General features: G+C 41.4%; 2 protein-coding genes across 5 annotated transcripts; one reads left to right on the top strand and one right to left on the bottom strand.

Annotated features, from left to right (window-relative positions):
* Positions 1–407: 407 nt before the first annotated feature.
* On the top strand, positions 408–69,611 carry REC114 (REC114 meiotic recombination protein). Of its 4 annotated transcripts, none has more exons than XM_032469177.1 (6): positions 408–585; positions 11,074–11,163; positions 42,118–42,201; positions 49,010–49,222; positions 54,372–54,458; positions 69,486–69,611. In XM_032469177.1, exons 1-6 carry the CDS (start codon positions 427–429, stop codon positions 69,501–69,503), a joined length of 651 nt encoding a protein of 216 aa, XP_032325068.1. In that variant the 5' UTR covers positions 408–426; the 3' UTR covers positions 69,504–69,611. The 4 variants fall into 4 exon arrangements, with proteins under 4 accessions (XP_032325068.1, XP_032325064.1, XP_032325066.1 ...); XM_032469173.1 differs by lacking the exon at positions 69,486–69,611 and adding an exon at positions 56,991–57,423; XM_032469175.1 differs by lacking the exon at positions 69,486–69,611 and adding an exon at positions 54,570–55,021.
* NPTN (neuroplastin) lies at positions 57,257–91,093 on the bottom strand. Its single transcript, XM_014557033.2, is given in 10 exon segments — positions 57,257–58,275; positions 58,816–58,890; positions 59,650–59,671; positions 66,607–66,880; positions 70,578–70,711; positions 81,145–81,239; positions 84,505–84,533; positions 84,535–84,677; positions 89,563–89,910; positions 91,054–91,093. Coding segments are annotated over 9 exon segments (1,131 nt in total). The 5' UTR covers positions 91,079–91,093; the 3' UTR covers positions 57,257–58,275; positions 58,816–58,829.
* Positions 91,094–144,179: the final 53,086 nt, after the last annotated feature.

A 144,179-nucleotide genomic window follows, 5' to 3' on the forward strand; every position in this document is an offset into this window, starting at 1 on the left:
CCAGGCTGTAGAAGTCACAGGGAGTCGGTCAGTTTTCGGAAATGTCTCAGTGAGGGTGGCTGTACGATGACCTGGGCTGCCTGAGGGAACGTGAGGGCCTCAACGTGGCAGAAGCAAGGCCAACTACCACTTAGAAGCCTCAGAGCCGCAGTGCAGGTGGGAGTCACCACTTCGTCTACCAAGATGAGGGCGAGCTCGACGTCCAGAGCGACGCCCATCACCCGAGGCCCCGCTTCGCCCCGCTTCGCCCCGCTTCGCCCCGCTTCGCCCCGCTTCGCCCCGCTTCGCCCCGCTTCGCCCCGTGCTTCGGGACCTGTCCATTGGCTCCCACTCTGGGGGAGGGTGGGCCTTGCGTCATCTCGCTTCCTGATTGGTTAGCTGCCCTGATTGGCGGGTGCCGCGGCTGCGCGAGCCTGGACGCCCAACATGGCAGAGGCGGGAAGAGAGCATGCGGGCCTCGGGCTCTTCGGAAGAGACGCGACTCAGTGGCCTCTCCAGCGGTATGGCCGCTTCATGCCCTCGGGCACCGGAGAACCGCCTGGGCCTGGCCTGGAAGCTGGGACAGCCTCTTCCCCGACATGGAAGGTGAGGCCCGAAGGTGGGAAGGGCCACAGGGCGCTCACCCCTCAGGGAGGATGGGAAGACTGCAGCCGGTCTCTAGCGAAGAGCAGGCACGAATGAGGGGTGTCAGTTGGATTGAGCAACGTGAAGGTCGTTACAGTCTTTGCCAAGAGAAGTTTCAGTGAGTGAAGCGGGTGGAAGCCGGGTGGGGTGGGCCGAAGAGTGACTGGGCGGTGAGGAAGTGGAACCGGTGTGCGCGGTCAGTTCTTCCGGGAGACTTGGCTGTGGGTAGAGTTGGGGCATAATGAGTTGTTCACCAAATTCTAGAATATTAGAGCTAAGACCATAACAAATGCGTTAAATACTTCGTTGTACTCTTGTGGAACACCGTATCTTGAGAAATTATATAGGCTGCAAATGCAAAATGGGATGTATAATAGAATCTTGTAAAAAAAAATAATTGGAGATTCTTGACATAGTTTTTGAAACCACCCAACAGGTTCCTTGATACCTTCTCTTAACACCCTTTAAACCCTTTCTCCTAAGGCATCTTCGTTGGGTGCATTGCCTCAGGTGCAGCTGAGTAACTATTAGACTCCTGTCTTGTAACCCAGAGGCCAGGGACGTTGACCATGCTAAGGAGTTGTTATTACACTTTTCCCCCTTCTCTTTGCAAAGCTCTTCATAATTGCTTATAAGGAAGGGTACTTTTCAACAATTCTCAAATGTTTGGCATACAGCCATTGCTACAGCGACAAGAGATGAGGTTGGCTTTTGCAGTGCTTTTGAAAACTGAACATTTGTACCTTCCTTTGAATCCGTGCCGAACCACCCTACCTGCTGTGATCAGTTTCAGCCTAGGTCTGTCATTTTGGGGGGGGGGGGGATAAACGAAAGAGAAAACAAGATTTGTTCTATTTTATGTGCACTGTGACTACTGTGCAATAGTAATAAAAGATGAGCCATCTAAAGAACTGCCCTAAGTCCCTTGTGAATTTCTTATTTTAAAAATATGTGGTACCTGCAGTAGAAATATGTTGGGTAAAGCATAAAAATATATTATTGTGGCGAATAGAGTCACTCTGGTCTTTTTTTCTCTAGGGCACTTTCAAGTTCAACCTTGGTTGAATCTATATTGAGTTTTTTCACTTTTTCCTGAAATTATGGGGGAGAATCTGATTTCCTGGTACAGTTCTATATGGTAGTTTAATTACAGAGAAGACGTTCCTCTCAATGGCTACATGCTAAGGCAAAAATGTTGAGAAAAAAATGAATAGTACAATGAGACTTCTAAGACTTGAGGTCTTAGTTGAGAGGTATGGTCAAGTCTGAGACATCTTATATATAGAATACAGAATGTGTATGTATATTGATTTATTTGAACTGAATTATTGTTATGAAAAGTTAAGATCTGGAGATAAATTAACAACAATTTGGAAGCAAATAAACTTTGTAACACTGTTTTTAAAAAGTGTGGAAAAAATCAACAGTTGAGAGCTATGCTCCTCAGACTTCAGTGTGCACAGAAATCACTTGGGGATTTTTTTTTTTTTAAATGCAAATTCTGACTTAGTAGATTGGGTGTGGGCAGTGGAGTTCTGTGATTCTGACAGGCGTCCAGGCAATGCTGGAGCTGTTTGTGCAAGGCCCACCCTTTGCGAGACAAGAGTTTAGAAGACCTTGAATGAAATGGGAAGCCTTATAGTAAAATTAATAAAATGAATTTGTGGAGTTATGAGGTAAGGCAATCAGATTCACAATGAATATGCAAACGTTTTATTAATAGGGTTAATATTTAAGCCATCTGTCACATAAGTAGAATTAGCAAATGAAATACATCTTGAATTTGATTTTAATTCCTTACATCTGTTAGCCCAGCCTTTCTGAAAGGATTATCATAATAACAGATTGGTCTGTTTTATGTATTTTATGTCTGAATGCAATTTAGTCTGCTAATTTGAGAATAATTTTGAAAGGTGATGTTAATTGCAGGTTGCTTTTAAATTAAAGTTTTACCACACTTTGCAGATTCCAAGGATTTCTCAGACATGCCCTAATTGGTTGAACCTGACAACTTCTTATTTTTTTCCTTTCAAAGGGGAAAAAAATCCTTTAATTTTTATGGAAGGAACTTAAAATAATTGCCCTACTTAGAAATTAAGAAATAGAATATGAAGTTTGTACTTGAAATGAACTTTTAAATGCATGTTCAGCATAAGATATACTTTGAGTCCTCTTAACAGTGTCCTTTTTTCGGTCTTTCCCTTGTGCCTACATACTTATTAGCATATGATAGGTGCTCAGTAAATGTTTGAGTGTGTGGTAACTTTTCTAAACTTTTCTTATGATAATGTGATAATTATGACATGATAGCTACTATTTATTATTTACTTTGGTATATTTGTTACAGCAGCCCTGTGAAGCAACCATTTTGTAGATAAGAGAACTAAAAGAGAGGTTCAGTGGCTTGCTCAGGAACACAGAGATGAGAGAGAATTCAGACCCTGTTTTTCATGTCTCTAAAGCTTTAACCACTTAATCACCAAGGTTAAAGCTTTTAACCACTATGTTGTTTGTCTTAGAAGTGTTAATATTTCATATGGGGAATAGCAATTCAGTTATATAGATGAGGAATTTTGAGATTAACACACAGGGTCAAAATGATAAAAATTACAGTAGGTGGGTTTTTGTTTTTGTTTTTGTTTTTGTTTTTGAGGAAAATTTAAGATACCCAGTAAAACCCCAGGAAAATTGTTTTTGAAAATAGTAAAGTAGTAGTTCATCTTTGCATGCCTGGTAATTTTTGATTGGATGCCTGATGTTGTGAATTTTAGCCAGTGGGGTGCTGGATATTTTTGGGTTCCTATAAATATTCTTGAGCTTTTTGCTGGGATAAGTCACTTGGAAACAGTTTGATCCTTTCAAGTCTTGCTCTTGAGTTTTGTTAGATTGGACCAGAGCAGCATTTAATCTAGGGATCAGTTTTCCTACTCCTGAGGCCAGACTCTTCAGCATACGTACTCTACCCAGTGCCCTGTAAATTAGGAGGTTTCTTACAGTGGCTGATGAGAGCAGGTGCTATTCGCTGCCCTGTGTGAGCTCTCTGGATTGTTCCCTTTTAAGCCCTTTCAGGTGGTTCTTTGCCCAGCCTCTAGTTGTTTGCTCGCACACAGGAACTTGGGGATTTGAGAAGGGGTCTCTGCAGGTGTCAGGGGTCCTCTCTTCAAGCAACACTCTCCTCTGTGGTATTCTGGCCCCCAAACTCTAGCCACACTGACCTTCCTGGGCTTGCAGTTCTCTCCCCTCCACTCAAGGACACCTCATCAGATTCTGCCTGGGCTCCTTCTCCTTGTACTTTGGCCTGGAAACTTTCTCCAAGAAGTAATCTAGGGCAAAGGTAAGGCTCACCTCCTTTGTTTCCATTATTTCTCGGGAATCATGTCCTTTATTACTTGATATCCATTGTCTTGAAAACTGTTGTTTCCTCTGATTGTCCAATTTTTTAGTTGTTTCAGGCACCAGGGCGAATTTAGTCCCTGGTACATTGTGTTGGCCAGAAGTGGAAGTCCACAGTGGGTCATTTGATTCAATTCCATTCTGCTGTATTCGGCTGCTTCCTACAGTGGTGTCTTCTATTAGGAAGATGTAGGGTATCATCAAGAGAGATTATTCTTTCATGCAGCTTGCTTTTTAAAGAGTTAACAGGCTATGTTTTTTATTAATTAGGATTAAGATTGGCTCTGAATAACAGAAAATGCAAAATAACAGTGGATTAAATAAGATGAACGTTTATTATTATTCACATAATGAATTGTACAGGGCTGGTATGACACTCCACAGCGTCAGGAAATGAGGATCCTAGTTTGTGCCTCTGCCATGCATGGCCATGGTCTCAGAGTCCAAGGTAGAACTGATATTCCAGACAGCCTGATAGAGGAAGGAATGAAGAAGTAGACAAAGGATGCACACTTAAGAAAGTTTCCAGTAAGTTGCACATGCTACTTCCTCTTGTAGCACAGTGGCCAGAACTAGGACCTGTGGTCATCTTAACTGCATGGATAGCTGACATATGTAGCCTGAATTCCATGAGACATGTGTCCAGATGAAAATCAGGGCTTCTATTACCATATAAGAAGGAAAGTGGTGATTTGAGAACAAGGAGAAGTCTCTTCTGAATCTGGAGACTGCTAAGTGAAATTCCTGGGGTCCCTGGTTGGAACTCAAAAGGCATTTCTAATAACAATAGCAACAAATTAAAAAAGTTATTTAGTGCATAGTTACTATCTGTCGGTACCTGGAATAGTGCTTGAGAAATGCCGCCCCAAGCTTTTTAAAGAGTCAAGGTCAGGCATTCTTCTAAGTATCTGATCTTGCATTATCCCATTTAATCTTTTGGATGATCTTATAAGGTAATCATTACTATTTTTATTTTATAGATGAAGAAATTATACTTCTAAGTGGCAAAACTAGGATTTGACCCTAGATCTATCTGACTCCAGATAATGTCTTGTATAAAGTAGTAGTCATTAGCATTGTTCACCAAAAGTACTAAGGTTGCATATCCTTGCTGTGAAGTTAGTTGTGTGTCATGTGACTGGTTTTAGCCAAAGAAATGTGAGCAGAAATGACCTATGTCATGGGCAGGAGTTTTAAAGGCCAGTGTATGGGCGGAGGTGGTGGTGGTATGACTCGGTGGTAGAGTGTGTGCTTAACATTCACAAGGTCCTGAGTTCAGTCTCCAGAACCTCCATTAAAAATAAATAAACCTAATTACCTCCCCCCAAAAAAAATTTAAAAGAAAAGAGCCAGTGTATGATTAATCATTTTCTTTCCCTTTGCTACAGTGTGGGCTACCCTGTCAGCACAGGTCTTACAGTGAGAATGACAGGCAGTGTGAGGTAGAACATGAAAACAGGTAGAAAGAGGATGAATAGATCGTGTGAGCGAGAAATAAAACCATTGCTCTTGGGGGTTGTTAATTTCTACAGCAGACTCTAGCTTATATCTGATTGATACAGAGATGATTTTTACAGTTAGGGTTATGTTTAATTGAATTATATGTCACATACATTGTACTTTGTAGATTGCTTGGCTTTTGAGAAGACCTTTCTGATAGTCTAACATGTTTTTCTGGGACAAAATCATTACTTGTTTCATAGCCCCAGATTATAAATACATATTTCCAACTCTGTTTTCCTTCAGTAAACAAAAGCTTAATTTTACTGTGTAACATAGTTTTCATAGAGGCTATGGCTTGACTTAAGGTAGAATTTATCTAAATAAATACAGCAAACATTTTTTTTTCAGTTTAATGGTTGAAGGAGTCTAAGAAATTATAGTCTAAAATGAGGCCCAAGAAAATTAAAAATCATTCACGTTTAGGATTTGTTCCCTGTCTACTATGTGCCAGACACTATTCAGGGCTCTGTTTAGAGATGATTAAGTCGTCACCACTGGAAGATTTAGCCAAGTAAGCTCAAATACCTGCTTATTTGGAATTTAGGGTGCTTTTCACCTAAAAAAATGACAACATGGCATCTGAGAAGTAAGTTAAGGTGTTTCTTGAACTCAGATTTAGAAATACAGTTTGGATATTGGAACTGTCACGGGCTTAAACAAGCCTTGGTTTTGAGTAAATAGATAGCACCTGTGAAGATAGCAAAGGCAAGGGCTTGAGTTGCAGAGTCCTCAGAGGGGTGTACCAATGGGAGGCACCACTTTCTGGTATGTTCAGTGGTTTTTATAAGAGTTATTAGTTTGGGAAATATTCAAGGGTTTTTTAGTTAGGATTGTGTTTTATAGAAAAAATAATAACCAGAGGGGCCTGGTTGATTGGTAATCAGGACATAAAGAACTTATTCCTCTGTAGCATGGGAGGTATTTTGAGTAAATATATTCTGCTTATGACTACGAATCAAGGTGATCAAGTTAGCTCCAATAGCTAGGTTTAGAAGAACTAGATAATTTCATGATCATTAATCTTATTTGGGATATATGTGGTAAAAGAAGGGAATCACATCTCATGCTTTGATGCATGAGATGATTTTTTTTTCCCCTTTGGTTCTAAAGAAAAAACAAATTCCCCCAGGTATATATCATTACATTTTTATTTTTTGATCTGGGTGCTATGCTCTTGGAATTGTGTTTATTATTATGGTTACTGTTAGCACTTTGCATTTCTGTGAAACATGAAAAGCAAAATACTGAATTTTAGAGTGTGGTAATGGGTATGTAGCGGGACCATTTTCATTAGCATAATACACCCTACAAGTTTGTTGAAATAATTTATGAGGCTCTTTAACTACCAAGAGTAAGTGAGGAGGCACCTAATAGCCTACTTAGCAATTTTGCACATTTTTCACGTTTTATAATGCATAAATCAGCAGTTTGGGCCAATATGTAGAGCTATGACACTTCCTGAGCAGTCTTAAAAGCAGAGAAAAACTCTTTAAGTACATAATTTAATTTGTCACATCTGAAGAATAATGCTATTTTATTTTAGCCTTTCATATAGATGTAATTTATAAGTTCATTTGAAATACTTTACTATAGTTCTTTTAACCTTTTTTTCTAATTAATTTAATATTAGTCTTACAGTAAAGTCTTGCACAAATACATGAATATAAAACAGGAGGAGGCTCTCTGATCACTTAACCAGCGTATAACCTATGCTTGAAGCCAGTTGTGATAGGCAGGCTCTGTATCTCAATGTGTGCTGCTTTGTTGATGACAAGATACTACAATAGCCAGAGGTCAGGTTGATGTAAATCTTTCTTTCCCCAGTTTATTGAGATATAATTGACATGTAACTTTGTATGAGTTTAAGGTGTACAACATGATTTGGTATATGTATATATTTTAAAATGATTGCCACAGTAAGTTTAGTTAACGTCCACCACCTCACATAGTTACAATATTTTCCCTTGTGATGAGAACTTTTGAAATCTGTCAGCAACTTTCAAATATACAATACAGTATTGTTAGCTATAGTCTCATGTTGTACATTACATCCCCAGAACTTATTTATCATTTGTCTGGAAGTTTGTACCTTTTGACCACCTCCACCCATTTTACCCACCCCTACCTGTGTTCTTCACCAATCTGTTCTGTTTCTGTGAATTCATTTTTCAAAATTGCACATATGATCCAGTACTTGCCTTTCTCTGACTTGTTTTACTTAGCGTAATGCCCTCAATGTTCATCTGCATTACCCCAATTGGCAGGATTTTCTCGCTTTTTTATGACTCAGTAATATTCTATCACGTATGTGTATACATCATGTTTTCTTTATCATTCTTCTGTTGATGGACACCTAGATTGTTTCCATGTCTTGGCTTTTGTAAATAATGTTGCAGTGTACCTGTTGGCCATTTGAACATCTTCTTTAGAAAAATGTCTTTTCAGGTCCTTTGCCCATTTTAAAATTGGGTTATTTGCTTTTTTGCTATTGATTTGTAAGAATTCCTTATATTTTTTGGATATTAACCCCACGTAAGATATGTAGTTTACAAATATTTTCTCTCCTTCTGTAGGTTGTCTTTTCATTTTGTTGATCATTTCTTTTGATATGCAGAAATTTGTTAGTTTGATGTAGTCCCAAAGAGGCGACGAGAGCAGAGAGGTAATGGAGGGCTAACATCTTGCATGAATTCTCTAGATGAGATGGAAAGCTGTTGTAGGACTTTGAGCTAGAAATTACATGACCTGATTTAGGTTTTAAAAGGATCACTCTGGCTACTGTATTGAGAATAAACTGTGTAGAAAAGGGGGAACAAGAACAGAAACTGGAAAGCCAGATAGGAGGTTATTAAAATAAACCAACTAGAGATTATGATGACATGACTCAGACCAGACCTGTGAGAAGCAGTTAGGTTCTGAATACTTTGAAGGCAGTTATGAAGGATTTGCTGATGATTGTGGGCATGCAGAAGGGAGAGGACTCAAGAACGATTCCACAGTTTGGGCCTAACAAAATGGAATGATAGAATTATATTCTGAGATGGGAAAACTGTGGGAGTCAAAACCTGCAGCAGCCTGGTACACGGCAGGTGCTTTGCGTTGGGAAAGGTAGTCTGGTGCATGTAGTCTTGCAGCCCCGTCTTGGCCTCGGCTACGTAAGAATGGGCCTTGGGCCTGGAACGCTTATTTAGCAAGAGAGAGTTCTCACAGCCTGTGCTCCCTTGTTCTGCTCAAGCATCATATGACTTCTGGCCAGCCCCATTGCTGTATCTGTCTCCTGGGGAGAAGAAAAGGGGTCCTTGTGCTGCAGCCATGAGGGATAAATGCAGGCCAGCTGCCCTTCATGGCTGCCAAGAGGGGCCTGCTGGCTGTGGGGGAGCCGGCCGCCACTACTGATGCTGATCTTGCCTTGTTTCTTCTCCGTGTGAGTCAAGAGCTGTTCCCTCTAGTGCTTCACAGCGTTGTTTTCTATAGTAACTCCGGTACTGAGATGCAGTGGGCCGATGTGTTTGGACTTCTACTCCTGGTGACAGGCAACAGATGCCACTTGCCTGACACTTTGTAAATACTGAATGAATGAATGGGAAAGTTCAGATTTCAAGTTGGGGCTGTTAATTTTGAGATGACTGTTAAGTGGAGATGTTGAGTGAGCAATTAGATGTAAAGTGTGGAGGTCAGGGGAGAAAAATTACAAAGTAATTTGGAAAGAATTGGCATCTCCATAATGAGTGTTTCTACCCAACAAGGGACATATGTAAGAATGTTCATAACAACATTATTTGTAGTAGACTCACACTGGAAAACAGTATTCTTGAACAGAAGAATGAAAAAATAAATGGTAGTATTATCATAGAATGTTATTTTTCAGTAATGAAAACAAACAGAAGAATGAAAAAATAGTGGTATAGTCATAGGATGGTATTCTACAGTAATGAAAATGAATGAACTCAGGTACATGCAACACCATTGATGAAGTCAGACATGAATTCTTTTCTGTATGAGTCTATTCATATAGCTAAAACTATAGTGTTTGAAGTCAGGATGGAGGTTATCTTACAGGGAGGAGAGAGCAGGTAGTAATTGGGAGATAGCACTGGGGTGCCTTCTAGAAGGCTTCTGTTTCTTCAGCTGAGTGGTGATTATATGTTTGCTTTATCATCAGTCATTGAATTGTACATTTAAGTGTTGTGTATTATTTGGAATATATGTTATATTTCTAAAAAAAAAAATTGACCATTACGTTGCCTCCCAAAGAATTCAACAGACTCTAGATTTGATAGGTGTGCTTGACTCCTAGATATCCTTGTGGTTTTAAGTGGTTATGAAACATAGAAGACAATTTATTCAAACTATGATGGGAAGAGTGGCATACAAATAACTGAAATCCTACTATTGGGAAAGAGGCTGGATAACAACCACTGAAGGAAACAGTGCAGGGCTTAGTATGCCCTCCTTGACATCCAAAATGTTATTTGATTTTTAAGTTTGAAATTTAACGTGAATTAGGGAAGACTCATTAGGAAATCTGGAGTTTAAATATAGCATTAAAACTCCAAACCTCACATATGAAATTGTAAGATAGAACATTATTTCTCAATAGACTGCAGTAACCTTATAAAAATATACTTGAGTTAGGTATGTGTTAATTATTTTGAGCTTGAGCATTAAGATGAGTCTGTAATTTCATCTTATTATTTATACATGGATGTTTACCTTTACAATGTTTATTAATGATATTAAAGACACATCTACAGTGTTGTCACTTATTAAGACCCAAATCCCACTCTTAAGAGTCATGTCTTCCTTGACACTTTGATTTAATTGCCTCAACTCCCCACCACAACTATAGACCAAATCTAACAAGGTAAAATATAATGGGGATAAATGCAAGGTTTTACATTTAGGTTCAGATGAGGAAAGTAAAAGTATGATTTATCAACATAGGTGATGAAGGTTCAGGAGGTTTTATTGATACAAGATCACTCTTCAATGGGACTGCTCCCTCTAAAGGTTAACGTGATTGTAGGCTTCATTACTGCAAATAAAAGGAGGTTCTGGAGCATACCAAGAGTATTATGGTCAGTTTTGGGCACCCTATTTTTAAGAGTGACGTTACAAATTAAAGCTCATCCAAAGGAGAGCACCAGATTTTGAGGCTTTATGAATGGAGTAAATGGCTAAGTAACTGTGAGTCTGAAGTCTGACAGAAGTCCTGTAAGGCATCATCCCCATTGTGCAGAAAGGAAATTGAGGCTCAAAGATAATGATTTATTAAAATATAAGTGAAAAGTGGTTGGCTCAGGCCCCAAATCTTTGATTTTCATCTAGTATTCTTGTTTCAAAATACTGGTTTTAGTTACATATTTTAAAAGCTTGGCTGTTAACCCCTATTTGAGGAGAAACTTGAAAGTATAAGGGAATGACTATAGGTTAAATGGAGAGAAAGGGAACATTCAGAGTGTGAAGATCTGTATGAGAGAAAGTTTAGTCATAAGTTTGTTAGTATTACAGAAATGAATTGTCTTATACACATTTCTCTCGCTCTTTTTCAAGGTTTTTGACTCCAATGAAGAATCTGGGCACCTTGTTCTCACCATAGTTATATCAGGTCATTTCTTCATTTCCCAAGGACAGACGCTACTGGTAGGTTTTATGCGTATAGTTTAGTATGTAGCTATATTTCCTCATCTTTGTAGTCTTACATTAATTTTTTATGTTGAAGGTTCTCACTAAAATTCATCAGATTCTACAAATAAAGAATTTTTCGAAAGTTCTGTTAACAGTGGGAAATAAAAAACATACTGAATATTTCCTGCCCTAAAGGGGTTTAGGGTTTTGTTGGGAGTCGGATTGGATCAAAGGATAGAGATTAACAAGTATTATAAAGGATTTCTCATTGGGGAGATTGGGTTGAAGATAGGCTAGATTTGTAGAGAAATGGGTGGAGGGTTTTCCAGATAAAGAGCATATGCAGAGAGGAATAGATTTGAGGAATAGCTAAAATAAAACTTGAAGCATGCTATTATCAATCGATACGGCCCTCTATAAAACTCTAATTTTATAAAAATGCATGTTTTTTATTCTGAATACACACAAATTGTAGGAAACTTTGAAATGAAGAAATATATAAAGAATCAATTGCTTGAAAGTTAATTTTTTTAATTGAAGTGTAGTTGATTTACAATATTATATTAATTTCAGGTATACAGCAAGATGATTCAGTTATATATTTTTTCAGATTATTTTCCCTTACAGGTTATTATAAGATATTGAATATAGTGCTATACAGTAAATCCTTATTACGTATCTATTTTATATATAGTGGTGTGTATCTGTTAATCCCATTCTCCTAATTTATCCTTCCCCTGCCTTTTCTCCTTTAGTAACCGGTTGTAAGTTTTTTTCTATGTGAGTCTGTTTCTGTTTTGTAAATAAATTTATGTGTTATTTTTAGATTCCACATATAAGTTATAAATTCTAGTGTTTATCTTTCTCTGTCAGACTTCACTTAATATGATAATCTCTGTGTCCATCCATGTTGCTGCGAATGGCAATAATTCACTCTTTTTTCTGGCTGAGCAATATTCCATTGTATGTATATATGTGTATGTATATATGTTTGTGTATATCTATATATCTGTATCTATATATCTCACAACTTCTTTTTCCATTTCTCTGTTGACGGACACTTAGGTAGCTTCCATGTCTTGGCAATTATAAATAGTGCTGCTATGAGTGTTGGAGTGCATGTGTCTTTTCGAATTAGAATTTCTGTCTTTTCCAGGTATATGCCCAGAAGTGAAATTGCTGGATCATATGGTAGCTCTCTTTGTAGCTTTTTAAGGAACCTGCATACTGTTTTCTATAGTGGCTGCACCAATTTACACTCCTACCAACAGAGCAGGAGGTTCCCTTTTCTCCACACCCTCTCCAGCATTTATTATTTGTATATTGAAACCTTATGTTTGAATTGGTACTTAGAAGCAAATGAATGAAGAAACAATATAATCATCTTCTGATCAAAGAAACCGTACAAGAAAGGAAATGTAAGGGAAGGCTATTATGTCATTTAGCTGTGACTGATATCTACTAGACATAATAAATTTGTGCAAGTATTTACTGAATATGTAGGCATAATTTATTCATTTAACAATTGTTTATTGAGCAATTACTGTATGCTAGGCATTATTCTAGGTACTAGGGGTATAGCAGTGAACAGGAAAGACAGAAATCGCTGTCATTGTGGAGTGTCATCATTCCAGTGGAGAGAAACAGCAATAAACAAATAATATACATGAAATATATTTAAAAGACATGAATTTTCGGTGAACCCTTACACATTCTATTACAATATGATGGCAGCACCCCACAGCTGTGTATTGTGATGATTCATCTTTCCACATAAGTGGAATGTAAACTTATCTTGGAAGATGAGGTGACCTGCGAAGTTATTTTTGTGTTCCTTGTGACTTTTAAAACGGTCAGTTGTGCTTAATCTGCCACTGTTAGGGCTTGTATCAGTTGCCAGGAGATAAGATTTCTTCTTCAGCTTCAAATGTGGAGTATTCCAGATGGTAGACTGAGGGATGCCTAATGCACAGCTAATTCTCCCTGTCAGTGTTATGGGTCTTTGCTGAATGGTGGCATTAATGCAGTTCAGCTTCCTTAAACATAGGGGCTGACCCTGTACCTTGTCTCTGCTTCATTCTTTTGCATCAGTGGTAGATGTTGTTACAAACTTGGTATCATATGTGAAAAGATTTTTGCACTGCAGTTACAAAACCAAGTTTACCAAATTCCAAGACACCACTATTGAAAAATATTGTAGCTTCACAATTTGGTGCATGTTGTGTATACATATATAACTTGAGTAATATTTTTTAAATCTTTAAACTCTTGAAAAATCACCTTGTTGAGGTATAATTTACATAAAATAAAATTCACTAATTTTAAGTTTTCAGTTTGATGTGTTTTGATAAATGTGTGCAGTCATAAAACTACCACACATTCATGATATAGAACATTTCAATTAACCCAAAAACTTCCCTTGTGCTCCTTTGTCGTCAGTCCCATCTGTCCACCCTAGGCACCTAGCAAAACCACTGATCTGCTTTCTGTCATCATAATTTTGCCTTTTCTAGAATTTCATATAAATGAAATTATATAATAGTCCTTTTGTGTCTAGCTTCTTCCACTTAGCATAATTCAAATGTTGAGATTCAAATGTTGAGGAACTGTTGCTGGGTTATATGGTACATCTGTGTTTAACCTTATAAGAAACTGCAGAGCTGTTTCCCAAAGTTACAGTCCCACAAGCAATGTGTGAGGATTCCAATTATTCTGCGTCCTCACCAGCACTTAGTATTGTCAGTCTTTTTAAGTTTAATTGTTCTTGTGGATATGTAGTGGTATCTCATGGTGGTTTTAATTTGCATTCCCTTAATGACTAATGATATTGAACATCATTTCGTGTGATTTTTTTTTTGCCATTTGTGTATCTTGTTGGTGAAGTGTCTGTTTATATTTTTTAACCATGTTTGAGTTGTCTTTTTATATTTGAATTGTAGGAGTTCTTATTCTGCTTACAGCTCTTCTATCAGACATGCGTTCTGCGAATATTTCACCCAGTCTGTGGCTTGCCTTTTTGTTTCTTAGCAGTGTCTTTTGATGAGCAGAAGCCTAAAATTTTGATGAAGTCCAATTTTTTTCTCTTTATATGCTATTTAAGAAATTTTTGTCTACTCTTAAGATGGCAGTGATTATTTTTCTGCATTTTCTTCGAGAAGTTTTATAGTTTTAGCTCTTAACATTTAGGCCTATGGTTCATTATGAATTTATAGTGGTATTGAATAACATTAATATTATTTTGTATATAGTCCCTTCTCCGCTTCAATTAAAGTGATGCATTATTGAAAAATCACTGTATTATAGAATATAATCATGGATCTTCGGGATTCTACTTCTGGAACCATTTAATTGATTTTTAATGTATAGTGAGGGTTAAGGGTCTGGGTTAATTTTTTGGCATGTACTTAACAATTGTTCCAGCACTGTTTAGTGAAAAGACTAGCTTTTCATTGATGAATTACCTTCGCTCCTTTGTTAAAAATCAATTTGCTATGTATGTGTGGGTCTATTTCTAAACTCTTTTCTGTTCTGTTGACCTAAATGTCTATCCTTACTCCAATAACACACTGTCTTGCTTACTTTAGTTTTTTAATATATTTTTTTATTGAAGTATTGTCAGTTTACAATGTTGTCTCAATTTCTGGTATATAGCACAATACTTCAGTCACATAGGAACATACATAAATTCATTTTCATATTCTTTCACCATAAGTTACTACAAGATATTGAATATAGTTCACTGTGCCATACAGTATAAACTTGTTGTTTATCTATATTTTATATATTAGTTAATATCTGAAAATCTCAAACTCCCGAATTATTCCTTCCCACCCTCTTCTCCCCCTGGTAACCATAGATTTGTTTTCTATGTCTGTGAGTCTGTTTCTGTTTTGTAAATAAGTTCGTTTGTCTTTTTTTTTTTTTTTTTTGATTCCACATGTAAGTGATTTCATATGGTATTTTTCTTTCTCTTTCTGGCTTATTTCACTTAGAATAACATTCTCCAGGTCCATCCATGTTGCTGCAAATGGCATTATTTTATTTTTTATGGCTGAGTAGTATTCCATTGTGTAAATATGCCACAACTTCTTCATCTAGTCATCTGTCAGTGGACATTTAGGTTGTTTCCATGGCTTGGCTATTGTAAATAGTGCTGCTATGAACATTGGGGTGCATGTGTCTTTTTGAATTAAGGTTCCCTCTGGATATATCCCTAGGAGTTTGCTGTAGTTTTTGAAATCGTAAGTTAATTCCTGCATGGTCTTTTTCAAAGTTGTTCTGGCTGTTCTAGGTCATTTGCATTTCCACATAAATTTTAGTGTCAGCTTTCCTACAAAAAAAATCTGCTGAGATTTCTGGGATTTTGATTGGGATTCTTTTGAATTTGTTAATCATTTTAGGAGAATTGACATCTTAATATTGTCTTGTGATCCATGAACGTGTTATGACTCCAGTTATTTATATCTTTTATCTATTATATTTATTTAAATACTTTCAGCAGTGTTTTGTAGTTTTCACAATAGGTCTTGTACATATTTAGCTAACTTTATTCACAAATACTTCATAGTTAAGTGATTGTAAATAGAATTTTATAAATCTCAATGTCTAATAGTTAGTTACTAGTATGTAGAAATACAATTGATTTTTTTTTTCATGTTGACCTTGTATCCTGGGATCATCTTGCTAAACTCATGTATTAGTTCTACAGCTTTTTTGTAGGTGTTTTGTAGGATTTTCTACATAGGCGATCTGCTGTCTGAATAGACAGTTTTATATTCCTCCTTTCCAAGCTGTATACTCTGCCCACCTCTCTGCTTCTTTTTCCCCAGGATTGCCCTGGCTCAGGACATCCTTTACAACGTTGAGTAAAAATAGTGGGAATTGACATCCTTGCTTGGGTTCCTGATCTTAGGGGGAAAGCATTTGGTCCTTCTGCCAATAACTATAATATTAGCTGTAGGGTTTTTGTAGGTACCCTTTATGAGATTGAGGAAGTTACCTTCTATTCTAGTTACCTGAGAGTTTTTAATCATGAATACGAGTTGAATTTTATTGAATGCTGTTTCTGCATCTATTGAGATGATTTTTCCTTTTTTTTTAGTTTTGATGATGTAATAAACCTTAAAAATATTCAGTTCTTACTGAGTCAGTGTTTATTATAGGAATATTTTATTTTTAAAATTACATATATGTGTGTGATAAAAATAAGAATACATATTTAAAAAAAATTTTCCCCCCTAAATCAAAGAACAATTTTGTTAGTTTATGCAGTATATTCACAATATTTTCTGGGTTTCACAAGAACCAACATGTAGAAGAGGAAACATATTTGGATTATAGCACATTGCGGTTGTAATTTTATGTTGGTATTATATTTACACACCCTCTCCCTCCATACTAATCTGGCTTGTGATATATTTTTAGAATTTTTCCCATAAAAGGTAGTGACAGGACAGCCATGGAAAATTTTACCCACTTTGTTTTAGTATGAGAACCTTATTGTTGGCGTGGATTAAAATGTGCTATATTTGTACTATCAAATTTTGTGGAAGCTGCACAACCAAAAAAAAAAAAAAGTGCGGTTCTTTCTTTCAGAGAAACTGATTACTAGGCCCCCAAAACAGCTCCCTCTGTGATATTTTTGTAGAAACCCAAACAGGGTTTGGGCCCTCTGCTTGAATCTGGGCAGCTATTTAAACTTGATTTCCCTTAAACTTCTTAGTTCTCTGACTGCCACCTCCTATGAGGTCCACGGGATATTTTTAAACTGTAGAGTTCATAACTCCTTTGGGGATATTTCTCTGAATTTAAAAGCATTCCATTTATAATTGTAAATCTACAAAGATCTACCTTTTATCAGCATCTCCCTTCTCAACTCAGAAGTTACAGAATCCAGTCTTAAGCCAAGATTCTTAAAGATACCCAAATGGGGGAAATTACTTTCTCAGACTTTGGCCTCTATTTCCAGGCACTCCTTTTTGTCTCAGTTGGCTCTGATCCAGTACAAGCGTCTTCACCTAAATAAAATTATGTCTGAAACACAGAAGTTAAATGGCCTTGAGAAAATTTTAATTCTATTTTCTTGGGAAACAAGGGTCATCCTGGAAATGGAATTCATAGTTTCTGATTTGTCTTTCTTTTCACTTTTCACACCCAGCCCAAATATTTTTCCAAAATGATTAGTCTATTTACCAGTGAAAATGTTATATTCCTATTTAAGTGAACTCTAGAACACTAATTTTAAACACTGATTTTAATTCAGATTAAAAAATTTTGTCCCAATCATCATCTCAGTTTCAGAATTTAGCACAAACTTTATAAATTAAACTCTTCAGACTAGAACCAGTGTTTTCTTTGGCCACTTATTCAAGAAGCATCAAGGAAGACAAAGCTCTTCGTAACTTTATTATCACCACCTTCCCACATTTAAAACCCCAGGTATCAATTAATACCACTTTTCTGTGTTTTGTTGTCTCTTCTACAGAGCGTTGGGTTAGTGATATATAAGCATTTTGCTGCTCTATTTTTATACTTTCCCACATCTAGATAAACCTCAGCTTTTATGCATTCCTGGCATGAGAGGTTGCTGACTGCCCATCTGAGAAGCGTATGAGGGGGTCTTCTACCATTTCTCCTCTGTCTCCCCTGGCCTTTCAGCTCCCTTTGAGAACCTGTGATCATCATCCTCACCTTAGTGAGGTACAGTGAACTGTGTCTTAGACTGTCTTGTCTCTCCGCTTTTAAATCATCCGTTGGGCTCAACTTTTCAGAAATAAGAGAATAGTCTGTGAACTCCACTCTTAAGACTACTCCAGGAAAGAAGCTCACAGAACTGCTCTAAGCTCTCTCACCTCCACCCACGCTTCGTCAGGCAGCAGTCCTCTCACTTGCCTTCCCAGCACTCCTTCCAAACCTGTTTAACAAGCGTGGTGGGATGTCTGTGCCAGTCTCACTTTTGATGCAAGCTGATGCATTTCGGGTGGGTGGCAGGAGAAAGCGCATTCACACACAGTGGGGTTGGATTAACTTCCTTGCTTAATTGGCAAAGGCAACAGAATCTTATGAGAAGTGAGGTGATCACACATGGACGCAGTAGATACAGTGAATCTCAGCAGGGCTTTCCCTAACCCTGTTGTCTGATGACACTATTTTTGCCTGGCTCTGGAAAGGACCCCTTTTTCCTGAGCCATAAACTTTTATACCTAGGACTTATGTTATCATCCCAGAAGACTTTTCTCAGTTATCTTCTGACTAAGGAAATGTTTACAGGCATTGGATTCATATCTGCATCTTTTTCTGAAATCAAAAGTTGTCAGTCCTCAGGTGTTTCTGCAAGTTTCTCAGCATTCTGGAAATCCAGTGTGCTTCACGGTTTTTAATGGAATAGTGGGGTTTTGCTGTTGGTATTATCGGCATTCTCTCTCTGGAGGAAGACTATTAAACCTTTGAATGCATGTTGAATTGTATTTTTTCTCGATTTGTCATTGGCTTATTTGAAAATGAGTTATATTGGAGTATAACTTACACACAGTAAAATGTGCTTATTGAGTTCACTACATTTTGATAAATGTATACAATTGTGTAAGCCACCATCGCAATTATGGTAGGAAGCATTTCCCTTATCCCCAAAAGCTCCTTCGTGCCCACCCACTGCCATTCCCAGGCAACCACTTTTTCTTTCTGCTCTGCTTTCTGTCACCACAGATTAGTTTTGCCTTTGCTAGCAATTGCTATAAATGGAATTATATAGTACATACTCTTTTGTGTCTGGCTGCTTCTACACAGCATAGTGTTTCTGAGACTTGTCCACATTGCTGTGTGTATCATGTTCTCTTTTATTTCTGAGTAGAATGTCATTTTGTGGATGGTACCATATTTGTCTTATTTCCTCATGTATTGATAGATATTTGGGTTATTTCTGGTTTGGGACAACTTGAATAAAGCTGCTATGAACATTTGTATACAAGTCTTTGTGTGGACATATGTATTAATTTCTCTTGGGTAATACCCACAAGGGGAATTTCTGGGTTGCATAGTAAGTGGAGATTTAACTTTATAATAAACTGTTGTTCTCTTTTTCAAAGTGATTGTACTATTCTGCTTTCCTACCAGCTCTGTTTGATAGTCCATGTTGTTCTGTATTCTCGCTAACACTTGGTATTGTCAGTTTTTGTAACTTTAGGTATTCTAGTGTCTGGGTAATGGTTTGTCATTGTGGTTTAATTTTCATTTCCTGGATGACTAATGAAACACATCTTTCATATGTTTACTGGTCAGGTTAAGAAATAGAACATTTTATTGAGGTATAGTTGACCTATAACGTTGTATTAGTTTCAGCCATACAACATAATGATTCGATATATGTATATATTGTGAAATAATCACAGTAAGTGTAGTTAACATCCATCACCATAAATAGTTATCAATTTTTTCTTGCAGTGAAAACTTTCAAGATCTACTCTCTTAGCAACTTTCAAATATGCAGTGTGCTGTTATTAACTATAGTCATCATGCTGTACGTGACATCTCTATGACTTATTTTATAACTGGAAATTTTACCTGAGAAACAGAGCATTTGAGTACCCCTAAAACCTCTCTCATGTTCCTATCCAGTCACTGCTGTAGGACCACTGCTCTCCCGAAGGCCAACCACCATCCTGACTTCCAGCACTACAAGTTAGCTTTGCTTGTTTTTGGACTTTATGTAAAATGAGTAATACAGGCCTGTCCTCTGTATGACTTCTTTCACTCATTGTTCTATGTATAAGACTTGTATGTATTATTGTGTGCAGTTACATATTGTTCATTCTCATTTTGGAATATATCACAATTGCTTGTCCATTGTCCTGTTGTTGGGTGTTTGGATAATTTCTAATTTTTAGCTATTAGGAATGGTGCTGCTGTAAACATTCTAGTAGATACCTTCTGGTGAACACTTGTATCTATCTTTGTTGAGCATATAACCAGGAGTGGAATGGATGAGTTTGAAGCAAAATGGATGAGTTGTAGGGCAGCACTTCTCAAACTTCAATGTGCATATGAATTATTTAGGCTGTTAGTGAAATACTGATTGTGAATTACAGCTGTTGAGTGTGTTCTGAGATTTTGCATTTCTGATGGATTCCTAGGGATGTGTTGCTACTAATCCATGGACACTCTGAAAGGCAGGTCAGAGGGTACGCCCATGTTCAGCTTTGGTAGATACTGCGAAAGAGTTTTCCAAAGTGATTATACGCAGTTTACACTCCCGCTAGTAATGTATGAGAGCACTCCACGTTCTTGACAAAACTTGGTATTTTCTTTTTATTTTTGCATTTTGAATAGGTGTGTGGTGATATCTCATTTTGGTTTTAATTTATATTTTTCTAATTACTAATGAAATTGTTTACTTTTTCTTATATTTATTGGCCATCTGGATATCCTCTTTTGAGAAGTGTCTGTTGAAATCTGCTCATTTTTTTGTTAGGTAATCACTAATGTAATTTTTACTTCCGTTACTACGTTTTTTATTCTCCTGTAATGTTGTTCATTCTATTACATCCTTTCTTATTTCTTAGCTAAACCTCAGTCTGTTACCCAATATCTGATCTTTTATCTCTTGTTTCAAAATCCTGTTTTTTTAAAAAAAATTATTAAATTTCATACAGGCAGTTTTAATTAAAATTTGCTTCTGTTTCTAGGGTTGTTGTTGGTTTGTTTTTTTTTTTCAAAACTGTATCTTGAGTGTTGTATTTTCCTCTTTCATTTTTGTTGCAGAATGATTTCATAAGTGCAGTATGGTGACTTCTTTTTTTCTCCTCCTCCTCTTGTTCCCCACTTCCCATCCTTTCTCCTTTTAACCCTTCCTCCTCCGATTCCCCACCCCCACTTTCTTCTCCTCCTCTTTCATCTCCCTTTTTCTATGCTTATGCTTAGAGAAGCCTCATCTAGAGACCTGTGGGTGGATTCATCTGCAATAACCTCAGTGTCTTTGGATACTCATAGATTTTCCTTTGAAATATTTCATAACAGACCTGGTTAATAGAAACCTACATTTCTGTTCATCTACCCAAAAGCCTAAGAGGAATAGGTTAGGAGCCTGTCCTAGCAGGGGAATGATGTCTCTAATTTTTTCTATGAGGAATGGGTATTTTGCTAGCCACAGACCAGTTGAATGCTGTTATTCATCCACCTTCCTGTGACTTCTGCCCACTGTTTCTGGGAGAAATTCTTAAATCTCCTAGATTATCGTTTGGTGTACTGCAGCGCATGTCCTGGGGCACAGTTGGTTCCAGTGCTCTTAATTTAGTGGTAAAACGGATTCCAGATGGAGGGTTTCTTTTTTTTTCCCCCTGTGGCCCACCCATTCCCTAGCTCTTGCCCTTCCTATTAATGATTATTTTTGTCACTATCTCCTCTGCTTTCTGTCTGAGTCACAGCGAGGAAGATAAAGTCACTAGTTGGCTCTTGACATCTTTCTTCCATCCAGATCTACCTTACATGTCTTGCAGAAATTCTCCAACCGTTTTGTCATATGAATGGCATTCATTCCCAGTCTCTAGGATCACTATAGCACTCTCCTATTTTAGACTTGTTTTGGCATTGTAATTGTAATGGGATGAAGGTGTAAGTTAAATGCCTGCATTCAAGATACTCTCATTCCTGGAAGTATAAAACCTATTAGATTATTTTTCTGATTTTCCCCCCACTAAAAACACTTCCAGTATTCTACCAAAATGTACCTTTTCTCTCCATAGGGTAACAAACAGTTAAAGTTCTGCAGTGTTCTGTGAGGTTTGGTTGTTCATGGTATCTCAGATGAGATTATGTTTTAGCAGTTGGGTGATCTGCTGGCAGTGAGCTAGAATATCCAAATACAAATCAAGAGCATTTATGAAGATGAAAGTAATTCCCTTATTATAGTGGATCAAACAAATGAGGCCCTCTATTTGGGTGATCTTTGACCTAAGCCTGAGCTACTTTGTTATGCTAAGTGTTCTGTGGAAAGTGAGTGTATGTATCCAGCTTCACTGATATGGTAATGGCTCTGATAGGGAATTTAAGGGCTTATCTAGCCTGCTTTGCTTTTAAAACTATAATTATACTTTTGTTCTGTTGCATATCATTGTGGCCTTTCAGTATATTTCTTATCCTTTCTTCAGGGACTAATTACTGACAATAATTTTTCTATTTTGCATTTAGTATGAAAATCCTAAGCTATGAGGCTAGTATTATTGACCATTTAATTTCTTCTTTTTCTCATCTTTTCTCTGAAGTGAGTCATAACTTGGGAATAATGCTTTTGAAAGGGTATTAGCTACTCACAAAGAGAGTAGTTTTGACACTTAAAACCCAAGTGCCTCCCCCCACTCCTTTTTTCATTTCCTAACATCTTAGAGTCAAATGTATTTGCCAGATTCTTTAGATTGTGTCTTTATTTTTAGAGCTCCTATTTAGTTTACTGGACTTGTAGTTTGGAAGAAAAAGTGCCTTTTTGGGGCTAAACTTTGGTTGATTCTTATTGCCTGTGTGGAAAGTTTGCATCCCTATGTAGCTCACCAGTTATCTGTGCTGTTTTGCCATCAATGTTATAACTAAAACATTGTAAATACCATGGTTTTAAAATTTTTTACAGTACAAATATTTTAAAAAAAGTTTTCTTCTCTTACTCTATTTTGAATGCCACAAACTAATTCTTGGTTTAATTTACGTCCCAATTTACCCTCTTAATCAAACTGACATGGCACAAGTTTAGTCATAGTTCTCAGCCAGGCTTCTAGATCCCTTCTCTTGTTCAGATGTTCTGAAATTTAAAGTCTTTCTGAAAACACACCTTTGGTATAAGATTTTTCCCACAGTCTTCAAGTCTATACTAGTTTCAATTGAATCAACTTTACTTGGATTCTTTTAAAATAGGAGATCTTTTACTATTATTGGAGAAAAGTCATTTTTTTAGATCATTAATACTAACGAAGGGGAAATGAGCAGATTTTACTTTGACTATAACTACTTGAACTCTTCTTTTTAAACTGATTTAACCCTTATGAACGTTTAATACTTCAGTGAGCTTATTGAGGATACAAAATTTATATACTTGAAGCCAAGAAAATGCAGTTCCAAATAATGAGGTTTAGATTATAAGCAAAGATCTTTTTATTTGGAAATAATTTCAGACTTACAGAAAAGTTGCAAAAATAGTACAAGGAATTCCCATATACCCTTCACCCAACTTCCCCAAACGTTAACACTGAGTGTAGAACAGTGATCAAAGCTGGAAGTTGACCTTGACACAATACCGTTGATGGACAGACCTTATTCTTACGTCATCAGGTATCCACTGTTCTTTTGTTTGTCCAGGATCTAACCCACGGCCCCACATGGCATTTAGTTGTCGTATCTCCTTGAGCTCCTCCGGTCCAGACAGTTCCTTAGTCTGTCATGTGTGACTTTGACACTTGTGCTGGCCAGTTACTCTGTAGAAGGTCTCTGAGAGAGATGTTCTCCATTTCTCAGTTCAGCCTCAGGAAGCACATGGTGTTGATATGTCTCATTACTGGTGATGATAGCCTTGAGCACTTGGTTAAGGTGGTACCTACCAGCTTACTCCATTGTAACGTAGTTGTAACATCACTGTTTTTCCTTTCGTAGTCGGTATCTTGTGGGGAGATATTCGGAGGTATGCCAGTTTCCTGTTTCTCATCTTGTTTTTGCCTACTCACGTTAGCATTCACTGGTGATTCTTGCCTACAACAATTTATTGCTCTGGTGTTTGACAAATGGTAATTTTCTATTTCTATGATTCTTTCTACATTTATTAATTGGAATTCTGTTTAAAAAAGGGTTTCTCTTATTTCTGTATTCATTTATTTGATTATATCCATGTGAACTCATGGATATTTACTTTATTCTGTAGATTGTCATCCATTACTATTATTATTTATTTTGCCACTAGCACCATTTTATGAGTTAGAATCTCAGGGTTTTTTGTTTTTTAACTTCTTGAGTACCGTGAAATTTGACTTTAGACAAAATATCCAGCTATTCTTACCCTCAGTGCCCTTAGTTGTAAAATGTAAATAATATCTGCTCTGTTGTATATAAGGTAGATTTGCAAACTATAAAATGTGATACAAATAGTAACATTGCCACTATTTTGTTGTTAAATACTCATGGGTTTTTAGAGAACAGAGGCTGTTTTCAGGGGCAGGCCTGAGAATTAATTTTTTTAGACTGTTGAGGTATTTCTATGGAGAGAACCAAGAATGGAGGTGACCAGAAGAAAGCCAATAATAAATCATAGAAATACAGATCAGCATTCTCACATTCTGCTGTGTACAATGAATACTTTCTGAATTCCCTAGAATATTATGCAATATAAATGTATTTCTTTGACAATTAGTTTTGAAAACTCCCTTGTTTCAGGTAACAAAATATGTTACCAAATTAAGTGTGGCTTATAAAAACAACATTAACTTAATTTTTTCCTGCACCTCAAACTGTTGTTTGGTTTGGAAACCTTACCTCTGGCGTCCTTTATTAATGGATGGGTGACGCAGAGAGAACCAGAAGGGGCCGTGAATGTTACTGCTCTTGCCTTTTTTTCCATTTTGGTTTTGAGTCTTTTTAGGTACAGGTGACAACCCTGTGTGCGGTAGTCCTTGCTGTGACTTTCTCTTACTAAGTTTCTGAATCAAGACATACGTCCAGTGACCAGGATCATTTGTTCCTCCATCCTGTTTGCTCTAGGCATTTGGAGAGTCTATTGAACGCTAAATTTGTGATTTAAGATTTTATTTTTCTTTTGTCTTTGGGGATGGAGGTATTATTTCTTCCTGTCACAACGATCAGGCAAAAAATAGTAGACTAAGCTGCTAAGTAGGTTGACCTGCCTGAGCACGGTGAGGTGGCAAATTCTAATGAGATTCCCTGACTTCAGCAGTTACTAGTGATGGGAACAGGGAGTAGAAATAGCAGTGTCTGAACTGCAAATAGTCAAGGAAGAATAAATGAGTTTCCACTTTGTTCAGCGTTTGTAACTGAGGAAGATTTCACACCATAGAGTATTTTTTTCTATTTCATGTTAACAAATACGGCCAAAGAAAGGTGTGGAACCAGAATGGACTAAAGAACAGGTCACAGTAAATGATTATATTAATGGACGTAGGCTATTTTGGTTGGCATCTTCTGTGTTCTCATACAGTAAAAGATTAGACTTGCCTCATTGTTGTATATATATGTTTATAAAAGCTAAAGTGAGGTATTGAAGCTATCACAGGTTGCTGTTTTATGCCAGTTATTTGGGGATTTTGTAAAATCCAGAGACCTCAAAATGAACAAATTCTGTGAACTTCAAACTTTGGGGTTTAGCTTTAGCTTTTGGGTTTAGCTTGAAATTTCATCATTTTTGTTGGTCTTTGTTGACTTCTTTGCACGGTGACACTCAGCTGAACTTTCCCGTTGTCACTGCTGTTCTAATCTAATTTACCAAGTACCTAAAACTCTGCCCTTGACAGTGAGGACGTCGGCACTTGAGGAACACCTGCCCTGGCGTTAGCGCTTCAGAGTCAATTACTCTGATTCCTTCTGTTTAGTCCAACTGAAACCCATTATGAGGGGAAGAACTATGGAAAAATGTTTTTAATTGCTGCAAGGCCATGTGGAGAATTTTTAAATAGACAAATCAAATATTCACCAGAATTCAGTTTGACCGTTGCTGTATCGAATGCAGCCCCTTTTGCTAAATTACTCAGCTTGCTTGACAGAGAACCACAAGCTAATTTTTAGTAAATTATATTTAACAAAATACCTTTAACACTCGTGTTCCCTTCACCTTAATTACCATTACCTCAGGTTAGGCCCTCTTTATTGCACTTCCTTTTTTTTTTTTAAATAAAAATTTATTTTGAAGGAATTAATAGATTTTAGGCCTCCCTTATCTCCTGCCAGGGTTACTTCAGTAACTTCCCACTGGTCACTTTTCTTCTCTTAATTGTGTCTGTTCTGGTATCTGAGTGATCATTCTAAAGCTCAAGTCTAATCAGATCATCCTCTTTCAGGGGTTGCTTCAGTGGCTACCTTAGGACAAAGCTAAACTCTCTTAGTGGAGTGCAGGGGCATCGATAGTCTAGCCCCGTGGCCGGGCTTTTCTGTCTTTAATTCCTACACTTTCCCAGGTGACTTGTGGTTTCCTGAAGACTCTGTAGTTTTTCCTTCTCATTACTTTTAAAATTTCTCTTGTCTCATTGTCATATTGATTAGCTCCTATGCATGTTTCAAGACACAATGTAAACTTTTAATTATATTGTCAAACATACACAGAAGTGGAGAGAATAATGTAATGAACTCCCATGCACCTGTCATCCAACTGTAGATTATAAAGTTAGCAAATCTTTTTTTTTCCTACTCAGTCTTGAGTTTTCAATTTTTAACCAAGTCTTTATTGAGTCTTCCATGACCTCCCTAGGCAAAGTAAGCCACTCCTGTGCTATGTTTTCCTTGGCGCCATGGCCATCCTGCTCGTAGCATGCTTGTCACTGATGTAATGACTCGTTTATGTGTCTCCCCTCTAGATTATCAGTCTCTTAAGGTAGATACCAAGCTCTCTTTACCTGGTGTTCTCTGTTCCTGATGTAGATACTGACACATAATAGGTGTTTAATAAATGTGACAAATAATAAACCAACCTCATAGCTTCCTCATCCCCTGTGCCATTATCCCATCCTCCCCTGCTTCTCAGAAATACATACGTAAAAATAAACTTTCCCACCAAAGGAGCCAAATACAAAAGAGTACTTAAATTCAAGAAGAGGCAAAACTGATCTATGGTGACAGAAGTCAGAATAGTGGTTGCCTTTGGCAGCAGGTGCGGTGGGGACATTTTTGACTGAGAGAGGTCATATGTGAGCGAGATCTCTAGATATATTCTGTCTTGAATGGATGATGGTTAAATATGTATGTGTATAAAATGTATCAAACGGTAAACTTGTGTGCTTTGCTCTATGTAAGTTTCACCTCAATTTAAGAATTTAAAAAACCCTGCTCTCTTCAATTATTTCTTTTCTTTCCTGGTACCACCATTTTTTTGATTATTCAAATTGGAAAACTGGGAGTTTCTCCAGATTCCTCCTACTCCCTCCTCTGAATGAATAGCGTTTGAATCCTTCCCTTCCTGTTCATCCCCACCACCTCCATCCCCTAGCATGCAGGACGGCCTGTGATGGGCCCACTTTGTGTTGGGTGTCTTGAGGGAGGGAGTCATGGACTCACTGCCCATTAACAGGAGTTGTAGTTGGGGAGGAAATGATTCACTAGCCAGTACAGATCATGTGGGAATTTAAGGCATGTCCTTGAAGCCATTTTCAGTACTTAGATAAGAGTATCCATGAAAATGAGGTATGATGTTTGAAGTGAAAAAAAAAAAATCCCAACCACTCCTTTTACTAAGAGTGTATCTTATTGCAACACAACTACAAGGGTGTATAATATTCAGTCTAGTTGAGTAAATGTTAATTGAAGTTTTAAAAAAGTTTTTATTATATATAGTGTGAAGTATATAGTAGAATTTGAGGCAAGGTACATTTTACAGAAGTATTCCTTGTCCTTTTTCTTCTTTTGGACGAAGGATGGTGAAAATGAAAATCCATAGGAAGGTGCAAAAGAAATGGTGAGAGCTTATCCTGTGGGTCTTTGGCAGGTTTATTATTGAGAAAGGACAAAATTGATTCACTCTTAAGCAAGCTGATTTCATGTTTTATTTTTCATAATAGATGTTTCATCAGATAATCAGGTGCAAAGATGCAGAGCAACCATCGGAGCAGTAAATACTTAAATATGTACAGTTCAGGAATAGAATTTATTTTCTTGTGAAATGAGTTTTATTAAGATTATGTTTTGTAAATATACTCAGGATTTAAGAGAGTTCTGTTGTGAAAAGTACAACTCTCAAGAGTGATCTTAGTAAGGAGAGGAAGTAATCTTGGTCTGTACAGAATGCAACGCTTATATACGATGTGGTCTCCATGTCATTATTAAGTAAGAAATATGGAAAAAATGAAAATAAAATCAAGCTGAAGACTAAATCATCTTTAGTATTGAAAATTTGTAAGGGCATAAAAAGTTGAAAATTTCGTGTTGATTTGTGAAATTCTGGCCTGTTTTTAGATTACCATTACCTTCCCCTAAAATCTGTTTGCAGACTGTTATTTGCAAAAAGGATGATCTGTCTCTTTAAGGCATATATTGATACTAAAGTTAAATAAGTTTGTTTTTGCCATTTATAAGGAATTATAAATGAAGATTTAAAGGCTATTTAAAGGTACTTTATTGTGAAAATATTTCAAATAGAAACAAGTAGGGAATAAACAAACACCCTAACATCTACCACCTAACTTAAACCAATCATTAATATTTTTCTACATTTGCATCAGTTCTTACTGAAATCTGTTGCATTGATTAGAGAAAATGCAAATTAAAACTCCAATGAGGTGTCATTAATGTCTATTAGAATGGCCAAGATTAAACAAACAAAAACTACAATACTGTTTGCAAGGATGCAGAGTGGACGGAGTTCTCACACTTCGCTGTTGGGAATGCAAAATGATGCAGACACGTAGGCAGAGGGTTTGGCGATTTCTTGTAAAGTTAAATATATGCTTACCAGCAATATGTATGACCCAGCAATAAAGGCCCTAAATATTTACTCAAGTGAAATGAAAACCTATTTTCACATGAATAAATGCTTACAGCAAATGCTTTTACAGTACATTTTACAAATGCTTACAGCAGCTTTATTCAACACTGCAAACTGGAAATAACCCGGAGTCTTTAGATCAGTGAATATATAAATGAACTGTAGTACATTCATGCAGTACTCTTAGCAATACAAACATATGACTGCTGATGCACACAGCAGATTGGATGGATCTTAAATGCATTTTGCAAGTAAAAGAAGCCAACGCAGGACAGTGCCTACTGTGTCATTCCCTCTCCCTGGCATTCTGGAAAAGGGAAAACTATAGAGGCGGAAAAAAGACTCACGATTGCCAAGGGCTAAGGGTGTGCGTCAGGGTTTACTGTAGGCAGGCAGGAGATCATTTGAGTGGGGGAATGATGAAAGTATTATTTATCTTGATTATGGTGAGTACACGACTGTGGTGGTTTGTCAGATTCATAGAACTGTGCATTAAAAAGGTAGATTTTCCTGTATGTAAATTATACATCAATAAATCTGACTTAAAAATTTCCCCCATCTTTTAAGGATGTAACAAAAATGTCTGCAGAAAAAAAGTATTGTGATGCCTGGGATTCACTTCAGAATTATTTGGCGGTTGAACTGGAGATGAAATAAGATTGGCTATGAATGGATGGTGGTTGGATTGCGGGACGGGTTGCATGGGTGTCCATTTTGCTGCTCTACTTTCATATATGCTTGAAATGCCCGGTAATAAAAATTTTTAATGTTGATAATCTGTGGATGTGGAATGAGATCTCATGTTTTAAAATTTTATTTTCCTGATTATAATGAACTTTAGCCTTTTTTCATATTGGCGACTCTGAGTTGCTTTTTTGTTCCATGCCCGTTCTCCCATTAGTTACTTGTCTTACGCTTGTCAGTTCTAGACCTTTGTGTATTCTTGAACCTAGTCCTTTGCCGTTGACTAGTAGGTGGGTTGCAAATCTCTTTTCCCAGTGTGTGATTGGATTTTTCTAATTAGTTTATAATAGCTTTAGCTGTCCTTAAGTTTCTAATTTTTATGTATATGAATTTATCAGTGTATTTATTTGTGTTTTGTGCTTTTTATATCTTGTTTCAGAAATTCTTCCATAGAAATGTTTTCATATTCCTTTTTTTTTTTTACATTCATGTCTCTAATCTTCCTGGAATGTATCTTTGTGTACAGTGTGATGTAGGAACCCAGTATTACTTTTTTCCGTATGGGTGACCAGTTGTCCTAACACTATCCTTTTCTCACCGATTTGGAAAGCAACCTGCACTTCCTCCCTGGGCTGCCGGCTGACATAGGTTCCCTTCCTGAGCTGTGGTCCTGTTGGCAAGAAGAATCCGAGCCTTACTTCCTGCCCACCACTAGCAGTTGTTTCCCCTTCCCTTGAGTTCTTCAGGTAATGCAAGAGTCATACTCTTTAATTTTGCTTCCCTCCACTTTGGAAATGGGTCACTTAAAATTATTCCTCAGTAATATGCTTGGGGAGGTGGGCAGGGAGGAGCAGACTACTGCTGACTTCACATGTTGGGCTGGCCTGAAATGAGCTGTTTACGTTTTTGTTGTTATTTATTAAAGTGTAACATATGCTGTGTTTTGTTTTGATGGATTTTGTTAGAGAATATGAGCTTTGTATTGGATTCCGTTTTCATTTGGATTGAGAAACCCTGGACCTTGTGTTGTCTAAGTTTCTGCGACAACCAAATTGCATCTTTTTTTCTAGCCAGACTAAATGACATTCTATTCCTTGTTCGTGTCATGTTCCGCTACTCCTCTGTACATTTGTGTTTGCTCTCCTCTCTCCTAGAATGACTCCCCCTCTTCTCTGGGGGTGGGGAAGCTCCTTCATGTTTATCTTCCTCGCTAGTCTGTGAGTTCCCACTGTGTCATCTTTATCTTTTAATCCTGTTTGCCTTGCACAGCTCCTGCAATGTAGAGGGAGCCCTGTAAATGTTCATGAGTGGTCCTGCATTCACTGTGTTTGTGGTATTCTTCCCGTATCAAAGTTTTAAAATGTCTCTGTAATTTGATTTGACATTGGTTGATCTGAGTAAGTTAAATATGTGTGTCATATTGGTCAGGTCCTGCCTTGTGTACTCAGCCTGTTTGTCTCAAATTTTCTAAATCCACCAAGCTTCTTATGAAAATAGTTTTTTGTCCTATTGTTGTATATGTAAATTTTCTAACCATCTCTTTGGTACAGGCTAGTTGGGACCCTTTTATTATTATTATTTTTAACCAATGCCCTTTGCCCTAAATAGAGCATTTTCTTTTCTTATCCGGTGTTCAGCTCTGGTTCTTCTTAACCTGGTTATGGTTCATTGAAAATTCCAATTATACTTTGCTCTTTGTAGCTCTTTAAAATTGTACTCTTAATTTGAAAAGGCTTTCTTTTTATTTTTATCCTTACTGATGGAGCATTAGAGGAGGGCATGCCTGGGAAATGTGGTTTGTGCAGAGAACATCCTTTCCAAACTGACAAAGAATTAGCATCCACTGCTTTTTTCTTTTTTAAAATTAATGTTTTCATACTGATCTAGTCATTGTACACAGAAAACTTATAGTAGACCCTATAAATTAAAGGTAAAAAAAATTTTGTTATTTCTTAGAAGCTAAAAGCTTTCCTTTTTGCATTTGGTCTTTTGTCACATATATTTTCTAATAATGGAAGATAGAGAACTGAGAATTGGGACTCTGAATTATGACGCTTCTCTTTTTAAAAAGCTTTACCACGTTTTCTTGTTTGTACTTTTAATGTCACTTATTGTTGTCTAGGCTGTACTGAAATAGCAAGAGGTGGCATTATACCCAGCTCAGCTGGTTCACTGCACTGTTACAATCACTGCTACACATGAAACTAAAACTTAAAAGCTTGAAAAGATGCCTGTGGTGCTGATACAACATGGCTGAAGTGCCACTAGAAATGAATGCAGGTGGAAGTGCTGTATTTAAAATTCAGGAGTTAGATCAGAAATTGATATTAACTGTGAACAGTGTGAACGTACATGGTTTGATAAGGATTATAGTTCAATTCAGCCATACGTATTTCTTTATCAAAACTAAATTCAGTCATTTTTAGAAACGTTGTTATAAGTGTAAATCTTTGGGGTAGTAAATGTAAATGAATGAATGGGTTTTATAAATCCTGTCTTACAGAAGCCAGTGACCACATCACACTTAGATGCCCCTTGGAAGACCAAAGCAATACAGGTCTGAGAGAAGGTACTTATATAAAGTTATGTACTAACTTCATGAAAACCTAGAAAGGATTTTCTAAATTACCAAGGAGAAGATCAAGAGTTACTGACTTAATAAAAGCAGAAAACTTTGGTGTGTCCAATAAAATCCATAACCAAGCTAGAAAAATTTAAAGTGGAGTGAAGAAGGCCTTTCTAAATCAAATATAAAAACTGAGAAACCCAGAATCTATAAAAGAAAAGATTGATAAGTTTTGCTGCATAAAAAAATCAGTATTTTCTGCATGGAGAAAATACCATAAACAAAGTTTAAGAAAAAGAAGAAGGAAAAAAAAGATGACAAGTCAAAAAAAAAATTTCAAGTCAAGACGAAGTGTTCATTTCTTGAATATATAAAGAATGTCTACAATGCAATTAATAAAAATAAATTATAACTGAATTAAAAATGGGCAAGGGTTATAAAAAGATTATCCACAGAAATGGAGACTATGTGTGTAATTTAGATAAAAATACATCACGTGTGCATATCTGCTTGTTTGTGCACAGCGTGTGAGTAGAGGCTTCTCAGGAACATGGTGACAGTGATTGCCCCGGGAGGGGGCTGGGCGGCTGAGGGCAGAGAGGACTTAGTCTTTACTTTGAAATATTTTTATCTTTTGATTTTTCCATACATATTAAATAGATACTCTATCTATATGTATATGTACACATTTGTATATTTTTTATAAAAGTAGAGATATGGAAAAGTTTCCCGGGGAGGTAAGCTTGCCCCCAGGCTGAATCCTGAGGAAACATAAATTAAGGTAGATGAGCAAAACTTTGGAGATGATATTGATGCAGTACCCCATGCCATGAAAATGAGACCAAATTCTGGGCTAAGGCTTTCTCAAAGAGATGTTATGAAAGATGTTGATAGGCTCCAAAATTGCAGTCTTTTTCTGAGAATGCACCTGTGGATTCCACTGCTCCCAGCACCCATATTGGGGGAGAAGGTTGAGAGAACGTCACCAGAACAAAGGCTTCTTCTGTGTCTTTAGACTTTTGTCTTAAGAGATTTCAGGTCCTTAATTGTCCTTATGATTTCTTGGCAGCTTGTGATCTTCAGAAGTCTTCTATTTATAAACTAGAATACAGAGGTTCATAAACTTCACCCTTCCCGCTTACTCCTCTGCAGACTGTATGAAAAATTTGGTTTTTATCCTGAGAGAAATAGGACACTATTGAAGGATTCTAAGCAGGAGGGTGACAGGGTCAGCTGTGTTTTTTAGATAAAAAACATCTTCTCACAGTAGTGTAGAGATGAGGTGGGGCGGGCAAGAGGATACTTTAGGGATACAAGAAAGATGGTGGCTTTTACCAGGATGGAGAGAAACGGATTGATTGGAGAGATTTTAAAGCTAAATCAGTCACGAGTGGTAGTGTGCAGATTGGAGGAGGGGAGTGTGAAGGGAGACTTCTAGGTTTCCGGCTTACACAGCTCAGTTGAAGGTGGCGTCATTGACTGAGGTTGGGAACTCTAGAGAAGAGCCAGCCTGGCAGCAGGTGTGTGTGATGCCCACGGCTCTGTTTCTGGACAGTTGGAATCTGAGATGTCTTTGAGACACTCGAGCTGAGATGTCAGTTCCACAAGTTTTCGTTTACTGTTTAATAGTTACCCTCCCGGTTCTTTGAAGGTCAGAGAGAGGTCTGCACTAGAGATATGATTTGGGAATCGTAGGTATTTAAATAGTAATTGAGACTGGATGTGGTGAGGACAGCCTGGGGAGGGGATCAAAAAATGAGCAAGGGAAAGAGGAGGTTGAGCAGAATAAGATAGCAAAGGAGGTGGCAGAAAAGGAGCTGTCAGAGGAGGAAGAAAGCTAGGAGAGTGTGGGGCCATAGAAGCCAAAGTGAATGCATTTCAAAAAGGAAAAAGTGGTCATCTCTCGTTAACCTTCTTCAGCCTCAGAGGGCTCTTCAGTCCTCCTTTGACCTTCTTTACCTTGATACTTTTGAAGACTACAGGCCAGGTACTTTGTAGAATTCCCTCAGTTTGGATTTGTTTGATGCCACCTCCTCCTGATTAGGCTCACGTTGTGCATTTGGCAGGAATGCCACACAAGTGAGGGTGTCGTCTTCTCGTTGGATCTACCAGGTGGCGCATGACTTCCACGTGTCCCATTTCTGCCAGTGGTCACTTGATCACTTGATTAAGGAGGTGTCTGCCAGGTTTCTCCCTTGTAAAGTTACTCTTTTTCTATTAATAAGTGTTCATGAGAAAGATACTTTGAGACTATCTAAATTTCCTGTTTTTTCATTGAACTTTTGATTTATTCCATTGTTTACTTGTATCTATACAACTCATGATTTTCAGTTTTATTCAGTAGGTTTTTTAGAATTTATTTTTATTGAGGTATAAGAAGCATTAACATTATATTAGTTTCAGGTGTACAACAAAGTGATTCAATATTTGTATACATTGAGACATGATCACAATAATCTAGTTAATATCTGTCGTCTTACATAGTTACAATTTTTTTCCTGTGATGAGAACTTTCAAAATCTATTGCATTAGCAGCTTTAAAATGTATCATTAATTATACAGTATCATTAATTATAGTCACCATGGTGTACATTACATCTCCATGACTTGTTTGTTTTAAACTGGAAATTTGTACCTTTTGACCCCCTTCACCTGTTTGAATGTCATCCTTGAGCTAAGAGACAGAGGTATACAGTATGGCCTTTGCTCTCAGGGGCTTCATAAATGAGGCAACCGCACAGTACAGAGTGGAATGCGCTATAGCAATGGTGTACACAAGATACGGGGAACACAGAGCATCAGTATCTCTTTCGGGATGGGCCAAGGTATAAAGAAAGTCTCCTTAGCAGAGGTACGACTGGAGTAAACTTTTTTTTTAAAACATATTAAAAAGTGCTCAAGAAGATCTAGACAAATCCACAGTCATAGCGGGAGACTTTAACATACCCCTCTTAATAGCCAGTAGTAGAGCAGACAAAATCAGCAAGCACATAGAAGCTGAAACAAAACAATGAACAGTGTTGGCCTAATCGACACATAGAGCACTGTACCCAAAATGACTTGACATTTTTTCAAGTGCATATAGTGTATGTGCCAAAATTGAGTATTTGTTGGCCTAAGCCGTGCTTAGAGAAAATTCTGTAGTCGTTATAAAAGCATATTAGAAAAGTTGAAAGACTGAAAATCAGTGATTTGAACATATCTTGAAAAGATGGAAAAATAGTAATAGCAAATGAAGCCTATAGGAAACAAAAATCAATGAATTAGAAAACAAATGTGCAATAGAAAAAAAATCAGCAAAGCCCAAAACCAGTGCTTTGAAAAGATTAATAAAGTTGGTGAACCCTTACAAAGACTGATTTTTTTAAAAATAGGGAAAATTTAATATTAGGAATAAAAAGAGGGATATCACTATGGAGCCTTCAGACGTTGAAGAGATGAAAGAGGACGTATTTAACATCTTTATATCCTGCAATTTGATTGGATGAAATGCACAAATTTCTTGAAAAAAACATCTTACCGAAACAGAAAAAGGAATAGAAAATCTAAATAATATGATGTTTATTAAGAAATTTAATTCCAGGGGAGGGGCGGGAAATAGCTCAGTGGTAGAGTGCATGCTTAGTATGCACGAAGTCCTGGGTTCAATTCCCCATACCTCCATTAAAAAAAAGAAAGAAAGAAAGAGAAAACTAATTCCATTATTGAAGACCTTCCCGCAGAGAAAACCTCAAAGTGTATAAATTGTCTGGTGAATTCTTTCAGATATTTAAGGAAGAAACAACACTAATTTTACACAAACTATTCCCAGACAATAGAAGAGGAAACTTCCTGACTTCTCTTGTAGGAAAGAAATTATGAGAATAATTTACAAAAAAAGGAAAATTATAGAACAGTTTCTCTTATTAACCTTTTTATGGATGTAAAAATTTTAACATAATATTAGCAAATTGAATACATAAAAAGGACAATATGTTAAAACAAAGGTTTATTTCAAGTATGCAAGGGTACCTTAATATGAAAAGATTGATGTATTTCACCACATTGACAGAAACTGGAAGAATTATATTCTTACTTTGATGGGTACAGACATTTTAGCCTAGCAGAAAAGGCCCTTTTCAAGGACTTTACCCATCTCTCTAGCCTCCTATCCTTGCCTGTTGTATACGCACGTGTTCCTTCAGCTGTATGTGAAACGTGTTATTTTTTGACTCTGCCTTTGCTCGTGTTGTACCACTTGCTTCTTTACCCAATAACTAAGACTTGTCCTTCCAAAGTCATTCTAGGATTCTGGGAAGACGTCGGCAGCAGTCTCCTGTCCCCAAATTATAATAAAAGGCATCTGCGTGACTGCTGCCTCCACATTCAATATGCAGAACGTTTTCTTACCCTCAGAAGGAGGACCCTTTTCTGTAAATACCACCCACATCTAACCCTAGACGACTACTGCTGTATCTGCTTTCTGTTAGTATAGATTCAGTTTGTATTTTCTAGAATTTCACATAATCAGAATTGTATAATATGAACTTACGTGTTTGGCTTTTTCCACTTAGTATGTTTTTGAGATCTGCCATCTAAAAAAATTTTTTTTCCTTCTTTTTTTCAAAAAAGAACCAGAAGTAAAAGTACGCAGCTCAGATAAACGATGAAAGAGCCTCTGGAGAGCAAAGCTTTTGGGAAGACCTTATTCAGACATCTTACGGCCAAGGGCAGCCACTCTTGGCAACCCAGGTTTTGAGAGTTGACCAGGGAGTAGCCTCGGCCATGATCTCGCAGTCCACAGGAGATTGGGCTGGTCTCCTCCTGTCCTAATGAGATCCTCCCTTTAGGGGAAAGTTGGGAAGAATAAAAAGGAAGTAGAAGTGGAAATGGCAGGGTTTAGAGAGGAAGGGGGTGCAGATACAGAAGGACAGGCAGAAGGTCAGAAAGAGCAAATAGAGCCGCCAAATGCTTACCTGGTCCAGTACCCCCGATCGATGAGCAGCGTCAGGAGGGAACGAAGAGGACAGAATGGAGTCCTAAGGGCGGCCGCACTGTTCTGTCCCATTTGCAGTGTCCGGTCCTGGGGAACCTTGAGCAAGCAGTACCCACAAATGTCCTGTCTAGGGTCCTGCCAGATTCACCATTTGTTGGCAGATAGAGGGACTCCTAAATTAGGAAGCCTACCACAGGGTGGGTCCTTGCCACCGGCTGTGAAGGAATTTGCACAGCAGAGGCAGAGGGACAAAGTGAACAGCTGCCTTATTGCTCAGAAGAGGAGAAGGAGAGAAAAGCCATCTAGTGGGGCGCTATCAGCCAGGCTGGCTGGGAGAGATAGCTCTCTGGTTTATCCTTGTGGTAACCCTTAATTATGACAACAGGGGCCAAGGTGAACATGGATAACTAAAATCTGGAAATGAAGTTCATAATTTATAATACTTGAAAACCAAAGCTTGAGGCTCTCTATGTAAAAGTGTGGTGTGGCGCTCCACCTTGGAGTCACATGGCATTCTGACCACTGCACCTCAGGGAGACTGTCCCAGGGCTGGAGAGCATGGGGTGAGGGATGAGTCAAAGGATGACTGGAGGAAATGGGGAGTGGTGGTGTCAGAGGTTGGCATTCTTTTTTTATTCAGTAGACATGCAAGATACAGAGATAAATGAAACACTCTTGCTCTCATGGAGTTTGCAATCAAGTGGAAACTAGAAAGGGAGTGATAGAATGGCAGTCACGCACACAGATGTCACAGTGCGTAGCACCCCCGACTGCTGAATTCAGCGCAGACTTTTAGCCCTTAGTTTTACTCCAAACCTTGGCACAGTACTGTTGACCATTCACTACTTGAAAGTCTCTCTCCTCTAGGCTTCCACACGCCTCTGTCCTGGACGTGATTTCTTGGTGGTTGGCTGCTCTTCTTTTTGTCTGATGGTCTACTTGGTATTTCCTAGAGTTCCCTCTTTTCCTTCCCACCCGATACTGCCAGTGCCCAGCCCCCCCCCCCCCCGCAGCGCTTCCAAGGGATACGGTGGATTCTCATCAGTGAGCAGTGGGTTTTGACCAGGTCGGGGAACAGCTTCCCAGCAGCAGGGCAGGCGCTCCGTGGGGAGTCTGATGCTTACTGTTTTCTCCTTGGGCAGATTCTGTGTCTTTTTAAACACCTAGCATTTTGAGAAATAGGAACTCAGTGATGTTAAGTGAGTGGCAGCAGGTGCAGTATGCTGTGGGAGCACAGAGCAGGTCGCTTAACTGTCTGAGAAAGTTAGAAAAGGCTGCAGAGAGGAGCCGTCAGTTGAGCTAAACTGAATTTACCAGAAGGATACGCCTTGAAGGAGTTTCAGAGAGCTGGATTTTCAAAGATAGGGAGGTCAATTATTAAAATGCAGGAATATATGAATGACAAGTGGTTAGGTACACAGACTTTTTTTTTTTTTTACTAAATCCCGAAACATTAGGATGAGAAAGCTCTTTCTGAATCTTGAACGAGATTAGTGTAAGTAAAAAAAAAAAGAAAAGAAAAAAATGTTCTGCATCACTGGACAGGTAATAAATTTGTGGATCTCTTTGTTCCCAAGAAATGATATTGGCATGAAATACTTTGTTAATTTTTATGAAGAGTTTTATTCTTTCATTCACTCAACTTACTGAAGCATCGTCTAAGTATCAAAGACAGTAACAGGTATTGTATGTACAGTAGTAAGCAAGACAGAGCCCCTGCCTGATGGGGTTATAGTCTGGTGAAAAAACAGACATTAAGCAAATACTCACTACAGACACATGTACAAACTGCGATAAATGCTATGAAAGAAAAAAAGTAGAATACTCTGGAGAAATGAAATAGGTGGCCCAGTTGAGATGAGGGGTGAAATGAACAGTGGTCAGAAGTTACTTAGGTGAAAAGCCAGTGGGAAGAGGCAGAGAGAAGAGATGTACAGAGTTCTAAGGCAAGACGGTCTGGACAAATTGAGGAGGCAGAGCCATGAAGCGGCTTAACTCAGATGCCGTAAGGAGGAAGGCCATACCGCTCCCGCGTGGCTGCTGCAGATCCTGAGCGGAGGGGCTGAAACCGACCCGGTGGCCTCTGGTGAACACTGTGGTAGTTGCCAAGGACACATCCTAGAACCTGCCTGGCCTTGCCGAGGGCTTCCTCCTCATTCTGATCAGGGAGAAAGAGATGTAACTAGTCTTGATAGGATGTGGTAAGTACAGCAAGGTCCTGAGAGCACAGAGCTCTGAGAGCCCGCCAGCCTTGCCTTGTGGGGAGTGCTGGAGATAAAGCAAGGTTTTAAAAGATGAGTGAAAGTGGAAGGCATTTCAGGAACAAGTGATACAACGAAATCAAGGTGTGAGGAGCGGCCTGATGCAGCAGTGACAGTGCAGGGTGGGGAGAGTGGTCAGACGAGAAAGCTTTCTGGGGACAGGATCTGTAAGACTTGGGGACTGACTGCTGTGGAGGGGGGAGTGAACAGAGGGGCCAGCATGATACCAGGTTGATCACTAGGGGTGACTGGCTGGCGTGTGTGATGCCATTCACGGAGGCAGCACACATCAGTATGGCAGTGTGTGTGAGGGACAACTGTTGCGTCCCAGCCTGGGCAAGTTGACATGGAGAGAGCTGTGAACTGGCCACGTGGAGAGGGCTGAGGACTAGAGGGAGGAAGAGGTAAGATCAGGCCAGGACCAGGGGCTGTTCATTTCTTGTCTTTTTAATAAACTTTTTATTCTAGAATAGTTTGGGGTTTACAGAAAAGCTGTGAAGATAGTACGGAGTTAGTTCCCATAGTCATACCATTTATTTAGGTCCTGCTTTCACCTCCTTCTTGAGTTTATGCCATATTGGGATGGGTATCTTTGCACAAATATTCCCATGTACATGCACACGTGAGGCTTCATGTGGTTCAAAACCAAAGCAGTATAAAAAGACATATAGTAGAAAATCTTACTTGAACCCCTGCCTCCACCCCCACTGTTCATTCGCACCCCCTCCAGGTAACTGTCTGTTAGTCTCTTGTGTATTGATCTTTCCAGTTTTTAAAATGTAAATACAGGCAGCTAGTAAGAATGTACATTGTATGTTCCCTCCTTTTCTTATATAAAGGTACTGTGTTCTGGATGCTGTTCTGTAGCTTGCTCTTCTGCTGAACGACACACTCTGGAGCTCAGTACAGAACCGCACTGTCTGGGAAGGAGCTGCAGGCCATGTGTGGCTACTGAGCACTTGAAATCTGGCTCCTGCAGTTGAAAATCAGAATCTTAAATTTTGTTTAATTTAAATTTAGGTTTAAAGATGGAAGCATTAAACTCAACCCTGTTGTTTTAGTAGGATTACATTTCAGTTTAACCATTTAAAATACAACATCCAAATTGAGATGTGGTACAAGTGTAAATCACACACCAGATTTCAAAGACTTGGTACAAAAAAAAAGAATGTAAACTATCTTAATAATGTTTTGCAGTGTTTACATGTTGAAATAATGTTTTGATATATTAAGTATTCAAATTTTACTAATTTCTTTTTGTTTTCAAAATGTGACTCTTTGAAAATTTTAAATTACGTATGTGGTTCAAATTATACTTTTGCTGGACAACACTGATACAGAGCATCTTTTTTACAGTTGTGTGGTATTTCGTTGCATAGAGCGACATACTTTAATTAACCAGTCTACTGTTGGTGTGTACTTGAGTTGTTTCCAATCTCTTACTGTTAAAAATACAGAAATGCTTAACCTTGTCCATGCGTCACTTCGTATGTGTGCAGGGTGATCTGTGAAATGAATCCCCAGTTCTGAGGTTGCTGGATTAAAGAGTAAAAGCACTCATAATTTTGATACTGCAGTGTTGCCCTCTGTGCGTAAGAGTTGTACCTATTTGCACTCCTGCTAGCAGTCTGTGTGTGTGCACCAGTTTCCCCATATACTGCCATTTTAAACCACAGTATCTGCATGTTGGGGATATAATAGTGACTATGTTTCTTTTTGCTAATTCTGAGAGAGTTGTAAGAAGAAATCACAAATGATTTACTTAACTTCATTTTCTGTTTTTTTTTTTTAAGAAAAAACCTTTCCTATTGATGATAAAACTCATAGAATCAACATTTTAGAATGGACTCTTTTTTTTTTTTTAATGAAAATTTCAAGGAATTAACCCAGTTTTCCTAGACTACAAATTTCTATGAAGGTTGCAGCTTTCATCATGTTCAGATCTAGGAAGAGAGATTTTGTGAGGGTTCAAGTGGATAAGGATCTTTTTTTTTTTTTTTAAGAGCTGTTGCCTTCTCAGATCCCTCCAGCAGCCTAACACTACAAGGCAGAGGGCAGTCGCATGATTTTGCGTACTGTCAGCTTATCAGTTCCCTGGATGAGTGCTGAACACATTCTAACTAAATGGGCTACTTAATTGAAGAGGTCTGACAATGTAACTGGAGCTTATGAGTGGCCATAATCGTTAGAGCGTCCGTTCTGTTTACTTTATTCATAAGCTGCGGATAAAGTTTATCTTTCCACCTTCAGGATCCAGCTGCTGTCCCTCTTCTGAGACATGTGTGCCCTCTACTGTCCTCTTTGCCTTTTTTGTTTTTTTTAAATTGAAATGAAGAACTAAACATTCACCATCCAAAACCACATTGCTTCAATTTTTCCATTCATGAGAGTCTGAAAATGAGATTCTCATGAAGAGAATTCTCACTGTGTAGTGAGGGATATGGCAGGTAAGTTAATAAATTAGTGTAATATAAACTCATTTTGGCAAATCCTGGAGGCATAGAAATGTATTTTTATAGTATATATGACGATGGGCATTTTTACTATCTTTAGTATTTGATTGATTTTTCCAATATGAGCATGTTAAGCAAAGGAATAAAAGCTGAAACTGCTGACAACGATGCAGGAAGAACACTAGGACACAGGGACTCACTGGAAGGGTCATCATTGGCAGTTGGTGATACTGAGTCATTTCTGTTGTGCTTACGTTACAGAATAAATAGTCAGCTTTCTAATAGGAAGCAGCTGTGCCATAGGGATTCTTCATGTCCCTGTTTGCTTCTGTTGCTAATCTTGCTTAATTATTTTGTTTCAGGAAGGGTTTTCACTCATTGGTAGCAAGAACTGGTTGAAGATTGTAAGACGCGTGGATTGCCTGTTATTTGGAACAACGATAAAGGCAAGATGCTATGTGGCCAACTGTTTTTAAGCAACTGATCATACTCTTCTCATCTTCTGGGTGGGGGCGGGGGTGGGAGCTTCTCTTTGCAGGTGAAATGGTCCTGGGAAGAATACACATGTTTAAGAAAGGTTTGCATCATGAGCAGAACATGACACAAGGACTGCCGAGAGGCAGAGGGTAGTTAGCAGGAGGGTGTTGCAGAAGAGCCAGGGCTTTGATTGGTCTGTCAGTACCTGTCTGACAGAGCCGTGCAGCCATTCTCCATCCCCCAAGTGCAAGTTGCGAGGAGGTGAAGTTTCATCGTTTGTCTTGCTATTTAGATGATAAAAAGGTGTGTATTTTCAAGTGCTTCACTGAATGTCTCTTCTTTTTTTTCTCTTTAATATTAAAAAATAGAGTTTTATTTGCTTTCTAGCTGTATTAGACATAAAGAATAATCCTCATCAAAGAAATATGAAGATTAATCACCTGGCTTATTTTCTTTCAGAAGTAACTCTAAAAACCAGTCTATTAATACTCACTAAGTAGATAATATTGAAATTTAGGTAAAAGATCCTAATTTTTAATGGACTTATAGACTGAGAATTGAAAGAGGTCTTCCAGGGCATCTAACAGGAGAGTCTTTATTAAACCCTCCAGAGGGCCCTCAGAGAATTCAGAGGGTCCATAAGCTGCATGGATTTGCACTGACCTCGAACTGAAATTTACCATTTCCCTCGACTATGAATGCTGGCATCAGACCACAGTAATTTCAGACCTTTGCACCTGTGGAAATCACAGGTATTTTCGTATCGTTTCAGTTGTTTCAGACCTTCAGGTGTTACTCATGCTCATCACTGCCCCCAAGCTGTGGTGGCTGTTAGTCCTGCTGCTAGATCGTTTTATTGAGTACGTTAATAAGGGCATGTATACATTATTAGTTCATAAATTAGTGTTTTAATATTGTAATAAACTATTTCATTATAATTGGTTGCCTTTGTTCTCTTACGTATTTTGTATTAAAAACATGGTTCTGAGAAGGAGTCGTCTGGCTTCACCAGATTGCCAGAGGGGTCTGGAGCACATACTGAAGACATTCAGGAGCCCCGGTTTTCATTTTGCATGTGAGGAAACTGAATGCAACATAGGCCAACGGCCGCATTTGCAGCTAGCTAGCAGAAAACTGGGCCACCCACTGGTCTTCTGACTCCCAGCCCAGGACTGTGTCATGCTGAAGGAATGTGCATGTCTTTTAAAAAGTTGCACAAGGCCATGTCTGATATTTGAGTCTTAATTTTTCCTGATTATGTGTTATTATTAAAATCTTAACTAACTATAAAGAGAAAAATAAAAATCAAATAACTTGACCATTCAAAAATAATCATTATTAATATTTTGAAGTTTTTATTAGGCATGTATATTGCATCAGTTAAAGACAGTATTCAGATGCATGTGACAGAAAATCCAGGTATACTAGCCCCAAAATATAAGGGTTATTTTTTTTCCCACTAAATAAGAAATCCAGAAGCAGGCGGTTGCTGTTGTTGGCTCAGCAAGTCCCCTGGCCGAGCTCAGAGCCTCTGCGGTTCCCTGGGCCTCTCCCTCACATTTTCGGAATGGATGCTGCAGCTCTGTTACATTTCCATTCATGGGAGGCCAGCTTCATCTGTTCCTTTTATAAGGAAAGCATAAGCTTTCCTGTTAGGCCCTCCACCTCCCACAACCCCTGGAAGATGTCTGCTTGTGTCTCATGGACCGAAACAGTGTAATGTGACCATCCCAACCTGCCAGGGCCAGCAAAATGAGTGTTTGACTTTTCCAGCCTCTGATGTGGATTGGCTTCTGGCAATGAACAGTGTCTGCCATATAGATAATTCATAAATTTGGGATTGTGGTATACAGAGTGCTTTGCATCCTGCTCTACATTTGGAACATCGTATGAAGTCATTTCTTAGTCTTTGAAAACATGATTTTTCATGACTACCTAGAATTTTTATTGTTTGGATGCGCCATGATTCAGTTACCTAATTCCCAGTCTTTCACTGTTGTAAAAGTGTTTTGATTTTCATATGAATTTATTTACAGGTTGCTTGAGATAGAAGTGCTAGAAGTATGAATATTTATTTTGTAAAGGTGCCCTCTAGATAAGCTGTCCCTGTTTCTGCAGCAGTAACAATATGTAAAAATGGTCACTCCAGATCCTCTCCAAGAGGGTGTTACAGTTTAAATTTAAAAACTAGTTTCCAGTTTGATAGGCAAAAATGAGCATCTTCCTTTATTTGCGTTTGGTAACTGATGAGGGTGAACATTGTGTGTGTGTTAGCCATCTGTATTCCTTCTGTGAATCACGTGTCTACTGCTGTTGCCTAATTTTCCTCCTCAGAGTCCTTAGACACTCTGTATAGAGATTGCATGTTAAATGCATGTATAGATTACGTGTTATATAGAAAAAAACGTATTTTATGTAGTTAAATAATTTTATCGATGTTGTGTACATACATCTTTCATACATAGATTTTTAAATACTTAGTTTAGGGACCTTTTGCCTATTGTGATTGTAAATGGTATTCTTTTATTTATTTATTTATTATTTTTTAATGGAGGTACTGGGGATTGAACCCAGGACCTCATGCATGCTAAGCATACACTCTCCCACTAAGCTGTACCCTACCCCTGTGAATGATATTCTTTATCCCAAAGATATTTCTAGCTGCTTATTACTGGATTTTTTTCTGAATTATTTTTAATTAGCTTTCTTATTAAACTTTTATTAGCTTTTATAATTTAATTTTTTAATTTTTAGGAAAGTAATTTTATAATCTGCAATGATAATTTATTTTCCATGGTTTATACTTTTTACTTTTCTCACCTTACTGAATTGTCTAGACTTTCCAGAACACTGTAATGGGATGGATATACAGCCATCCTTGACATCTTGCTGACTTGAACGAGAAGTAGTGTTTTGACATTAAGAATATTTCTGGCTGTTGATTGGATATTCTTTACCATGTAAGGGAGAAATTCTTTTAGTTACAGTTTATTAATACATTTATTAGAATCACATACTAAATTTTGACATTGTCAACATCATGGGTTTTTTTAATCCTTTGATTTGTTGATTTGATGTATTAATACCAAGCCAACAGGTTCTCTTTTGCTTTACCTGGGAAGGGTACACGTCTTTGGTCTTTCTTGCTTTGGATAATTTTTAGTTAGCCAAGTATTATGTAACAAACATCACTGTTTAAATTGACGAAAAGAAGTGTTTTGAAATAAAACTTTCATTCCTCTAACAGAAACTTAAATTCTATGGGTAAAAAAGATTATATGTCTTTTCTCTCTGGCCGGAATAAATAGATTGTGTAAGTTCTGCCTACTTGTAAGTTGGGCTTCTTCTTTTCCAGCAATTGTAACCAAAATGCTCTTGGCTGATCGGCTGGCAGTGGACGTATAATTCCCTTTCGTTCAGAGAAGTAAACCTAAACCGCGGCCTCATCCCCAGGAACTCACTGAAGACTTTTTTCATGGTTGTGTTTGGCCTCAACCTGAGTATCACCTCTTCGTTTCAAAGCAGAGAATCAAAGAAAATGCTGAAGTCCCTTCTCTGGTTGTCCTTTTTCCGTATCCCTCCACCCCAGTTTCTGCAGCAGAGGAATTCACTACTAGTGGTGGGGGGCACTGTGTCAGGTGGGGGCCTAGTGATGATGGGACACTTCTTACAGCTCTGGGAGATGCATCTAAAACCAGCAGGGAAATGTGGCCATGTTGTGGGGCTTCTCATGTGTCCTGGCTGCCTTGCCATGTGGTGCTGACTGGGCGCCACTCTGCCATGTGCGCTTGCAACGTTAGCTCTAAAGCCTGCGGCTTAAGGTACCTGCATGGAGATGCTGTTCACCTGAGAGTCAGCATTTGGTGGGACCAGTGCTTCCCCGAAGGTGAAGCCTGATTTTTGTGTGTGTGTACACGAAGATTAGTGTGAAGAGACACGCGCTTGTCCTTAACTTTTCTTTTCCCAAGGAGTCATTGTAAAAGGGAGTTTTCTAGTAGTTGTAATAACTTTAAATTGTTTTGAAGTAGGGTAGGCACAATTTAGCATATAAGCCACCATTTAAAATATAGTAATTTTGAACTAATCTCCTTAGATGGTAGAAACTGGAGACTATATATTTGGGACAGTTCATGGCTGTTGGTATATCCTTGAAAACTTTTCATAACTAGGAGCTCTTTCTGACTTTTAATCAGGGCATAAAATAAATCTCATCAAGATTTTTAACCTGGGAGTCCTTTTTGTTAACCTGGTGGCAGGTTTTCTACTGTGGTGCACCACGACACTGAGGATATAGGATGAAAATGTAACCCATTTTCAGACTTTTCCTGGTGTACCTTGGCTTTATCTTGAGTCCACATGCATTGAAGTGGTATTTCTGTTTTCAGATGATAAGCTCAAATTCTGTCTGAGAATTTTACAGAAGCAAACATAGAGCAAGACAGCAGTTAACGCTACCAGACATATAACCTTCTCCGTCGTTTCTTGAAACTACATTCCAAAGAAACCCTAACTATCCAAACTCATTCTTATGTACACTTACATATGTATAAATTACTTCTAGACAAGTGGTCTGAGATTTGTGCCCGACTTACACACTTAATAATTATGTTTCTACATACAGCTTTCCTCTAGCTATGAGGCACAATTTTTTATGTGACTGCTTCTCAAAAGATAATTATAGGACCATCATGAAAACAGCGAATGCAGAGGTACTTCGCATAGAGGTCCTCGTGTACAGTGTAAACCAGGGGGATTTGGAAACAGCTAATTAATTGTAAACAAGAAATCAGCTCGTTTTTACAGAAGAAGATTCATAGAATTACCAAAAACTAAATGTAGAGTTCTCCTCTCGGTTCTTTCCCCTTCCTCCAGGAAGGCTAGCTTTCAGGGACCCTTGATAATTTGGGGAGTACTCATCCAAGAGAAAAATGGCTAAGGAAATGAGTAGGCAGTATACAAAAGGAAAAATACAAATGACTAATACACATAATAAAAGTAGTCAACCTCACTTACAATCAAAGAAATAAAATTCTCGGATATAAATCTGTATTAGCCTGGTAGATTAAAAAAAAAATTAAGAGTAAGAATCTCCAGTGTTGGAGGGTGCTGGGAAACGGGTAGATAGACTCTTAGGAGCAAATTGGTACTTTCTTGCCCCAGGGCGGTTTGGCATTAGGTAGCAGCATACACGAATCCTTTGAGCAGGTCAGTCTGCTTTTAGGCATTAATGAACAAAAATGTATGTATAAGAGTGATATCAAAGCTTTGGGGTTTATAATAGGGAAAAAAAGAGGTTGGAAATAATTATTTCTCAGTAGGGAGCTAGTTAAAGGGAACATTCTTTAGTCATTAAAAGTAATGACGTATACTATTTTTATACTTATTGTGAAGTTAAAGATTGTGACAAAACAGCAGTGTAGTTTAAATTGTATACATGTAACACATATGGTCTATATATTTTTATATACTATATATGTATATAACCTATAATATACATATATTTATCAGTGTATGTATAGGTTCTAATAGACATATATATGAAAAATATTTCCTTTTCATATTTTTCATTGTTGGAGTGGGCAGTAATAATAGATTACTTTTACACTCAGGGAAAAAATGTAAATGAATTAAAAAATGAAGAGAAGCCAACAGAGGCCGTAAAGGGGCAATGGTGTCTCTTCTAAATGTGATGTCTCACCAGTGCTTAGCCATGCCAAGTTCTCTGTAACCTAAAGATGTGGCTTTGCCTGGTGGTGGCTTTATCTAAAAATTTAAATAGTGTAAATTGTGAACAGGAAAATCAAGAATTTTTGCTTATCGGAATTTACAGGATTTTCTTAACTGTGCTTAGAAGCATTTTCCAGTTAGCAGGGTGATTTATGTACTTAATAAATGAAAAGTGTTGTTACTATGTTAGGTTAGCATGTAAATTTCTTCACAGAAGAAATTGAAGGCAGGTACACAAGGCATGGCGCCCCTGGCTTCCGTGTCCACTGACAGCGCTGAACCGGGCAGAACAGCCGACTAGAAAGAGAGGGAGCTGCTTCCATTCAAATAATGGGCTTGTTGTTATTGTTACAATTCAGTTTTATTTTTAAACTCACAACCAAATAAATTTGATGTTGTTGCCACATTTAAAAACTTTAATTCCATCTCTCCCACATTTGCTGATTTGCCAGGGATTGTAACTCACACAGTAGATTAAAGGCAGCATATGATCTGTGTGTGTGATTTGCACAGGCGTCTGACCTCTTGACGGATTAAAGGGCACTACAGAGATACATTAGCTCTTAGCATCTGCCTGTCGCCTGATCCCCAGTTTTGGTTTTCAAATTCGCTGGCTTGTTTAATGCGGCATGTCCCTGGTTAGCTCTTATTTATACTCAGGTTTGGAAAATCTTGTTGAGCCAGGATTGTGCTCTGTTGTTTTCACTGATTTTCTACCTGAGGAATTAGACAATATGAAATCTTTGTTCCAAAGACAGAACATGGATCTTTTACTGCAATCAGTGTAGCAGCCGTCCTGGTCTTATGATGTGGGCTGTTCCATTTTTTCTCATGGCAGTTCCTTTAAGGAAATGAATTCCGTGTGAGGAACTGCTCCCAAAAGGAGGAAGAAAACTAGTTGTTGGCTTTTCTTTACCCGCATCAACAATCTGGGGTAACTGCTCCCCTGTGTGTACCTCTTTCCCTGCAAACAAAGGGAAGACCCCCAGTAAGTAAAGGTAAAGTGATACGACAAGGCTCACTGAGGATAACTTTCGACTTGTCAAACAGAACAAGAGCCGTATGTTCCGGGTGCAGTTTGGTGGAGACTCGAAGGCGCGGGCGCTGGAACACTGCTGCGGCTGCGTGCAGGCCCTGGCCCAGTACGTGCCCGTCCAGGCGCCGGACGGAGTCGGCCCGCGGCTCGGGCCGCATCCTGACCCCCTGAGGGCAGGCCCGGGCCCGAGGGAGGGCTGTGTGTGGAGCGTCCCACTGCAGCATGGGGTAAGTAGGCAAGGGTGCTGGCGGGGTGAGGCATCTGGTGGCATCATGCTCTGTGGGGGCCCAGATCACCCCATTTAGTAGGTTAAAAGATATCTAATGTTGGTTATTTTTAGGAAGTATAATTGGCTTACAGTACTGGTTTCAGGTGTTTCTGTACACTACAGAATCACCACCACAATGTGTAGTCACCACCTGTCACCACACGGCTATCACGGTGTCTCTGACTACTTCCTGTGCTGTGCCCTGTTTCCCGGTGCCTTGCTTTTTGCAGGTGGAACTCGGTGCCTCTTAGTCCTTTCACCTGGTTTGCCTGTCTCCCCCCGGCTCCGGTGCAACCACCGGTTTGTTCTCTGTATCTCTGAGTCTGTTTTATGTTTGTTTTGTTTTTTAGATTCCACATACTTCATTGTGCGTGTGTGTACCTCATTTCTGTATATATTCCGTTATGTGTGTAGACACACACACACACACCCATCTTTATCCATTCATCTGTCAGTGGACGCTTAGGTTGCTTCTGTAGTCTGGCTGCTGTAAATAATAATGCAGTGAATACAGGGTTGCATATATCTTTTTGAAATGGCATTTTTGTTTTCTTTGGAAGAATACCCAGGAGTGGAATTGCTACATCGTATGCTAGTTGTTTTTACTTTCTCTTCAATAAGTGGCGTTGGGGAAGCTGGACCACTTTCTCATACGATATACAAAAATAAAATCAAAATGGATTTAAGACTTAAATGTAAGACGTGAAACCGTAAAACTCCTAGAAGAAAACACAGACAGTATACTTTTTGACATGGTCTTAGCAATAAGTTTGTGGGTCTGTCTGCTCAGGCAAGGGAAACAAAAGCAAAACCAAACAAATGGGATGGCATCAAACCAAAAAGCTTTTGCACGGCAAAGGAAACTGGTTACAGAACGAAAAGGCCCCCCCCTGGTGAATGGGCCAAGATACTTGATGACGATATATCTGAAAAGGGGTTCATATCTAAAATATACAAAGGGCTCATATCACTTGACATCAAAACAAACAAACAGTTAAAAGGATGGGCAGAGGACCTGAGTAGCCATTTTTCTGAAGACGGCATGCAGACGGCCAACAGACACAGCTTAGCGTCACTCATCATCAGGGCAGTGCAGATCAAAGCAACGAGGTGGCACCTCACGGCTGTCAGAAGGGCCGTCATCAAGAAAACAAGGTGTGGAGGGAAGAGGACCCTTGTGCACTCTTGGTAGGAATGTAGGAGTGTTGCAGCCACTGTGGAGAACAGTGTGGAGATCCCTTGGGTCAAAGGACTTTAATGCGACAGTGTGAAGGGTTCATTGCTGCGATCTCATGTTCGGTGTTGCAGGTAACCTTTAAGAAATGACCGCTTGCTGAGTTGTGGTGTCGTATCAAAGAATTCCTGCAGTAACCTGGAGACACTCTTAAAAGAACTCTGCCTTTTCCATCTGTATTATCTATGAGCAGCCAGGTTTTCTTCATGTGCTGCAGCCAGAGCAACATGTGTCAGCAGCTTGAATGCAGAGTGGACAGGAGAGTCAGCTGGACATTAAAGAGATTTGTAAAAATGAGGACACTTTTGTGTTAGGAAATAGTTGTTCTTCAAAAAAAAAGTTTTCACTATTGACCTATATAATGGGTTTATTAATTTTTAAATGAATTAATATTTAAATTTTTTGTTTTAATTTCTAACATATAAATATCAGATGTAACTCAAACAAAAGCTGTTTTAGAGCCTCAGTAATTTATGAGAATGTCAAGGGGTCTTGTGATAAAAGTCTGAGAATCGCTGTTACAGAATTGCTCCTGGAAGCACACACTCCAGCCTGCCTTTGGCATTGTTCCTAACGACGTTAGCACGAGCATCTGCGTCCGCTCTGGGGCGAAATTCCCCAGTTTCAAGCTGGGTTTTTTATTTTCTACTTTAAGCAGTGATTTTCCAAACCCGGCTTCCGTCACTTCAGCCTGTTAGTCCCCCGTCACCTGCTGGGCCAGGACAGTTCGTTTTTGCTGTTTCATCACCAGGTTTCTTGTCGTTTGTAGTTGACCTAGGGCGAACACGGATTTTACATCATTTATGATGAGATATTTTTATTTAAACAAGTGCTAGATGATTTCTTCTAGACTATGTTTATTTGCCAAATCCGATTTTAATGTTTTAGAATGCTTTTCCTTCATCTGTTTCTGTGTGGTTTTTTGTGACGATGTCTTAACACGAAAGCTGCTTGCTTACGAAACCCTAGGTCTAGTTTAAAACATTTTCGCCTCATCAGCTCCTGCTGTGTTCTCTAAGAGTCCCCTCTCTGCAAGTGAGGTGGAGTGGTTTATGACAAGGTGCTTCGTTGCCTATGATGATGTGCGCCTTAAATGGATCTCCTTTCTCTGTGGTTTCATCGACTAGTTGTTAGATTCAGGTTATAGTGCCCAGTGCATGGGGTGCCACAGGAGCCACAAAGGCCCCAGGATTTGGGAGCTGGGTTTGGAGTGCCTCATAAAGGTAATGGTGACACACCAGGCTAGAACTAGACACGGTTACCCGAGTACGAAAAGAAGAAGAGGTGTACTAGGCGGTACCAGGTACAGCCTGGGGGCTGTGAGCTGCAGTGGCCGATGAAGGCTCCAGTTCTCTGAAGAGCTGGTCGCAAGAACTGAGGTAGAAATAGCCCCACAGTGGCTGGAAACCTGCCGTGTCTGTTCCCAGTTCCGTATCGAGGGCTGCTCTGACCTTTGGTTGGGCGTTCTCAGTGGGCGAGAGGCATGGTGGTGTCCACAGACGGCCGGCTTTGAAATCAGAACAGACCTAGGTTTGAACCTTGGCCTGTGAGTAGCTACCTGATGTCATGCAAGTCACTGAATGTCATCTGTGAAATGGGGAGACTGCGGTTCTGCCCGTAAAGCCCCTGGCGCGGCCCCTGGCAAACATCTAAATAACACGGGCCTTTATTACTGGGTCGCCAGTGCCGTCCCCTTTCAGGTCCGCCCTCCCCTGCAAATGAACACATGTGCATCCTGGTCAGTTCCAAGCAAGGGTCAGGGCCCCAGAGCCAGCAGGGCCGTGACAGGACGGAGTGGCTGCGGCTGCAGAGCAGAGGGCAGGGCAAGGCTCCTGCGTTGACTCCTCGGAGTGCAGGCGTGGTGAAGCGCACTGAGAACGCCTGGTCCGTCCCCCCCCCCCCCCCCCCCCCCCCCGGTGACAGCGTGCGCCCAGGGTCCCCTGGCTGCGGCCGCGCGAACCTGGTATCGTGCTCCCGTCCCCGGACTCCAGCTCAAGGGGCGCACGCTCTGCCAAGTTCTCGTCAGCTTGCTGCTCTCCTAATTCAGGTGTATCTTTTCCCCAATACCTGTCTTTTTTGGGTCTAAAACAGTTCTCTTCTTGGCAAATAGAATTCTGTGTCTTTCTATTTCAAGTTGAGTCATTTCCTGGCTCGTATTTTGTTTTTACTTCTCTTCAGCCTTGTAATTTTCCTCACTGTGGCCTAACCTGGTGCTTCTCTACCTGAGGGCTCCTAAGGCAACCCAGCCCACCCGGGGACGGGGGCAGCGCCTGTGAGCACCGGAAGGCCAGAAGCAGCAAGCCGCCGGGAGCTCACTCCTGTGCGCCTGGAACCTTCCGTGTCTGAGCATTGGGGCGGAGGACCGTCTGTCCAGGAGCCGCCCCGCCAGCCTCCGGCGCTCCTGTTGCGCTTTGCTATAGCGCAGCGTGAGCGGCACGCGGATTTGGTTGATGTCTCCCTCAGTTGTGTATAGAACGCGGTGTGAGCTGGGCTGACGCGCACCCTAGGGGAGACACCAGACACCAGAGCTGGAAGCGGCACTGGCAGCGGAGCCTGACCCCTCTAGGTGAGGGAACTGGAGACGTGGGCTTGCCTAAGGGCTCCGCGCTCATTAGCGCCCCTCCTTTCGCTCATGTTTATTTTGGTATCTTGACTGGTTTTCTCTTCTCTTTGTTCTTTCCCTCCTCTCTGCTCCCCCCCCCCCAAGTTTTTGATGCTTCCAGGTCTGCATTTCTGCTAATACCCACTAACTAGCAACAGCCAGCCTCCGTGTGGGACAGGACTTCTGGCAGGCAGAACTTGGCTCACGATAGACACACCTTCCCAGGGAGGGCCTTGGTTCCTCCCTGTGCGACAGGACCAGCTCACACTTGGGGTGGGAACACCTGTCGGAGGATCAGCACCACGTCAGCCGCGGGCACCCAAGACGGCCAGGCCTGCAGCCCTGCAGCTAGGACGAGGGGTGGGGGAGCGGCTGTGGAAGTTGTGCTTTCAGGCAGAAGCAGCCCTCAGAGCCCTTTACGCCTCCAGGCCTCCTCCTCCACCTTGTTCACCATATCTGCCTAGAAAATAGACCGTGCTCTGCCCGAGAACCACCCCTCCTGTAACTGGTTCCTCTGATACCGCCGTGGGCTCCGGGGCATCCCTGCACGTGGTGCTCGGCACGTGCACCCCTCCTGCCTCCCTCCCTGTGACCTGAAGCCCCACCTGCATTCCAGCACCTTCTGGGTTGCATTCTCATCGTCGTCTTGCTTTCTGGGTTCTTTCTGGGCTGTGGGTTCTTGAGGGCCTAGACCTCTACTTTGTTCTCTGTGGCCCCTTCCCTTTATCACCCCAGTGTTTAGTATGTAGTAGCAGAAATATTGTTGAATGAAGATATCCAGGAATTTTACGAACAGAACTCATTCCCTCAGAATGTCGAAAACGAGGTTTTAAGTTTTACCAAAAACATATGGTTCATCTTGCAACTATAGGGTTTTTTTTTCCCATTTTGCTTTTCTGCAATGAACATGTATTACTTGAGTAATAATTTTCAGGAGGTGACAAATCATGACCATCAGAAGCTCGGCACTGCCCCCCAGTACTAGCACATGGTCCTGGGCTGGGCCTCTGAGGACAGAAGTTAACACTGCGGTGCCAGCCTGTCGGACACCGACCAGGTACAGGGCAGGCGCCTCTGATTTAAATTCTGTCTGTACCTTGACTGTGGTAAGTCCAGTAACAGCCAAGCTTAAAGTAGGATATATTACACCGACGATGATTTTCCCAGCTTTACCAATTTTTTCTTACTGTGAACATGAGTGCCTGTGTCTCCATGCCTGTAATGTGTACGATCATGTTCAGCCAGTCTCCTGATTCGGTTGTTTCACTGCAGTCACACGGGCACCCGGAGCAGCAGCAGGGGGCACCGGCCGGCTCGAGCACTCCAGGAGGAAGGACCTCGCTCACCTGGTTGGCTCAGGTAAGGCCTGTTTCCATGTTCAGTTTTATCAGGAAAAACAGTGATTCTAAAGAATCTGTATCCCTGTGTCCGCTCCTTTGTTCTGGAGCAGTGACTTCCAGTGTTCCCTAGAAGGCGGTTAGAGATGGACAGGCACTTGGCTACCCTCGTGTGGGCTGCGGTGGCACACGCTGGAGCGCCGGTCTCCCGAGGAAGTGAAAGAGAAAGAGTGGTCTGCAGCGTCGGCCTCTAAGTGTGAGAGAAGGAATTTATTCACCACTTTCCCAGAAAGAGGAATAAAGGGAAGAGTTTCTATTTACTTTTGGAAATGAAATTTGGGAACTAGCCTAAGACAAGTATCAATTTGAATTTGGAGCCGGATCACTGCCTAGGGCACATAGTCAGTGGGAGGCTCTCAGCTAAGGCTGTGGGCAGACCCGAGAGGATTCAGCTCTGTCGCTGCAGACCCGGTTTCAGGCATGCCCCCCTGCCCCCTGCAGCCCGCCGTTTCCAGAGAATCCTGCAAAACTGTCCACTCAGGCTCAGGGTGCCGAGGCCTGCCCTGCCGGGAGCGCCTCCACGGTGGCCTCCCCCTCACTGTGTTCCCTGCAGACTCACAGTAGTTTATGCTTTCCACAGAACTCTGTGGAATTCCTCAGTATTCAAGGATGAATTGCCTTTTAAATTACCTACTAAACTGTGCCAACAGTGGTGTAATTAAGAAAGGAAATATGGGTGTTTTCTTCTGGCTCACCACTCACTCAAAATAAATGGACAATCATAGATTAAAACCTTGAGAGGTAAGAAGACTAAGAATTCATGTCCGTTTCTTTAATAACTCAGCAACTATGACAGAAAAAATTTTAAAGCCTCCTTGTCCAGCAGCAGGGCAGACTTCATAGTGCCCAGTCCTTAGCTTCGTATCTGCACTGGGGTTAGAGGTTAACTGAATCAGAGTGGCTCAGCCACAAACAACATGAGCAAGGCAGGGTGTGATGTCCTTATTCAGGAAGTGTCCGTTGCTATAAAAAGTATACCTTAGCCCAGCTTACTAACATCCTACAGAATCATGGATCAACAAGAAAAAGCACCAGGCTAGGAGCTCAAGTCGTTCTATGAATATAAATTGGTAAACCTCTGAAAGCAATTTAGCAATACAGATAAAATTTAATGTTGTATCTTATTACCTATAATTCCATTTCATCTGCACAAATACACATATAAGGATGTCTTCCCGTGTTCTTTATAGGAACAAAATTGGAAACAACCTAATTGTTCACTTGATTGGATGCTGAGTGGTTAAAGAGCGCTGTGACCACAGTAGGATAAACATGCAGCCAGTAAAAGTGACACGTCTCCACCTGTTGACATGGAAAGATGCTCATAGTACATTAAGTTTTCAAAAGGCTACAAAGCATGTATGCTTTGATTTCCGTAGTAAACACACACACACAAAGTAAGTTTGGCAGGAAATCCACTAACACGGTAACTTTGGCTCTCACTGGGGAACAGGGCTCAATTTCACTTCATTTTCCTCTTTCTACCTTTAGATAGAGTCTGAAAAGCTGGCTTGAGTTTAGAAAAGTCAGTTCTATTCTATTCTATTGTAGATCCCAGAGAAAGGTCAGTTGTATACACACACACCAAACCGTGCCGTCCACAGGAAGGTTAGAAAACCGCCCACCTGACAGTTACTGGGAAGGCTGGACAGGATGACTGGAGTCACAGCCCCACACAAGGTGGGCCACACAGCCGGAGGCCGCCTCCCTCACGGCAGACTGTGGGCCCGGTGCCGCAGTATCTTCCAAAGTGCCAGGCGCAGTCGGACTTCTGTTTGGACTCCCCTAATATTTAAATACTGGACTTTAAAATACTACTGGTTACCAGAGCAGACAGACAGATGGCAAAGAAGCTTGTGAAAAATGCTATTATGTGACTTCATTTATATGACACGCTGGAAAAGGCAAAACAATAAAATGTGGAGAACAGATCATGGCTGCCAGGGGTTGAGGGTTCAACAACAGGAGCACGCAGCACGAGGGGATTTCCGGGGGATGATGGAAATGTTCTGTCTCGACTGTGGTGGTGATTCTGTGCCTCTGTGTGTCACACCTCACGGACAGGACCAGAACAAGGCCTGGTGAGCGAGTCATGTCCTTGGGATGGTCAGTTTGTGACTCTCTTTATTACATTCAGAGCCCAGTTTCCATGTGGTAAACTGCTCACATCCCTTCCCCCACCTATGAGGTGGGAAAGCGGACTGAGAGAGGGGAGTTCATTCACTGATAGGCTTATCAATCACAGACTTTCCAGCACCGCATTCTTCATTAAAGCAGGATCTTAACCGTGCAAATTATTTCACTAACATACTTGTATCCTTAAGTATTTCAAATCTTTCTCACTTCCTGGATGTACCTAGAAACATCATGTAGCGGGACTCTGAAAAGCCAGCACTAATTTCGGTGTCTGTTTCTTCCTTCTGTCTCCCGCTGTTCGGGCTGTTCGGGCTTCCTCCTGTACCTCTGATGACCAACTCTTCTGCAATCCCCACAGTCGCTGCTGGCGTCAGAGGAGCCGGCGCTCGGTTGTGCGCTGTCTGCATGGAATGCAGAAGAGTTGGGCCCCTTTCTCCGCTTGTGCCTCTTGGATCAGAACTTCCCAGCATTTGTGGAAGAGGTGGAAAAGGAACTAAAAAAGCTGATGGGCTGAGGAACTAACGTTCTGTGTACATACGGGACTGAGGAACTTGAGAGCATTGGAAAAATGCTTCCTCCTAAGGTTAAAGAAGATACCAGAATAAAGAGAATTATTCCAACACCTTTTATCAATGGTTTATTTTTAAAAACAGGTGAATCCACTTTATTATACATCATTGCACTTCAACAATTACACAGAACACAGTACATGCATCTACCGTTACGTACCGCGTGTGAGCACCCTGCCGGGTGAGAAAATCTACACTCAGCCGTTAAATTAATGAAAAAAATACAGTGTCAACTCCAAAGTGTAACTAGTTGCATAGAATACCATGCTATATAACATTTCAAGGTCATTGAAAACAGAAGGTAAATTATAAAAGTTTGCCTTAATTGAATGTACAGTAAGATTCAACACATCAGTGCAAAAGGATTTAGGAATTTACATGATTTAACAAAAGAAAAAAAATCACTTAAAAAGCAATCATACATATATATTGCAATTCATTATATCCATTCAGTGGACTGTTCCAGCTTATCAAAGTCATAGGTTAAGCCCTTAAAATTAGATTTCAGTTTATATTACTCATCTCTACGTACCAGAACTGCACAATTTCCTCATCTGACAACATACAATAAGGAATGAGTATCAGCAGCTTAAAAATGAAACAAGCATCATTTTATTTTGGATTTCTCCCATCCCAAAAATATAAATATATATATATATATATTTATATACTGTATATATCTGTAGGTTTTGCTGTACTTTACAAAAATGTATCACTAGATGGCAGCAGTGCATTTTAGAGCTTTGCCAATTGAACAGCTGCATTAAGTAAAAAATGGCGCATGCATGATCTGATGATCCTCAGAAGAACTTTTCACTTCTATTTAAATATTTTAACAAAGGGGGAAAAAAAGCAACATTCACAGCACATCAAGCCCAAAATAGTTTACACCTTCTACACCGAAGCATTGTTTAAAATGTACCTGGCTAGGTCACCCTTACAGGAGAGGCTAAATAAGGCATGCTTTAGACAGTCGTCATGGTGCTGCTCACTTGAAAGGGGAAAGAACCAAAGAGTGGTCCAAGCAGAAAATTTAGCAGGTCATGTTGCCACCAATTTCAGGAACCTAAAGACCTGCAAAGAAATAGTATTTAGAAATTAAAAGAGAAAATGCAGTGCCATTTTAAGACTCTGCCAAGTACCACATAAAACCAAAGCCCTGGTTCAAACAGCATGCTCAGGGATGTGGTGTGAAATTCTGATCTCCATGTGCCTGACCAGAAGGTGCTCTGGCCCGGCGCTGCCTGGCCACCATCTTGCTTTGCCCTCAGAAGTAAAGTGGGACCAAGTGGTCTCTGGGGACAATCCACCTAAGAAGGTGACAATTTAATTTTTACCTCTTTTTAAAGATACGTTAGAACTGGTACAAAATATTTATTTTGAAACATACATATTCTGAAATCGCATTTATATAAATAAGTGAAACTCAGCTGAAAATGTTCCTTTCCAGCTGCTACAACTGGACAGACAGAACTCGTTCCATCATTATCAGCTGCTCTGAAATGAACTAAAAGATCTCACAACGTAACACCAACTATCAAAGAATTTGTAACAAGGTCAACAGGGCACATTCATTTGAATATAATTTTTAAAACTTCTAAAGGCCATACTTACATTACGAGCAGTACTTAGTTTGTGTTTCTCTGGCGCAAGTTTTTATCTTTGTGATTGTTGGTAGAGTTGGTTTTCCTTTGGAGGAAGAATTGTATTACGAGAGTGAAACTCAAGGGCAGCAGCAGCTTTTGAAAGTACAACCCACGGAAATACAGCGACTCTCACTTACTGCCACCCCTGGTGTAGTCAGCAACTCTACTGCACAAGATTTACGCGTAAAACTATTCCCGCTGTGAAGTGCCTGCGCACCTGAAACCAGCAGGCCCTTCTGACTCCCAAGGCAGATGATACACAGGTAGCTTGACTATAAAGGTGAGACAGTAGTTTCTCTACTAACCACCACTGTCGAATGATGATGAATTGTATACAGACAGTGCTGTGCCCTCTGGCATTTAACTAATGTGGGCACTGTTTGCTTGCCTCTGACTCCTTAGTCCCGAGCTCTCAGATTCTGCTAATCTTGGATTGATTCAAACTTTGCAGTCTCGGATACATGCGATTGTTAACGGAGCCAGTTTATCCAGCTTGGTATTAACTTTAACAAAACCTGAAGTCTCAAATATACTGGTCGTATCCCCAATTTAAGCAATATGGGATGTGCAAAATTTTAAACTTTTTTTTTGCATGGTATTCCACTTTATATTGCTGCTAAAAACAAAACTGTACAGCCTGTCCTGGGAATCAAATGGCCGTCAGTCAGCTCCATGTTTGGCTACAAAGTCTACGCTGCAGCATTCATTTCCACTGTCCTCCCCTACAATCTCAGCTCCTCCCTTTGATTAAACTGCAAATACAAAATAACTCTACTCAATCAACATCCAATAAAGTACTTACATTGGCCCAGCTGGTTCATCGTCTACACAGGTGTTCAGTTTTTTAATAATCCATTGAGAGACAGGAGGAGAAAGGAGAAAACTGTGAGACTCTGCATAAGGATTAATAGAAGAGCATACAGCAAGTGGCAAACATGGCTACTCATAGCATTTATTCAAGGCCATTCCGTCTGGAGGTGCAAAACACTCATGGAGTTATTTCTAGGTTCAAGTTTTTAATGGCAGGTATGTTGTTTCAATGGTTTTAGTTAACACTTTGAATGCTTGTCATGAAAAACTGCAACTGTAGCGGACAGATCGGCTGCAACGTCATTATACTCATCCTGTCCCCAAGTTCCAGTGGTTCACTCTTAAATAGATGAGAAGACAAACCAACATTTCAGTTGTAAAATCCTGCTGTTTGTTTTCTTGTGGTGAATGCATGCAGTTTTGGCTCAGCCCTGCAGTGTAGATGGATGTGTATGTTCTATACATTTAGCTACACATCCTCACTTCCCCAAAGGACACTGTTCTTGCTGTTTTGTAATGTTTAGGAGAGTCTTTCGTCTGGAGAATGAGACAGAGGAAGCCACAATAGTTCAACCTAATGCTGGGTCAGCCAGGCTGGGCTACACCAGCCACAAGTGTACACATACCAGAGGATGTTCTGGGACAGACTGGGGAAAGCTGAACAGTGGTGTCATCCCTCCAGAAAAGACTTCAGACAGAAAGACAGGCTCACTCTTGGGCCTTGGCCAAAACCAGAACCCAAACCCTGATGAGCCACGAGTTCTCTCTCTTTTTTTTTAATCAAAAAGCTTATGTTATCTGAGTTTAGGTGCCTTCTTAAATTGATTATTTTATGATTCTGATTTGTAAGTTTTTCTTTCCTGTTTCAACTAAGGGCAACTTGGTCCCCTTTAATCAGGGGATTAAATTTAATATATATATATTTAGAATGTTGGGTTTTTTAAGAGCCCACAAAAGGGAGGGAACAAGTAAGTGCTCTTAGTTCCTTTTTATTTTATGGAAGTCAGGTGGACTAAATGATTCAGAACGGTTTGATTTTACTGAAGGCTTCTAGAAAAACTCTCAGCAGGATTCCACAAGGGGCTTGGTGCACATGAAGCAGTCATGGAGATCACAGCCTCGTGTAGGCATCCGCGGGGCACGCGTCAGGAGTAATGTCTGTCAGAGGGAGACATTGCTCCACCTGTTCCTTCGAGGCAACGGAGAGGCAAAGCCACCACCAGCACACACAAGTGACTGGAGCAAAATAAGATTTCAAAAACAAAAACAAAACAAAAACAAACTAACCACGAACCAACGACTTCTCAGCCAAAACAACAGGCTAGCGACACACCAGTGTCCACAGGATTCTACTACCAACGACAGTGCACTGTCACACAGCACAGAGGGCAAGCTAGGACTCGGGGACACCCACGACACCTGTGCGCTGTGCACACAGTGCAGGTACACGAGGACATCGGGCACCGAGACACACGAGCCCAGCCTGCATCGTCCCTCACCGCAACACCCTAATGCTCTCAGCGTCCCAGCCAAGCCAGCTCAGCTACATGCTAGCAACTAAGCACTTCAGGGACTTAAAGGAAAACACACAGGAGCAAACTTAGAATATTTTTAGTGCTCCGAAAATACAAAATTCTAAAACAAGATAGTAGATTCAAGAATATCATCAATCTACTCCCAACTTGATGAGAAAAAGCAGGGGAGGGGGAATCGCAATAGCCAAGCTAATCTTTTCAAAGCTTAACGCGGTCAGCACCAACCCAAGCACTTGGCACCGCGAGCTTTCCTTTCTTCGGTAGTGGGGGGACATGTACGCCCTGGCGCCTGGCGGGTCACATCATCTTCCAGCCCAAAGAGCCAGTAACGTGCAAAGGGCTATACGTGAGGGTCTGAGCGACACTGGCCCTGGTGTAGCTGCCATGCCTGCAGGTGGGAGCGGCTGCTCTTCACGCTGGGGTCTGCACCCCAAGAGCCACAAGCCCCTTCCTCTCTCTCCCCAAATCCATTTTCACATTTACAAGGAACAAAGAAAAGAGCCTGGCGTTTCCCACTCTCCTGGCCTGCATCGCCATCTGCATCAGCACTCTCCCTTTACGGGTCAAACAAAAAACAACTTGACCTCCAACGGGGAAATCAGGAGAGAGAGAGAGAACAGAACTACAGAAAAAAGGTACGAAAATCAAAGTAAATGAGGATTAAACAGCAAACTGAAATCCAAATTAGTTGTGAAAGTGAATGAAGTAAACTTGAAGAAAAGTGTTAACATTATGAACTGTGCATCGTATAGACTGAAGCGGAGATTAAACAAACTCCAAAAGCATGCATATCGCTCACTTACCACCATGTTTTAAGGGTTTGATGCAATTGAGGGGGAAAAAAAAGAAGTCATAGTAACCGACAGGTATCAACATACTCCCAAACCCTCAGGCCACAAGACAGCCACTTAAACGATGACTGTTCTCTCCACTGGGTATTGCTCACAGCCACTGGCTCGGTGAGAGGAAGAGGGCTGGGGGAGAGTGGGGACAAGATGCTCTGGAATCTGTCTATGAGTGAAGTTCCTGGTGGAGCTGCTGCACACCCTGATCCACCTGAATGTTTGTCTTCCCAACCGAAGGCACTAGCGCCCTCACTCCACTGAGCTGCCTCAGACTCTGGAAGGGCGCTCTGCGATGCCTTTAAGTAACAGGATACCTGATACAATACCACCTCCAAAGAGATGGCTTTGAAGTCAAAATGAGTTGTCTGGTCAAAGCTCCTCCTTCTCTGCCTTATCCTACTTAGGGTGGGGTTTTATGGTTTCTAAACCCACTTAAATTTTGCCTGATCTCAGCAGAGAAGCAGTAAACCCAAAAGAGATTAGCAGTTACTTCCTATTACCTTCCTTGTTTGGTCCTACTGTATTTTCTTCATAAGGTAACTTGTTACTGACGCAGAATGACCCCTGGTTAAGAAACAACAAATGTGTGTTTTGCTTGTCATTTTAAAAAGTCACATTTCTTTCCCAACATTCCTAGCCTGTTGTAAAGCTTCATCTACTACCGATGTGTTGACCAGCTAATCGGTTTTGGGCTATTGAGAATAGCTCTTAATTCTAAAGCGTCTAAATCAGGCTGGAAACATCAGAGCTACTAAGAATGGTTCCCACAAAACCTCAGATCCTTCTCCACCAGCAACTTGAAGAGTCCCCTTACTTGCTCTCAGAAGTTACTCCCCTAGCACGAAGGCAGAAAGCTCTTTGATGCCACTGCTTCTTTTCTTAAATCAGCGCCTGTTGTTTTCATTCAGGGTCACTAAAATGTACAGAACTGAAGGCCCCAGCAACTCAGCAGGTTTACGCCCCATCTCCCCGGGGGCTCAGTCAGCAGGGAACCAACACTGACGGTGTGCTCCAAGCATTACGTCCGGCAGTGAGATGGACGGGAAGGCTAGAGGGATCTGAATCTTGGTCTTTTTAGAGAATTACCTATCTAACATTTTCAGTGTATGCAGTCAGGAGGTGAGTAAAGTGAAAAAACAAAAAAAAAGTGAAGCCCTTACTTGGCTCCTGTTACTGAAAACACTGAAGGTAAAAGGTGTTATGCAGATGACCTGCCTACAAGACAACTCCCCGGGGCACGATCCTCAGAGACCGGAACAGAGGCCTAAACGGTCTGGATGTGAATTTCACTGACAAGATGTCCTGAGTATAGGCCGGGAGACAAAAAAGTCAAGGGCCTTTTTTTTAAATCCTGGAAGCAGCTAGCCCTTAACCCTAAGTACCATCTGTGTGAGAAAGCTACAGCAGTACGTGCTTTGCCAGTAGAACACGCTCAGGCTGAATCACACTGTTTCCGTTCGTACGTTCTGATACCTTTGCACTGTCCCCGTAGGGCTTTGTTGGAGTAAGGGGCTGAGTTACCAGAAACTCACAGGGTGCCTGAACATGAACACGGTGGGTTTTATGTGCAACTTTTTCATTAAAAAAAGTTCAAGGATTCAGAAATAAATCACTGGTGTATCTTGATAACAGAATACTCATTTGGCAGAGAAAAAGCATGTCAGACCCATAAAACCACTAGTTTTCACAGTGGTATAAAGAAATCAACACAGAGCCATAAATGGTTATCTGACAGATAAAAATCATCACCTCTAAAGCTCCAAACTTGCATCAGATACAATGTGCTGCTTCGTCCATTCCAAAAAGGAGAGTACACGTTACACCTGTGTGTAAATCTGGGGACGGGCACGTGGGAGGAAAGCCTGTGAGGTGAGTCTGCTCCTAGGGGGCCTGCGCAGGCGCTGAAGGGAAACTGGCTAAAGGAAAAAAAAGACGCTGCATAAGGAAAACTCACAGAAGAACAATCAACTTTTTAAAAAGTTACTTCCAGGAGAGGAGAAGCAAAAAGGGCAGGTTGGAGCGGGGCACAGGAGTCCAGAAGAGTCTGAGAGAAGGAGGTGGAGAGACAAAGGAGCAAACTATGGGATGGACTGCTCGAGCAGGAGCAGGGATGTGGTGAAGAGTGGCTCCTGGACCATGCTGGCTGTCAGGAGGGGCGGAGAGAAGGCAGACACTGCAGTGACTCCAGCATCCCCGGTCGGTCACCTCGATTCAACAACAACAGCAAAGTGGAAGCTGCCTGCAGTACAGTATTCTTCTAAGACACTAAAGCATGGAGGCTCTACTTCGCACTTACCCTGCAGTCATCTCTTTTACGTAGGATTCATTCACTGTCTATGATAATTTAGCTCAAAAGAGGTATTTTTCCTCCAGGAAGCTGTTCAGATTTGCTGGCCACAGATGTCTCCTGTAACAAACTGGTCTCCATTTGTGTTCAACAGCCTTGGGATTCTTGAAAAAAAAAGACAGCTGCTTCCCGGGGCAGATGCCTGCGCTTGCCAGACAGAACCAATACTAACCAGACCTAACTTGATGGCATTCCACATACACTGGGATAGCAGCCTGGTCAATGAAGAAGCTTCTACAAAGACCGAAACCTCCAACAGGGACAGGCTAAGCCAGTGGGTCACTCTGCCAAGAGAGGGACAGGCAGCCTTGTCTTAAAATAAATCAGGTTTTGAAGCGCATCCGACCTTTTCCTGACTTTTTGCATCTCAACCTTTCCAAAGGGAAAGCTAAGAAAGGTGGTATTTAGCAAAGCAAAAGCATTCAGAGGGGATGGAAAAGCTCTTTTCAGAAGTGAGGCATAATTGCTCCTAAAAAACATACACAGGAAACACTGACAGGCAACTCTTCTCCTTTACTCTCAGATCTAAACATAGGTCCTCTGCCTTGGGAACCAATTTGTAGCAGGAAAGAGAAATTTAGAGAAAAAAATGTTATGCATATAGTGGAAATCTTAAGAAAGCAGTTTCGCTCCATAGGATAGCAGTTCTGTGGACCGAGGAGGAGGAAAGTAAGAATCCCAGGATGCGCTCACGTTTCAGGGAATGAGCCCACTTATCTACAAAGGCCCACCTGCTTCCAGCTGACGTCCATCCCATTCCTGTCTAGTTCATTGCTGACCTGCACATTTGGATGGAAATCCACCAGGTCTCCCCAAATACATCGTTCGTTTCAACAAAAAACCTTTTCACCAGCCTCACTACAGCACTCCCTCTACCTAGTACAGACAAAAGATTTAGGAGCGGCTGAAGGAAAGGAAAAGAAGGGGAAGTGACTGCTGCTCTCAAACACGTCCTTCCGGAGAATCTGAAGCCACCGTCACGGCTTCCGGGCTGCACCCTTTCTGCGGGAGCACCAGACCTCCCTTAGCGTTCTCCACGGACACACACAGCTGGCGCTGCCATCCTGCTGGCCAGCCACAGGCACACAGGCAGCTCACTGGGGCAGGGCCCGGCACCACAGTGCACAACACAGGCCCAGGACGGTCAGACTGGAGCTGGCATCCTCCCATCTCCCAAGATTGGCCTCCACGGAGCTTAGGTGCACACCCTTCTAGACCAGTCAGTGACAGGCAAGTGGCCGTAATGGTCAGCTGACCAATTAACTTGTTTTTGCTGATGACGTCCTAAGGCGGGAGGTGGGGAGTGGGGCCCGGTTAGGGATCTGAAGGACTACTGACGCAGGGCTCCATTAGTAGCTTCCCCAGTTGCAATCACAGGGTTAGAAACGGGCCATCCGTAACAAAAACACAGAAAACTTCCAGGACCTCTTCTAACTCTTAAGCACGTCCAACAGCCTGAGACTCCTGTTCTTCCCAGCGCCTCACAGTTCACGGTGGTGCTGCTGCTGCTGTCAGCTGCTTCTCTGACCCTCGGCCAGCCTGGGGGTGCCGCCGTGGGGCATGGACTCCAGACGCTAGTGCTGGGCCATCTGTCTTAAACTGGGCGTGGTGGACCCATCAGGTGCTCTCCACCATTCTTGTCTGTGAGACAGGCAAAAAAGCCAGACGGCCGGGGCCTGCTTCACCAAGACCCTTCAAAACCTTTTGATCGGACCAACCAAGGGAACCAAAGGCTGACTTTTGTTCCAATGGCTTTTCCCAATAACACTCTGGGATGGGAAAGTTACCTACAGGGGCTACACCAGGCAACCATGTGACAACCAGTCAGATACCTTAAATCTGCCTGAAAGGCCAGGCGGCCTGCGATCTCGGGGTGGCTTCTAGGCTTGACTTGGATTCTCCTCAAGCTCAATCTGCCTGATGATCTGTATTGAAGGAGGACAGAGCTGAACAAAGAGACTTGACAGCTGCCCATTCCCCACAAGGGGCCTGAAGGGCAGATGGGACTGGGGTTTGGAGGACACCCACATGGAGGGACTGAGCTAGTAATTATAGCTCAAGGTGGCTAATCTTAGGGGGAGAGGGTGAGGAACCAGTGTAAGAGTATTCCTTCTCTCCTTCTGGGCCTGAATCCCAGCACCCTTACAGTCCCCTCTGGGCGCCTGGGAACCAGCCCAAGGAGCCGGCCCAGCAGAACAGCTGTTCTGTAGGGATGCTCTTACCGTCAGGAACTTCATCTGGTCTCTTTCTCTTCTCATACACGACAATGATCACCACGAGGATGATGATTTCAGCCAGAATTCCCAAGAAAGGCCAGAGTGGGGCCAGGTGGCTCCGTACCCTGAGGACGGTGACAAAGGAGGCAGAGCCAACGGAGTTGGTAGCATTACATTCATACTCGCCAGGGTCTTCTGTGATCTGCAGGTTCATGATGCTCAGCTCCGTGTAATTGTCCTTGTTGATGATGAAGAAGCGGCCAGAGCTGTTGACAATCTCCTGTGCAGGAGCAGAGAAAGCGAGAGAACACAAAGGTCAGAGCAGGCAAATCCGTGCCCGAGACGGGGTAACAGGGTGCTTGTCCATCCTCAGCAGGTTACTGGCTGGGACCAAGGAGCAATGTCTAACACCGTCTTTGTCCAAGGAACTTTAAGTACTTCATCACTCACTTCCCTTCAATCTCAAAAACAGCAAATCAACAAGCTTCTAATAAAGCCAGGGCAGAAGCCTCCCCTACTATTGATCCTCTGAACTCCGCAAACTTCTGTGAAGTGAAGGGAGGTCCTACCCTATGGACCCGGAAAGGAACGACTCAATCTAGAAAATGCTGCTCCAAACACCAGGGAAGAAACTGTAACAGGGAAGGATGGAGAAGGAGGGCGCAGGACCGCCTTGGTCAGGCACATATCTGGTAGCAGCAGGCCTATCGATGACTCCGGAGTCAGCACATCTACACGACGCGCGGTGAACTCTGGGAAGTCTCCCTGAACTTCTTCTAGAAGCAATGCTGAGAAGTCAGAGTGGGGAAAATTCATACCTTTCACTTCCTTTCAGAATGACAGGGTTAAAGGAAAGTTCATCCAGTCAGTTAGCAAATATTTCCTAATGTATGCCACATGTTTTCTGTCCTGCTGAGGGGGAGGTGAGACAGAAGGGGAGAAGTATGGCACAAAAATGAACAAGGAGACTGGCCTCGAGGGGAAAGCAGAGCTCCAGAGGGGTCATCAGAGGGATGTGGTAGAAAGCCCCAAGGTGTGAACGGAGCACTCTGGGCCATGGAGTGAGTGGCCACAGCTGGAAGGAGTCTGGGAAATCTCCATAGAAGAGCTAACTTTCAACTAGACTGTGGGGGAGGAGAGCTGACAAAGCAGGACAGGAAAGCTCCAGGCACACGTGGGAGGCAGAGGTGAGACGATGACCAGGGCCTGGGTGGAGCGGGGACAGGCTTGCAGCACTGATCTCAGGGGACACTAGCAGGGGAAAAAGTGACTCATGGGCCAGTCCACATGCAACGACTAAAGCGTAATTGGAAATAGTAGAGGGGAAAGGGAAGGACAGTCCCCAGAATGATGCCTGACTATGCCAGAAATCCTGTCCACATCTGCATGAGAGCATGGCTGAAATGCGAAACTCACGGCTTTCAAAATTAGAGTCATTCTGTGAAGCTTCAACTCTAGGACTTGGGAAGCTGCCAGTTTCTCTAACCCATGCTCTGCTTGCTCACTAATTTTATGTTTTTCACTTATGACCTGAGGTGACTGGTGTCATCTTTGGTCCACAAGGCTTCAATGGGTATTTTTAAAATACCATCATACGTAAGAGACTTCCACCTTTTCAATCAATGCATAATAAGATACTGGGTGGGATCTGTCCTACTGTCACAGAACTGATGAGGTATCAAAAGTACCCCATATTCCAAAAAAGAAAAAATGGCTCAAACAAAGATGGGGACAGAGTCCTTCCAAGGGCTTATGGAAAGGGAGCCCCATAAGGCTATCTCATCCCCAGTCATCACCTAAACTACATTACCCCAGTCAGGCTCTAAGGCAGAAGGCAGGATTGTAGATGACAGGAAGAGAGTTAACACTTGGCACTGTATCCTTCCACCTGGCAGCCAAGAGAATCACTCAAAGTTTGGGGGCGCCAAAAAGAAAACATCTCTTTCCACTGGGTGTCTGTTCAGGCAGGCGACTGGCTGGTGCGCCCTGTGCCCCTGTCTTGGGAAGGAGTTACCTGGAGTTGAGAGGCCACAGCAGCCTACACTCCCACCACCTGAAAGCCATGATGTTCAAGCTCCCTCCACTCCAGAGGGTCGCCTTCAGGCGAGCAGACTCCAGCGGTGAGAAGCTCAGGACAAGATCACCCACGGCTAGAGCTCAGCGGGCATCGGAGAGGTCCACTCGGCAGACCTCTCATACTGAGGGCTGGCACCCGGAAGAGCTCACACAGCTCCCAAGAGACTGAGCACCTGGATACCTGCTGCACAGAGGCCAGTCTCTTGAGGCCACAGAAGAAGCAACAACCAAGAATGGACTGCAAAAGCCAGAGAAGTGAATACTTGTCCCTTCTTCCCTCCCCACACAGGAGAGAGAAGCAGCCAGAGGACAGAGCAAGGACACTCCTCTGCTCTCTTTGCAGGCTGCAGGAGAGGGGGCAGAAGATAAACTGGAATGTTGGATTGGACTCAACTCTTTAACAACAGAGAGGTCCGAGGAAGCTGTAGGGCCTGTCCAGAAGAGGAAGTCAGAGAACTGCTGAAACCAGCGTCTAGGAAGACATGAAAGCATTTACCTCAGCACTCAACCAAGCTGAGGCTGTTCAGAAACTGGCTTTCAAAAGCATCAACCTAGAAATAGCTTTTCTTCGTCCTGTCCCTCTTTCGTTAAGTCTTCTGTCTACCGGGGGAAGAGCAGCTCGGTGGCAGAGCACATGGTCAGCACACACACGGCCCTGGGTTCAAGCCCCAGTCCCTCCACAAAAAACAGATAAATAAAAACCTACCTACCTCCCCCCACCAAAAAAAAAAAAAGTCTTCTGTCTTTCAAATGATATATAGCTTGAAAACAAGAGGAAGTAATAATGTTTTATTTTCAATGTCTTCCAGAATACAACAGATAATTAGAAGTCTGTGGGCATGAGAACAGGAGAACTGATAACACCCACTGAGGACTCCCAACCGGCCCTGGCAGAAGCTCCAGGGCCCCCCACCAGGACCAGTAGAGAGAAACGGGCAGTTCCTTGCTGGCACCTTAGAGGCCCGCTCTGAAAATGCCAGCCAGCAGCAGTTTCGCCTCTCCATTCCACCCTCATCCCCTCATGAAGGGTTCCTCAAACCTGGTCCTCACTGTTCGTGTGAGCGTCCTTCTCACCACTTGACATGTTATTACTGGGAGGCCACCGAGTGGGAATAATAACGTACTTGAAATAAAAAAAACCGGAACTGACCCTTTAGTGGGCTGGCCATCTGCCTTGGTTAGTAGGTAGGTGATGGACTAGATGCTCTCCAGGGTCCCTCCGATTCCAAAGGCTGCCCGTCAGGAGGACGCCTGAAGGGGGCGGTGCTGGGCTCACAGCACCGGGGAGGGCTGTGTGACCCCCCCCCACCCCCGGCAGACATCCATCGGGGGGGAAGCAGGAATCTAAGGCTCTGACTCCGCCAGTTTCATCAAGAATCATGCCACGGATTAGAAGAGCTGTTCCTTTGACCTCTTGTGAAGCAAACACTGTCGGATTCCCAACGTCTACGTTGCCCGTGGGCCCCGTCAGACTGTCCACTTCTAACGGGTGTTTCGTGTGCTCCAGGAATATACTAGTAACCGCCTCACTGCCTTGCCGTCCCCAAAACGAGAAAGGTGCATTAAGACCACTTCAAGACCAGCATTTTCTTTAGAACAAATGGACTGGAATAATAATTAAAGTTTAAGATTGGCACAGGCTCTCCTGGTGTCCTGTCTTGAAGGCAAGCAGCCCTACAGCTTTACTAAATCACATATAGGGCTCCGTGCTGCTCAGAGTCCGTCAGTGACTTCCAGGTTCATGAGGCAGCCGTCCATGACTCTGGAAAGGGTGACCCAAGCCACACCAGCCAACGTGGCATGCTGCGGAAACTGGTCTAGATGTCCAACCCCCCCACCCAGGAGAAACTCCAGCAGCCACGGGGACCAGGTCCGGAGAGCCAGCGCTGCCTCCTACTCACCACGAGCATACCGTTCTCCTTCTTGCGCCAGATCCACTCTGGGTGGGGGTAGCCAACCGACTTGCAGTACATCATGGCATCCTGCCCTTCGTTCTTGTTCTCGCTCCGTTTATGGCCAGTGATGTCAGGAGCAGCTGTGAGAAAGAGCATTGAATATAGTTACCATGGGAGCCTATGCTGAACAGAATACAAAGCCCCCACCTACTGGCTCAGAGCCCTGCTTCTAATATACTCTGGCTTTAGACTCACCCTCCCATTCAGCTTTGATAGCATGCATTTCAAGTCAGAACAGAGCAATGGAACCAACCCTATCCCCTACCTCCAGGCCACCAAAGCAGCCCAAGCAGACCCCAGGATTACAATGTGTGAAGTTCAACTAATAATACAGGGGGTCCTCCAACCGACTGTTAAGAGGGCACAGGCTCAACTGCCTTAAAGCAAGCCATCCTTTGAAGAAAATGCAAACAGCAGTTGTTATCATCTCTTCTACTAGTCATGATATTTTCTTAAAACACATGAACAATAATTCTGGACTGTGAAATATCATACATGCCCGTAAGGAAATGAGAGATCCCTGAGAGCAAACAAAACAGGACTAAAAATCAAGTCCTACTGCAAGGTATGGAGGAGCAGCAAGTGCGTGGAGAAGCTGTGTGATGAGCCCCATCGGCCAAGGCTCTCCCAGGAAAGGGGATCCAGCAAGCGGGTCCTCACAAGGGAAGAAAGGAATGAACGGGAAATTCAGCCAGTGTCCCAAGAGGTTTTATTAGCAGCTTAAGAATCTGACTTGTACATGTGAGATGCAGTCATCTCAATGAACTCAGTCCTGGGGGAGTTTCTAGACATGCTTAAGGCGACTGGTCTTCTCCACTTTCAAGAATCCTTCAGGAAGAAATAGACAGTGCCCATGGTTTAAATGTTAGTTAAGTTTAGAGGATTCAAGACGCCTGAGGTAAGGGCTAACTCTTGGAATCTGGCCTTCTTTGCTCTTAACTGGATTTCCCACCACGCCTCACCAGCTGCACTGATGGGAAAGCAGTGAAACTCGAAGTAGGCCGGACGTCACCTGGCTAAGTCGAGAAGGGGAAGTGACCCGGTAAGCCTGGTCCAGGCCCCACTGTTGCCGGTTCCTCAGTTATCCCGCTGCTTCAGTTCTGTACTTATCATCAAAGGGAGTAATCCTAGCCACTGCCTACATCCAGTGTGCTTGGACAGAGAGAAAAGTGAGAGGTCGAGACGTACGAGCCTATGTAACTGTTACATCGTGGGCTGACCGCATGCTTCCCCTACGACTGGCAGGCTTGGTGTGGCTTCAAAATACTCCAAAGTCCTGCTACTCTCAGACCGTGCATCCCAGACCACCTCCTAGGGCACCTGGATAGTAATGGAATGAGCCAAGATGCAAGCTGCCTTTATAGCCACTGCCTACCAGACTAAGGCCTGCTTAGTACTGCTCAGTGTGAGGTGTTTTCTGCGTAGCACGTTATAAAGGAAATGTCTTTTTGCTTTTCCAGGCATAATTCCTCACTCCAGAAAGGAGTGGGTCACGCTGGCTCAAGTTCCCATCACAGTCACTCAGACTCTTCTCAGGCCTACTGTTCAACCTGGTCACCCTTCCTCGGGGCTTTCTCCACTCAGTAAATCACGAAGGACCACGTTAAGCATGCCAAGGAGTAAGCTCCAGAGCCGCAGCCCAAAACAGCAGCCAGGGTTGGGGAGACACACAAGCAGAGGAGCTGCCATGTCTGCCCCTGGCTCGGTCCCCTTCACCTAACAGGCATTTGCTGAGCTCTCACCACCCACCGCGTACGTCCCAGGGTAGGGGTGGGGGCCCATTCTGGTGAGGGGAATTTCAGCAGTCGTGGAGATAAGGGAGCAGGCCACTCATCTGCAGGAAGAGCACTCCAAGCAGAGGGAAAGGCAAAGGCCTTGAGGCAGAAGCGTGCTTGTTATGCACAAGAACAGCATGGAGGAGTTTAGTTGAAACACAGTAAGCAAGGGGGAGATGGGAGAAGATGAAATCAGAGAATGTGCCCAGATTGGATAGGACTTTACAGGCCAATGAAATTACTTTGGCATTTACTCTTAAGTCAGCTGGGAAGCCACTGGTGAATACTAGGTGCAGGTATGAAATTATCTGTGTGCTTTGACCGGCTCCCTCTGGCTACTGTGTGGACAACAATTACAGAGAGACAACAGCGGAAGCAAGGCCAATTAGGAGGCTTTCAGAGCAACCCAGGCACAGGAGAGGGTAGTGTGGACAAGGGCAGGGGCAGTAGAAGTGAGGAGATTCTGGATGTATTTTAGAGGTTAAGTTAATGTATTTGTTAATGCACTGAATGTGGGATGTGAGAGAAAAAGGCAGTCAAAGATGATGCCAAAGTTTCTGGCCTGAGTAACTAAGAACAGAGTTGCCAGTTACGGAGATGAGGAAGACCACAGAAGAACTAGCACGTTTGCTTGCCTGCTTGCTTGTTTTCACTTTGTTTTGTTTGAGGGTGGAGCAATGCTGGTAGTAAAATCCAGTTCAAAGGTTAGGACATGTTAAGTTTAAGAGACTTATTTATTTAACATCCAAGTGAAACTGTCAAGTAGGCAGTAGAATATCAGGCCTGGAGCTCAGGGGAGTGGTCTAGGGTAGAGATGCAACTTTCAGAAATCAGCCTGTAGGTGATACGTTTTTGCACTTTCATTCTCCTTTGCCCCACAGAGAATACCCAGTCTGTTTACTCTGGTCCAGTTATCCGACTAATTCCAACAGTACTGTGAATTCACTAACATTAGTTTTTGCTTTAGAAGACTCATCCCTAAGAATACACATGAGAACCATGTAGAGGCTTAAGGCTGAGTTGGTTTATGGTTCCAGAGCCTCTAAAACGCTACTGCTCTTGGAGGCCACGACCTGGGGAGAGGGGTGGGGATGGCCTTCACCACTGCCTTGGTGCTCGGGCCGAGGAGAACACTTCTTTCCCCTTCCATTCATCTGCTCCAGATTCTAGAGGCTTCTACTTACAGTGCAAAGGTGCCTTAGAGGCTACTGTGTGCAGACACTGCACAGGAACCGAGGCCCCCCCGCCGACCCCCCGCCCCACTTTACTGGCTGTAGTGAAGCCTACAGGAAAGCCCTGTCCATCTTCTAAGTTAGATCTACTGCTGCTTTCTCCTCAGCCCAGCAAAGAACACGGAGTGAAGCTTAGGAGTAATATCCTTTCTACCTAATGTACTCAAAAGAATATTGCCCTGACTCTTCACCCCTGGGACGGTGGAAGTATGGCTAGTGTACTAGGCAGGGAGGTGATTAACCCAAGCCACACACCCAGCTCTTACAGGGAGTGATTACAATGATCACTTTAGCCTCTGGGTCATTGAGAAGTTTTCCCACTTCTATCTTTATGGCCACTGCTCAATCAGAAAGTCTGTTCCTGCCCCACCAGCTGAGCAGGACAGCCAACCCCCAGCACGAAAGGTATAGGCTCTCAGAGCACGTGTCAGTAGTGGCCAGGGAGGGCGCCCCTCAGGGGTCAGAGTCCACCTCTTAAATAGCCCACAAATTCTGGTTGTTATTCTCTCCAAAAGGTGGAGCCTAATTTCCCTCCCCTTGAGTATGGGCTGGACTTAGTGGCTTGATTCTAAAGAATAAAATATAGCACATATTTTACATATACATATAAATATGTATTTATAAAATGTATTTTACACATAGAAAATATATGTAAATTTATATACATAAAAATAGAGGTGTGGAACTTTGGAAACTAGCACACAAAATACAATGTGGCTTCCTCCTTACACACACATGTGCACTCTCTGTCTCTTGTCTCTCTCTGAGATCACACACTCTGAAGGAGGCTAGCTGCCACGCTGGGAAGGCACTCAGCCTATGGCTAGGCCCACATCATGAGGAATGAAGGCCTTCTACCACCAGCCACTGAGGCGGCCATCTAGGAAATACATCTTCCAGCCCTCATCAAGTTTTCAGATGACTGCAGACCCAGCCAACAGCTTGAGAGACCCTGAGCCAGAACCACTCCACTAATCTGCTAATTCCTGCCCCACAGAAACTATGCTGTAAAAAGTATCTGTTGTTTTAAGCCGGTAAGTTTTGGGGCAAATTATTATGCAGCAACAGATAACAAATACAACCACCCAATGAAGCAGACATCACCCCATTTTTATAGACCAGAAAACTCATGTTTGGTAAAGTTACTTAACATCTAAAATTACACTGGGAGTACTGGAATCCAGATTCAGGGCTGACTCTGGAGATCATGCTTTTTGTACTTCATCATATAGAACAGGAAATAAGCCAAACTGGAACAGAGTCCATAAACAATAAAAAATATACAACATGCATTACTGGTAATTGCCTAAATGGCCTCTCTGCTTGTGGATGTACTAGAACACTCTAGGCCTGAGGTGGGACTGATCCACCTGCCAGAGTTTAAGTACTTCACGTACTATAATGTAAAGAGCTCTGAACTTTAGGTCACAGAAACGCAGCTCTGTTGCGACTTCTTGCTCATCAGCTGAGTAAGCTAAGGCAGGTCATTCCCCGTCCTCTGAGTTTCAGTATTACTTTTGTAAAATGGGAACAAAATACCCACCTACATCATAGAGGTCTTATGGGGATTAACTTATATCTATCAATCTAGCACTTGATTGGAGCACAGGGTCAAAAATAAAAATTTACACTGCGCTATGAGGGAAAGGAAAGGTTGGGCTAAGGCATTACTGAGTTCAGAGAAATCAGAGATACTGATTATTATGTTTCTCCTGGCTTGCTGCTACAGACAGGACCTCTGTAACTCTAGTAAGGTTTACTCAGGTCAGATACTGACAAATTATAACGATTAATGGCCTATTTATATTGGTTTCAGTGCCTCGCCTCGCATGGGCTTGCCATTTAATAAGGAAGTGCTTAATCAGATCCTGCTGGTCTGCAGGCAGGTCTGAGGAGTAGGTCTGAGGAGCGGGACAGAGCAAATACTGCCTACTTCCACTGACATTCTCAAGGAGGCACAGACTGGGCAGCAAGGAAGTAACAAAGAGATTCTTAAAAGAGATCACAGACCCACTTTAGAATTAACTGACCTTGTTAGCCACATACTCTAATCACATGAGTTAATGGATAGATCCCTCCAGTAAACTAGTGAATGGCCGAAGCCAGGGTTCCAGAAGAGTCTCAGTTGCTCGCCAACACCTGACCCAATTTCACTGCCTGGGCCTTTGGCTGAGGACAAAGACATGTTCCTCAGCACCCTCTGCTGCCTGACCTGCAGGCACTCAGAGCGGAGCCTCCAGCTCCTGTGTGGCTGCTGGCTACACCAAGTGTCACCTTGGGCAATGGAGACATGTTCAGCTGAAGCGGACATTAAATAAAGTTAATGCCACAGAGTTGAGACAGGGATCAAAGTATGGGGCCTCTTACCTGGACTGCTTATTTGGTGCTCACTTTTCAAAGCAGATTCATAACCTTTTCAAATTTTCAAAGAAACTCCATCCTTGAAGATACTGTACAATGTCTCATCGTACAATATATTGAGACTGCAGAGGAGGTCTCTTTGCTTCCTTTATGCAACCCATCAAATCCCAGAGACGTCTCTGCTACAGCAAAATAGAGGCCTGGCTTAAGGCAGAGGAGAGCTAAGGCCTGCTGCTAGCCAAGGGCCGCGCGAGCAGCAGCACGAGCAGCAGCACGAGCCTGGCCAACGCGGAAGCAAGCAAGCTGCTGGCCCCCGGCTCAGGAATTAAACTGAGGAGACGCATCAGTGGCTGTGAAGAGCAGAGCAGCCTGTACTCTGCAGACGAGGCTCGCCCTCTCCTGCAGGTGGAGCTACTGAGTAGGACGCGCTGAAGTCTCCCCTAAGACAGCGATTCTAACCCTGGCTGTAGACTGTCATTGTCCCGAGTGCTTTTAATAAGCCTGATGCCCAGGCCACATTTCACACACATTAAATCAAGTTTGAGAACCACTGCTCTAACACCTTTCCTGGTGTGAGTGTCCGAGATCAGTGGACTATGAGGAGGGAAGGCCCCTTAAGACAGGGAGGTGAATGAGTGGAGGTGTGGGGGGCACTAAGGTGACATTCCCGAAGCTGAAACACTGACAGTCACTACCACTAGGAACAGAAGCTTAGAAATCATTTCCTTCAATAACCCAGCCTCTCATCTGTGTCCATATACGGGAACCACAGCCCTTCAGCGCCTTACAGAGCCTTCAAGACCAGCTGCCTCGACCTGCTTCGTCACACATCTGGGGCATCTGAGGCCCAAGGGAGGAAAGTGACTAGTCAGGGTCATGGTGAGTTTTTAATGGGAGGGCTGGGAGTAGAAGCCATTTCTTCTAACTCTCAATCCAACACGTTTTAATTGTTACATGCTAAACACAGGGGTGTGGCTCAGTGCCTGGGAGCACAGGCCCTGGCACTGGAGTGCCTGGGTGAGAACTCTGGCTCCACTGGTTAACTCTAGTCACACTGAACAACTCATTCAACTTCCTCAAGCTTCAGCTTTCTCACCTGGAAAGTGGAGATAATAATGGCATTTCCCTCAGAGAGTCGTGAAGACTACAGGAAAGGGACAGGTAACGAACGCATCCAGCACGGTGCCCGCACACAGTACATGTGCAATGACGTTCGCTGTTCTTATTCTTACTAAGGGAGGGCAGGGTAGCACCCTGAAGAGAGGAGAATAAAGAACAGGTGGTTACTTGGGCTAAGGTTGATGTTCAGAATGATCAAAAGCAGCTTCAAGACATTACTGTTATGCTTTCAAAGACTTTTCAAATTGGGGCAATTCTGACTCAGAATCAGCTTTGACATCAGCTCTGACCTAAACTATGTCACAACCTCTAAACATCTTCACCTGTCAAACTAGCTGCCTGCTGAACGAATAAATGAGTGTAATACTGCATGCTGCGGGTGCTGCCCAAATGCGAGATGCGTGTTATCACTCTTACTAATCATGTTTGTCACCATCACCAGTTTGACTCAACCGGGTGACTTTTGATACATCGCTTGTAAGGCCGTGCAACAGAGTATGAAACAGGGATGCAGGGCAAGGTCACTTCTAGAAATCCTAACACTTCATCATAATATTCAAATAGAAAGAAAGCTAGGAAGTGGGGAGGAGAAAAACAAGATCAATCTTGGCTCTCACAGCCACCAAAAGACTGAAACTCACCTGAAATGTCCAGCGAGAGGGGGTGATAATGACAGGCCCAAGAGGACACCAGATCCAGCCCTTCGTGGGGCTGGGATGTGCCTTTCACAAGAGGCAGTGGCATTTTTGGTGCAGAGGATTTGACGACCTCCAAAATCCTTGTCTAAAAAGAGCAATAAAACTCAAACTCTCTGTTTCTTGGATTAATCAGAACGGCTGAGGAGTAAAGATAGGATCTGGGAGTCATGAGGGGGACTTTCTCTTTATAACTTCATAAATTACACAGAAAATTTTAATTTGCTTTATGAGCACTTTTTTTAATTTCAGAAAAGGAAGAAGGGAAGAAGGAGGAAGTAAGGATTAGAAAGGTTGAATAATTACAGAGAGAGAAAATTCAACACTATTCATTCAAGAATGCTGTATAGTAAAGTGTGGAGTCTCTGAAAGACACAACCTCTGAAGAATCAAAAAGCTCAAAAAGGAAAGAGATGCCTCCCTAGAGTGACCTAAGCTGCCCCCAGAGAGGCCGGGCTGTGGGGCAGAGGTCCCATGAGGTCTAGTCATTGCCGTCTCCTGTCCCCTAGCCAGCCCTGCCCCGCCTTCCACCCCCAGTGTCTGCTCAGGTCACCTGCCTAATACCTAAGAAATGTAATCCTCAACAGTAATAGTATCTTCCTGTTTACACTGTGCCTCATTCTTGTCCTTGAAAAAAAAATAAAACCCTCCTTCAGCGGCAAGGCCTTCCCTAATACATGTACATATGACATCCTCAAAATTCCTTTCTTGACAGGGATCCATAGGTTAGGCTGGAAAAGCACTGCCGCCTTAGGTCTGCTCCCAGACATGTCTCCCTCCCTCCAATTCCTTCAGCCTTCTTTTCTTTCGTACACTGCAAGTAACTCAAGATTTGTCACCAGACACAGACTAGCCAGGGAGTGGGCAAGTCCTGCATTCCCAACAGTGTTGAGCCCAGAAAGCAGCTTGGGGAAGTTCTCAACTGCAGGGAAAGCCAGATGGGGAAGAAAAGGGCTGAGTGTAGAGTTAAGTGCTAAGGGGTGTGTGTGTGTGTCTCTCTACGTACACGTACGTACACGGTCTGAATTACACCACGCTGGAATGCCGATTTACTTAAAGCCACTCCTTTCAGCAGAGGTCACTTGTTTCCTGAATCCCCTGAATGTGTCTGTTCTTGAGTACAAACCATCTCTTACCTCTCATTACTCAGCCGAGTTTTCAGATCATTACAGCTATAAAAAGATAACTGTCTCTTACCTGGCCCTAGGGGCACTGAGGAAATAAAATGAGAATTTATGTGAAAATGCTTTGGGAATAACACACACACAGCACTCTAAATTCAAGGCAGTTTTCTACCCCAACCACGACTGGGAGCCAGCTTAGAACATGATCCTGGGCCTATGGCAAACCTTTTTAAGCTTATACAGGAAAAGCCAAATGTTCAGTTTTTACCAGACCAAACTCTCTCTAACCTGAAAGACACTAAGCATTCAGCTGTCTTTATCCAGGTGTTAGGGGCTAGAGGGAAAAGACAACTAGAATTTCTAGAAGTCTATATGAATTTTCTTGAAAGACTAACATATCTGTGTAAGCTAGACCCAGAATATGTTTTAGGATTATATAAAACAGAATTCTCTTAAGGTCTACTTCTTTAAAACCAGGGTACTGCCGCCTGCCCAGTCCTCCTCGCCGGGCGCCTTCGTTATGGTGAGAGAACTGTGAGCATGTACCTTCCTCGGAGGACGCTCCTGCCTGTGCCCACCAGACCACCTTAGCTGGTAAAGAGGGTGTCAGGAAAGATGCCTCTGGAGCCAGTGAACCAACCTCACCTTCTCTAGTAGCCAAACCAATGGAAAAATGACCTCTGATTCCCCTCCTGAAAACGCTTCTCAGAAATCATTAACACCAAATCAATGACGAGTAGGGTTAGTCAGGACTTGCAATTGTCCGTAATTATCCTTCAGGCTTTGGAGAGCTGACTAACTAGACACACCACTTTCCCTCCCTCATCCGTCCTGTTCCCTCTGCACTTGGACTTTGCACCAGAGGCTCAGCCTGGAAGCGCTGCAGGGCCTCAGGTCTCACAGGGAGGAGTGAGACGTCGCTGTAGCTCAGCTCACCCAGGCGGGAGGGGCCTCAGCTGGCTTAGAGACGATGTGTTCTCACACCTTCACCCTCATCCTGAGCAACTGTGGCATTCTTCAAGAACAGACAGAAACCCAGATCTCTCCAAGAAAAGCTACTGAATTAATCAAACCCCAGGTCCTCTGGCCTGTGTGGACTGTAACCTTGCCATCATGACTCAGCGCCCTCGGGCATTAAGAATTCAAACTGGCAGCCGGGAGGCACTGGCCGTCCTTTCGTCAGCTCACAAGTTAGGGCTGTGTCACCAAGACATTACTTTCATTTAATAACATCATATATCAGAAACTTTGAATGTATCAAAGCTTTCCTTGAATCTGAATTTTCAGTCTTCCAAATATTTTAAGAAAAACCTGCATACCTGCTATAGAGGCTGTTCCCATTTCCTAAATTTATCCTTCCAGCTTCTAGGGAGCTAGAGGACAAGTCTGTGTCCTTTCTAAGTAAAATGAAAAGGACTGGAAAAACCCCTCCTCTCTCCAGTCTAACCTCAAACAGTAGCCCTGCCTCCCCATGATCATTTTATAAAATGGAGAAACACGGGAATGGGAGTCAGGACCCGGGTTCTGTGCTAAGTCGGCCACAAACTGTGTGACACAGAGCCAGTGGTTTCACTGTTTTGGGTTTTGGCTGCTTCTTTGACATGATACAGGAAAGCTAGGTTAAATGATGTTAAGTGGCTCTGACCCTACTGGCCTGTCCTGGAACTTCCAGCTACACCCTCATCTGTAAGGTGCCATGCCCCCAGAGTTCCTGTTAAAATTCTAATGAATTATCCACAAACAGCTAATGTTCACACTGTCCTTTGCCAAATCCTGCTGGTCCACTGGAGACACCTGCGTAATAACACCTGTAAGGCACTGTTCTACGAGCTCTATGTAAGGCCAAACCATGTGAAGCTGCCAACATTCAAACATTTTTTAAACTACAAAAACAGCAACTGCATATGGCTCAACCTACTATATTAATTTATTTACTCTCCCTAACTAACCCATGTGCCATGCAGTAGGTTTTACAAGTGAGGAAATGGAAGCACAGAGAAGTTCACAGCTCGCCACGTCACGTAGCTAGATGACGGGGTGTGGATTTAAACCCGGGGAGTTGGACTCCTGAGCCTGTGGTTCTAACCACAGCATTATATTGCCTCCCGTAACGGAAACAAGAAGAGCTTGAAGACTGAAGTCCAGACCAAGGCAGTGTCTTGGAAAGAAAGTGAGAGGCTCACGCTGCAGCCTCTGTTGGGTTGTACCTTTCACTTCAATTGTGGCATTTGCTTTAGGAGCACTGACAAAGTGATATACACAGTGGTATTCGCCTGAATCCTCAGCTCTCGGCTTATTGATCCTGCAGAGATGAGAAGAAAAATCAAGTGAGGAAGCTGGGAACAGTCAAAATATACAACAAAAGGAGAATCGAAGGGGCAACCAGGGACCCTGCTCTACAAATTAATGCATGAATACAACTCACCTCCTCCTAACTAAAAGCAAAAACCTCCCTCTGTATATCCCAAAACATTAATGTTTTACTCCTTACTGGGTGTCAGGAATACAAAGATGGTCCCTAATCTTCAGGTGCTCCAGTCTGTTGGGAGAAATAAGCTGCAAAATAAGTGATCAAAACGGCAGGCTCTACAAAGTACTATAATCTATATTTAGACGCGCAGGACGGAGCCGTCACCAAAACTTCTTGCTCATCTGGTGGTTCCAGACAAATAAATGAGAACAAAAAAAAAGCAAATCTTTTCCTGTGCGTAAGACTTTGTTTTGGTAGTACTGTTCTTCCCACCCTGTATTTTAGCAGCATGCCTTTCAGTAAGTCTACTCACTAGCAGGACACAGGAATAGTTAAAAAAAAAAAAAAAAATCTGCCATCAGAGCATCAGCCACAGAGATGCAAAGAAGCCTTAAACTTTTAAAGCTTTTAGCTGCACCTAGAACTCCAGGGCCCTGCGTGATCTGGCCCCTCCCTGGCCTCATCTCAGCCACTTTCCAGCCCTGCTGGTCTCCAGTTTTTCAATGTGCTGAGCTTATTCCTTTCTCAAAACCCTGACACAAGACGTTCCTTTATACACAGTGCTCTTCCCGTCACTCAGCCTAACGCCCTTCCATCAGCCTTGGCTTGTGTGTTACTTCCTCCCACCCCTAATCCAAGTGCCAGCCCCCTCCCTGACGTTCTCTCTCAGAGTACACTGAAATTCTTCACGGTACTCATCACAATGTGTAATTATGTATTTGTGGGACTGCTTGATGAATGTCTGTTTTCTCAACAGACCAAGTTCTGTGTGGACAGGAACTGTTTATTTGGTGCACAGTTCTATACTCAGCACACAGCCTGGTGCCTGGAATATAGCAGAAAAATGAGCAAACAAGTGAATGAACACAAACTTAAGAGTGCACATCTGTGCACAGATCTAAACCAAGTCAAGCAGAGTGAAAGGAAGGACTGTAAGAAGTATGTATGACCAGAACAGCATTTCCTCTGAATCCCACAGCGCGATCTTGAACAAGCTTTCTTGCCCCTGAAGATCAGCTTCAAGTCAGCTCAGTTCACTCTGGTGCAGACACACCCCACACAAATACATGCAGAAAGACTTGTGTGTAAATACAGAAAATAGAGAAAAACAGCTTCCAGATCAAAAAACAAGCTTACTCAGCTCCTGCTCTTTTGCTCAGTGGTTAAAATATGATACTTATGATGGTCAAAATCTCCACTGTATTAGTTAATGTCTGAGAAAAACTCCTAACCTCAAACACTGACTGGCTAAATGCAGGTATCCATCTTACCGTTCATCTTAAAAAAGAAACAAGAGACTATGGCTCAGGAGACACAGCCCATCCTCAGGACTGTCTCAGCATATCCACGGCAGCATAATATTCTGAGGAGCTGTCAAGAGTCTTCTCAACTTGACACAAGTGCTGCTTCTTACATCAGTATGCTCCCAATAGGAAAACAGACACAAGTTAGCTGCTCCTGGCAAATGTTCCACAGTTTGGAGGAGCAGCTGCAGCTAAATCTTTAGGGCTTAGACCAACTGTAAGTTCCTTGAGAAGATGACTCTCAAACTTGAGGCCATGCCTATGGGCTCAAAATCTCCCCATATTTCTTTCATCTGGCTACTGGGAAGCAATTAAAGCAAATCGAAAATGTCCCTGCAGGCTAAACAGAAGCAGGGTCTTGAGACTGGCTCCATGGTTGACTTATTAAGTGGCCCACGGGACTTACCAGTTGTTACTCTACAAAATATGGGAGAACACATTCCCTCAACAACTCTGACAATGCAGAATGCCCTGGAGAATTTCACGTAGGCTGAGGAAAAAGGAAGAGGTATTTTATAAATGCCTCAACTTTATATGCTCGTGCTCAGACTTTATATATAAAGTTATAGTTCAAAGCTTTGTAGGTAACACAGTACAAGACCCAAGAGAAACATGATTGGATGTCTGGTAACCTGAAAGAGGTATTAAACAACAACAACAACAACAACAACAACAACTTGTGAAACTAAGGGACAGACCGAGAAGAGATACCTTTTATTCCACCCAGTATCTGTTTGACTAACCTTTACAATCTATGAGGATATAGCTGAGGCTGTACTTCCAGTTTTAAATCAGAAGAAACTACAGTGGAGACAGTACCCTGCCACTAAATGGTATAATATAGCAGGGGAAAAAATGACCTAGGTTCTAGAAAGTCCAAAGACGTGGAACCTAGACTTCGTTCTGCAGGATGGCCTTGAAAGCAGTCAAGAGTTATTATTCTTTGAGTCTCAGTTTCCTTACTCCCCCCAAAAAAGAGGAGGGTCCACAAATTAATGTGGGCCCATTAAATAAAGGGTATGAAATGACCTCAATTCTGCAGAATACTGCAGAATGTCCTTGCTACAACTGGGTACACAGGTTTTCCTGGTCTCACTCTAGTGAGCTCTTTCTTTGCACTGCATCATCCTGACAAATAGGATTATCCGGTCCTTTTCAACAAGGAACAAACTACTCTGAAAAGTAAAGGGCTATATGTTCTAAATATTCCAGAAAAGCATCAAATCGTTGGGTGCTGGGTGACTTCAGCCAGCAAATATCCCCTTTCATCCAAGGATACTTCCAGGCTACCATCCTTTTCCAGATCACTAAAGAACCCTGTATCCACCAGTCCTGATCAGGTTATGGTCAGATTAAACACCCCTAAAAGGAAATTTACTAGGAAATCTACTCAGTAGAAAGATCACTTAGGGTGACCTTGCTCTAGAGTCCTGATTTCAATTTCAATCTGATTCCTCAAACCACTGGATTAAGTCCAGAGACCTGCATTTAACTGTGGCTTTTTTATTGACTAGCATTGTTACCCTAATCAAATCACTCCCTATGCCCTCAGCCGCTCTATTATCATAGTGAGGGGATCTTTTATGGCTCTCAGACCTGGCTGCTCACTAGCATCATTTGGAAATCTTTTCTAGATTCCTGGGCCCCACCCCAGGCATACGGGATTAGACTCTCCAGGGGAGGACCATACGTATCTCATGTCTCTCCCACATGCATAATTATAGATTATAATTGTCAAGTAAGCTCAACGATGTTCCCCCCATCTTCCCAGAAGCTGCTAGCCCCTCTCTCACCTGTATTCCATGTTGCTGGCATTCTTACGAGCTGGCGGTCAGTTCTACCCCATTCTTTGTCCAGTAGCTGTATGTAAGGGTGTGGGAGTTGGAGGTGAGGTTACACTGCAGGGTGACAGGGGGCGAAGAGCTGTCTCGAATAACGACCTCTTCACTGGTGACAATCCTTGGCTCTGTAATAAGAGTGCACAATGATAGGGAGCCACAGTTTCAGCCTCTGCAGACCTGGCCTGAGAGTTGGATGGGGCAGGATGGGGAGACTAGAATAAGAGGGAGGGCAGACAGGACCACATGAGGAGTTTCACTTTATCACTTTGGAGGAAGTCAAGAAAGGAAAAACAATGATTATAAGCAAATGACCACTAGCGCAGACAACAGCCTGAAGACCAGTTAGCCTAGACGTGAAAAGAATGGGAGTATTATGGATGCTTGTACTGGCAACACTCCACTTACGCTTTTGAATACCACCATTTTATGAGATAAGAACCACCAACTAATCGGCTTCAGTTAGAAAACCAGGTTTCACCTTGCAGGTCTGAAGACAAAGGCAGTATCATTGAGGTGACTAACAAACTCCCTACGGAGTCACTAGGCCTGGAACAGTAATAACTATAATTAGGTAATACATGTATGGCTTTTCCCACATTTAAATCTGAAAAATCTATGGCAAACAAGCCATGGCCATTAATTATGCAGAAAAAGACAATGTAGATCCTAGAAGCAAATTTCCTGTTGGAAGTCTACTGCATTTTCCAAATTTTGCCGAGAGAAAACTCCTAAGGAACCGTCAGTTCTTCTCTCCAGCCCGTATTTATTCCCAAGACAATTTTTTTTTTCAGAATTGCACTTTAGAACACTTTCCATCCTGAGATAATATAACTAGAATGCAGTATGTGTTGCTATTATGGGCTCCTAGAATTTTAGAGCTGAAAGGCCCTTAGAGTTCAAGGAATCCCACTCTTAAAGAGCTAGAAAGGTAACATGACTTGAGCAAGGCCTAATTACTGTTAGTGGCAAAGCTGGGCCTAGAAAACACGTCTGACCAAATTATTTGTCCCTCCCCCCACAACCCCAAAACACCCCCCATACACTTCCACCCCAGGGCAAGTTACATACTTCGTCTTCTGGTTCTATCCTGGGCTTAGATAACCTGGGATCACTAGTTTAATATCTAGAAAAATAACCTATTTGAGTCAAATACTATAACACACTGAGCGTAAACTTTCTAAGGCACGGTATCAGCATCCTTCCTGGAAGGCTCACCCTCTCAGCACGTGCAACTCCATCACTGCAGCAAAGGCAAGATGTCTGCTGTCTTTCACTGTTGTCGTTTATCTTTACCTTTTCCCAGGGTTAGTTCTTTTTCTACTTTTGGCCAAACATTTTCAGGTAAAGTCTAAACCAGCCATCTTTTCCCAACCACAATTAGAGGTGTTTACCCTTTTATTTTTTTTTCTGACTCCTTCTCAGAAATCCTTGACTAACTTGCCATTTCCCTGCACCTGGCTACTTCCTGTCTACACTCTGTAGCAGCTCCCTGACACCATTTTGTTCAGTATAATGCTGACTCAACTCTTGAGGACAAAACTCTCTCCCTTCACTGAAACGAAGCTTTGTTCATTGTGCAGAAAGGGGGAGAGGATGGAGAAGTCATGGGACACTTGAAAAATGTAATGCCCAAGGACCTCCTAAGCAGTGTGACAGTTCTGTCAAAGCTCATACTGTCAAAGGAACTTGTGACAAATACAGCAAATCCTCAAGTTTGCTCAAATAAACTGGTTCTCACTATTTTCCAACTCTGGCAAAAGGATAGTGGTTATCTTCCATTCAGCACTGGTCCTTACTGGTAACGTCACACAGGGGCTCTAGTACAGATAATGGAGGCATAGCAGCCACTAAGACAGAAGCAGATGCATGTCAACACGTTAGCGCAGTGGTGTCCCACGGTTTCCAAGACACACTGGACAGAAGCCAAATCCCTGGGCCTTAAGTCGAGCAGAACGGCTGCAAATCCTGCAATGGAAGGCGCACACATACCATCAGCAGAAAGCATCACAATTCCAGGAAAAACCAAAACCAAGCAAAAAACAAGAGATAAAAAAGAGAGAACCAGTACTCCACAGAAATTAAAAAATATAAAGGCAACATTAAAACCCAAGCACACTTTTAGGTTTTTACTGAATTTTTATTATCCAATTTTATTTTCTGTCCCAGTTGGGACTCTCCTTCTGGTTCTTCCTCTGAGACTGCGCTGAGACAGGGTAAACTCTGAGAATGAGGCCAAGAGCTTCCAGATGTTTAAATACAAGGAGGCCACAGCAAATGCTGCTCTTACCTGTGGTGATGCAAGCGACCACTGTAGCTCGGGGAGAGTAAGAGGCTGATGAAAGCAACCTGGTAGACTTTCTGCCAAGAATTCTCAGAAGGCAAAGGAAAGCACTTTTTCCCTTAAGTGTTAAAGATCCAGGAGAGAGTCAGCTGGGAGCAAGTTGATAATTTTAATAGGTTTAAATATGATTCTGCACCACAGAAGGGTTGCGGGGTGGGGTAACCTCCCTCCTGTGATTGCTGTATATGGAAACCAGCGCTAGACCAAGCTCCTGGGCCATGGTACCACATCTGCATTCTGCACCAGGATGAAGGTGGGACACTTATTTCTGGTCAAATACTGGTGGTTGAGCATTGCCCGTGACAGTCCAAGAGAGATGAACATTTAGGAGAAACTCAAAAGTTCTTACCTGCCACTGACTCTTACTTAGAAGCAGTGGCTAGGAGACCCTTAGCCTAGCCATCATTCATATGCAGAACATGCTATGGGCAGAGATAACCTAAAAACTGGGCACATTTCTCTTCCTGGCTTACATCACTGCCAGGAGTCCATTCTTAGGTAGAAAACTTCAACTTCCCCTGGGAGACAAATGTCCTGGAGGATGCTGAAATCATAGAACAATCCAATTAGAGTGGAATTCAGGGTGTTTTTTAAAAAAAGAAGCCTGGCTCTCTAAACAGTTGACTAGATTACTGACTAGTAACTGACTAACAGGAAGTCTGAGGAGCGTCTGAACTAACCAGGGTTTGGTTCAATCACAGGCAGACACCCTTAAGTCAGGAAGCCTATTTCTAAGTAAACTGGGAGAATGCTACATACTCTCGGGACTGATAGGTAGGTACCCCCAAAGCTTCGTCTTCTAGTTCCAAGGCATGACCTTCCAAGTATGAGCCTACTTGAGTCAGGCTCCTGCAACTACAAGTACCAAGTGCGCAGCCCAGTCCATGCCTACAGACTTCTGCAGAGCTTTGTGGCCATTTGGGTAATTCTGCTTTTGTAAGGAAAGGAGCAAGGCGGCAGGAGAAGGAGGCGTGCAAGGGAAAAAATTATTAAATAAAAGAAAAATCACTGGGTTAATGTTCCCCATTTTCACAGAGACAAGGTTTTCTTTTCCCCTTTCCAGAAGCAGGTTCTCTGATTCAACAGTGCCCACTGCAGCAGCCTCGCTTCTCTCTCAAGTCCTCTTCTTCACAGGCATCTTCTGAGTTGCTATAAAGAACAGACAACTAATTTGCTATTTCCATGTAAGTATACAGATTCAAGGCCCATGTCATACTACCTCCTGTTATTACCAAATTCCTCATAAATTTACTACTTTTACTTACTTTCTCAAAATCAATCAGTTCTTTAAGCCAAAACTGGCAATAGGAGCTCTTACTGAGTCCTGGAAGAAAAGGTAAAAAACCCAGAGGATCTTCCCATTAAATGGAGAATGGTTCCTCAGTTATAACCAGGTCAGATGTGGGAAAAGAACTCTTTCCGGCCAGAAGCACTGGCTCTGCGGTGGCTTCTCCCTCCTGGCTTCTGACCATACAAGCAGCAAGATGCTGCCCAGAAGGACAGAGGGCCACAACGCTCCTGTGTCTGGAGTCTTACTTGTATCCGCTACAATGGATGAAGGGACGGATTCTAAGCCAGCTGCTCAGCTCATCCCTCAGAGGAACAGGGTTGGAATTTAGTGTCCTCTTTTATAAAGACACAATAAAAGGCCAGTGTGAATGGCTTCCAAACTATTTCTGGGGTTGCCAGCCTCTGGGATGAGGAGCCCTGTGCCAGTAGTCAGTCATCAAAGTCAAACTGTCTGTCAGCAGGTCCAACTCTGACTTCAAAACAATGTGATAGGGGGTTTTAAAAAACACTCTGCAGTTTGGTGTCACCTGGCTCCTAACAGAAAGACATATGGAGGAAATCCCAGGCTGCTGCTTTAAGAGAACAGGAGACTGGATGGGCAAGACTAGTGAGGAGTATACTGCTGCAGTGGAGGGCTGTTATCAGAGAAGCACATGCCACTGTTTTAGAAAAGAAAAAGAGCTGGAACTATGGAAATATCCAAGCTTACATGCCACCCAACAACCAAAACACACCACCACACCGCACCCATGGCAACATTCCCATCACAGAACAGGATGACACCAAGTCACAGTGAGGGAAGAGGCTGGGCAGACATAAACTTAAAACCATAGAGGTGAAAGCAGCTACTGAGAGAGCTTCAAACAGATGAACAGAAGTCAAAATTGTTAGATTCGGGAGAGCAATAAAAATAGAAAGGCACCAGCGGATAAATCAGCAAAGGGATAGCAGGAAACCTACTACAGAATTAAAGGGGAGGGAGAAAAACAACTCAACACTGCCCTGGATTGACTGCCTGGTCTTGTAAGTTTTAGGTGTTTTTTTTTTTTTAGCCTCCCCAGCTCCACCTCCCCACCTCTTCCCAGTGTAGATGATTTTGGACAGTCACGGATTTCCCCAAGTTCTTTGTTCCTGAGGAGAAAGACACAGAGAAGGGTTGGGGGATATGGGAAGGTAAAGAGAATGGCAAAGAAGAAAAAAAAAAAAGTTGCCACAGATATTTTCATACACTACAACCAGAAGGGTCGTGGGTTTGAAAAAACAAAGACAAGGGTGGGGTGAGCGATCATACTGGGGAAGAGGGAAAGGAAGCAGAAGGGGAGGGTCATCGGGCCACCTCTAATGGCTACAGTACTACTACTGTAGGGTGCTGGACTCACTCTGAAGGACGCTTATGGTGGCCTGGGCTCGAATCCATGTTATGGAGGGGTTTTGCCTCAAGTCATTCCTCTTGGGGTCGTTGCTGGCCCTGCACTCGTAAGTCCCAGAGTCCTCCAAGGTGAGCCGGGTTATTCTCAGCACACTCACGCCGTTTGACCCGTAGGCGGTGTTTACGGTGACACGGCGCTTCCGAGCACCGTCCCACAGCTGTCTGAAAGACTCTGCCCGGTTGACTTCTGCGTACCACCACTGGATCTCTGGCGTGGGGCTCCCGACCACGTCACAGTACAGCTCAAACGCGTCCCCAGTGAGCTTAGTTTCTGACATGGGCGACTTGACAAACCCAGCTAGAGGGAGGGGGAGCAGGAATGCAGTGACAGGCCAATCAGAAAAAAAAAAAAAAGAATCAACAGGTGTTAATAGTAATTTAAAGAAAAGAAAAGAAAAAAGCAAATGAGTTGCAAAGAACAAAAAGGATTCATTTTTAAACTATAAAGAGACAGTAAATAGCATTTCATACAAGCTTTTAGAAGAAGAACCACCCTGGGAAGCTCATCAAGCAAAGGCAGGCTAATTACAAGCTGGGGCAGCCCAGGTGCTGGCCAGGCAGAAGCAAGCCCACTGGAAAGCATTTTAGCAATGGGCCCAGCTGGTAGGAATGAGAAAGCCTCAGGTCTCAGGGAAGAGTCTCTTTCCTTGGAGCACAAACCATTACCTTTTCAAACAGGCAAGTGGTGAAAGATAACCAGAAGTGGCAATAGGTTTATATGCCAAGTCAGGATCTCTCTTTCGGATGGGTGAGCACGTTGTCAGAGATGCAGTGTCTTTTATGGGTCTCAACAAGAAGTATTGACTGACCTGTCGACACCTTCTCTTGGGAGTCAGAATCAAATTTCAGTTGAAAGGCACAAATTTCTCTCTCATGCAGGGTCCTATCCTCAATTCAGGTTAGACTTTTCCCCACATCCTATTCTTTGCTGGGCCTATGAATAACCCAGTGACCTGTGATTAAGCAGCCTCTATTTGAATGCAGACCTTCAGGCACAGGAGAGCAAGATGGTCTGCACTTCAGCGTGAGAACTACCATGGGGGTCAGCTCAGGAGTGGAACCAACAGCAACAGTAACCCCATAACTGCCAGTGTCTGGAGGGACCGTGCCCCCCATAACCCCAGAAGTTTATACAACTAGAAATATCTGAAAAGTCAGTTGTGAAAGTACCCACGGCACTTGACAGGTTCTCTTCACTTAGTTTAGTTGCCTGGCTCCTAGAGGCCAGCTCAAAAAAAATGAGAAGCAGACAATGATGAATTAAGCTAAACTCTATGGTGAAGGCTAGGCCTCGACAACATTGCCAGGTATCACCAGGAACTACAAGTTGAGGCCTGCTTCCACTTGTTCATAACTGGCTTTAGTTACACTTCCGTAAGACAAAGTGGCAATGGCAAAAAGAGTTTAAAAAAGAAAAAAAACACACACAACCCCGACTTACTGGAAGATTTTGGAGAGGGGTCCATACCACAGTGCGAGCATGCTCTCTCTCACCCAGTTACTCCACCGAGAGTTCACTCAGCATTTCTACTAATTCAGGTTAAGGTAATTCAGTATCTAAGGTACCAGGCAAGAAGCTAAAAGAGGGTCCTTTCAGTGGCTGGGCAACTTCTCTTGGGACAAAGCCACATCCTGTGCAGTGAGCAGAGTGGGGCCAGTATCTACCAACATCAGGTTGAGGGCATTCCAGAGGATAGGTATGAATTAAATCGAACAGTTTTCATATAGTCCAGAAGCCAAGGATACAATGGGGCTAGCTGAAAATGGAGGTTGTTAAGAGGAAATTTTTCCATTTACATACAAAAAAGTACCTACTCTTGGAGATAAACTCTACCCCATGGACCTCAGAACCCTAAGGGAGGTACTACATTTACTCAAGCAGAGATGAAGATCTCCAAATTCATACTAGTTTTTCAATTCACAAAACATTCAGAATCTGGCAAGGACAGGAAAGCAGTAATTAACAGCCTTAGGTTGACTGTTCTGCCTTCAAAATGCCACTCTAAACTATCTCTTGAGATCCACTGTCAGTTCCTTGTAACGAACTAGCTATGAGAGGCCCCCAAAAGCCAACAAGGTGTCATTCTCAGATGCCGGGGGGAGCTTTAGAATTCCGGAAAGGAAACACCAAGCCCCTGCATGAAAAGCTGAGCTCACTTCCAAATAAAGTGGTGTCCAAGGAGCCATGTTTTAGTCTCACAAACTTCCACCTGCCTGCCTGTCAAAGTTAATGCTAATACAGAGGGAGAGGTAATGGAAGATGGTTTCGTTCATTTTACTACTAGTTCAATCACTAAAGAAAACTGTTTCAGTAAGTCTTTAGAGAGCAGTAAAAAGTACTACTGTTTTAATCATATTCTTGATCTTTAAGTGGAAATCACAAATGCTCTTATTCTCAAATTCTCTCGACTGGAGGAGTTTATGTCTTCTCAAATGCTGTGATTATGTGTGGGTTATGTGTGGGTTTTTTTCCCTTCTTCTGAATTGCACTTCAAAATAGGCTTAGATTTAAACCTATATGTCCATCAATCTACTGACCAGACTAATGTAAAAGGAATACCTGCAAGTACGTCCAGAACCATCAAGAACCCATCCAGTTCCAGTGTAATCACAAATCCCAACACACCACAATTCAAAGGCAGCCGAGAAACAGCCTGAACACGACTCCCGCTGCACAGAACCAAGCAAGTCACTCAGACTGACACTGCCTCCCTTGGACAAGACTCACTTCTGAGGAGGGAGGAATGCTGATCTGATTTAGTTTAGTTTTCTACTTGCATACAGGAAACGGGGACCAAGTCAGAAATGTTCTTTGAACCAGTAAATAATGATTTATATTTAAACAAAGTTATCTAAAAACAAGAGTAAAAATCCCCTAAAACACTGACAACAGACCAGTGCGCTTTCTTATCATTTATTATTATTAGACATGTATATCAACAGGTAACACTTTCTAAGTATGTGTTATATGTTAGACAATGTACAAAGCACTTTACATTATCTCATTTAATCCTCACAACATAAAATAGGTGCCATTATAGTCCTCTTAGAGTTGTGGAAACTAAGGGCCAAAAAAGTTAAGTATTTTTCCCACAGTAAGAAGCTAACAGTGTGCGTCTGGACTGATCCAGGGGTGGCCAAAGCCAAACATGGTCTCCTAACATTTTCCACAACTGCAGTCAATGTGCCTTACGAGGCCAGAAAAATTTCTTGTAGTTATTGAAAACTTATAGATATTCTGGTCACCCTTAAATATAATTAATAATTTCTGCCTATGAAAAGCCAGGATTCCTCCAGGGGAATGTGCAGCTCGCTATGATCACTAACTCTTTAAGATTATAATCCCATTACAGAATGGGAGTTCCTAAAGCAATAATGGGGGGGGGGGGGACAGAGTGAGAAAACAAAGGAAAAGATGGTTCAGAAACAAACGTCCCCTAGTTCTGATGCTTCCGTCACCCCACTCTTGAGAAGGCTGGCTTCACAGGAAGGTGTTTAAAAGACATTACATGTGTTTCTCCGGTGGTGTGGTCAGTGGCCAAATTAATAAAGGGCAGCACCTGAGATTTTTGTAAAACTTAACAGTTTATACAAAGTGCTTGCACACAGCACATCTCATTCCGCTCATGTAATTTCACAAGGCAAGTGCAGAGACAGGTTCATGCCCTGCAGGAGATCACTCAGGCAGTAATCCTGAGTGGAGCCGGGATCAGAACACAGGCTTCAGCTCTTAAGTCTACAGCTCTTTCCAGTAAACCACACTGCCTTTAAACAAACCAATAGGGCATTCCTTGATAGCTGAACACTCATCAAAAAACTCATGAAAACAGATCTATTTCTCCTCCTAGCAACAGGGAAAAGAAAAAACAAGAACACCCTCTCACACAGTACTGTGCAATCACAGCGAGGGAAAGTTATTAGCAACCATTTACCTCATTACCCATCCAAAATTAGCTCCAGTTCAGGAGAAGAGAAGAACCAGCTCGCAGCAGCAGCAGCAGCAGGAGGCAGGCAGCTCAGAGCCTGACTCACTGCCCTGCCTTTCATTACCAAGGGCTTTCAAACAAATACGTGCTCTCACCATGAGAACACACATTCCCTAAAGCCAGGAGGCCAGCAAAAGTATCTTTTTGATCTCCAAGTCAAAGCTCATCTAGTATTTTGGAAAAAGCCTAAGTTTCGGAAAAACAACCTCCTGCCCCTTCCACATCATCATCTCCACCCACTGTAATACGTACCGGGCTCAGATCTCTAGCAGGTCTGACAGAGTGCTGGTATCTGCATTCAATTCAAAAATGATAAAAAGGGGAACAGAACAGTGGTCACTGCTTTGCAGGAGGGAGGGACTAGATGCTGAGGGTGGAGGAGAGTGGCAGGCAAAGTATAAAAAATGAAGACAGTAATACCAGAAAAAGCATAATGTAAAATTGCATAACTGGGGATGGGGGATGGGAGGCAAAGATGACAGCTGGGGCTAGCAGCCGGAGAAAAGGAGGAGCTCTCTGGCAGGAAAAACTGGATGTGTAGATAATGTAGCAGAGGGTGAGAAGGAAAAGGGAACACAGAAGAGCAAGTTGAGCCCAATCCCAAGAAACTGCTTTTACATATGCCCTAAGGAAGCAAAAAAGCTAGCCCTGCCCCACAGAGGAGGGACCATCAGTGATTTTTCACAGCCAAAATTCTCATTTACCTCCAGGGCAATCACTGAACAGGTAGTAGGACTAACTTCTGTCTTCCTCTCTCAGCTGACTACTGCCAAGGCCAGGCCTTTAAATCTGGCCTGCTTCTGTCACTTTTTTTTTTTAAACAGCTGTTCCCTTCAAGCCCCTCTCTACTACCAACTCCCTGTGGGAGGCTCATGCTGTCCTCTCCTTCATGCTTCATAATAAAGAGGAAAATGACAGCCGAGGACACAAGCACTCGCCTCCCCCTGCCCCCCCCCACACTCATCATGCACCTCAAAAAGGAAAAAGACTGATATCCAACTGCAGTTACAGGCATGATGCAGCCTGACTAACCTTACTGCAGTGTAAGCAATGAATTAGCAATCACATCACTATTCCTCAACACCAAAGGCAAGTCATGAGCCCATATGCACTCATTCTGTGTGTACCAACCAAGGTTAAGACAAGCCTGAGGCCCTGGGAGTGGATGAAAACAGGGTAACCTCATTCTCTGCGGCAGGAAGGAGGTATATGGGTCTGATCTCATGAATCAGTCTGATCTGTAAGTAGAGTTGGCAGCAATTACAAAGCATTTTCCAAATTCAAACCTGTTCTTTTCTACCTCTATTAAGCAGACATGACAATGGCTTGGAAATTAATATCCACACTAGCTTCTAAGCCAGGGCCTATCCTTTACTCTGAAATTATAGCTTCCAAATGGCTAAAGGAATCTGCTTCAGCACATCTTCGCCCGCCTTCTGCTGTGGAGAAACAGGGAGATCTAGTTCCGAGACTGGGGAGTTCAGTGATTAGAAGCAGCACTCTAAATTCACATTGCCTGGAGATGCTGTCTCTAACTGTATGACCTTAGGCAGGTGACCTAATCTCTGAGCCTCTCCCTAATCTGTAGAACTGGGCTAATAATAGTAGCGATCTCAGAGGGTTTTTGTGGGGATTATATGAAATTGAAATAACAGCTAAAAGTGCCTGGCACATAGTAAGCACTCAATAATGTTAGCTATTATATATCTCCACAGAAATCACGCTGAACAGGCCACATGCAGTAGCCTTCAAAACTATCCTACAACAACAGTTTGGGACGCAGAAACTTTATGTTCAAAATGAGTTCCAATTTAGAATCCAACTTCTTCAATAAGCGACAAATTAATTTTAACCTTTAAAATAAAATGAGAACCAGAATGGAAATATTAATTGCAGAAGGCAATGAAAAAGATAGGGATTCTTCATTTCTTCTATCCTTAGAGCAAACTAAAATTGGGAGAGTGGTTAACAGCAGTGCGGACTCAAGGAATTAGCACATGTTATTACAGGGTTACAAGCCATTAAACCAGAGATTCTATGAACAATATGGAAAGCCCAAAAAGTAATGAGAACAAAAAGAGGCAGTACAAGATTCTTCTTTAGAAAAAAAAAAGTAAGTAAACCTACCTACTACAAATTAAGCTGCTTCTTAGCAATGATATAGGGGAAGAGACTGGATATTGGTTAGGCCAAACTGTAAATTCACAAAATGCAAGACAAGATGGCAGTTACAGGATTTGGGATCATGTCAGATTAGCTTCATTTCAGTCTAAGAAAGTGTCAGCTTTTGAGTCAGTATCTCCACAACTTAAATTCTCTTTGAGCAGTTTCTTCAAACAGGAATGATGCAACTTAGGGTAGCTGCAGAAAGCATGTGATACATACATGGAAGAGCTCTGTAAACTGTAAAGCTCTATACAAATGTTAAAGTCGCTTTAGGATAGATAAGGAATAAGCAGTACGTTTGATATGACTGATCTTCAGCAAGGATTTTCATTCAGTCCTGTCATCAATTCCAACTGACAAGCTAAACAGCATGATCTCCTTAGATTCATGGGTCTAAAAGTCTGTGATGGGGGAACAGAGGATAATAGCTCTAGTGGTAGAGTGCATGCCTAGCAGTGCGGGAGGTCCTGGGTTCAATCCCCAGTACCTCCATTAAATAAGTAAGTAAAATAGACCTAATTACCTCTCCCCACAAAAGGAATTTTTAAAAATTTTTAAATAAAAAAAAGTCAGTGGACAAAAAAAAAAAAAAACAACAAAAAAAAAACCCAGGTTATAAGTATGATAAAAAAAAAAAAAAGAGCCATGTGTATATTTTCTGGGATGGGAGAAGCCCTCTCATCCCAGAAAATACACACAGACAAAAATTTGCATAAAATACAGGGGTGTCCTAGACCTCAGGTTAGACACTTGAGTCTTGACTGCACGACTACAGGATGAGTGAATAGATAAGGGTCTCTCTATTAAACTGAGAGCTCACCTTACAGGGAAATGAGCCATGGCTTACATCTGGGTTGGTTTCTTCAACTTCTTCAACCTCAGTCTCCTCATCTGAAAAATGGGGATAATAATTCCTACCTTCTTCATAAGGTTATGGTGAGGTTCACAAGAATAATGTATGTAAAATTACTTTGTAACCTGTACAGCTAAAAATGTAGTAATACAAGATAGCCATTTTATGCAAGCATTCTACTCTGTAACTTAAAGGATGACGTAAACAAGTCCTGGGTATTCTGTTGAGGTACCTCAAAAACACTGTGGGTCAAGAGAAAGTTGGGAAGACAGAGCTCAGAGACTCACTCATGCAGGATGGGAGCTGTCTACCATATTTTCTGAATTTTTCAATTTTCCAAAAGAAAAAAGTATTGAAAACCAATGACCCAAAGAATTTCAATGTTTCAAATAGAAAGTGACATTAAATTAAATAAGGTAAGGTTGCCAGCATTACATTTTAAAAATTAGAACAAATTCTGGTTAAAAAGGGGGGGGTAGCTTATAAAAAGAGAACTTGACACTAGAGCTGAGAAACAAAAGGGACTGGAAGTTTTCAGTAGAAGAGAGAGCAATCAGCTCAGAAATGACCCCCTTCTACATTTCTTCATGTCTAAGATGCTCCGGGCAGGAGCTCATTAACACTTGCCCATGACCTTGAACATCCTCAAATGGACTGTAACAGATTGAAAACTCTGCTTATACATTATTTATCATAAAATCCTAGCCCCTTAGTTTACAATTTTATAGTCCTAAAGTAAACAGCTTCATTATTAAAGACACTCCTTGAGACTAACATTTCTTCCTCCCCCCGGGGAGGAAAGAAGCATTTTAATTTAATCTTGAGCAAAGAAAGTAAAGCTAAATATAGATCAGGTCCTGTTTTAACTGTGACATCAAAATGACCATAACCTTAGTTTTTAAAAACTAAGGATGTGTCCAAGGGGAAAAAATACAGTAACCTCAAACTGCTATCAAGTTAGTTTCTTTAGGAAACTAGAAAATCTACTTTCTTTTTTTTATTATTTTAATTGAAGTACAATTATAATGTGTCATTTTCTCCTGTACAGCACAATGTCCCAGTCATGCATATACATACATATAGTAGGAAATCAACTTTCAAGCTTCACAAACTGTACTCAAGCTGTGAGTATACAAAGGAAAAAGCTAGTTTTGCTAACCATTAAAAACCGAGGATGTCTCATCCAAAGGAAACAGTGCATACAAATCAGCTGTTATCTCATAGGGTGTTCTTAATAAAAAGTTTGGTTTCCAACAGTGGAAGGCTTATATATTTAAGCAAATGCTAATAAAAGCTCTTATCCCAAAAGACTGTCAAAAATAGCTATGGGCCAATCTAGAACTACACCCAAATGGAACTTTGAAGCCAGAAATAATTATTTGGGCAGGAGGGGAGGGGGAATACAGTTACAGAGCATTTTAAGAGTATAACTCCGTTGACCCTCCAGTTAGGATTTATTAAAAGCAAAATAAAAACAATACTCTAGAATAGTTGGCAACTCCAGTTAAATAAACCATTCTCAAAAACCATAAGTAATTACTAATCAAGAACTAACATCCACTAATTACTTTCTCTGTGACATTCACTTGTCTATAGACTCAGTATAACTTTGCTAACCAGTTACCTTTCTTGTCCCTGACAATGAACACAAAAAGTTGGAGTTGATAGTCTGGATTTAATCTAGAAGACATCTTAACTGAAAGAGGCAGGAAGCTTCCTCGCACACCTTCTTTTAAACAGCCATTCCCAGAAGCCACAGAATCAAATACTCTGCACATAGGGAAATTCAATCTTCGAATTGCATCTTAGGGTATTAGGTAATACAGTCAGTCCCAGTGTTCTCAGCTGATGAATTATTTCCAAAGCATAGAACAACTTACAGTGGAAACCACATGGAAACTTTGTTATCAATATACTAAAGGCAACACTTTTCTTAGATGGCAAAATCCTAGAGCAGAGATTCTTAAACTACCAACGTCAGAATCTCCTGTTAAAACACAAATGCTGGGCCCCATCCCTAAAGACCGATTCAACAGGTCTGGAGCGGGGCTGGGAGCATGCATTTCTAACAAGTTCTCAGGTCATGCTAGTGTTGCTGCCCCACAGGCCAGACTTCAACAACTAATGTCTTCAGGAGTCTGAAACTGTTACATTTTTCAGCTTTTCAAATAGAAGAAAATAGGGATATAGGAACTACACAGATGTTTCTGAAACCATATACTCTCCTAGCAGCTGAGTCTGTGATTCATAACCAAAAGGGAGAATGTGGCCAAAATGGTTGCTAAAAAATAGTGTCACTATGCATAATAATGACTTTTATCTTGTATTTGTTCAATTTATCTATAAATTGAGAGCATGCTTTCAACTCAATTTATCATTTATTGAGGGCTTATTTACCAAAGACTGTGCACAAAGATAAACTTTGCTCCTAAAGAAAGCTCATCTTTGCAAAACATGAGACAGAAAAATAATCGAAGTCCAATACAATTGATAATGGATTATCACTTATATAACAGATGTATAAAAAACAGCAGAAACTAATTTTGCTAGGGGAGAAGGCTGATGTATACACAGGAACTTTATGCATAAAATCTGCGTCTAGCCTTGTCAGCTGGGTGAGTGGGGAGATGGCCCTGGTCTAGGCAAGAGGAAACAGTTATGAGCAGTGTTGAGAAGTGGCAGAAATGAGCAGTTCATGATAAAACTGAAAAAACTCAATTTTTTGAGTGCTTTTATATGCCAAGCACTTGTTAAACGTTTATGCTACTCAGAAAAACAAGACAGTCTGTAGCCTCAAGACCTCACAACTCAGGGAAGAGGACAAGCAGCCTGCAGCCGAGCGGTTTGAGCTGCTTCCACAGGGCAAGTGATGAGACGGATCTGACTGGCGGCCACATGAAGGATGTGTCTGAAGCGAGAAGAGAGTCAGAAAGCTCCTTCAATCATCCAAATGAAAAATGAGTCTGAACGAAGTAAGAGTAGCTGTGGGAATGGGGAGAAGGTGATGGATGTGAGAAATGTTTACATGATGGAATCAGCTGAAACTGTTGATCACAGGGTGGAGACTGATGCTGCAAAGGGAATAAAGGCAGGCAGGCTGAGAGTTGGCTCTGGAGGCACATGCAGGATAAGGCTATACTTGTGAGATGTTCAGATGTAATTAAAACTATGGATCTGGTATTCAGGAGAGAAGTGGACATAAGAAATATGCACTGGGGCATTATCAGCTTAGGTTGAAGCTGAAGCTACGGGAGGAGGTAAGATCACTCAGGGAGGATGAAAAGGGAACTGCGTGGAACTTTCTACATAATTATACTTCTTTTCAAATGATTCACCACTGCATGCAACGCACTTTCACTAGGATAAAATACACCAAAATAGGACTTAATCCCTTCCTATATCTGAACAACATTTTTAATAACATTAGGTAAATAATTTAATATTTTGCTTTGGAAAACTTAAAGAAGGGGCTTCACATGTTCTTGCTGTCAGTCACTCAGGTAGAAGGCATAGTATCCATGCCAGAAGCTCCCAGAGCAGATTTTACTTGAGTAGACGATGTAATGCTGAGTCTTTTACAAAGAATCCTTAGCCTTTTATAAAAATAGCACCCATCTGGTCACAAAGATTATCTTGGGAAATGCTTTTTCTTGGGAAAAAGCTAACACTTAATCCCAACCAAATTTTCTCAATTTGTAAAAAAAAAGGAAAATGTATGGACTCTCAGCCTAAAGCCCAAGGCTGAACCAACTCTCCTCTCCCCCTTACTCTGAAGTAGAGACGAAAAAGAAATAGCGCTAATACACCACAGACCAAGTGATTCCAGAGGGAAAAAAATCAACAAGAATAGTAGCTCCTATTTTAGACAGTAATAAAAGTTCATGAAGTTTGCAATGTTTATGTTCCTTTTCCTGCCTTCTGCTCCTCTTCAATATTTCTATAAAGATTAACCAGGTATTAATTTGGAAAATAAGGATAGAAATACACAGGCAAGTGACCAAGAGATTCTCCACTTTAACAATGGCACGGAATGGGAAATTCCCTTTGCCACTCGGGGCCCCAAGAGTCTCTCAATTTAAAAATTAGAGGATACTCAACAGAACTATACTGAGTTTTATTTTGAGTTTGTAAAAATGGCTCATGAAAATGACTAATTTGACTCTTAGACCTATAAACCATATTGACAACGTGCTGAAACTGCAACTTTCCCACTACTTAAGTTGTGATAGTGGCAAAATTATTTATATGATGAGATTAAGCAACAGAGTCCAAAGAATGTTTGGTATTGCACACTGTTCATGAAGATCTGCATTTCTTCCCAAATTCAACAATTTAGTTCATTCCAGGAATTTCACTTGCATCCCCCAAAGGGGCAGTAACATGAAGAAAGTTTTACATTTAAATGGGGGGAGGGGGGGAGAAAGCCACAGAACAAATCATTCTTAAAGCAATAAGCAATTTCACCACCACCACCTCCCCAGAAATGAGAATTTAACATATATTCCATCTATTGTTAAAAGAATTAAGGTCTTACTTGTGCAATATAGTAAGCCTACCTAGAAAGAGACTACTGATAACACTTTCTTAAAATTAAATATACTTCCAGACAATGGAATATTATTCAGCACTAAAAAGGGGGGGGCTGCCAAGCCAGGGTAAGATGTGGAGAAATCTTAAATGCATATTAGCAAAGTGAAAAAGCAAATCATATATACAGTATGATTCCAACTGTATGCCATTCTAGAAAAGGGAAATCTATGGAAACAGCAAAAAGATAAGTGGTTGCCAAGGACTAAGGAGGAGGGAGGGATGAACAAGTGGAATACAAAGAATTTTTAGGGCAGTGAAACTATTCTTTATGATACTATAATGATAGATATAATGCATTATATACTTGTCAAAACTCACGGAATGTACAGTAACAAGAGTGAACCCTAACATAAACTATGGACTTTGGGTGGTAATGATGTGTTAATGTAAGACCATTAACTGTAACACACATACCACTCTGGTAGGGATGGTGTTAGTGAAGGAGACTGTATATGTTGGTGTGGGCAAGGAATACATAGGAACTCTCTACTTTCTGCTCATTTTGCTGTGAACCTAAAACTGCTCTAAAAAATAAAGTTATTTTAAAAAGTAAATACACCAACTAAAAAATACTTAGAATCATGTATTGAGATATATTTGTCCTTAGTATTAAGTGTATCTGATTGCAGATAAAATGTTTTACGATAGGTAAGTGCAAAACTACCTTCATGCAATGAGAATTCATTTTGACCAAACTAAGTAACATCCACCCAATCTTGTGTTTCAGACGCAAGCACAGAAAATGTAAGGCTCTTTTCTAGCCTTTAAATCATCTTAAACCTTGAGATCATCCAAACTTCCACTAGACTATCTTTATTAATGCCCTCCTAACTACACTAAACAGAAATCTCCCAGCTAAGGAAAAGAATCTTACCCAACATAGGAGGACATTTCATAGGCCTTCAACACATTAAGTACCCAAGGGCAGGTGTAACACTGACGGGCAAAGTGATGGCATAATTTATCATCAAAACCAGGACACTTTTAAGAGGGTAAGGGATGCTATGAATAATTCTGATGGAGCAAGAGGCACATACTGAGAATTATGATGACCCTACCTGGGGGAACCTGGAGGTTGTGTTTTGTAAGATTAAACAATTAGAGTGAAGCTATCCCAGAATAAAACTCTAGGTCAATTCATTTCCAATTCCAAAATCAGTATGCTTGTGATTTACAGACTCTTTCCAAGAACTCTGAGCAATAATTGTCTAACAACTCCTTTGACTGTTAAATAGCTATGCCTCAGGTTTAAATGTATCTAATTCTATAAAGCACCTCCAAATTCCTGGGTTTTTTCCTCTATCAAAACTGATAAATCCTCAACCCTATTCTACATTCATTATCATCTGGTAGCTGTACCACTCTTGGTTCAGATAACTTTCCCATGAACCAGAACCTCGTGTTATACTATAAAGTACACAGAGTATCATCAAGCCCTACTGCCTTGATTTCAAATGACAGTATATAAAGATCAGTAAACCCCAATATTTGCAAAAAGTAGCTCTCTCCTTAGTAGTCTGAGAGCATTATCATAGCTAGTAAAATTGTAAACCCCGCTACAGAATAGGCCAAGACTGACTCTAAAATGTTTTATCAGATACTCTCTGGTAGTGTTTCAGAAATGAATACAAAACCTCATGATAATAAAATGCTAGACTATCAATTTATATTGTGACTTTAAAAAAGTATAAAGCATAGAAATCGTTCCATTTAATAACATGTATTATGTATAACACTCTATATAAAATAATAAATTATGAAAACTTAGTTCCCTTCTGTGTGTTATCAGAAGACTGGAATAGATGATTTCTAAGGTCCTTTCAGCTCAAATATTCTGTAAATCTATATATAATAAATGGCCAATTAATTGAAATGCAGTATTCTATGAATCCATGAAAATGCATCAAGCAATATCATGTTTGTGAGAAAGAGTATATTTTAACAAATTATAAATTATTTAGAAATCAGAATATGTCTCTAATTTTATATCCCTACAATGCCTTGCTGTCCATATTGTACTCAATTATATTAAAAGAATGGTGAGAAATACAATTCTCATTAACCAAGGATTAAGGATAAAAACTTTTCATTAAATTTCAACCTATTAACAACTTAAAATGTACTAGTAATCATTAGTATGTTAGTGAACAGTATAATAAACAAAACCATCTTTCTTTGATTAGTGGAGCTTTTCATGATATCAGAGACATCTTTCTGACTATTAACAGAATCATAAATTCTATGAGACTACACTATGGCATATCTGAATTTACCAGATGCACTAGAAGTTACTTTTTATTTAAAAAAAAAAAAAAGGGTCAAATCCCTAATGTCAGTTTGTTTTCTTGTTATCCAATCATTAATTCTAACAAACAAGGAAATAAAAATTGAGTAAGGAAATAAAAACAGATCTCTGATTTGAGATTTTACTTTACAGTCAGAATGCAGCTTTCTCATTCTTTTTTAAATTAGGTGCTACCCATCATCACCTCTTAAAAAAAGAAGTTTAGATTCCCTGTAAACTTCCTAGAATCAAAAACAAACCAGCCTAGAAATCACCTTCTTTAAAAAGATAACCTTTAAGAAAACTATCTGTGGGGGGAAGGGTTTGGGAGAAGGGACAGGGAGTAGGACACTTTCTAATTACTCTTTAAAGGAAAAAAAAAATTCCAATACTAAACACATAATTGAAGGTCTCTGAAACTAAACTATTATAATAGCACCTAAGCTTTATTGATCATTTACATATGTCAGGCATGGTGCAAAGTACATTATATAATTTAATTCCCTACCCCTTAAGGTTGTATTGTCATTCTACAAATGTCCGGAGGCAGGATGCACACCCAGGCAGCTATAATTCCAGAGCTCAAAATGAGAGAGGAGGGAAGGGAGCAGGGCACAACCGTTAACACGTTAATTGCCCACTGTGGATCGGGTGCCCCCGAGAAAACACAACTGTCACCCAGGTATGGGTGACATGGTGATGAATGTGTTAAAAGAAGGACACAGCATTGAGGGTACACAGAAACTGATTAAAACCAACTAGGCCCAAGATGGCAGAAGATATGACTTCCAGTAGACCTTGAGCCTCATTATACACTCATTGTAATTCATTAGCATGCTAAGTGGCACACCCCTAGGCGCCATGACAGTTCTGAGACTGACCATAAAAGGCCAAAAAGTGGGCAGTGGCCCAAATCCTGGAAATTCCTAGCCCGTCTCCAAAATAATCCTCCCACTTGTCATAAGAAATTACCCAGCCCATAAAAACTAACCAGCCTACACCTCCACCACTTACACCTTCTGAGAGGGCTGAATTCTGCCCAGGAACGTGTAGCCTCTAAGCAAACTCACTTTCACTTTACTGTGGCTCGCTCTTGGATTCTTTTCTGCGAAAAGCCAAGGACGCTTACTTGGAAGCTCGTCCCAGAAACTTGCCCAAGATCTGGGACATAACCATCCTCTTGTGCCCTCATTCTCCTGCCACAAAAACTACATATACTGCCTCACTGATAGCAATGCTTTGTTTACTATGGATAATTAGGACTAAAAATATCCTACATAATTTAATTCAAAAACATTTTATCTTAGAATGACTGTCACACAGTGTGTTCTATTTCTCTCTCATCAGTGTTACCAGTTCAGGCCTTCATCACTACACAGCCATCCCCAATTATCTAAGTTACTATATGGAAATTCTATATGGACCTGTGAGTTTAAAAAGTATCTGACATTACTAACTGTGCCCTACTGTTTTAAATTGGCATTCCTAGCTAGTAAAGTGGGACTCAGTAGATCTCTAGTTCTTTCTGGCAGATCTCCAAGGTGGTTGCTAAAACCACATACTCATAAGACTTTCTTCTCACCAAGGGATAAAAACTAATAACACTTTCGATCCTTTTCCAAGCAGGGCCTCAAAGGCACACCTCTGCACTCTCCTACTGTGCACATTCTTAGATTTCAAAACTCTAGACAAATGACAGGTAACGCTCTCTCAAAAAGAGGCTGACAAACTTTGCAATAAAATTTATTTTACCAGGTCCATTCTGCATAGGATGATTTTCTTTGTGCTATTTGGAAGATTCTGCCTTAAAGGGATCATCTTTTCTTTTGGTCTTATTTCAACCATAGACAGGAGTATTAGCATAAATATTTTAATCATCTACTGTGCGAAGTATCCATAAGACCTCTTTCATGTAGATACCAAGACTGCCCAAGTGGACGGTGAACCAAAGGTAAGAAACTTCTTTTTTTTTTAATGTTTAAAAACAATTTTAAAACCCTGCTCCTCAGACCCTATGGATTCTTTGGAAAAATTAGGGGATCCCTTCTCCCCAAAACAGCTCTACATTTATCTAATTAACAAAGAGTCTACTTAATTTTTAAAGAAAAAGAAAAAAACTTTCTGCTACTACAGGTTGAAAATTCCTAAATCTAATTCTTGCTGTAATCTAACACTTAGATATACTGTGGTCCAAGGAGGCTGTAATGTAGTTGTGAATCCTTACTAGAATCCAAAATTCCTGAATCCTGTTCACTAATGTTTTATAGCTACTAAAATCAGCTCACTCCTCAATTCCTCAGGAAATCCCCAAATTCAGTTAACAATCCAAATCTATTCCGTCCTTTCATAGTTACTTCTCATTTGTACTCTCATCACCTTGTTTCAGGTCATTATCTCATAACTCCACGATTAGGTAGTACTTCCACCTTCACAATGAGGTGGAGGATCAGTCTATGTTACCTACCTACTATTCCAAACATCAGCAAAAATTATTGCTGTTTCTCTTGAAAATAGATAGCAAAATTGTATCCAGAATACTTTCATTTAAAATTAGGAGTTGTCCCAGGAATCAATTACACTGCTAAGATATTAAATGTATTTAAGATTTCCACCAAAAAATATGACCGAGGATAAAAACACAGCAATATATTGTTCTTTTTTCATTTAACGAAGCTTTTCCCTGTTTGGAACGAGAAAGGTTCTCTCAGTGGGCCAATTTCTATATCAAGAATCCAGTTATCATCAGCATAATTCCCTTCAGTGACAATCAGTAACAACAGATGTATCCTAGAGGCTCCATACACCTAAAAAATGAAAATATGTGTCACTCCAATTACTATTCTCAAAAAAGGAAGGCTATAAGTATCAAGATGAACTATAATAAAACTAGTACTACTAAAGCATTACAATCTGTAAATGACATGTCTGCCCAGAACAAGGTTTGAAAAGACACACAACCAACTACTCCCAGTGCTTACTTCTGGGGAGCGGAATCGAAGGATAAAAGGACAAAAGGAGGAATTTTAATATTTCATTTAAAACACCTAAGTATTATTTGAAATAATCATGTAAGCTAGTCCTTTCATAATTTCTTAAAATCCAGTAACTTTCCCCTTTTTCCAAAATTTTAAATGAAATAATTCCACGTCAAAATATTGGTTAATCTCTGTTCAAGGCAGGAAGACTCACCCTATCTGTCTGCTAATATTCCCTCCTGGAGGAGCTATATTTATTCTTTGAAAATTCCACCTGATGAAAATTTCATTAAATCCCAGGCAGAGATGGCCAACAAGCTTATATATCTGGTTACCTCAGGCTCACCTGGTGCTACTAGGCCTGTCAAGTTTTTCCAGTGGTGTATTCTAAGAGTTTAAGACTTGGTAACAATTCTTGAGCATTTTCGATGACAAATGGATGGATAGAGCTGCGGAATGGTAACGTGACACTCTAATACACTACTAAAAGCACATTCCAGTCAAATTCTTTCCCATTCTAGCTTTAAAAAGCAGGGTAAAATATACACACCTGTTGCTGAAATACAAATGACAGCAAGCTCATACTTCTGCTTATTTTTGAGCAATTTTCACTGTCACTTAATGTTCCTAGAGTAAGAACTACTACTCTGTATACTCTGGTGGGTTTTTTTTTCTTTAATGTACATCAAAATTTGCCCTTTCTTCCCACAGCTGTAAAATCTGATTACCCCTAACGCCATCTCCACCCCATAATTGAATTTTAATGTCTACCTGCCACTGAGAAGCAAATTATATGCTCCATGGACAGACATTTCAGAATGTTTCACGTGCAATCCACAGTAAGTGGTAGCCTTGCAGGGAAGCACTAAAATTTACCAGCCCACAGCAAGTACCTCACAGTTCACAATCAATATTCATTACTAGCTGCCTGCCTGGAACTCTTTCTGCCTTGATGTCCTCAGTTCCATCAGGAATTAATTTCCTTTGTAACTAGGCCTCGAAAACTAGCTGAGCTGTTTCTGAGAAATATGAACATTATGACCCTGTGGGGATTCAAAGATTAAAAAGGCATGTCAGAAAAATCTCCTATAAAGAAAATTATTACACAGCTACCAGGAAAAGTAAAAATACCCAGAAGTCACAGTATGCAAACACTCAAAAACATCAAAAACAGCTCAAAAACATCAGTCAACTAAACTAAACCTTGTATATTAGAACTATAATAGAATTTGCTATCCCCCTGCAACAAAAGGATTCGAACAGGATAAAGAATCTGAAAGTGCCAAATGTTTATCTAGAAACAACTGAAGATATAAGAAAGGACAAGACTAAGTAGGTATGGCTAGATGAAACCAGGCTAAAAGAGGAAAAATAGGGGAGAAAAAAAAGACTTCAAAAAAATAATATACATATAACTAAAACAGCACTTAAAAAGAACTCAGAATCACACTGTGGAAGAAAACAAAGATCAACAACAGAATTATGAGGATAGGAACAAAGAAATAAAGCACATGTTTTTTGTATTTCTTCAACCACTTCGATCACTGTTAATTACTAAAGAAAAAAGTTTAAAATTTTCTGCTGCTAAAGTATGAAAACAAGATGTATATGCTTCTAAAGCATTTTACACGAACCAAGAAAACATAAAGCTTCCAGAACATTCACTGAACTGAAAGAAAATCATACACCAGTTTCCCAGTAAAAATCATGTTGCTAAATTTCTAACTCAAGCAACAATTATAAAAATGTCACTTCTATGGCATAATCTAATTCTGAAGGTGAAATAAAGTACTGTAGTACTAGCAAAATTATCTGCTCTAACACTACTTCAGAAATAAATATCACGCTAAATAAAGACCATTGCTATGTTAAAACTGAAAGCTAACCTGAAAGATTAAGGAGGCTAACCAACTGAGACAGTCTGGAACAGGCATGGTGAGTGTTGTAAGCATCAGGCTCTAAAAAGCTTAAAATGATCAGGCTCTAAATGCCTTAAATGCTAGGTAGGTTGTGTTTTAACCCCAAAATTTCACTTTAATTACTTCCTTGTGTTGCCACAAAACTGGCCTCTATAACCCAAAACCAGATTGACTCGGAGGCAGAGTTCCGGGAGGATTAGAACTGAACAGCTTTATTGCTTTGCCAGGCAAGGGGGAGTCACAGCAGGCTAGTGCCTTAGAGACTGGGACTCCATCTTGGAGTTGGGGTCTTGAAGTTTCACAGAAAAAAAAAAAAAAAAAACAAAACGAACAGAAAAGGTGCTAACAATCAGGCTGCTTTACAGGGTACCACTACATTCCCCTTAATCTTGATGTGTCTTTCTGGCATCTGGCAGAGGGTCTGTCCATTCTTCTGAAACCTGGCCCATTACCTTCTTCCTCGAGCATAGCCTCTGGGTTAAAACCATGGTAAAGAGTGTCAGGGAGAAGTTGGGGGGCTGCTTAGCACGAAAGCAGTAAGGGAGAGAAAGCACGCTGCAGGATTTCTTAGAAGGAACCAGCAGACAGTTTCAGCATCAGGGAAGTTAGTTTGTTTCCTACTCCTTCACTTGTTTCTGTTACAAATAGGAAGGGACTAATATTCCCCATATTAGAGATTTCAAATTTCATATCGATTTTACTATAAAACATAGCTAGCTTTCAGATTAAAGAGTAAACCAAAGTGGGGGGAAGGGCAACACAGAGGTTGGGGAAGGAGAGGTACAAACTACTGGGTGTCAGAGAGACTCAAGGATGTACTGTACAACATAGGAAATATAGCCAGTGTTCTGTCTTATCAAAATCTGACCGAGCTTGTATCTTGTGTCAATTATCATGCTGGGTGATTTATTCATGCAATCTCATTCTAACCCCCATCCTGAGAGGTGTGTATTATTCCTAACCAATAAACAAGGAAACAAAGAGTAAAAGACTTGGCAAAAATCAAGACCCTAATCCAATCTCTTAGGCTTCAAAATCGGTAACATAATTTTTTGGTGAAGAGGATACAAAATGGGGGCCCACTGACAATTTTATTTGACCAGCACAGTATTTTCAAAAGTCCAGCTTTCAGTGTTTTCAGTCAAAGAATGTATTGTATTCTCCACTTTAGCAAACAATACTTGCCTAGCTCCTGTGGTAAAGTTTGCAATCCCTGCTTTAATGCATGTCAACAAAAACAATAAACACAAGTGAAGACCTGCTCTCCTTGCCTTTCCAGTCCTAGAAAAGGTGTGGCTTTGCACAGTCGTCGTCCTGGGTACTAGGTGTTGTAATCCTAGTTCAGAGGATATTTGCATAAAATGGAAATTCTGCATTTTATGGAGCATTTTGGAAATCGGTGGGTGCATTTTTGGCTGACACAATAATTAGCAGCGCACTAGTGGCCTTGAGTGGCTGGAACCAGGGATCTTCACCATCTCACAAAGCAGGAAGAGTCCTGCACAAAGAACTGTCCCTCTTCCTACACAACTTTCAAATGGCAATCAAGAAGATGAAAATCTTGGTTTCTAATACACCTTCACATAAATATTTCAGTATATTTTTAAAACAAAAGACATTTAAAACTTTTTATATAATCTTAAATCAGTGGAAATAATACCACTGTCAATCTATTCTGTCATCTGGTCGATTCTCTAAAAACAACATTCTCCTTAATGTAGAATACTTCAGGTGTTATACTGTGCCATAATCTATAAATACCTAAGCCAGGAGACTAATGGTGGTTAGTGAGTGCATGTGCATGTCTGTTTATTATGTGTGTTTGTGAGCGGCACAGAGAGATGCAAATAGATACAGATGCTATTGAGAAGGAAGAATCTGATACACAATACCTATGTGAAACTTTATTTTACTGTTTAAAATTTATTAAAGAATTATACTTCTCATTTTAAAAAAAGATGAAAACTTGTTCTGAGCCTAGAACCTGTTTAAATTATACCACGAAATACCCTTGAATGGTTTTAATGATCATTCAATTTTCCAGGAATGCAATTACTGTGTAAAGTGAGGCTAGACTGTATTTTGTTTTATCTGGAACTTTACTAAAAGTTCACCTTTTCAGAAAATCACATTATTGACAGCAAAGCCACTTGTGGGATCTGTGTCACCACTACAGCACAGCTGCATCAGTCTGCATTTGTAGCTGTCACATCTTTAGTTTTCTACACATGGATATAAAGAGCAGACTACTTCACTGTCTCCCTGTGTAGCCATGCCTGAGCATTTACAGACTGAACTAAGTATTTTATTGTAAGTTGTTTTATTTTCTCCTTTATATTACTTTAAGAGCATTATATATATATTTTTCTTAATAATGGGTATTAGCATGCTGCACGAGGTTCTGGGTTCAATCCCCAGTACCTCCATTAAAAATAAATAAATAAACCTAATTACCTGCCCCCCCAAAATTTTTCCTTCCAAAAAAAAAACCAGAACACAAAAATAAATAAAATGCACATTTTATGATATGATATAGTCATTGTGTGTCAGTAAAACTACTCTTGAAATAATCTGGCCCTTCTCACTAGAACTTTTCCTCTTCACTTTCCTACAAACTACCAGGACTACAGTTAACCTATTAAAGGTAAAAATTTCATCAGTTCCAGGTCCTGTAATGCAAATACATGCCACTTAACAATATAGCAGTTTATAAAGCACTTTTCCATACATTATCATTTAATCTCATTAAAACTCTACAGATTAAGTATTATACTAATTTTAAAAACAGAAACCACAGGAACTAAAATGGAAATAGAATTCTGGGCTACTGCCAAATGCAGTGCTCTTCTCATTCAACTGCATTGCCCTAAGAAACAACTTTTTTAACACAGTATTTACAATTTGCACTTACAATGGTGACAGACTGTCAGTTTACTTATCTAGCACTACTGTCTCCAACTGAGTTTAGGCACCAGATTTAAACTGTATGAATTTTCTAGTTTCCTAAGTTATTTTTAATACCTCTTAAAACTGCCTTAAATATATTTCAAATATGTGTAAGTACAGATATGATTAATGCTTTATGTTACTTAATATCATTCATGCTAGAGCTGATTACACTGTTTAATTCTAATTCTTATTATTCTTATAGCCACCTCACCTCCCCAAGTCCACACCAAAAGGACAGAAGGCAAACCTCTTATACTGAATTACTGATACACAGTTCTACACTTCTGATCAAAGGATCTCATAATAAAGCTCATGAAACCATGATTTTTTTCTTAGTACCGAAATTAAACTATAAAGAAATCACATCCCTAGTCTGCAGAGCTAACATCCACTTTCTGTGACCCTCTAAATCGGATGGTTATAATTAAGCAAGTTGAAATTATTCTGAACTCACTAGTAAGAAAAGGGTGTGGTCAGTTACTTCTTCCAGCCAAGAGTGCAAGTATATTCCAAGACCCTAAGCAAAAGAACTGAAAAAAAAAAAAAAAAAAAAAAAACAACAACAACAACAACAAATTCTTGAACCAACAGCCCCAGAAATTTCTTTTAATATTTTAGGTAAGGAAAGAAAAGTGGAATTGCTTAAAAACAAACAAGCAAAACCACCCTGAGGCCCTCTGCTCACATCCTTCCTGAAAACAGCTTTAATTTTTAAAGTATAAATGAAAAACTTACCCTGTCAAATATAAGGTAGCAGAATTAAACATAACACAGAAATGTGATGTAACCAGAATAAAACAATACCACCCTAAACTATATTTCTTCATACAGTTTGCAATGTAACATGATTTTGCTCATATTAAATCCACTTTTTAAAAAAAAAATTTTTTTGCTGTTTTTTTAGGGGTGGGGGGATGGGGAATTAGGTTTATTTACTACTTACTTTCAGAGGAAGGAGCAGGGATTGAACCTAGGACCTTGTGCATGCTGAGCATGCACTCTACTATTTGAGTTATACCTACTCTCCCCAAAAGATTTCTTTTAATATACAAAAACTCACCAAATTACAAGACTCTGCTGTTTAAGTTCTAAATGGAAGGCCAAAATAGCAAAAAAGGCATTCTTCTAGGATCGCTAGAATTAGCAAATAAAAATTCTTCGTTATTTATCTGAAATTCAAATATAACTGGGCCTCCTGCATTTTATCTGGCAACCCTACATTCCTTGAGCTAATTAAAGTGAGCTCCCATCTCCTCCAAAGTATTAAACACCAGCTCTACTCATAAAGGACAGGCTGGGGCTTCTGGCACAGCAGTATCTTGACTGATTAAGTCTTAAGAGCTAGTCTGGAAGTGCTCATTTGCTGATGATAAGCCTTTCTTAACAGCTGAAATTTACCATATAAAAGAAAAATCTAATTTCTAAGAGTCAAAGGCTGAACTTTTATTAGGTTCCATCCAGTTTATAGTGAATGAATTCTTATGAAGCTTAGGCTTCTGTGTGTTAAAAAGACATTTAAAAAATTTCACTGTAGGTTTCTGATAACTAAGCAAAAATAAGTCGTTTATGAAGGTTATAATAAACAATTCTATTTTAAATACTACAGGCAGGTCCTAAAAGCTACTTAAATGGATTCCAAAGTTAATCTTACCATTTTTCTTGAATTCATAATCATAAAGCCTCAGAGTTGGAAACAAACTAATTTCTGACCCTTAAAAACTTCTGGAAGCCCATCTCATTTCATACTCATTTCCGTGAAGGTTTTTCCACCTCCTGTGCTCCTAAGCAAGTACCAGATATCACAGAAAGAGATACTCCCTTTTGTTTTATGAGATTCCTCTCAACCAGCTCTTTGCCCTACTTACAATGGCTCTGACAATGAGGGAGTGCAAGTAACTATTCTTCTGCGAGTTTCATTTAAATCATCTTCTTAACACTTAATCTCTGCTTTTCTTCCCTGTGCTCTAGGCCACTGCTCTTTGATGCAGCCGGTCCATCTCTGGAGACTGCCCAATTCCCACACTTCATTTACACTGCTACCCGGAAGGTATTAATAGACAATCACACCCCTCTAGTGCTCTCTTTTCCTAAATTCAGCTCTTTCAAGGCTTTCTCCTAAGTCTTATGCCACCATCAATGTAGAACTGTCTGCATCTTTTCCTAAATGTGGTTGGAAAGTGTTCGTAATTATTTGGAGTTCAATCCTAGTAAGAAAATACTAACACTGTTAGTAGTAATTTTGATATGTGATCACTGTGCTATCTGTTGAAGGGTAATTCAACGGCAGTTCACTGCAAGTTACCTGCAGCCTCTTTATACTTGTTTCCCAGGTATCAGCTTCCGGGTTTGTCGTAAGGCCATTTATTTCATCTTCCTTGATGAATTATTTGAGATTCAGCATTAATAATTAATTTCAATGCTGGAGTTGCTTTGCTATTTTTTTTCCAGTTGCTCCACAATGGTTTCCAACCTGCTAAAACTGAATAGCTGAAAAATCCTAAACTAAATTTAACATCCCTTCAATCAAAAAATCCTAAATTAAACATATTCATTCAATCTATAGATTGAAAAGTATTTCACAGTTGTCAACACGGCCAGGTCATCTTGCCTTTTTTCCCCTCCAAGAAGCAATGTCTAAAAATGAGAAAATAAACTTAGATCTTACACATGAAAGGCAGATGATTCTTCAGTGATGGTTCTGCTTCCCCTCTCCCTCTCTTCCCTTGGCCAGTGTTCAAGTCATTCTGTACTCACCAGAAATGTGCCTCAGACAACCGCATCAGAGTAAGTATTCAGCTCAGAATAAACAGTAGTACTCCCAGTCCTGTACTCAACCAATAACTTAAAGGTAGGGCTAGGGAATAAGGAACATAAGCTCTAATTTAAAAGAAAGGACAACTAAACATTCTGGAAAACTTGTGCTTTGTTTATGATATTCAAATTATTGTAGCTTCCCCTTTTGCCCAAGTTCAACTGGGGGAAAACAGTATTATATACGTAGTGGGTAATGTATTAATTCAACAATGCTATATTTTCCTTACTAATGATAACTAGTTAATAGTACATGTTGCTATTACTGGTAAATGCCTCATAAAAATCCTTACTGTGTTTACAAAAATCATCAGAATGCTCCAAACTACATGGTATATACAAAATAAAACAAAACTACTTCATACTTGAAAATGCTGCTTTTCAAATGTAAGTCTCATAGCCTGTTAATGAATTATGAAATCAATTTAGAAGGTCACAGTGGTTTTCTTTAAACACATCACAGAGTAAGGATGGGTACTGTTTCACAAAATGTTACATATTTCTGCATGTACTGAGTCACAAATAAAATCTATTTCTCTAACTGGGTCTCAAACAAAAGTTTGAAAGCCTTTGGCTAAAGAGCTTTTATATCTTTAAAGTCACTTCAACATGATTACATGCAAACAAAATTATTTCTATTTGACTTATATAAGCTAATCCCTAACTACATTTCAGCAACTAGGAAATTTTAGTTTCTAATGTTAATTTTTCAGGTTTTTCAGTTAATAAGCAGCAAGGATGTAGCTGATAACTGTTGAAAACTAGATGATGACTATATGGGATTTATTACATTATTTACTTTTTAATGTTTGAAATTCTGACAACAATGTAGAAGAAAAAAAAAGGTAAAAGACCTACCCAACAGAAAGAAGTATAATGAATAAATTTATAAATTGAGACTTCTGACATTGTTTCTAAGGAATATCAATCTACGAACTTCCTCAGATACAATTCAGGCAAACTTGGGTTGCCCTGTTTAACTATAATGGGCAAGTTTAAAGGTCTTAAAAAAAATGCATAAAGAAAAGTTAATACATAAATACAAAACAAACCTCCTCAAAGGATAACACAAAAATATAATTAGTTTCATGTGCTTCACTGCCTCTTCAACAGTCAACTACTTTTCAACCAACAGAGAACACAAAATACCTACCTAGCAGTGATTTTCATTTCTTAATTGTTTAATTCACATTGGCAATTTTCCCAGCAAGTTTAATACGTGATCTCTATAACAGACACCATTCTGCCTTCCTTGAAACATGAACAAGTGTTGTCTGAAGTAGGTTTACAGGCAATTGGATTTCAGGACAGTGCATGCTGCAAAGTCAATTTTCTTTAATTCCAAGAGTAAGTTTCTAAAAACTTATTAAAACAGAAAATATTCTCTCTCTAGGCCTTTTAATCATTAGAAGCAGTTCCTAAACTATAAGGTCAATAGGACTGTGTAATTTTAGAAACAGAAGGGAATTTAGACATCTAGTCTAGTAGTTTACAAACACTACCAGGAAGAAAAGAATTAATAATGTAACAACTAAATATGCAAACCTACTCTCACCTTTTTAAAAAATGTATCTTACTACATATGGAACATTTTGCCTTGTTAGAATTCTATCAGAAAAGACTTGACATTTTGTCTTGTATTTTATGTTCAATCAGTTTTAGAATGTGAATATACATTTGGGTACGATTAAAACTATTGGTAAAATTTGGAACTTAATGTTCTCTAATAATTGAACCTTATATAATATATAGAACCCTGACACTTTCAGAGTGATTTAAAATCATCTCATTTATATTTCATTGTTTAGTCAATTTGAAACAATACTTGGGTATAACAATGATAAAAATCAAGACAAAGTAATGAGAAGCAAAGCATATCCAAACGGACATACTTCTAGAAAATACCATAAAGTACCCCATAAGGTTCCAGTAAATCAGATTATTTGGAAAGAAGGCTAGTCTTAAAATATTCCATAATTGTCTTTAGAAATGCAAAAGGGTACCATTCAGTACTTTTTAGTACAGAATCTTAACACAAGATGTTTCCATCAAAGCTGACCACAGCTTTAATGTAAAGAGATAAGTTTTTTTTTATTTGAAACACAACAAAAGCAAGAAACAAAAAACCAGTAGACGTCTGAAGAACATTAAATATGTCTCCCACTAACTTACTGTCTGCAAGTAAGTGTAGACACTTAGGGGAATTCTTTACATATTCAATAAACCCTATTTCCACACAGACCAATTAAAACTTCTCAGTGATCAGGAAAAAATAACCTCAAGTTAATTAAGTTTGATCAATAAATATCCATCTTTGGATATAAACAACGGCAAACAACAACAAAAAAGTCAGGCTTACTTTCAATTTTAGATAACACAATAAATAAGTTACAAATCTTGAACAAATTCTTGAGTCAAATAAACTCTTGAAAAACATACATTTTACTTATATATTCAGTTTTTTAAATTTAAACATCAATACCACTGGAATAATGTTTTTACATAGAATCACCACAGTATTTTACTTTAAATTAAGTGAGATGTTTACTTATATATATAAACCTATAAAATGTAACAGTTTATATTCAACTGGTTTTACTGGAGAGGTTTCCTGCCTTCGCAAAGCTAATCCTTACCAACTAAAATTAGGAATTCTGGGGAAAAAAATCCACAAAAATCTCACAATTTAAAAATGCATTATCTAAGGTGCTTAAGATTAAGCTCCGTATCATCAGTGGCATCTTAAAAAATTCGTGTAAAATAACAGTGTTTTGTTTAAAGAGGCACACTGAAAGCAAGACCACCTGTTCCCAGGGGAGAGTTTTCCATCATCACATATTTCAATTTTGAGATATGGGTTTACTTTAGAGGTCCCTGGTGTATTTATTCTTTCTGACAGATTCTGCTTTTCCAGATAGTTCTCAAAGAAAGAGTCACTCCTCATTCCTGCATTCTGTTTTCTCCTTGTACTACTGTAAGCCTTCCGTCTTGTCTTTTCTCTCAGAACTTCTCCCCCTACTTCTGATCCTGTCCACGCTGTGCTCATTGCAAACCATAAATCAAATAGACTGCATCGGAATTTTTTTCACAGAATTCACTTCTTTCAAAATTTCTTTGCATAACTTTATTCAAATTTTTATTGAACATCTCCTGTGTGATATCCAAAACAGTCATTCATTGTTTTCCTACATACTTCATTTGTATAGATTTTAGCACCTTGCCTCCTTCCAAAACTGTCTTGTAAAAACACCTTTACATAAATCTAGCAAAACTTCAGATTTTAAATGTGAAACATCTTTGAAAAAGTAGCTCAAACTAAATAAATGAAAAACAAATTTGACATAGCACTTTTTTAGCCATATATGGTCATCTCTGCAGGTCCAGTTAAGTACTTACTTTTATTTAAAAAAAATAAAAATAAAGACAATACAATGACATTCTGTCTTTTATTAATTTCTAAAGGTATATAGCAGAAGAGAAAATATTTCACATCAAAATTGTATTAGAGAAAAATGAAGGGATTCCTTCAAGACAAAATAGTCTAATTTTTCATGAGGATTTGTATAAACTCACACAAAGACCTGTAATGAACTTTAATCTTAATTTACAGCAAATGTTTGGACTGTGGGGCACATTTATATTTAAAGGCCTTTATTTCCTTTTAATGTTTTAAACCTTAGTATATTAACAGGTTAAGTTCTGTTATGTCTGGCAAAACAAAAACCCACCTGCATCTCTAATTTGAGCTACGAACCTTGAAAAACAAAGACTGAGAGCCCACAGACAGGTCCTGATACTGTAACATGGGCTTTCCGCTCCAGTCCCCTGACCAATTTCTCATGCCTGGGTGCTCCATTACATCAGTAGTGACACTGCTGTCAGTTGCCTGAGAGTCTGGAGGCTTATGATCTCCTTAGGAAATGCCTTATTCAAGGCAAATTATTTCTTCTGGTCATTTAAAATCTTATTTGGATTAATTACATTAGGATTTGTTGCCTGACACTTGGCATGTCATTTGTGCCACAGCTGCTGTAGATAACATCTGTCTTTCATTGCTCATTTTACTTCACCCAAAGAGGAGATGCACATACACATCTGAAAACATACTCAGGGAGAGAAAATTGCCAAACCACTGAAACAAACAGTGCTCGACAGAAAAGAAAAAGATTCATGAATTATCTAATGCAAACACTGGCATTGTTACAAAGCACAATGTTCACAACTATCTAGTATCACCCAAGTGAAATGGTTTCTTAAAATCTAGCTCATTAATAAAATTCATTAGACTCTTTATTTTCTCCCACGAAACAGTGTTAATTATCCAATTTTACATTTTCAGTATGACTATTTTATACTTTTACACTTCACTCTACATCCATTCATCAGCTAACATCTCCAACGCTTCACTGCGTGCCAGGCACTACATTCTGTTTTTCTTATTCACAACAGTGGGATTCTATGAAAAGGTGAGACCTAGCCTATATGAAAAGATATTTAGTTCACTGAAAGAAAAAGCAAGCCATGAAATCTCCCAGACAATGAAATGGAAATTTGAACTTCCTCACCAGAATCTGCAATTGCAGAGACAGCACAGCTGGTCAGGTTTCTTAAAAAGTTACATAAGCAAAAGCAAAAATCTGTGTGGGGCCTTCCAATGGCCTACTTAACTTTATTCAAGACAACAGTGAGCAGCATCAACAACTAAATGTTCAATATATCATAAAGAAAAACAAGTAATTAATTAATGCAATTTTTAAAGAACAGTAATAGCAACTAACATTTACTAAAACAAGCAAACATTTAATACACATAGTATTGTTATGCTACATGTGGAAATGTAACATATGTTACATATAGTAACAAGCGTTACATATAGTAAAAACTTACTCCCTGCTGAGACTCACTATTATGCCAGGCAGAAATCTAAGTGCTTTATGGCCACTATCTCATTGAATTCTCACATAATCCCTAGAGGATTAGTATTATTATAAACCCCATTTTATAGACGATAAAACTGAGACATGGAAGTATTAAGCATCTTACTCAAGGTCACTCAGCTAACAAGAGCTGGGACTCAAACCCAGGTCTATCACGAGCCTAAGTTTGTGCTCTTGATCATCATACTGCTTGGTTACACTCATTCAATTTTAATTTTAGTCTAAAGCTTTTCAAAGTCTTACCAGGAAGGTTACTTTTTGGGACAAGTTCCTTCCTTTAAAATGAACTACACTTTTCTTGATATATACAAAAATCAACACCTTAAATAAGGATTTTACCTGAAAGTATGGTCCTACAAGTCTAAATATTTGGGTAGAAAACAAAACCTGTCTGAATGAAAACCTTATATCTCTATGGTAATGGGTCACAGCTGGAAGAGACCTTAATGGTCATAGTCCAAATTCTTCTTTTTAAGAATAATGAAACAGACATCTTTTGAAAAATATCTATACTCAATCTAAACTACCACATACCCAATCCAGAAACACTTGGGAGTTTTTTTTAAAGTTCATCACTTTTAAATAAAAAATCTAGCCTTTCAACATCATACGGTGTATGTATCCATTTCTGAAACACTGTAAGAAAATACAAATTCCACGACATGAGATCAGACTACTGTCAGGCTATTACCACTTGAAAGCTTGAATCTTGTGCTACAGAAAGCTATAAAATGGCACCCTCCCCTACATGGACTCAAACTCAAAAAATAGCCATTTCTTCCTCAAATTAAATTTACATTCATTTGGGTCAACTATAGGCTCAGCTTCACTTCACCACTCATGTCATGTGACTGAATTCAAGCTCATTTCAAGGAAAAGGCTGCACTATACTGTATTTAGAACACATCACTGAGAACAGCCAGGTGAGTCTTTGTAGGCTTATCCAAAAACCCTGCTTTAGTTGCTAAGAAACTACAATTTCACCATATTATAAATCATCGAAAGAAGCTATGCCAGCACAGAGATTAAACATGTTAAGATCAAAAATCTCTCACCTATTGTGCCAAAAGAAACCTTGCTATTTCCACAAATCAAATAGCTGAAATTAGTATTAGGCTTCTGTAAGTCATATTGTTAATAGACTAAAAGCTGGTAAGACAAATTAGACACACTCTACCTTGCTTTCCACAATGGCCTCATGCTTTGAAGGAAAACAGGAAAAATACCCAATACAGTTCCCACATTCAATGCCAGAGACCGAAAAATGTTTCCTTCCTGAACCCTGCAGTGATAATTCAAGGCCATGAAGTATACGTAAGATTTAAGATTTAGTTAGTACAATTTGGTACAAAAAACACTAATATTTAACTGATGATGCTTTTTCAATCTTTACTGATGTATTTTCACTGTAATCTTCAGCATTTTAAGTCTAGATTTTCCTTAGAATGCTTAGCTCCATTGGCTCTATCAATAATTTTTTTGAATGAAAGTTATTCAAATTCCTGCTGTTCCAACAAGAGCAATTTTAAACTGTTCTAGCATAACAGCAAAGAAACACTGAATTAGCAAAAAGAAGTTATAGTTCACTCTCCAGTATTCTTATGTATGAGTCCACCTTCATAAATTTTTTCCTGTAAAAATATTTTTTAAACATCTTAAAGGCTGTTTCTACAAGAGCAGAGACAGGTTCACAATACTTCTAATCTTATCTCTGAAAAATCAATTCAGGAGCTGAACTGTAACGCACACCTCCATCAATCAGAATCGTTTTTTGTCTAGATCCCTCACCACTAATGATTCCCCGCCATTTCTCCACCTTCTCTAAAGAGCTTCAGTTCAAAACCCAATTCTCTCCTTTCCACTGTACCCTGCACACGTCTCAGGACTACTTTTATGTTCCTCAGAAATAACGTCTCTTCTGTCTTGAAACTTTTGGATCTTAAAAACCCATTTCCCCATCTCCCTCTCTCCAATGACTGCCTTCAATCCCACCACTGCAGTTCCAGCCTCTGTGTCCCAGCCTTCCCAAAGGCCCAACCAGCACCACACAGCGCTTGCCACAATTCGGATCCTCCCTTCCCTCATCTATCCTCCGCACTGCAAACCAGCACTACACCACCGGCTTCCTGCATTTTACTCCCTTCCCTTATTTTGTCTTCCCCCACCCCCATCTCTCTAGCCAGGCACCCTTTCTTCTCTAATTAGTTCTCCCTAGCTCAGTTTCAACCCTTCCTCCAAATTCTCTGCTCGTTTTTCCTCTCCTCATTTAGAAACTCCCTTTTGCTCCCCCAACCACTACCCTAGAATGCCCAGCACTCCACCCTCCTTAGCAAGCCCAGCCCGCGTCCCTCGCCTTGTCGCGAGCCACTGCCGCTCCTCCTTCCGGATCCCCTACTGCAGTCAACCTACTACCTTAGCTCTCCACCCACCTTCCCTCCACCTCCGCAGCCCAGGCTCGCCGCTTCCTCGCCGCTCCTCAGGGCTCTAGTACTCCGCTCAGTGTTCCTCAGGACTCCCTGCCCCCACCGTCTCCCTTGTTTTTTAAGGATGTCACCAGCCTTCCGAAGCCCCAGGAGGATCCAGGACGACCCCAGCGCCCGGGACCCCCGTTCTCCCGGGGAGTCTGACACCACTCCCGTCACCTTAAACACAAATGCCTGTCTTGTGCGCCTTCTTTAAACGCTGCGCCCCCTCTTCGTCCGCCCCCGCTACTCCAGCTCCTCACGTCGGCTTCGTCGGTGTCCCCTCCCCGACTCGGAGCGCCGAGCCCCATGATGGGAAGCCGCTAAGTCAGCAACACCTCAGGCTCTTCTCGGACGCCCCCATCTCTCGGACAGGCGCCTCCGGTTCTCACACCCGCGCCTCTTCCAACTCGCCAGCGGCATCTGCTCCTCGCGGGGCCGCAGCCCCGCACATCCCGACCGGCCCCCTCCCCGGGCTCCGCCGCCTCCTTGGTCCCGGACGGCCCCCTCCGGCCGCCGGCGTCCCCCGGCCCCCGCCCGGCCCGCCCCCGGCGCCCTGCTTACCGTTCTGAGCGGCGCCTGGTCCTGGGAGGAGGGAGCCAGAGACCAGCAGCAGCGAGAAGGCCAGGGCGCTAGGGAGCGACGAGCCCGACATCCTCCCTGCAGAAGACCGAACAGCTAGAGGGCCGGGGCCGGAGCCGGGGCCGGGGGAGGGAGGGGAGGGAGGGAGGGGGCGGGCGAGCGTGCGAGGGAGAGAGCGAGGGAGGCAGCCGCGGCTCGGCTCCGTCCTTCTCCGTCCTCCTCCTACCGCCGCAGCGCCCAAACCTCGCGAGACCTTCGCTCTGGGCCGTGGGCGGCTGAGGAGGGACGGCGTCAAGGCTCGCGAGAAGAGGCGGCCTCAACTGATCCTCCCACCCCTTGGGCTCCGCGTCCCCGCCCCTGCAGAGGCTGATTGGCCTAGTGCGAGTTAGGTCACGTGCCAAGGGCGCTTCTGGCCACGTGACGGGGCGAGGCGGGGCTCCTCTCGCTGTCCTGGCCCCAGGGAACCGAGAAGTGTGCGTTCAGCTTATCCCTCTGCGAAGAGGGAGCGCCCATAAGTAAGAGGAAGCCTTGGGAACGTAGTACATTTCCTCCGCCCATCCTGCCTTTCATTTGTTGGAGCCCTTGGCTGCAGAATGTGATGCACCACTGCCGCTAAGCTTTCCTCTCTTTGTTCCCTATCAAAGCCCTGCTATTTTCTTCCCTCTGGACTTTGACCTTAGATCCCCTTGCTGGCATCTGGCTTCAATCTCGATTTGAACCTACTGTTTTAACCTTCCGAGCTAAACGGTACTCTCCCCGCTCCTTGTATTGCCTCGTGCTTACTGCCTCTGCATTTTCTCCTTCTGCGTGAAATGTCCTCCTTTTCCTCGCCCTTCTCTTCCCACCTCCCCCGTTTTGGCCTTATTTTAGCTACGGAGGATCTCAGGGCTTGAAGTTCAACTAGCCTTAATTGCTAGACAGTTCAGACGCTAAGTTCTACAAGGAGGTCATGAAGAATCTTCAGAAGCATTTTCATGCATCATCGAACACTTACTGAGTACCTGCTGTGTGCCAGGTTTTCACATCAGCTCTGAGACCTAGATGAAAAGATGGTCCCCAGTCTCACAGAGTTCGCAACCTGGTCTCTCAGAGGAGCGAGAAAGAGGACAAATGACTGCAAAGCAAAGTGGCCCACAGGAAAGGAGCCAGCCAAGTGCTCTGGCAATGGGGTTACTACTGTTCATGCAAGTTTGGGAAGTACTCGTTTTAAGGGTATTTTTGGTACTACCTTCAGGCCATCAATCCTTAGTTGGCAGAGGAGTTTCTGTGGCTTTGCTCATCCCTGACTCAGGGCAGATGTCTTGGGGAGTGTCTGTGGAGTGAAACTGAGAGGAGCCAATTAAACAGTCCTGGTGACCTGACTGAATCCAAAGGGAGAACGTAGAGAACCTGGAAGAAGGAGCACTCAGCATGACCCTCACACTCTCAAGCCAAAGTGGTCTCAAGCTTTCAGCATGAACTGGACGGCTAAGCTTTTCAGCAAGTCTACAACTATGGCATGCTGTTGACTGAAATTGTTACTGACCAGGGTTCTTGGACTCCTTAATCAACAAATTAAAAAAAGGCCAGGTAAGAAATTCAGGCAAGGCTTTATTGGGACTTGTGCTTCAGCACAAGGGAGAGAAAACAAGTAACGAGTTCCCTCACTTGCCCCCTAATAGGGGGCAGGCTAGTTCCTTAAATGGGGTGAGGGTAGGGGAAGATTCGTGGGTCTGGCCGAGAGGAGTAGCTTAGGTGGTCTGCCCTGCCCCTTGGTGGTGCTGTGTTCAGTAGCTTAGGTGGTCTGCCCTGCCCCTTGGTGGTGCTGTGTGCAGGGATCAGGCCTGCTTTTGCTCCTGACACCTCAGAAGTGGCAGTTGGGTTTTTGGTCTTTTTGTACCTTGTTGTTCAAAATTTGCCCCAACTGTGCATATATGCTGTTATTTTTAGTCCCTTATAATTTCTTTGTATTCTTTTTCTTGAGGATAGATAGAAGGTCTGCAGCAGAGGGTCCCAGGTTTCAGCCTGTCTCAAAATGAAACTGTATCCTTCAAGACCTTAGGTGTGTGAGTGACAAGAAGGTCATCATGTATCTTCAGACAAAGGCCATTCTGCAGACAGCTCTGTATGGAGGGCCATGGGGCTGCCTGCAATGGGACCAAGATTTTCAGCTGATGGATGCTTTGGTCAGATGCAGTCATCCTGTCTCATCATAACCATAATCAAAATCCCCATTTGGAACCCTCCTACACTGTTGGTGGGAATGTAGTTTGGTGCAGCCATTATGGAAAACACTATGGAGATTCCTTAAAAAACAAAAAATAGACTTACCGTATGGTCTAGCAATCCCACTCCTGGGCACATATCCAGAGGAAACTCTACTTTGAAAAGATACATGAACCCCAATGTTCATAACAGCACTATTTACAAAAGCCAAGACATGGAAGCGACCTAAATGTCTATCAACAGACGATTGGATAAAGAAGTTGTAGTATATATTTACAATGGAATACTACTCAGCCATAGAAAAGACTGAAATAACGTGATTTGCAGCAACATGGATGGACCTGGAGATTGTCATACTAACTGAAATGATCCAGAAACAAAGAAGAACAGCATATGGTATCACTTATATGAGGAATCGAAAAAATGACACAAATGAACTTATTTACAAAACAGGAACAGACTCATAGACACAGAAAACAAACTTATGATTACCAGTGAGGAAGGGGATGGGGAGGGATAAATTGGGATTTCAGGATTTGTGGATACTAACTACTATATGTAAGATAGAATAACAAGGTCCTACTGTATAGCACAGGGAATTACATTCAATATCTTGTGATAGCCTATAATGAAAAAGAATATGAAAAGGAATGTATATATATATGTATAACTGAATCATTATGCTATACACCAGAAGTTAACACAACATTGTAAACCGACTATACTTCAATTTTTAAAAAAATCCACATTCAATTAGGGTTCCTTACATCAAGGAATCCTTACAAAATGATTATGCTCATTTAGTGGGTAGGGAAACTAAGATCAAAGAGTCATAAATTACCCAGGATCTGAAAGTTTTTGGTGGTCATTAATACCAAAGCATCTGGTTTGCCTCCTTCTAGGCTTACAGCAGGAGTGCATTTCCTTGTGCCCTGGAAGTTGGGAGTGGCATGTGACTTGCTTCCGTCAGACAGTGAAATGTGAGAAGCGACATCCATCAAGCAGAAGCATTTGTTTTCAGTTGCAGACTCTAGCATACTCTTTCCCCTGGCATGGTGATCAGTGATCCCGATGGTAGCAACATGTGTCAAAATGAAGTTTATGTCAGCCTAGATCCCTAAATTAGAACAATTAGCCCAGGCCTTCCTGCCAACCCATGTACAGCAGGTAGAGTCTGTCGACACTGCCGAAATTCAGAAGTGTTTTCTCCTGCATAATCTGGACTATTCGGATTAGGGAAAAGATGGCGTTCAAGTCCACCCACCACTACCACTGCCATCAACTAGCTGTGTGGCCTTGGGCAAGTGACCTGTCTCTCTGGACCCTATTTATCTGTCAAATGGTGCTAATATAGTACACACTTACCTCATAAGGTTATAAGAGCAATAAATGAGAAATTTATGTACAATGTTTACACAGTTTCTGGGTCAGGTAAACACTCAAATGTTGATGATAATGGTAATAAGTACTATTGTAGCTGCCACCACTACAATTTCTACTCCAGTCCTGTGCTCTTCCCACTGTGCCATGTTTCTTATGAAAAGTGATTCCAAAAGATAATTTTTAAGTATAGTGTTAGCATCAACTCTCAAAACCTGCAGTTATGAAGAATCCTTGGGAAAAATACATGATAACTAAAACCTCCAGTAACTCAGTAACTTCTTTAAAGGAACTGAAGAATTTAAATTTGTTTTCTTTTTTAAGATTTACATAAACTTAAAAATCTTTGCCACTGCAGGAAGACAACTGAGCTCCTTGAAATATCTCATAAGAGCCCTTAGGGGTCCTCAGTGCTCAGGCTGAGACATTTTCCTGGCCTCCGAGGACTGCTTGGAAGTCTTGCTTTCCAGTGTTACCAGTGCCTCCCAGTGGCAAGACGTGTAATAAACCATTCCCAATTGAAAGTCTTCCCTGGATTGGTTGGTTGGTGGGTTGGTGTTGGCTGGTTTTGGTGTGGTTCATCCAGCCTTTGGAAGGATGTCAGTGAAAATGATAATAGTGTTAGTAGAGTTGATGTTGAACTTCCTAATGGTTTCCCCACTCCCTCCTATGCAAAGATCTGCGCTCCTCTGAGGCTCTTTCCATTTGGCTATACCACCTTGCCCTTCTTGATCAAGGTCATCTTCTGACCCACCAAAGAAATTTGTTTCCCTGCTCCTTCCAACTCCTGGAACCATGCCTGAACTTTACAAGTGAGTTCAGCATCCATGTTGCTGACCTCTTCAATACCCTGGTTTCAGTCCTTTGGTCTTGCCTCCTCAACTGAGCCATCCCTCTGAGGTTACACCCTCAACATTTTAATCACCCAAAAAGGCTCCATCTTTGAACTATGAAACATAATACCTCGCTTTCCATTGATCCTCCTATTCTTTTACACACACACACACACACACACACACACACACACACACACACACACACACACACACACACACACTGGAATACTATTCAGCCAAAAAAAGGAATAAAACAATGCCACTTGCAGCAACATGGATGGACCCAAAGATTGTCATACTAAGTGAAATAATCCAGAAAGAGAAAGAAAAACAGCATATTGTATCACTTATATGAGGAATCAAAAAAGTGACACAAATGAACTTATTTACAAAACAGAGACTCACAGACAGAAAACAAACTTATGATTACCAGGGGAAAAAGAATGGGGAGGGATAAACCAAGGTTTCAAGATTTGCAGATACTAACTACTATATATATAAAAGGTAACAAGGTCCTACTGTATAGCAGTAAGACAGGGAACTATATTCAGTATCCTGTGAAAGCCTACATTGAAAAAGAATATGAAAAGGAATATGTATATATATGTAACTGAATCACTTTGCTGTATACCAAAAACTAACACAACATTGTAAATCAACTATACTTCAATTAAACTAAATAAGTAAGTAAATTGTAATCAAGGAGAAAAAAAGATCCCTAGCTACCAGGTAATAAAGACAAATAGAGTTGAACCCAAGTCCTTTGAACTCCAAAGGGAAAATGCTAAGTGTGGCTGTCATCATCTTGAGGAAGACAGACTCCTAAGATAGCTCTTTTCAGACATCAGGAGTCTAAGATGAAGATGAAGCAACCTCCCCGGGCAAGGTCTGCTGAGGGTGGTGTAAGGTTGACTTAGCTCCTGGCCAGGAGTTGGGGTGCTCATCATTTCTTCAGAAAGCATGTTGGGTACCATCTCCACTGTGATGGCCCGTGCAGGGATAGGACAAGGCAACTCAACAGCCAAGTCAGACTCTCCCTGGTGTTACAGCAGGCTTTTAGGGGCTAATACATAACCCCCTTTTAGTCTCTGCTCAAATATGGAAACAACTGGGACAGACATAAAATATATGTGCACATAAAATCCCTGGGGCTATATAGTATTTTATATATATCTCCGGCTCCCAGCTTCAGAGATTTTGACTTAATTGTCCTGGGGTTGGGCCAAGCATGTGTAGCAGTGTAATGCACTCTAATGTGCAGTAATGCACTGCTTCTCAAACTTTGATGCACATTAGGTCACTTGGGAACTTTAAAAAAAATCTCCCAATCCCTAGACCGCACTGATTAAATCAAAATATCTGGAGGGGGTGACCCAAGCATCAGTGTATTTTTAAGACTCCCCAGGCAATTACAACATGCAGCTAAAATTAAGAAGAGGTGCTCAAATGCAACTTGAAAAAAAACTTTTGAGTATGCAGTAGAATGACAAAGAAGGCTGTTAAAACACAGATTTCTGGGTCGGTATTGGAGGCCATAGCTGGCATATTAAATTAAGAAATGCAGATTATGACCTGTAAATGAGGAGACACAAGCCACCCACACAGGGAGTGGCAGGCAGCTCCCTCAGCATCCGAGCTCCCACTTGGAGGAAGTGAAAACCCCACGGTAGCTCTGATTGTAGACACAGCTTTAATACACTCACACAAAAGAAGTAAAGTCACAAGATTTATTACTTACGAATTCCAGAAACGAGGGATGATGAGCCAGGGAAAGGGCAGTCCTCCTCTTCCCAGGTCATGAGGGAGCAGGCGCTGGAAAGCAGGACAGCCAGCACCTGTTACTTATAAGGCGGTTGGGGTGGAGGTTACTAACGCTTCTCAGGCTCAGCTCTAAGCGGTTATTTTTAAAAGTGTCTGGGGAAAAGCAAAGTGGGAAAGTGGCAGGCATCCTAAACTCAAGTCCTTGTCTAAATGTGCAGACTCTGGGTGTGAGCATGGTTGTCATACTGTAAAATGCTTAGGCAGCAATTCAAAATAACTGTTTTCTTTTCACACCCACCCCCCGGAGATGCAGAGGCAGGAGGTCTAGGTTCTGGGTGGGTGCTGATAATCTGCATTTCTAACAAGCTCCCAGGTGATAATGATGCTCTTGGTTTGGAGACCTGTCCCTCCACAAGGCAAAGAAACATTTCCTCCATCAGTTGGTACGCCCATGAGGGAGGCCAGCTGCGAGAACTTTCATCACTGAGGGCCCATGGGAAAATGGTTTTGCCCAAATGATCCAAACGAGGTGGGGTTTTATTTGGGGGGGGTGGGTAATTAGTTTTTAAAATTTAATTATTTTAGATGGAGGTACTGGGGATTGAACCCAAGACCTTGTGCATGCTAAGCACGCACTTTCCACTGAGCTACACCCTCCCCCCAGAATTAGGGTCTTTAAAGAGCGTTAATAGGTTCTGGTTTTAAAAGGAATAGAGTCTGTGACTCCATGGCTAGTGCCAGAATGCCCGAGATGCTTCTAGGTCAGTGATCTTTCCACCGTTGAGAATGAATGGGAAAACTCATTTCTGGTGTTTCCATATTAATGATTGATTATAGTTGTAACAGCAGTATCTCTTTGGTATTATTCCTTTTTCCTGAGAAATACTCAGATCTACATGGCTGTAATTGGACTGACCACTCCATTCTTGTAAGACTCTTTTCCCCTGTTTAGTTCAAGAAAGGTCACCAGGCTCCAGCCAGGCTACCCAGAAGCCCTGGGAAAGTTTTGGATTAAAATCTGAGAGTCAGTTTATCTCTCCTCAGTGATATAAGCTATGAGATGTCAGGTGCCAGTGGCCAGACATCCTGCCACGTGTGAGACACCAGGCTGCAGAGAGAGGATGAAGCTGACAAAAAAAGAAACAATGTTCCCTCTCCACTGTGAGCTCCTCAAGGAGAATTATTGACTGTCTTATTCTCCAATGTCTAGTATAGTAAATGGCACAGAGTGTCAATAAATGTCATAGACAGTTTTATTAAGGTATAATTAACAGACAACAAACCGCACAGGTTTAAAGTGTACGATTTAATAAGTTTTGACATTTATATACCAGTGAAATCATCACCGTTCATCACCCCGGAAATTTCCATGTGCCTCTTTATAATCCCTCCTCCCACCTCCCCCACCGCCTACCTCCCCAGGTAGCCACTGATCTGCTTCTGTCTGTCACTGTAAATTTGCTTCTTTTAGAGTTTTATATAAATGGAACCATATAATATGCATTAGTTTTGGCAGTTGCTTTCACTCAGCATAACTATTTCGAGAGTCATCCACGCCGTTGTGTGTGTCAACAGTTTGTTGTGTTTTATTGTGAGTAGTAATTCATCGTATAGATAAATCACAATTGGTTTATCCATTCACCTGTTGATGAACTTTTGGGCTGTTACCAGGTAATGCCTACTACAATTAAAGCTGCAGAAACATTCACGTAAAAGACTTTGTGTGGACATATGCTTTCACTTCTCTTGGGTAAATGCCCAGGTGTGGAATGATTGGATTGTAGGTAGGCGTATGATTCACTTTTAAGAAACTGCCAAACTGTTTTCAAAAGTCGGTTACACCACCAAGTTCCCGACAGTGTCTGAGAGTTCCAGCTCTTCCACACTAATACTTGGCAAGGGCAGTCTTTTAAATTTAAGTCATTCTAACAGGTATGTGCTATCCTATGTGGTTTTAATTTGTGTTTCCCCCTTGATATGTGATATTGAACATCTCTTTATGTACTTATTGGCAACCCTCATATCTTCTTTGGTGAAATACCTATTAGCATCTTTTGCCTATTTTTAATTGAGTTACTTGTCTTATTATTGAGTGGTATATATGTATTCTAAATATAAATCTTTATCAGATATGTTTTACATGTATTTTCTTCCATTCTGTGCCCTGGTATTCACTTTCATAAGAGTATCTTTCGAAAATCAAAAGTTTTAACTTTGTTTGAATCCTTTATCAACATATTCTCTTTTTTTTTTAGATTTCTAAAAATTGAAGTATAATCAGTTTACAGTGTTGTATCAATTTCCTAACAACTTATTCTTTTAACGTTTATGTTTTTGTGCCTAAGAAATTTCTGCCTAACCCAAAGTTATAAAGATTTTTCTCCTATGTTTTGTTCTAGAAGCCTTACAGTTATGTCTATGATCCACTCAGAGTTAATTTTTGCATATAGTATGAAGTAAGGGTCAAGACTTTTTTTTAATGCCAGTTGTTGTCAATACTGTCATATTCCCATTGAATTACCTTGGCCCCGGTACTGTGAAGTTGTCCATATATGTGTCATCTGTTTCTGGACTCTTCTGTTCCATTGATTTCTATGTCTAGCCTTCTACCAAACCACAATGTCTCAACTACTGTAAGTTTATTCCAACTCTTAAAATCAAATAGAGAAAGTCCTTTGGAAATAATAAATTTATGAGTAAACATAAAAGTCTTTTTCTCATTTTTAACTATCTTTAAAAGATAATTGGCTGTCTGAAGCGAAAACAATAATGTATTATGGGGTTTACTACTTATGTAGAAGTAAATTTTATAACAAAAGCTGTAGAAAGGGCATGAGTGGGACAAGAGAAGTATTCCATTAAGTTTCTTACATGTTTTACATGAAGTGATATAATATTGTGTGGAGGAAATCTGTGATCAACTAAAGACAGTGGAGCAACTACTAAAAAAGGAGACAGAGATAATAAACAACAGTGATAATAAAATGGAATCTTAAAATATATTCAATTAATCCAAAAGAAGGCAGGAAAGAGGGAAAATTAACAGAGAAAAAATGGATCAAATAGAAAACAAATAGTAATATGATAGATTAAAACTCAACCAAGTTAATAGTTATATTAAAGGTAAATAGGTTAAACACTCCAATTGAAAGACAGAGATTATCTGGATAAAACAAAAAACAAGACCCAACTATATGTTGTCCATAAAAAAGCCATTTCAAATATAAAGACACAGATAAGTTTAAAGTAAAAGAATCAGAAAAGTATTCCGTGCAGAAACAAATTTAAGGAAAATTGGAATGGCTGTATTAATATCAGACAAAATAGGTTTCAGAAGAATACATATTATCAGGGAATAATGGAAACATAGCATAATGGGGTCAATTCACCAAGAGCACGTAGCAATCTGAAATGACGTGTGCGTGAAAGCAGAGATTTATAATACCTGGAACAAAATCTGATAAAACTGAACAGTGAGAGACAAGTCCACAATTAGAGATTTTAACACATCTCTTTCATTGATTGATAGAACAAGTAGACAGAGAAGTCTGTAAGGATACAGAAGACATGTATGACACTGACCACCTACTGGACCTAATGGCTTTCGTAGGACACTCTGCCTGGTAGTAGCAGAGTACACATTCTTTCCAAGTGCACATGCAGCGTTCCCTAAGATAGCCTATGTTTCAGGCTATAAAGCAACAAATTTAAAAGTAATCATACAATGGAATATGCTGCAAATCAATGAGAGAAAGATATCTGGGAAAATTCTCCAAATAAGTGGAAATTGAACATCATACTTGCAAATAACACGAGAGATTATAATGGAGATTTAAAATATTTTTGAATAGTCTATTACAATTTAAAAGGTTAAAAAACAAGAGAAAGTATTTATTATGTTTATACCTACATAGTTACCATTTCTAGAACTCTTCAAACTTCCATCTGGCATCATTCTTTCTGCCTGAACAACTTCTTTAACATTTGTTACGGTGCTGATTTACTTGTGGTGAATCTTCTAGGTTTTTCTGTGTCTGAGAAAGTTTTCGTTTCACTTCTCCTTTGAAAGGTATTTTTGTCAGGTACAGAATTCCAAATTGACAGATTTTTTTTCCCAATTCATTAAAGATGTCATTGCGTATGGTCTCGTTTCCTTCATTGCTGATGGTAGATCTCTAAGTCTTGCTGTTGTTCCTCTGGACATACGTCTTTTTTTTTTTTTTTTTCTGGCTGCTATTAAAATTTTCTGTCACTGTTTTTTCAGCAGTTCAATTATAATGTGCCTTGGCGTTTGTGACTTTGTTTCTTATACTTGAAGTTCGTTGAGCTTCTTGGATCTATAGGTTTGCAGCTTTCATCACATTTAGAAAATTAGCCATTATTTCTTCTAATAGGTGTCTGTTCCCCACTCCTCTGCAATTCAAATTATACCTACATTAGATCACTTTAAAGTATCTCATAGGATCACTAGGATCTGTTCACTTTTGCTTTCATTTTGGATAGTTTTTGTTGCTTTGTCTTCACATTTGCTGCTCTCTCTCTTTTTTTTTTTTTTTCTCCTGTGTTTAATCTGCTCTTAATCCAGTCCTGGACAGATTTCATTCAGATTGTTGTTTTTCATCTCTAGAAGTTCCATTTGGGTCTTTTTGTATTTTTCATTTGTCTCCTCATTATCTTTTCCTTTCCATCTTGAAGGTATTTATAAGATTGAGAATAGCTACTTTAAGGTCCTTGCCCCCCCTGTTTCCATCATCTCTGTCTTTTCTGGGTTTGTTTCTGTTGGTCAGTTTTTCTTCTGGGTATATGTCATGTTTTCTTGCTTATTTGCATGCCTGATCATTTTCATTGCATGCTCTACATGGTAACATGTTTTATGTTGCTTTTTGTTGTATTTCTTTGAAGAGTGTTGGGCTTTGTTTTGACATGCAGTTAAATTATTGTGGATAAATTTGATCATTTTGAAGCTTGCTCTTCTGTGTTCTCATAGCATCAGACCAGCTGCTTCCCCAGGTTTATTTAAACCTTCTATTAAGGTGTTCTTCTGAGGAGGCCCCACATAGTACAAAGTCTCTTCACTCTGGCTGGTGGGAACAAAACCTATTCCCCACTGTGTGTGAGATCCAGCAACTATTTAGCCTAAAGCTTTCCAGTGGTTATTTCCCAGCCTCCTGGAGTTTCACCCCAATCATGTGCAGATTAGCACTCAGCCAAAGACTGTCTTGAGGATCCTTCTGCAGCTGTCTGGAGCCTTCTCTGTAGGCAGCTTCCTCCTTTCCAGCATAGTGCCCCCCAAATTCTAGCCACCACAGCCTCTCCAAATCTGTCTTAGCAATACCAATTCTGCTTGAGTTCTCCCTCCCTACACCCAGAAAGCTGCCTCAGAACAGTATGCTGGGGCAATATTAGGACGCACAATGTTTGTTTTCCTTCTCTCAGTCCTATGCTGTGATCAACTCACATTTCCTTCTTTACAAGATCAGTGGTATGAACCTGTGATGCTTGAAGAAGTCCAGGTCGGATAGATTTTCTTTTGCTTCCTCTTTGGACCACAGCTTTCTCATACACACTCTTTCCTAGAATTTCTAATTGCCAGCCTCTCTTGTTGAGAAAACTAATACACCACTCGGCTCTTCCAGCTTCTTATCGATCATTTTTGCTTGGAATCTATTCTACTTCTCTTCTGGAAGACATTTTTATTGGATCCTATTGATCTAATTATTACATTATTCTAATACGAAGTGACTGGCTTCTAGATCTGTCACAGTGTCATCTTAGTAAGACTTCTGTCCCCTTGTGAACACTATAGGAAATACTGCAGTGAGCACTGGTGGAGTCCCCAGATCACATTCCAACCAGGCAATTAATAATTCCATTCACTTTGCTAGCGATTGGCTCAGAAACATGACTCAATTCTGGGTAATGTGACAGGAGGATAAATTAGCGAAGGGCTTCTGGTAAGAGTTATCTTGTGAATAGGAAGGAAGAAACACAGAAAACACAGCCCTTCTTCTTCCTCTGGACATTGTCATAGGTAGATATCCCACCCAAAATTGTGGCAGCCATCTTGCTATCACCTTGAGGCTGAAGCCAATGCTAAGATGGCAGAGCAGAAATGCAGAAAGAACCTGGGCTCCAGCTGTATCCTACAGTTAATGAACCAATGAATTCTGGAATCCCTGCATCTGGACTTTGTTTCCCTATTGGTTAAGCCAGTTTCTGTTTCTTAGAGACAAAATAATGTTTTACGTGGAAAACAATGTTGAATGCTTGCCCAATATTTTTTTCCTTTTTAATGTCAGTATTTCTTTCATTTTCTTATTGCTACCTTTTCATAACAGCGTATTCTCGCTTTATAGATGCAGTTCGCTCTTGATTATCTCCAAGGACACTAATTCACTTTAAAAAAGTATTTTTTTAAGTTCTCTGTTTCCTGAATTAACCTTGTTTCCTCCAGGGCTGAATGTCCTACTTGTTAACCTTGGCCCTTCTCTTTCATGCTGTTGGTTTTCCTAACACCTAGTGATTCTTACTTGTCCATTTATATTTTTTTAATGCAAGACTAAGGTTGAGATATAGCTTATATTCATCCTCTTAATAATTGAAGCTCTGTTTCCACAACTGGCCTCTCTCTCCTTCATTGCAGGATTGATGAAAGACTCTAGGTCAGGGACAGTCAGAAAAGCTCACACAGTGGCTGAAAAAAGGAAAACTGTCCTCTAAAGAAGAGTGCTTTATTTTAATCAGGAGTGAGCTGCATTTAAAAATTGTCTTTCTTCTGTTTCTCCATTTATGTTGTGAATTTACAGAATTGGTCTCGGGCCTAATCTGATTCTCTGGTCCCAAGACATGACTCAGAGACCCCTCAGGCCGATTCTCCAATTTGATTAGAGAGTGGTAATCATGGCTTTATCCTGGGGCCAAACACTGCAGCCAGCTGCCCTATATAGAGAAAGAAGGGATGACGACTAGCTCTGTTTTCCAGGGCAGACCTTTAATTAGTTATCCACGGTCCACTCATGCTCCCTGCCCTTAACGCCTTGAAGCTCTTTGAGAAGAAGCATCTCTAACTTATGTTTCCAATCTCTGCTATATTTGTTTAGGTTGCAAATTGCTCCTCTGTGCTTTCTCCATCAATTGAATGATATCTTTGTAAACTGATCTTTGCTTTTGTGGCTCTCTGGTGCATTGGAATGAATTAATCTTCAATTCATAGCAATCAATTATCATCAGTCTACAGTATTCCATCATCATCACCATCATCATCATCATCGGTCCTAGTATTACTGTTTATTTTGGTCTTCATGCTTCAACGCCTATTGTTCTTTACAGGAAGAATGAATATTTACTTCATGTGTGTTTATATTCTTAACTTATATAAATGGTCCTAAAAGATTTATTTCCGTTTTCAGTCAACATTGTGTTTTAAATATATATCCATGATATTCTATAAATACACAATTAATGCTTTAAAATGCAACCTGGTAATCCATTACAATCTTCCACTACATTTATTTATTTATTCTTGGTGTTGGGTACCTAAGTTACCTCCTGCTCTCTGCTCTCACAAACACTTCATAGAGATCCCCATTTCTCCATATATTTCAATACTCGCTATTTTTCTGTTTTCTAATTTTTGCCCATCTGATGGACATGAAGTAGTATTTCACTGCTGTTTTAATTTATATTTCTCGAGCATCTCTTCCTATCTACATGTTGACCACTTGGATTTCCCCCTCTATAAATTGCCTATGATATTAGCCAGGGTATACTTGATTATGCTGCTCTAGCAAACAACCAAAAAGTTCTTGTTGGCTTAAAAGAAGCAATGTTTCTTCCCTGCCCATAGCGGCTTGTCAGAGGACCTCTAGTCCTCAGCCACTCAGGGACCCAGGGTGATGAGGCAGCCATAATCTCGGACACTGCCAGTCATTATCCCAGAGGAAAAGAGAACATGGTGAACCATGCATTGGCTCGGGAATTCCCACCCAGAAATGGCACAAATCATTTCCACTCACATTTCATTGCCATAGCTGGTTACATGGCCACATTTAACTTCAAGAATATGGGAAAATAAAATCCTGCTGTGTGTCCAGATGGAGGAGAACTGAAAATATTTGGAGAACAACCATCATCTATCCTTCTGGTCAACAAACATTCAGTTGGTTTTTTTTTCCCGTCATAAAAAGTACACTTCCTCCCTAACCTAAGGGAAATGCCTAAACATTGTAGGGGAGGGAAATTTTTTTTCCTTCTACTCTTCTTGGTTCTCTGCTGGGGCTCCTGTAACAAAGGACAGAATAACAAGAGAAAAACAAACAGAAGGCTATTCACATGAATATCCTATATACATGGGAGAGACTCAGGGAGAGTAGCTTAAAGGTGGGGCTTAGAACCCCAGCTTACACAGCATCTTCCACAAAGAACAGTAAATCTGTAGAGAAATGACAGGACAAAGGAAACCATCTTTCAGGGTTCCCAGGGCAAACGATGGGAAGGTAAATATATAGGAAAGTAATGGCAGATAGAAGCTAGTTAGTAAATTTGTTATGTAGATTCCTCCAGAGTCCCCAGCTGAGAGGGTCTAAATCACCTCTAGTGATTAACTCTTGTCTTTTCTAGTAGAGAAGAAAGGAGGGGCATCTTTGAAAATTTATGTCGTGCTTTTAGGGCAGGGAGCTCTTCTTGTGTTCAGTTCTTCTCGGTTGCCTTCGGCTCAATGTAATCCTTATGCCAATGTGGCATACTTGGGGGTGACATATTTTGGCTTCCTACATATTCCACACAGTCATTATCTACCTTCTAACATATGTTCTTTGCTTTGACTCTGATTTCCTGCTCTGGGAGTAGCTACCTCGTCCTTTACTCTTCGTAACCCCTTCATGACCTTCTGGAAGATTCTTTCCCCTCCATCACCCTCTTTGGCCTTATCTGATGTAGCCATCAGCACATTTCCTGCCCGTTGATGGTTGGGAACCCTACAGTCACTTTAAGGTTCAAAGGGTCACAGATTTTTAAAGTTTACACTTGCAATTTCTTTGGCAATACAACGCTCTGTAAACACTTAACAGCCTTCCTGTGGGTTTCTCTGCAGCCAGCTTCACGTGGCAGAGCTCATCCACAGTTACTTTCTAAACAAACTTCTTGGATCGGCTACTTTTCTTTCCCACCCCATTCCCCACCCTTTCCCTTTCACTTAATTGCTGGTAAGGTGTTCAGCTTTTGTGGAAGAGCCACACATTCAGTCTCTTTCCCCAGAACTATTTTGTCAAATTAAAAGGAATTGCTAAAAAAAAAAAAAAATTGCTGAATACCTCACCTTTAGCTAGACCCTCACTTTGAGACAGTGTATCCATTCAAAAGTTCCTATCTGTGGATGAAATGGCCATAAACTTGATTTAATCCTTCCCAAAGGCTGAGATTTTAACTGGCCCTTCTCAGTTTTCCTTTTACTTGTTCGGGTTGAGAAGCAGTTATCATTTCCAACTGTGCAAAGACCCCAGTTTTCTGGTCCTTCGCAATTTCCTTCCATTGCCGCTTGGAAATATGCCAATTATTTTCTGAGCTTATTTCAAATGCAGTCAACAGAAATGAATGCTTGCTACTATCTTCCTTTCCCTTAGGGTTAAAAGCTTATTGGGTGTAAGATCTGCCTTCCAGGTGTTGCAGGTGGCAGCTTGATCCAATATTTTGCCTCTGTGTAATGTGAATTGCTATCCTTCCGGCATCTGCTCACAGTTTCCTCACCACCTGATGACCAGCTCCTCAGCCACTGTCACATATTTTAGATTATATTGTTTGGTGGGACCCCCACTTCTGTATCAGTCAGGATAGACTAAATTATGCTAGAGTGACAGACAACCATAAAGTCTTAACAGCTTAAAGTCACAAAGGAGTATTTCTGGGTCATTGCAAGTCAGCAGGAGTCTGCGCTTATCAGAGCCACTCGGAAACCCAGGCTAATGGAGTCACCACTATCTCTAACTTTGCTTGCTATCACCCCGAAGGGAAAGAATGTGGTAAACCGCACAATGGCTCTGGTTCTGCAGAATCACTTAAGGACTTTAAGCTTCTGACACTTGTCACTTCCACTGAAATCTCATCGACTAAGCAAGTTACATGGCACACATAACTTCACGGAGACAGGAAAGTGCAGTCCTACCGTGTACCCGGGAGGAGAATCAGACATACATGATGAGTGGAACTAATAAATATTTCACATCCTTTGTCCACTTTCACTATGGTTCCTGTCACCTTCTTGTCGCCTGTTAGAGTCCCCGGGAGGGTCTAGAAGACATCACTCCCGCGTGGGTTTGACTGAGAGCTAGTCAAGTCTCTACTTCTTTAGCCGTAAGACACTGTGGGAAATTCATTTATGTCTTTCAGAGGTTTGAGCTTAGCTCTTCAGCCTCCCAAACGAAACAGCTTCAAAATTTGGCAAATATGCAAGGGAGACCAGCCATGTGTTTGACACAAACCCCCTCCCGCTAGCAGGACTTCATCTCCTAAGCACTGTGAGCCTGCGGGAAGCCTCACCCTGTGATTCTGCACGCTCCCCGCTGCACATACCCGGCCCCAGCCTCCTGGGCCACTCAAGCTGCCAGCAAGTGTTCTGGGAGAGGAGACAGGCTGTGTTTAAAGGGCTCTTCTCAAAGGCCCCACGTCTTTCATTGTGGAAAACAATTGGACATTGTATCTTAGAATAACTTCTGTTTCTTTTTCTTTTTCTGAGACTCCAGTTAAATGGATGTCATCCACTCCAGTTTGTCATCCATACCTCTCAACTTTTCTTTATCTTTCCCATCTCTGTATCCTGCCTGACATTTACTATGTTGGTTTTTGTCCTCTGCCTCATCTTCCAGCTTCCTCGTCTGTTCTTTAGCTGAATACATCCTGCTGTTTAACCCAACTACTGAGTGATTTGTTTCAATGATATGTGTCATTCCCAACATTTCTAGTTATTTTTAAAATAATTACTCTTGTTGCTTTATATTTACAATGTTCTCCCTTAAGTCTTGAAGATCTGTATTGTCCTGAATGTAAATTCTTCTTCTGCCCTGTCTTTTCATTTTACTTCTTCTGCTAGAGTCATTCATTTGTGGGTCGCTTTTGGCTTTGAGCTCATGTTCCGTTGGTAGTGTCGGCTCTCTTAGCCAATAATGTGTACTTTGGGAGGAGGAGTGAGATTAAAGATCCGGTTCCTGCTTTGGCTCCTCCAGGTGAAGCTACGAGGGGAGTGCCTCGGGGTGCAGAGCCTCTGAGCTTCTGCCCCCTGTTTGTCGATGCCCAGAGATAAGCCAGAGAACCGCGCCTCCCACGGAACCTCTCTGAGCTTTGCCCTAGTCACTCTTTCCTCTGCATAGTCATTTATCCCAATCAAGGGGTGGAAGAGGAAGGAGAGACAGCTCAGTGGCCACCCGCCAGCCTCTGTTTGTGGAATCTATTTCTCACCCTAGCTGGCTCCAGAACTACCCTGAGGTTCCCTTGCCATTTCCAGCTGGCGCCATGCGGATGTTTTCTGCCCACAGAGATGAAAGGGCAGGCTACCATACACCTGCAGAATGATGAAGGAGGGAAAATCCACAACTAGAGTCTTCGCCCAGATTCTCATCTGTCCGTGATAGCTGACCTTCTCCACCTCTCATCGGCAGTATTCACCCAGACTGGAACCTGTCTGGCTTCTGTTTCTCCAGAGCCGGGTTCTGGGACACATCCCCCCTCTCTCACTAATTCTCGGGGGGAGGGAGCCTTCCATGCACTTAACTCAGCATCAAGATAGCCATGTGAAACCTCCATCTGCTTTCCATCACCTAGAAGTCTCCCACAATTTCTGGTCTGCTAATGGCGCCTCATCTTACTTTCTATTTCTGTTATGTATTGGTTATTCAAAGAATTGTTTGTATGTTGACTCTGTCATTTTAAAAGCAAGACCAAGGTTCTGAAAGCCTTCCTCCTCGTCTTCTGAAGGCTCTCCTCCTTGGTAAGAAGCTGGGGTCTCATCCTCCTGCCTGGCTTTCCCCTCTGTAACACGCGCTGTCCCCTAGACAGTATGTGAGGCCCTCTCCCCACCTCACATCTGGGGCCCCGAGCACCAGGCCCGGCTGTCGGCTGTCGGCTGGCCTGCTTTCTTCTTTACCTTCCCAGTAGTGCAGAGATGTGGGTGGAGACACCACATTCGCCCTGAGCTCACCGTGGTCACGAGTAGTCAGGGAGCAAATCGGGGAGCTGAGAATAAAGACTGTTTCCTTTTAAAAGAAAAGCATAAACCATCTACCAAAACAATTCCAAAAACGAGCAGCTGAGCTGGGTGAGCAGAGGGCTATCCTGAGACACGTAAACCTGCTGGCAAGGGGTGGGGCGTGCGGAGTGGAGGATCATTTCAGGAGTTCTTGTTATTCCCAAAGCAAATACAGACTTCCAGCTTACTTTTATCTTGCCTTCTGCTGTTTCAAAGGCCCTGTTGTCCCCAGAAGCTGCTAATGACTAACATGAGAAGATAACTCCCCAGGAGAGGGGGGTGTCTCATGTGGCCTATGATGACAGAAAACAGGGTGATCAACTCAATGACCTCCAAGAATCTCTCCTATCAAAAGCTCAGGGGTGTGTCTCTTTGGAGGGGCAGAAATCATGACCACTCCTGGGAAGAGCTAAAATCCACTCTGCGAAGGCTTGAGGGGGTTGGAAGGAGCCCCAGGATGCTCACTCTCTCCTAAATCTAACCTTGGACTTGGATTATTCAGCCTGTGATCCCTGCCCACAAAGACCTGGGCCGGGCAGCTCTAGAAGGGAGAGGGCAGGGGGGGGGGGGTGTGTGGCCTTGGAGGTCCAAGAATGAGGCACAGACAGGCTTAACTCCTTGCCACCCACGACTTTAAGCATCATAAGGCCATAGACTGTCGGCTGAGGACCTCAGCTCAAACCTCATATGCAGGTGGGGAAACCGAGGCTGAGAGACCAGAGACTTGTCTGACATAGTGAGTCAGTGGCCGACCTAGGATTAGAATCCAAGGCGCTTGCTCCTTTGCAGGAGTCAGATACCTGTACACAGGTGCCTCAGGGAAGTTCCTGAAGCTTCTAAGCCCCGCACAGAACCTGAGGGAGGCCCTAGGCCAGGGACAGAGCGCGGGCTAACTAAACGCGTACTCCCACGGCAGAGGCTCTGGTCCTGCTGGGATCCCCCTTCGTGACCGAGGAACTTGCTCCCCCAGCTTCCAGGAGCGCTGCTGGAAGGTGACTCTCAGCTTTAAGTCTTCTTTGGGAGTTGCTTCTGCTAAAGACAGTAACCTGGATCGAGCCATTCTGCCTTCCTAGCAGACCCACATCCCACAGCTGAACGGTGCTTGAGCACCAAAGGCCAGCCATGGGCCCAACACAGGACGACTCTAAAGAGGGCGTCCCAGCTTCAGAGTGCCCCACGGGTTGGCTGAGGCCATTGTGGGCCCTGTATTGTGGCCCAGCTTCTCCTCAGCCCAGTTGTTTCCTTCCCTCTTCTTCCTCAGGCCTTGAGCCCAAGAGCATCCCGAACAAGCTTCCTGCATGCTAATCTCCATCTCAGGGTCTGCCTCCCAGGGACCCATCCTGCCACACTTAGGTGGAATTACAGTCATGAGGAAGCCAGACCTCGGGACCAGACGGGGTCAGGGGGCCTCAGTCACGGTGGGGGAGCAGCTGAAGAGAGACGGGTCATGAGGCAGGGCACAGACTCTGAACCTGGGGACCTGGATTCCTGCCTCCCCACAGCAGCACTCTGCCCTATTGTATCTTGCCTGCAACCCCTAAAACAGATGGGGGTGGGGTGGGGAGAGGGTACGTGATCATTGCTGTTTCAAACGGTGATCTTTCATCACTGTTTAAAACCACGCTGTGTGTCCCAGAGGATCAGTCTCTCTCATTCCATTGTCACTAACCCAAAATCTTCACCCCTCATCTCAGGCTCCACCTGCTCTCACTCCCTTTGCTCTTAGCAGGTGTTCCTGCCTCTGCTTCGCAGGGGAGAAATAAGGCCTTCAGTGGAGCCTCAGCGATTTCCTGTCTCTCATCCTTATTACCCCATCATCAGCTCCTTCCCCCCAGCCCAGGGAAGGAGTGGTCCTCCCCAGGCCCCAAATCCTGTCCCTCCCCACCTTCTCAGAGATTGCTATGTGCCAGGTGTCATACCCCTTCCCTCTCAGGGGACTTATTGTCTCCTGCCTTGGTACCTTCTCACAAGCACATAAATATGCTCAGGGCCCTCATATCTTGAAAAAAGCACTGCAACCTTTTCTCATCCACGTGCTCTTCAACTACTGGTCCTTCCATTCACCCATCCACTTACTCAGCAAACTTTCATTGAACACCTACTATGTGCCAGACACTATTCTGGGTGTAAGAATACAGCAGTGAACAAAAGAAAATCCTGACTCTCATGGAAATTATGTTCTACGGAGGGAGATAGAAGAATAAATGGATACACAAATAATATATAATATTATCAGAAGGTCAATAAATGCCAAGTGGAAAAAATCAAAGAGAGTAAAGGGATTGGGGACGACGAGGGTTTGGGGGTGGGTGGGTATCACTATATATAGGGTGGTCAGGGAAGGCCTCCTTGGTAAGGTAACATTTGAATAGAGACCCGGAGAAAGTAAGGGAGTGAGTTATATGGACAAGATTGGGAGAAGAAAGTCCCATCAGGAGAATAATAAGTGCAAAGGTGCTGAGGCAAACATGTCTGCTGTGTTCAAGGAACAGCAAGGAAGGGAGCTTGGAGTAAAGGAAGCAACAGGGAGCACGGTCAGAGATGAGATCAGGATAGCAGGGGGCTAGGCCATGTAGGACTTTGTAGGCCAGTATGAAGACTCAGCTTTTACCCTGGAGAATTCTGAGCAGATGAATGACTTAATTTATCTATGTTTAAAAGCATTACTCTAGCTGCTGTATAAAGAATAAACTATAGAGAGAAAGACAGAAGCAAAGAGACCAATTGGGAGGCCATTGCAATACAGACAAGTGATGGAGATGACTTGGACCATGGGGTAGAAATGGAGATTGAGAGTGTATCTGATTGCAAACACATCTGAAGGCAGATCCAGTATGTTTGGTGATGCGGGTGTGCAAGAAAGAGAAAAATCAAGGGCGACCTCAAGATTTTTGGCCCAAGCTACTGAAAGAATGGAGGTGCCATTACCTGAGATGGAGAAGGCTGCAGGAAAGATGGTTGGTTTTGTTTTATTTCACTGGTAATGGGAGGGAATGGAAATCAGGAATTTGACGGGAGACAAAGGGAGATGTCAAGTAGGCCACTGGAAATACAGAATTCAAGACACGGTCCAAGCTGGAGATTTGCATCGGAGAGTTCTTGGCATGTAGATAGAATTTAAAGGGATGAGATGACCCTGGGAGTGGGTGTAGACCCAGAAGACAAGGGTTCTGAGTGCCAAGTCCTGGTGTTCCCCAACATTCAGGGGTTGGGGAGAAGAGAAGGAGCCAGCACAGCAGACTGGAAGGAGCAGCCAGTGAGGCAAGAAGAAAAGCAAGAGAGGGGGTGTTTTAGAAGTGTTTCAAGAGAGGGGATGAATCCGGGGAGAGGGAGAGGGCCCGGAGTGATGTCCTTGAGTAGGTGAGAGTGCACAAGAGGAGGGCCAGTCTCACCAGAAACACGCCCCCCTTCACTTACAACTCCGGGGGTCAGGGGCTGGGGGTGGGCAGGCAGAGTATGTGGGTCCCGATGCTCTGTCTCCCTTCCCAGCTCCGCTCAAGGGTTTTGCCCCTTCTGCCTCCATCACCTGACTCCTTTCCTCTTCTCAGACCCACCAGGCACACCCCCACGGTAAGCAGATGGAGGTCTTCCCAGCCTGTGTGTTGTCTTAGAGAAATACCAGGCCTGTTCACTTGT

The sequence above is a fragment of the Camelus ferus genome, chromosome 27, assembly GCF_009834535.1.
Source record: "Camelus ferus isolate YT-003-E chromosome 27, BCGSAC_Cfer_1.0, whole genome shotgun sequence".
NCBI classification, from domain to species: domain Eukaryota; kingdom Metazoa; phylum Chordata; class Mammalia; order Artiodactyla; family Camelidae; genus Camelus; species Camelus ferus.

Coding starts and splice junctions, on each gene's coding strand:
- REC114 (XM_032469173.1), top strand. CDS start 427: ATGGCAGAGGCGGGAAGAGAGCATGCGGGCCTCGGGCTCTTCGGAAGA. Junction 586..11,073: donor CCTCTTCCCCGACATGGAAG/GTGAGGCCCGAA, acceptor CTCTTTTTCAAG/GTTTTTGACTCCAATGAAGA. Junction 49,223..54,371: donor GCGTCCCACTGCAGCATGGG/GTAAGTAGGCAA, acceptor GTTTCACTGCAG/TCACACGGGCACCCGGAGCA.